This window comes from Gopherus evgoodei, chromosome 15 (genome assembly GCF_007399415.2).
Source record: "Gopherus evgoodei ecotype Sinaloan lineage chromosome 15, rGopEvg1_v1.p, whole genome shotgun sequence".
NCBI lineage: Eukaryota > Metazoa > Chordata > Testudines > Testudinidae > Gopherus > Gopherus evgoodei.
The window spans coordinates 14,574,710-14,711,893 of NC_044336.1; the positions used below are offsets into that span (position 1 = coordinate 14,574,710).

General features: G+C 45.6%; 2 protein-coding genes across 5 annotated transcripts; both read right to left on the reverse strand.

Annotated features, from left to right (window-relative positions):
- Positions 1-23,687: 23,687 nt before the first annotated feature.
- Positions 23,688-78,706, reverse strand: LLGL2 (LLGL scribble cell polarity complex component 2). Of its 2 annotated transcripts, none has more exons than XM_030534622.1 (26): positions 78,594-78,706; positions 64,330-64,435; positions 55,079-55,176; positions 53,607-53,688; positions 52,212-52,327; positions 51,327-51,485; positions 49,675-49,837; positions 49,346-49,478; positions 48,284-48,338; positions 47,872-48,026; positions 41,434-41,651; positions 40,670-40,737; positions 39,453-39,606; positions 39,214-39,318; positions 37,699-37,991; positions 37,276-37,429; positions 33,006-33,156; positions 32,394-32,510; positions 30,598-30,764; positions 29,454-29,718; positions 28,573-28,726; positions 27,641-27,681; positions 27,127-27,174; positions 26,331-26,373; positions 25,574-25,635; positions 23,688-24,402 (listed from the first exon to the last, which is right to left on the reverse strand). In XM_030534622.1, exons 2-26 carry the CDS (start codon positions 64,402-64,404, stop codon positions 24,398-24,400), a joined length of 3,081 nt encoding a protein of 1,026 aa, XP_030390482.1. In that variant the 5' UTR covers positions 64,405-64,435; positions 78,594-78,706; the 3' UTR covers positions 23,688-24,397. The 2 variants fall into 2 exon arrangements, with proteins under 2 accessions (XP_030390482.1, XP_030390481.1); XM_030534621.1 differs by having other exon boundaries at positions 23,688-24,405.
- Positions 78,707-82,014: 3,308 nt separating this feature from the next.
- Positions 82,015-101,757, reverse strand: TSEN54 (tRNA splicing endonuclease subunit 54). Of its 3 annotated transcripts, XR_003996650.1 has the most exons (12): positions 101,685-101,757; positions 96,903-97,067; positions 96,132-96,195; positions 95,899-95,982; positions 94,088-94,186; positions 92,971-93,023; positions 91,630-91,728; positions 89,425-90,074; positions 88,772-88,832; positions 87,537-87,653; positions 82,972-83,729; positions 82,015-82,829 (listed from the first exon to the last, which is right to left on the reverse strand). XR_003996650.1 is itself a non-coding variant. In XM_030534680.1 (11 exons), exons 1-11 carry the CDS (start codon positions 101,747-101,749, stop codon positions 83,579-83,581), a joined length of 1,608 nt encoding a protein of 535 aa, XP_030390540.1. In that variant the 5' UTR covers positions 101,750-101,757; the 3' UTR covers positions 82,015-83,578. The 3 variants fall into 3 exon arrangements, 2 of the variants coding, with proteins under 2 accessions (XP_030390540.1, XP_030390541.1); XM_030534680.1 differs by having other exon boundaries at positions 82,015-83,729; XM_030534681.1 differs by lacking the exon at positions 94,088-94,186 and having other exon boundaries at positions 82,015-83,729.
- Positions 101,758-137,184: the final 35,427 nt, after the last annotated feature.

Here is a 137,184-nt window from a genome sequence, read left to right on the forward strand (position 1 = left end):
GGGGTGAAAACAATGGTCACCTGGTTTTACTAATGCAATATCCCAGTGGTTCTCAAACTTTTGTATTTGTGACTCCTTTCACACACCAAGCCTCTGAGTGTGACCGCCTTTATAAATTAAAAACACATTTTTTATATTTAAACCTATTATAAATGCTGGAGATGAACAGGGGTTTTGGGGTGGGAGCTGACAGCTCATGACCTGCCATGTAATAACCTTGCAACTCCCTGAGGAGTCATACCATAGCCACGTCTCAGGGGTGTGGATTTTTCAACTGGAGTATTGTGTCCAGTTCTGGGCACCACATTTCAAGAAAGATGTGGAGAAATTGGAGAGGGTCCAGAGAAGAGCAACAAGAATGATTAAATGTCTTGAGAACATGACCTATGAAGGAAGGCTGAAGGAATTGGGTTTGTTTAGTTTGGAAAAGAGAAGACTGAGAGGGGACATGATAGCAGTTTTCAGGTATCTAAAAGGGTGTCATCAGGAGGAGGGAGAAAACTTGTTCACCTTAGCCTCCAATGATAGAACAAGAAACAATGGGCTTAAACTGCAGCAAGGGAGATTTAGACTGGACATTAGGAAAAAGTTCCTAACTGTCAGGGTAGTTAAACACTGGAATAGATTGCCTAGGGAAGTTGTGGAATCTCCATCTCTGGAGATATTTAAGAGTAGGTTAGATAAATGTCTATTAGGGATGGTCTAGACAGTATTTAGTCCTGCCATGAGGGCAGGGGACTGGACTCGATGACCTCTCGAGGTCCCTTCCAGTCCTAGAGTCTATGAGTCTATGAGAAGTAGCTATGTCAACCTAACCCCCAGTGCAGACAATGCTAGGTCAACAGAAGAGAGTTTATGACAGTACTACTGTCTAGTAGGAGCCTATCTGTTAGAATCGTCCAGTCCCTTGTGTCTTCGTTTTGCAATGCTCAATAACACCTTAGTGCTTATTGCAACCCAAGTGGCAAGTTCCTCTCCATTTACAGGGCACATGCCAGGTGGGTTGATTGAACTATTCATGTTCTGGACCATGAAGTCTCCTAGCTGCACACACCTGGCTAATTCCTACTCAGAGCTCAGTAAAGCTACAGACTGAAAAGCCCCTTTGGATTATCTAGTCCACCTGCTGGCCTGTGAAGGACTGGCGCTGTTGTACATTTATTAATACAGTAGAACCTGAGTTACGAACTGACCAGTCAACCTCATTGGAGCCAGAAGTACATAGTCAGGCAGCAGCAGAGACCAAACAAAAACAAGGCAAATACGGTAGAGTCTTGTGTTCAGTGTAAGCTACTAAAAAAAATAAAGGGAAAGCAGTATTTTTCTTTTTCATAGTAAAGTTTTAAAGCTGTATTAAGTCAATGTTCAGTTGTAAGCCTTAACATTTTGCTCAGAGTTACGAACATTTCAGAGTTACGAACAACCTCCATTCCTGAGGTGCTCATAACTCTGAGGTTCTACTGTACCTTGTGCAGTCTTGTTTCAAAGAGCTCACCGCGATGACCGTTCCTGACAGAATAGTGAAGGAAACAATATCATCACCCGTCTGCCATGTAGTGGTAGATTTCTGGGGGTTGCAGGTCAGATTCCTGTTGGAGGATAACTCAGTGATGTGGAGTCTGGGTATATTTCAGTGCAACTTGTTTTATTTACACTGTACTTACCAGCCCTTGAACAGAGGCGATCACAAATGGCACTGTCTGAAATCTCAGCCTGGGCACCAGTGCCCAGAAAGGAACTTCACCCCCCAAATACATTCTAGTTAAAGAGATGAAGGCAGAGAGCGAACTCTTCTGCTGCCTGCAATAACTCCCCACCCACCACAGAAATTGCATGGCAGAACTACTACAGCGTTTGTACAGCCACCCTGCACAGCTCCCAAGTGAGGAAAATAACTCGCCAATCCATGTGCAACAGTGCCACCTACTGGCTCCTACTACCACCATGTCCCTTACCGTGGGAAAAGATCCTCCCTCCTTTTCTCCTCGTGGAGGGAGGCAGCCTGCAGGGGCTGCCCAGCCTTTCAAGCCAGCGCAGTGGGTGTGGGCAGGAAGAGGGCCAAGTGCTGCAGGGAGCCAAGAAGAGCTCATCTGCTGGCGTTTCCCTCCTTCAGTGCCTCTACCTCTTGTGTGGCCAGACGCAGCTAGGCCAAGGGGAAGATGGGCAGTGGGGCTGCGTTGTGGGAGGACAGCACCCCCCGCCCCCCATGCCAGGAGCCTGGTGCTGATTGCAGGCAGCAGCAGTGGGAGGCATAAGAAACAGGTGGACAGGTATGGAATACCAAGCCAGCCGGGGAAAATTCTTCCTAACCAGTATTGTTTGTCTGAGCGTAGCCCCTGGGCTCTTCAGTGCCAGGTGGTATCCAAACACAGAGCAACAGGACGCATGCGCCCTGCCCTGGAGAGCTGACACTCTGAGTATAGGAGACGACACGTGGGTACGGCTTGTCCCACCAAGGAGCTGGTCCAGTCAAAGGTCTGACCTCATCCACCTCTCTCCAATGGATGGGTACAGCCCACCCAGGGAGCAGGAGGAAGCCTGGTCTGCCTCGCCCAGACAGACACAGGACGTTGGTGTCAGGATATTTTTTCCTTTTGGGGTGGGTTTATATAGGAGGGGGATCGGTTACACAGGGAACGGGGAGGGGAGGTGTGGAGTGAAGCTGAGGTGAAGCGACTGTGGGAAATGGAGGGGAAGAGTTGGAGCAAACAGCCCCTCAGCACAGGTCCCAGAACATCCTGCAGGTCTGGCTGGTACCTCCCAGGTCTGGCGTTGGCAGCTCCTGGCCTACCAGCTGGAAGCAGTGGCTGGCTCATCTCTATAGTTTTCCCCCCAGGCCACCTGGTGAGGGAAGGGAAGGGAAGGGAAGGTGCCAGCGGAGTCCTCATACTCCCAGGGTGGGGGACGTCTCCCCTGCACAGTTCTGGCTCCAGAGGGATGCTGGGGGTAAGGGGCTCTGCTGAAACATACCAGTCACTTGTACTGACTGACACAGTCACTCCGCATGTCATTTTGGAGGATGGGGGAGACACAAAGCAGCTTCCACCGAACCACAGAACCCGTGGCGCTGACAGTTAACATGCCGGATGCATTGAGCTGGCAAGCTCTGAAGAGGAGCTCTGACAGTCTGCTTCTCCTGTGCCCCTGCCGCACCACCAGGACCTGACTCTTCACTGGAGAGGAGACCAAGCTTACTACCTTCTGGGAGCAGAGATGCATGCAGGAAAACAATGGCCCAGCTGCCATGTAAGCAAGGTGAGTCCTATCCAGTGACAGGTAGATACCAAGTCATAATAGAATGCTTCAATTTTTGAAAGGTGAGAGGGTTTAAAAAAAAAAAAAACAACCTTAAAATTCAGTCCCTGGCACAGGCTAGAACCAGCCTAGTGTATTTGGTAATACTGAAGCGTTACACAATGAGATTCTGGGGGTTAAGAGAGGATTGTGCAGCAAAAAATTTTTTTTTAAGTCTACATGATATGTTTGGGGCCCATGTCTGTGGCAATAACCACGCCTAGAGAACAGACGAGAAGGCTAGAGAATATGCTATTGGCCACTGCAATATTTCCCACCAAAGATGCTCTCTGCCTTAGTATCATTAATCTCCTGAGAGTTGATCAGTGCATGATTAGAACCTCCCCCCACTCCAGACCCTATCGATAAGAGATCCCTGCTTAGTGGAAGGAGATAGTTTCACTCTCCAAGCTTCATCTGCCTTTTAATCATAAAAGCACTTCATATGTACCTCATGAGGATGCTATGAACTCCTAAGAGTCTAGCCACTAAAACGCTTATTTTCCTCAGGATATAGCACAAGTCTGAATTTATTGGCAGTTTAATTTTGTCCAGGGAGGAAGCAGAGGTTCACCTTCCATTTTATAGAAAGAGTCTTTCCCACACTGTAACACAGGAAGAAAAGCATTAGTAAGAGATGCACGCATAGATGAGAATGCAGGTTTTACACCAGATAGGGTAGATGTAGTATGGAACTGGCTATTCTCTGGCTTTCCATTACCTGGTTCTCTGCTTCTGAATGCACTGAGGAAATCAGGAGTCATGGATTGCAGGATTTACTGGTCTGGTATTCAGAAACACTGCCCTGCCCAGGTGCTAACAGAACTTGATTGGAAGGGAGGAATTGATTTAAGCCAGCACTGCAGTGCTAGAAAACATACCTCAGAGCACCCAAGTTTATTTTGCCTGTCTCAGCAATGGAGAAGCTGAAGTTATAACTAGGTCATTTCCTTGCATAGAGAATGGACAAGAAGAACTAGGATCACAGTTTGCTTTGGAACCTTTCAGCTGCTCTCATGTACTATGGGCACATCAGAGTATCTGCCCAGCCCTCATCAGGAGGTGGAATGGGAAGGTATGAACAGGACAGCAGACTAATTAAGGGCAGACATATCAGAACTCCCAGAAACCCGAGCCAAATACCTACTGCCCAGTTTTTCTGTCTCTTTACAGAGGAACTCACTCCTTTTCATATTTGGCATTAATATGTACCAAACTAAGGGCTTGTCATGTGGGGACACTCTGGAAAGTTTAAATGAATTAACTACAGGGGTTAAGTTAATGCACCTAAATCCCTGTGTGGACACTGTCACTTAGAATGAGAATGGCTTTAGTTCATTGTAGCTAATGTGGAGGCTCAACGTTTAGTTAATTCATTTTCATCTGAGTGCCCCTGTGTGAACAGGCCCCAAGGCAAGTTTTTACACTACATAAGTCTAGGAGTGCTCGCTGAACCTAAAGCCAAAGAATTTTCCAGTCCACTGCTGTCCTCTGTCTCCTGAAGGCCCCCTCAGCACCAAGCTATGGAGAAGTCACTGGAGGAGAGCAAGCTGAGATTAAAAGCTTTATAGCATTCAGGGGGATGAGCAAACCCAACTCATTTGCTACAATATTTCCGTGAAGAGATTAATCCCTGCAAGACTGGAGTAAGGAAAGGAAGGAGTTCTATTCTCCCCCCTTCTCAACACCTCCTGCCAGACTTAAGCACCAGCTAGAATGCTGCAGCCAGCACCTGCCCTCCCAAGGGCCATGTCTTCTCAGATCTCTTACTTGACATAGAAAAAGCTGATTAGTAATTAGGCAGCTGCACCATCTCCCCAACCCCAGGCTCTAGCTCCTAAGAGTCACATTAAAGATTAGATTAGACAGAAGTGATATTTCCGGATGAGCATTCAGATGTTCTGCACACAGGACAGATTCCTAAACCTAGCACCCTTGAGATGTTTGGACTTTGCTGGTTCCCCTGTTTCTGCTCTAAGGACTGTTTTCTTAGATTGGAAGTTCCTCAGGGCAAAATCTGTCTTTCCCCATGTTTGTACAGCACCTAGCACAACAGGTGCTCTAATCCTAGTCAGGAAACCTTGGAATAGCCCTGTTATGCCCAAAGCACCACTTTCCCAGTACATCTAAGTCAGATATTTGGGGCTAAATTACTGTTTGTTTTTGTTTGTTGGGGGGGCAAGGGGAGAAGGGGAAATAGACACACCACTATCACAAAAGATTCTGGCACATCAGAACTCCAATGTCTGTTAGAACACATTTATACACACACAGAGCAAAGGTTTCAGAAGGGTAGCTGTGTTAGTCTGTATCAGTAACAACAACGAGGAGTCCTTGTGGCACCTTAGAGACTAACAAATTTATTTGGGCATAAGCTTTCCTGGGCTAGAACCCACTTCATCAGATGAATGAAGTGAAAAATACAGGAGCAGGTATAAATACGCAGGGATGCTTTACAATACAAAGGATGGAGGTTGCTTTACCAAGTGTGAGGTCAGTCTACAGAGATAAATCAATTAACAGCAGGATACCAAGGGAGGAAAAATAACTTTTGAAGTGCTAAGAGAGTGGCCCATTAAAGATGGTTGACAAGAAAATGTGAGTAGAGCGATTCCACACCCCTCTTGGAAAGGAGGAATCTTTGAGGAGCAGCTAGTTTAGTTCTAGATTCCTTGGTTTTGCTTCTGCAGCCCAGTTCTTCCCCACATCACCCCTACAGATTAATTTAATGGTGGAGAGGAGGAAGATAAAACTTCTGACCACTTATACCAGCCCATAAACACCAGACCATGTCATAAACCACTTATGGCTTCTGGTGAATTTATAATCAAAATCAGAGGAAAAACTGAAAACAGCAGGAGACTGACATTTAACACACACACACACACACACACTTCCCTTTAAACCCAGAGAGCTCTACTCATACACTCCTGAGCCTTAAAAGGCTCAACTTGTGAACTGAGAGTTTATAACTACACTGCTTCAGTTAATCAAGGGTGGATGATAGTCACATAGTTTCATTAACACAACAATCTTTTCTTAAAGGGATAGCTCAGCATTCTAAGATCCTCTTTTAAAGAAGAGATGTAAACCATCTGGGGGTACAGGCCCCTCCCCAATCACCATAGTATCTGAAGAGGGTGCTGATTTTCTGAGTAGAAAGAACCCAGACACCAAGGGCTTGTGACGCCCTGTGGATTAAAACACCAAGTTTTCTCCTCCCAACCATCAGTGTGGGCTGTAGCCCACTACACTCTGGACACATCACTGAACCAACACCCAATATGACACAGCATCAGCTGGTGCTTGAGAGAGACCCAGGGATGGAATAATGAGGAACTGATGCAGCTCAGGCCTGGGGTGCACATCCAGAGTTGGGAGGGGTCAGTAACAGAGTAGAAGAGCCAGAGCAGGACCAAGGTACATGAGCAGAGTGGTCTGATTATCGCAGGGGTGGGACAAGTCAGGACTGAAGTGCATTGGCAGACTAGCGTAGGGATCCTGCACTGGAGTGGGGAGAGGGTGCAGGTCAGCACAGGAGTAAACTCCATAGGGAGAGATGTAGGGGGGCCTAGGAGTGAGATAATAGGGGGCGAGGCTGGTCAGGAGTGAGGTGGGTTGGCAGAGCCATGTAGGAGAGGTGTTCACTGACTGCCTATTTTTCAAGTAATGAGCTCCAGCCAGGGAGGTTTGCAGGAGACCTGGCAGATTTAGTTCTAACAGCATTGACAAAATTAACCATCTGAGTGGTCCTTGGCAGTTCAGGATAATGGCACTGTAATGGTACAGGCATTTGGAGCTCACCTGCCAGGTGCAGGCTGCAGAGTGCCAGCAGTGTCTGTCTACCTCCATGGCTCAGTATAAACTTCCCTCTTACCAAGAAGGTGGGACATGGAAGGTGAGATGTATTAGAACAGAAACACCTGTATTCATATTAGACACAAGGCTAATAGCATATGGACATTCCTCCTTTATAGTCCTTTTCTCCCACTGACTTGCTGTGTGTCCTTAGTGCAGGTCCATTAATTTCTCTGTGCTGCAGCTACCCAACCTGTAACAAGGAAAGAATAATTCTGTCATACCTCTGTACGGTCTATAAGGTTTATCAAACAAAAGCGATTGGTCTTTGCATGCAAGAAGCAGAGATGTTAGTAGCTAGGAAAGATGTATATTAACTGTGTGGTTTCAGAGTAGCAGCCGTGTTAGTCTGTATCCGCAAAAAGAACAGGAGTACTTGTGGCACCTTAGAGACTAACAAATTTATTTCAGCATGAGCTTTCGTGGGCTACAGCTCACTTCTTCGGAGGCATAGAATGGAACACACAGACAGGAGATATGTATACATACAGAGAACATGAAAAGGTGGAAGTATGCATACCAACTGGAAGAATCCAATCAATTGAGATGAGCTAACTGTGTGGTGTGTCACATGAATTGGAATTGTGGTATCACCCTGTACCTCAAACCCCTGTGTCTGTGCCTAGCCAGTGCAGACAAAGAGCTGTTACATGCCTAATAAAGTAACCTGGTGACCAGCTGGAATCAAATTGAGTTTTTTTGGATCCCAGAGAACTGGATGAGGTGTTCTGAATAAGCCGAGTGGAAAGGTCTCAGAGAGAATCCCAAGAAAAGTGCTTGGGGATCCTTGGGTGAAAAACACCATCAAAGGACAAATAATGTTATAGAATGGCTTGTGAGATGGCAAAAGCTTCCTACCAATAACCATCACCCTGGTATCGTAACGTTGGCCTAACTTGTTAGCCATTCTGATACTTCTCATTACCCAGGGCTTAATCCTGCTCTCATTAAAGCCAATGGGAACCCCCACCTGGCTTCACCAGGTCCCGGCTCAGGCCCTGTGGGAGATGACATGCTCTACAAGGCTGAATTTAGGAGTGTGACCCAGTCACACAGCAGTTTTCTAGCCCCAACGGATAGAAGCCAGTTATTCTGAAAACCAGACCAATTAGTCTGTGACGTAAAGCCAGCTCCAACAGGGCTAGTCTAGCCCAGCAGCAGGTGATGGATCCATGTGGACTTTGCAACCAGGCAGATGTCAAGAAAACAATTTTCTGGATTAACTGTAATAAAGGGAAAATGGCAAGTGCCAGACTCCCATAAATCCCATTCTTCTCACACACGCCAAACAGGCCTCGGGCTTATGGCTAAGATGGATACAAGCATCTTCCTGTTGCTCCTAATACCATGCTGTTCTGTCTCTAATAGAATTATTAGAGTAAAACTCAGCACAGCTGCATTCCCTGACTCAACTGCTGAATGGCTGAAGGAAGCTTAAGAAAGAAAGAAAAGTGTCGCGAAATAAAATTTTCCAAGAGACTAAGGACTTTGGCTGCCCAACTTGAGACATGTTGAAGGGATCCACCGAGCATCTGCTCTCTGAATCTCAGCTCCTTAAACAGGGTACCTCAAGTTGGGTACCGAAAAATCTTTATTCATTCTTGGAAAACCTTGTTCATAATTCTTCAGTTGAGGGCCAAGAGTTTTCCACTGGCCTCTACTACAATACACAAACAGTCCTTTGCTACTTCCTCTCCTCCACAATCCCACAGTGCAGCAGGATTTATGAGGGGTATGACACATCCTTAAAGAATGTCTAGCAACTTGGAATTTTATCCAGAAGTTAGCAACCGTTGCTAATAGCAGATCAGTTCTTGCCGGGGAGATGTGCTACCGTCAAACGGCCACCAGTATTTTAGGTATTACACCAGTTAGATCTGCTTAGAGTGTGATTAGATGACATGGTGTTAGACTCCAGCAGCTGTCCAGAGTTGAGCACTGACACAGCTAGCACTGGACCAGTGGTAACCATGGCAATCCATTTATGAAGAATTTCCCTAGTACAACGGAGTGTCCGAATACTTGGAAAGCATTCGAATTTTGGAGAGCGAGCACACTGCAAATAAAGATCCAGCTTGTGATTGGAAAGATTAGTATCTGAAGAAACCTATGACTCTGGGAAAGTGTCTGGATTTAAAATGAATTACGCAAATCTGAAATGCTTGCTATAAATTTGCCAGACTCTGGGAAGTCATATCTCCAGAAAACATTGGGGTAAAAATGGGCAATAAATTCTATAAGATACCTAGAAAGAAGAGCTGGGCACAGAACAGAGAGAAATTTTCGCAGATCTGAAGGCCCAGCTCAGAAGCAGGCTAGCGCCACACCAGAGCAGACAGACAAGCTAACATCAAGAGCCAGATGGAGGAACTTTGCATCAGAGGCAAGCTGAACTGGACAGACATGCAGAAGGGGCAGTCTCGTCTTGCATTCATGAGCTGCCTTCAGATACCCATATCAAGAGCTGTATCTAGCTTTTTTATAAGCAGCTCGCCCACCCAGAAGTATACTTTTTTTCACTAGTTGTTTCCCCAGAGAAACAATTCTAGCCTCGTTTACTTTGTATAGGAGCAGGTGGGAGAGGCTTCCCCTCTACGGAAAGCAACCAATAGGAAGATGTTGCAGCTGCCTGGGACAAAATGCCATTTATAGCAGAAGTTAGCACTTCACTCCTCCTCCTGCCTCCTCACCGGCTGCTGCTTTTCCTCCATTTCTCCCATATGATGGAAAATGTAAGCCCTCGGAGAGTCTTATTACTGCCTCCCCCCACAGAGAAGAGAACCAGGCAGCTTCTTCCAGGAAGTCCCTCCTCTGTAGAGTGCAGATTGGCCCTGCTTGCAAGACCCTCACCCTGTCCTGTTTTACATAGGAGCCTCCTCTCCATTTTACCTTAGCCATCACCCTATTACTAGCTTTGAAGACAGAGACAAAACATGATCTCAAGTCATTTGTTTGTGCCTGAGAGGGACCATGATGGAGCTCTGGAGGTTAATCTGCCACGTTGTAGGCATCCTCCCCAATTCTGTAACGGAAAGAAAAGAGTATCAATGCAAGCGGGTCGTACCTGGAAGGGAGAACACAGGGTCCACCACGCTCAATCTTCTACTCTTCCCATCACCACAGTATCAGAGCACCTGCAAGTGGTGGTCGTAGCTGTGGCAGATACGGCAATATCCTGGGCAAGCCTTAGTTAAGTTAAACCTGATTGAATTACGTGTGATATCTTTGGGGTCCCTTGTATTGAAAATGCAAATATTTGTGTACTATGGTGGGACTGTATGGAGCTTGTTGAGGGGAAAGGAAGATTAATGTGATCTCTGGGAAATAACGTGAACTTCAAAAGACTATGTTGACCAATACAAGCAGACACGATTGATCTTCTGGGACAGTGTGTTAAGTGGAATTCCTGGGAAGCCCTGGAGAAGAGGGGATAGCAACCGCCCACCTACTAAATCAACCTTTATATCTTTGTCCTGAGCGGGGGGACCTTTTGTCTGCTGATCATCTGTTACATGAGGATAGTTCAGAGACCCAACCTGGCTTCTCCAGGGGCCAACAAAGAGAGGATTTTTGAATAGAAGTTTAAACTGATTCGCGGCCTTCATTCTGATCCAGGAAATGGACAAAACCTTCTGTCCAGGGATGGGAGGAAAGAGCCTTAGGGAAGAGTTGGAAGGACGGAAACAGATCAAAACCCATGTGGACTTGAGGTTGCTGGGGGGTGGGAGTGATCTCTGGTAAGCTTATTAGCATGAACATTGTTTTTTGCATTTTTAATGTTCTCTGTAATGCTTTTATCTTAAGAATAAAACAGGCTTGCTTAAAGAGAGCTGTGTGTGGTAACTTATAACTGGGAAATCACACTGATATTAGTCTCTGAAGAAAGCAAACAGGCCTGCTTAGGCAGCCTGTCTTTTGCTGGGAATAACACAGCAAAGGTAGCGTACTGTTCGGCCTGGATATATTCCTTTCTGATTGGAGTGAGATGCGAGTCTCCACCCAAGAGAGGCGAAGGCTGGGAAGCCAAAAGCATAGAGTGGCTGCCCTTGCTAGACTTGAGAGGGGAAATATACGTGTGGTTGCTCTGAACTGTGAAAGTGGCTACAGAGTAGGACTGGCCATTCTCTAAGGAGCTGGGGCCCTTCTATTACCAGGTTGCCTGCCCTTTTCTCTTTCTCTGAACGCACTGAGGATCTCAGAAGCCAAATGGTCTTTAGGACTTCCTGATGATGTTTCCAGAAGCCCTGCCCAGCCCACAGAACCTAATACAGGAGAAGATGCTACTCAGGATTTAGTCAGCATTGATCAGACACATTTCTTAAAAACTCCTTAATTCAGAAATATCTGGATTCCTAAGTCACACCCGCCTCTCCACTAGAAGGGAAAGTTTCTCCTGCACAGATAAGCACCCGGATAATGTTGGGACATGAAGGAGAGAGAAGGCCTGGCAGTCTATTCCCCATTTCCTTCTCACTTTCTCTCCTATCTCTGCACCTGTGGAATACTCAGTCTGGAAGCAGGTGTAAGGAGGAGGTTGTGCTCAGATGCAGAGCCTCATGGAAAGGCTCAGAAAAGAAGAGTTAGAATGTGGCCGTCTCCAGAAATCCCTACCTATTCCCATGTGTGAGGCAGCTCAATCCCAGCCATCAAGAAATAATCCCATGTTAGGGCACACTCATAGGGACATTCTCCCTGGGCAAGAGATTCAGCATGGATGGGGAGCAGGCGATCGATTACTAGAGCCCCAAGTGACTGTGTTGGGACCAGGATGGCAAGAAGCACTAGAACAGCAGATAGGAACCTCCACCGCTGATGTGCATACAGTTCCTCAAAGGTACTCAGACACTTTAGACATTGGCATTCGTTCTTTAATGCAGTTCCCATGTGTTCTAGGCATTGGAGCTGACTGTCCTAACAAGCAAAGAGAGCCTGAAATCCCATCGCCATCAGCCCCTGCTGGCTTGGCACCTTACCCCCAGCCCAGGATAGAGATATGGCAATGGTCAACTCCAGGTCGACATTCTGCATACCAGTCACTAAGCTCTGCATTTCTTGTCCAGCTGAGCCCTCATATACCTCTACAGCACTGGTGAAGACACCACTGGATCAGGAGGTCCTTGGCTGTGGTCTGGAGAATTGTGCTCAGGCTGTTCACCCAGACACCAGTCGCATTGCAGTGGCTGGCCTGAGGGGAGAACAAGCAGGCAAAAGCACTTCCCACATTAGAAGCAGGAGTCAGTCTCAGAGATGGTCTGTGGGTGACAGGGCGCATGACATGGCCACCTGCATAAGTCAGGCGCTGGGTTTGAACCCAGCACCTCCAGCATTAGAGATGATACCTCTGCTAGGTGAGCTGAAGTAATGATTGTGTAGCATACTCTGGCTCCACAGCCCACCAGGGTTCTCAACTGGCATCTCACCTAAGGAGCCGTGAGCACGGGCGTGTACCTAACACAAGTCATGAACTCCCCTGACAACTATGCTTTCTGCAGTGAGCTGGAGACCCTGGCACACGTCTGCGTAGGATGCGTCAGACTGCAGCCCCTCATCCAACTCCTCCAGAAACTCATACTCAGTAAGAGATTCTGGCTGCACTTCTCCCTGCACCTCCTCATTGATGCACACCCCATCCGTGGCCCCACAAAGTTGCAAGACTTCCTTGTCAGCCTCCTTCTGGTGCTGGCCAGGATGGCCATCCATCACTCCAGGAGGAGGAAGCTCTGCAACTGTGGGGCCTATTTCCAATCCCTTGCTCCGAGCAGAGTTCCTCTAGGTGGTGTCCACTGACTCCTTGGACACGTTTGAGGAGCACTGGGCTCAGTGTCCCCTTCTGGTTCCCTGATTGCTATCCTTTGACCTTCACTCCAGCCCGTTTATTGTGGCTTGGGGGTCACTGGGAGGGCTGCCCAGAGGGGTGGGGCAAGTGGCGCAATTTGCCCCAGGCCCCGCAGGGCCCCCCAAGAGAATATAGTATTCTATAGTATTGAAACTTTTTTTTTTTTGGAAGGAGCCCCCAAAATTGCTTTGGCCCAGGCCCCCTGAATCCTCTGGGTGGCCCTGATCACTGGCCCCCTCTGCCTCAGTTGAGGGGGCCTTTAGTTTTGGACAGGCTTAGGCCCACCATCTCCCTGCAACCACAAAAGGTAGAGTGACAAGTAGTGAACATAGACCAGGGTTGGCCAACCTGTGGCTCCAGAGCTGCATGCAGCTCTTCAGAGGTTAATATGTGGCTCCTTGCAGAGGCGCTGACTCTGGAGCTGGAGCTACAGATACTAACTTTCCAATGTGAGGGGAGGTGCTCACTGCTCAACCCCTGGCTCTGCCCCCACTCCACCCCTTCCTCTTCCCCTGCCATGCCCTCGCTCCTCCCCCACAGAGCACCTTGCACATGCAAAACAGCTGATTGCAGGAGGCACTGACAGCAGGGGGGACTGCCAGCGGGTGGGAGGCACTGGGAGCTGATGGGGGGCTGCTGACTCATTACTGTGGCTCTTTGGTGATGTACATTGGTAAATTCTGGCTTCTTCTCAGGCTCAGGTTGGCCACCCCTGACATAGACTTATCTAACCGCCAGAGGGGGCTGCAGCACTTGCTTAACTCTCCTGGTTCCTACAGACACAGGCTGTGCTGTGCAGCAGAGGAAGACTCAGGACAAACCGAGCACTCTAGTGGGACTTGGAGCAGTGGTTCTCAACCGATTGCCCAATTAGCACACAGCTGTGACTCATGTGACATCCTCAGGGCCATACAGGTAGTATATGTATTGTGTGGATGCGGCCTACACAACACACGGAGTTCCATATGGTAAATAGATTGAGAACCATTGACTCGGAGGTGCACCAAACATTTGATCAGAGCCATATAAGATTTTGTTTACAATCCAGGGGTGCATGAAAATAGGGGAGCAAAGCCTCTCTTCCCTCGCTCTTAGAGGCCCTTTAGTCATTACCGTTGGAACTTCACTCTAATTTAAGAGACTACAAGGGCTGTATTCTCCACCCTTTCCAAGTTTTCTTTATTAATTCACTTTAAGACTCAGATAAATGCAGACACAATCTTTAAAAAGGAAGAGGAAGGGCTGTTCAGATGCTCTGCAGGCAAAGCAGTTTAATTGCTGGTGATTCATCATCTCACACTGATTATTGTCGGCATTTCACTCTATTGAGTAGTCTAGTTCATGTCCCCCTTCTGAGTAGTATAAACACAAAGTTGGATTCCAAAATAATACTCCCATAAGTGTAATGCAATGGTCCCCAAACTTTTCAGTTGCCCACCCTTACCCCTTCCACACCCCTCTCTGGAGCCAGGTTCTGGAGCTGGGCTGCACCTCCCAAGGTGGGGGATGCAGATGGCGTAAGAGAGCCAAGGCTGGGTCCCAGCTGGATGCAGGTCTGGGGCCAGCTGTGGAGCTGCAAGACTGGGGCCAGGTGCAGAGGTGAGGCTGGAGGTGGGGCCAGAGCAGAGCTGGGAGCAAAGTGGCGCTGAGTGGCACTGTCGCCCCAGTCCTCCAAACGTTCCTCCACACCGCTTGGAGGTGGGGTGCACCCCACAGGTTGGGGACCTGTGGTGTAACGTGTAGCAATACATCATCTTCATAAGCAGGAAGAGGTGTTTTTCCTCCTTTGGAGGAAGCCTTGTAGCAGAGCTTTTTACAGCACTAGACCAAGACTATTTCTATGCTTTCACCTCTCTATTACTATGTCAATACAGCTAATACAGACAAGATGGATGAGGTAATATTTATTGGACCAACTTCGTTTGGTGAGGGAGACAAGCTTTTGTGCTTACCCAACACACTTCTTCAGGCCCAGGAGAGGAAACTACTGTGTCACAGGTTGTTTAGCATAAGTAGTTAACACATCTTTCAAGGGACCATTCGAGGTGAAATGGCTCATTAACACCGCTCCAGTCGGGATGGGGGCGGAATGTTAGTGGGTTACAGATTGTTGTAATATGTCATAAATCCAGTGTTTCTATTCAATCCACGATTTTTAGTGTTTAGCAAATTTATGAATTTACGCACCCAGGCTCGTCTTTTGAAGATATTGTGCAGATTTCCCTTGAGAATGAGGACTAAAAGGTCAGATATAGGGTGATCGTTTTGTGAAAAGTGCGATAGCGTGTTTTTGTGTTTTATTGTTCTTTTGCAACAATGGCAACATCACCACAATTGCCAAGTCACCACCAACAATCATAGGAAAAAAGAATCATTTGACTTGACACCGGACAGCAGATGAAACAACCTTTTGATCGGTATGTTGATTGCTTCAGGAAAAAAATTGACTGTGAAATCCATGAACAGCACATCCACCACCACTGACAGGTCAGGTATACAGTCCCTGAAATTCAACTGCTGGTTTGATTGCTATTTGGTAATCCAAGTAGGCACCATCATAGTTCTCAACCATGACAACTACATTAATGAGGCCAACCCAGGGCTGCCTGAGAAGAGGAAGGGGAAGTGGGGCAATTTGCCCCAGGCCCCCATGAGAGTTTTTTGGGGCTCCTGGAGCAGGATCCTTCACTCACTCCGGGGGCACCAGAAAATGCTCACGGGGCCTGGGCTCCCGGATCTTCTTCCGCTCTGGGTCTTCGGTGGCGGGGGGTCCTTCCGCCCCAGGGTGGAAGGACCTCCCACCACCGAATTACTGCTGAAGCGGGGGGGCCCCGGGACAACCAACGATTCTCTGACACCACCTATTACAAAGAACTCAAAGGAGACCCCACACCACAGTTTACCTAGGAATAGGATATCATCGTATCTTCCCCAAACAACTCCAAGGGAAACTCTACAACCTCATCCTCCATGAATGCACATCCCAGGGATTTACTACAAGGTACACAAACAAGGGAACCCAGGCAGACCCCTCAGATCTGGCCACAGCTCTCTTACTGAAGGAATATTAGGACTCAGAAACCATCCGCAAACCACTCACTTCACAAAGGACCAGCATCCTCCAGGACACAAGCGACTTCCTCCAGAAACTCTGCAACACTAACAACCTCCCGTCAGAACACCATCCTTGCCACCATGGATGTCAATTCCCTACACACCAACACCCCGCACAATGATGGCATAGAGTTAGGCAAGAGACTCCTCTGTCTATGGCAGTGGCTCTCAACCCTTCCAGACTACTGTGCCCCTTTCTGGAGTCTGATTTGTCTTGCGTACGCCAAGTTTCACCTCAATTAAATACTACTTGCTTACAAAATCAGACATAAAAACACAAAAGTGACAGTACACTATTACTGACAAATGCCTTATTTTCTCATTTTTGCCATATAATTGTAAAAAATAAATTGGAATATAAATCTTATATTTCAGTGTATATATATAGAGTAGTATAAACAAGTCACTGTCTGTATGAAATGTTAGTTTGTACTGACTTCACTAGTGCTTTTTATGTACCTGTTGTAAATCTAGGCCAATATCTAGACCTCGGCATACCCTAGGGGTACGAGAACCACTAGTGAATGGAATAGTAGGAGCCCTGGGGAGTCTGCAACTGGGAAATTTTGTTGCAGGTGATTCTTGTAAAAGTACAGACCAAAATTCCGCACCATTCCACTATGAGAAGGGAAAAATCCTAATGTAAACAGCCTGTAGCAGCCTGAATTGAATCTGGCTCTGTCCAGTACTGGATTTGTGAAGAGGGGAAGTCAGTCTCAGAGTCATGCTGTGCACTGGAAATCCCCCTATAGACGTAATGCAACATAAACCTATGGATGATGCAACCACCTGTACAGGGCTTCACCAGTCAACCGTCAGTCACCAATAGTTTATTTAAAGAGCAATCCACAAAAACTTCATTTTCTTCAAACTTTATTGAAGGAGTTTAATCTTGTGCTATACAGGGCCCTCAAGGTCTGCTGCCTTCCACCCCATAGATGAATTCTTCTCTTACCTGGTATGATGCATTAGCAAGATGCCATAGTCTGGATGGGGTTATCTACGACTGAACAAAGAATCTTTGCTGGCTGGTAGCTGCCCACTTCTCTGCCTCTGAAATTACCAAAGATCTCACGAGCCATAGTATTGAGAAAGTGTTGATCTCATTTCCAGAAGCTCTGCGCTGCACCAGTGCTGACAGAAGCTGAGACTTGGCAGAGAGAGGATATTAAGGGACTGAACAATCGCTGAATACCAGAGAGGCTCCCATCAGAGCACTGTAGTCTAGAGGCATGAGGATATGCCAAGTCTCATTAACTGGGCAGACGCTCAACTTTGACCCCACTTTATGGAGGTCTCAGCCCATGCATGTTTTATGTTCCTCTGTTGATGTTTGGCCTGCACAAGGCCATTTAATTTGAGACTGTCACTTGAGTTGCTTTTTAGACAAGGCCATTTATCGGCATTGTCTCCATGGTGATGGCATTGGTTGAGCCAAAGCAGTTAACAGGATGCACTACATGAAGATTGCCGTCTTCCTCTCATGCACATATGAGAATACGGCCGGCTAACAACAAACCCATAGTTGCCCATCTATGAAGATCTCCAAATTCCCTCTCTCCACCCTGAGACGTAGTCGTAAGTCCAGGAACCCCATGTCCTTTGGCCAAAGCTTTCAAAACCTCAGGACTGTCACCAAAAAAGACAAGTGAGAGAGGCACAGAGAAAACAGTGGGGTCAAGATCTGATTGCATATCCTACAGACTGACCACCTGGCTTCACCCTGCCTCATAAGATATGGATCACAGTGAACAGTATCAGAACCTTACGCAGGCAGTGCAATTACACACTACACAAATGAAAACTGAAGGGAAGCCCAATATTTGAATGTGGAGAAGACACTCAAACCATGGAACACTAGTGAAACGCTGTCCTCTAATACCCTTCAGCAGAAGGGCATCCCTGATTCATTCTGTGTCACCAAAAGCCAAGTGGATGACAAACTTGGACATCGACCTTTAATGTGTTTTATTTTTAAGTTGCCATATGAAAGCAGCAGCCTATGCACAAACACCACCCACAGCTATTAGCTATGCAAACACCAGTGGTGCATAATGTGTCACAAGCTATTGATATTACCCACAAGCTGTGGGTGGGAGCGGGAAGAGACCATGAGGAGACCTGTACATTCATTCACGATTTCTTTACACACAGTAGAAGGAATGGAGGCATTTGGTGTGGCTGCCCTTTCTGAAAGCAGGGTGCAGCTATGGAACGTAGCCCGTAGAAGGCTGGCAGACTGCAATCATACTCACAGGCTCCTACAGCGGATCTGTCAGCAGCAGAGCCTCCTGGGTATGAGCACTATACCAAGGGATGTATGTGAGCATATGCAACTGTAAGCTGCTCAGAGCAGAGACCTTGCCTTATATGCACAGTCCCTAGTACAATGAGGGTCTTGTGACAGATCATTCTCCATTAGGGTGGTTACACAGCACGAAAAGTACAAACTCTGGACATTTGTGCTGCAGAATAGCACTATAGGAGCCCGATATGGAAATTCTGCATATCAAAGGAAAGAAAACAGATGCCTTACCTAGGAGAGAGTCCAGAACCAATGCTTGTAGAATAGCCAGTGGGTAACTCCACTGTATCAATGTCAGGGGAGCACTGTGACACAGAGGCCCCTTGGTGCTAACTGGCAAAAGGGGCACTGTTCTTTCCAAGCAACTCCCACCTCAGACCTGACAAACTTACCACACCTAACACACTGCTTTCATGATGTTTATCCATAAGGGTAACCTGTAAGGTCCCTGCTGAAAGCTTGGAACTTATCAATACTCAATCATTGCAAGATGGGTGTACGGGTATTACCTAAGGAATAAGTTAATATTGAAAATTCTGCCTTTATGGTCTTGAAGTGAAAGTGAGTCACCAGAGAATGATGTGTCTGGGTGATTTTCCATTCAAGTGGGAGGGAATTGTCACCCCTCCCTGGCTAGCAATTATGTAACATATTGCTCCACTTTGCACCACTCCAGAAAAGTCAATAGAAAACCATCAAACACAAACTACAAACATCAAAACCACTTGGAAGTGAAAAAGAAAGACAGACAGTGAAGGGAGTGCCTGTCTGTGAATAAAGACAAAAGACTGATTTAGCATAACACAGGGTGGAGAAAGACACACTGCATCCATTTACTGAAGAGGGACTTTGATGAACAGGGGTGCTTCATGAAAGACCAGCAAGCACTGCAAAAGACTGAACTCTGTGGGATGAGAAAGAATATACTTTATTAGCTAGGAAATGTAACATCAATAAGCATAGGCCTGCCTTTGTGTTTTATAATTGGTTTGTGTGTAATCATTTGTTTCCATCACTTGTTTCTTTTTGAATCTCTACTCGTTCTAAAATAATTTTGTTGTTTTACTATAATTGAATTCGCGTGCTGTGAGAGATACAGGAGTAGTGGACTAAGATAAAACTGGGACACACAGATCCTCTGAGAACAAGAGCTGGAATTTCTGAGGCTATCCAGTGATCAGGGGATGGACACGTGGAAGGGACTTGTGGTCGGGATCCATCTCTTTGCAAACTTCAGGGCAAAGCAGGGCTTGTGTAGCCCAGAGAAGAGTGGGTGGCTGACTGGCTGGTGGTGTTAGGGAGGTAACACAGCTGGCACAGATTTCCTCATGTTGGAGTCAGGTCGCAACTAAGAGCATGTCTACACTAGCACTTATGTCAGCAAAACTTTTGTTGTTTAGGTGTGAAAAAAACACACACCACAAATTTTGCCAGCATAGGCGCTCATATGCACAGTGCTAGGTTGGCGGCAGACACTCTCCTGTGGACATAAACCAGCTCAACGAGCGGTGGTAGCTACGTCAACAGGAGAGCACTCGCCCATCGGCATGACAGCGATGTGAATGCTGTTACAGCAGCACTGCTGTAAGCTTGTAAGTATAGACATTGCCAAAGTGACTCAGTTCTGAGTGCCCTGGAGAAGAAGCAACAACCCCTCATTTCTGATCGTGGCCTCTGGCCTGCTGGGTGATGACGTAGCGCGCCATGAACGTGTGCACCGAAGACCATGTTACGTCCCTGCAAATATCCGGAATATTGGGCCATGGGCCAGGAAGGCCACTGAGGACACTTGAGTTGACTTTCACAATAGGCAATGGTTGGACTGAACAGACCCAGATGCAGGAGGTAATCTGGTTGAAGATCCTTTGAGAGGACACTGGAAGACCTTTCATCCTATCTGCTGTCATGATGAAGAGTTAGGTTGACCTGCGAAAGGGTGTGGTACGTTCCAGATAGAATGCCAAAGTGTGCCTAACATCCAGGGCATGCAGCTGCCTCTCCTCAGCACTCGAGTGCTGTTTGGGACAGAATACTGGAAGAAAAATGTCCTGATTGATGTGGAAAGAGGAGACTACCTTCAGCAGGAAGGTTGGATGAGGTCACAGATGTACCTTTGTCCTTGCAGAACACTGTATATGACAGCTCTGATATCAGGGCTTTCAGCTTTGACACTTGCGTCACTGATGCAATTGCTGCAAGGAAAGTGACTTTCCACAACAAGTAGGAAAGGGGACAAGAGCCCATAGGCTCAACGGGGGGACCTGTGAGTCTGGCGAGGACCAGACTGAGGTCCCATTGTGGGCCCGGGTTCCAACCCATGGGAAGAGCCTCTCAAGGCCCTTCAGGAACCTGACAGACATCTCGAGCAAGACCACTGATTTTTCCTGGACATGTGAGTGAAAGGCCAAGATGGCCACTAGAAGAACCTTGATGGAAGACAGGGCTAGGTCCTGGTTCTTCAGGTGGAGCATAGTCTAGATGGACTGCAGGGACGAATGCACCATGGAGATGCTACGCTCTGATGCTCAATGGGAGAACCTTGCCTGTTTTGCCAGATACGTTGCTCTAGAGGAATGTTTTCTACTCTCCAGGTGGACCTGCTGTACCTCAGTAGAGCAGGTCCGTTCCTCCGAGTTCAGCCATGTAGCGTCCAAGCCGTGAGATGGAGGGAGGCGAGGTTTGTGCACGAGACTGCCGTGACTCTACAACAGGAGGTAGGAGCGACTGGGTAGCAAACAAAGGGCAGTTACTGCCAGGTCCATCGATGTGCTGAACTAATGTTGGCATGGCCACACTGGGGCGATCAAAAGACAGAGCACGAGTCGTCATGACCTTTGACAGGACCCTGCTGATCAGTGGAATCAGCAGGAATGTGTACATCAGATCCCCCGACCACGACAGGAGAAAGACCTCAGAGGGGACGGTCTTGCTGAGACCCTGCAGAGAGCAGAACTGATGACACTTCCTGTTCCATCTGGTGGCGAACAAATGGACTCAGGGAGCTCCCCACCTTTGGAAGAGCATCTGGACCATCCCCAGATGGAGCAACCACTCATGGTGAGAGGAAAAAAGGACCTGCAGAGGTGATCCGCCAGTTTATTCCTCATGCCGGAGAGGTGGGCAGCCTCCAGATGGATCGAATGATGGATGCAGAAGTCCCACAGATGGAGCTCTTCTTGACAGAGAGCTAACAAGCATGCTCTCCCTTGCCTGTTGATGTAGAACATCAAGGCCATGTTGTTCATCAGCACCCGCACCACTCTGCCAGTCAGATGTGGCAGGAAGACTAATCAGACTGCGTTGAGCTCCTTGACATTTATGTGCAACCCCAGCTCTTCTGGGGACCACGTCCCTTGGATCTGCATCTTGCTGAGGTTGGAGGCCTCCATAGATTGACCTGACAGAGGGGATCCTACTGTCTGTACCTGCAAGACCTGTCTTGTACTGTGTTCCTGTCATCCAAATAAATCTTGTTTTACTGGCTGGCTGAGAGTCATGGTGAATCACAGGAAGCTGGGGGTGCAGGGCCTTGTCTCCCCCAACTCTCTGACAGACCCCCTTTGGGCTTTGGGATCAGAAAGTAACAGGAGTAAAACCTCTAGCCCCTGTGGAGTAGAGGGACTTCCTCCACAGCTCCCGCCTGCAGAAGGCCCGGCACCTGCTGCCGAAACAGACTCTTGTGAGAGGGTTCCCTGAAGAGGGATGGGGAGAGACGAAGCAGAAAAACTGGAGGATATATAATCCTAAGCCACAGTACTGAGGATCCATCAGTCTGCAGTTAGAGGTCCAGGCAGGGAGGAAAGAGAACAAGCATTCCAACTAGCTAACACACTAAAGGAACTATGGGATGACACCTGGGAGGAATTTGGCTCAGTAACTTTTTCTGAAGATTCTTGTTGTGTTACACAATGGCTTAATAAATTAATCCTCAAATAAAGTTAAAAAAAATGTTATTTTAAATTCAGTGCAAGTGATAGGCTTTGATGCAGTATTACTTGGGCATAAAAAGCTTGTGATGACATGCATATTAAAAGGACTTTTCGTTCACAGCTTGCTGAAGGTCCCGCGGCTAAATGTAACAAACCAAACGTTTGGTGTGTTCTTTATGAATTCCTCTGAGTTTTTCATCTGAAATTGGCCTAACAGAGCCATAATTCCAGCTGAACCACATAGAGGAATTGGCTTTGTTAGCTGGATGTAGAAAGCACAAGCCCTTCAAAAATATCCCAGGATGTGTGTTGTTTGTTGAGATAAAAGCAATAAACCTATTTGAATTCCTTAATTAAAAAAAAACCTTAGTAATTATTTACAGGAGAAAAGTTCACAATGAACAGTTCTGGACAGGGAGGTTTGCCAAAGCAAAGGACGTTCCAGCACCGTCACTGTTGGTAAGAAGGAACTGAGGGTGGGAGGAGCCAGCAGTGCCCCTTGCACTGTGCATATATGCGCCACTCCAGAAGGCGCCAGAGCTGGTCCTTTACCGATACCACTGAGAAAAAAAAACTTCTGGTACCAGTGCATGTGGCAGGCACACAAACCTAATGTGAATGGACATGAGCAAGCACTTGAAAAAGCTGAGTTACTGCTTCAAACACAGGTGCTATGCAGCCCCCAGTACCAGGAAGTCTAAACAAGTCCAACTTCTCCTTCATAAGTCTTTTGAGTAGATTTGGAACAGTGGATCAACACATTCACCTCTTCCTTACCAACATTCATCCTCCAACAGAAGTGGAGTGGGGAAGAGATTAACGGCCTAGTAATGAAAACAAGAGATCAATTTTAGCTTGATAACACATGATTTGGGATGGAGAGAGAGGGAAAGATTTCTTACAGAAGTGTTTCTCCGAATCAAAGCTTCTCCACAAGGCTCACAGCTGGTTGGATGTACTGTACAGCCTCCCCTTCTCCTCCCCGCCCCCTCATGCCCAAGCTAGCTTTCAGTACCAGCACTGGATAATCCCCAGGATTTTTTAATTATGCTATGAATTACTATGTGATAGAGTTAGAAGTGCTTCTAGATCAGATTTCTAGGGGTGGATTCATAAGCCCCTCCAATCTGTGGGTGAAGGAGGCAAGCGTGAAGGTGAAGGCTAACAGCTCCTCCCTCTAATCAGTGCATGTGTCTGATTAGAATTGGTTCATCAGCAACACTGGCCTTTCATGTGAGTTTCTGAGCAGATGCTGGTGAGAGTCTCAACCCCTGAAGCTGCTCTGCTTCTACCATGCAAAGGAGCAAGTCCCTGCGTTTGTCAAAGTAGCAGATACTGGAGCAGACAAAGGTAATTGAGCGTTTTCATTTATTTCAAAAAAAGAGCAACGTAGTGTTGAGAGACAAATCAAGTTCGATTAAATTTCCTCCAATCTGAACAGCTACAAAAATAGATTCTACCCAAATTTGTAAAACCAGTTAACAGTACCGTCAAACAAAACCTAACCGGAATGCCTCATTCAAATACCAATTACAGCAGCCACAGGGGTCTAAAATGACAGATATATTATTTCATTTGTTTTTTTTAAAAAAGTACATTATTAAAATACGTTTCCATTAAAATAAAACACCCATACAATTTAAACAAATTGTACAAAAAATAATCTTATACCACTCAGAGGTAACAGTGTGTTTATTAAAACTCTGCACCCAGGGCAGTAACATTTATAATTTAAAACCCAACCAGTAGAAAAAGAGAGAATTGTGCAAACATTAAAAATAGTTACAAAGACGTACACAGAGGCTTGTGGTGCATCAGAGCAGGCAGTCTGCTTCTGGCCTCCGTGCAAGGCAGACTCCAGGAGGAGGTGGTGGTTTCTGGTGAGGCACGAAGGGGAGAGGCAGAGAAGAGGCAGGCAGACACATGAGTGAGTCGCAGCTTTGTCTCCTGCTGTGCAGGGAGAAGTAGAGGCCTCCTCTCCATGGGACGGATTTCCCAGTCAGTAGTGTTATGGCACTCAATCCAATGCCAGGAAGTCACAGCGGCTTTGCTGAGGTCTGATCATTCCGCTTAGGGAAAGAATATGTGGCACCATATTAGGATCAGTCTGGACAGATAACTCCCCCTCACCAATTCAGGAACATATTGGGTAGAAGGTCTGTAGAGCTCATGCCAGTCTGATCTTTAATCTGGGGTTCACATCAATGCTCACAAGATCAACTCACATCCTTATGCAAATCCCAACAGGCCTTATGCCCTGGCTGCCAGACACTCCCTTAGAGAAGACAGGCAGCCTGCACATCCCCGTCAGATAAGTTGGTTTATCCCTCTGGCTAGACAAACATACCCTGTAAGGGGTTTTTCCCCCCATGGCTGTGCTGAATGCAGCACAAGCAGCGATGCTGCAGCGTAGGCTTGCCATAGCTTAGCCTGCTCATGGTTTCTTGCAAAGAGATGGAGAGGGTAGTGACATGCAAAGGAGTTCTGCGTGCCCCAACGCTCCCAGCTAGAGAGCCCCTCTCTACCAGCAGGTCTCCCAAAAAGAGCCCACAGCAAATTTCAACAGCTTAAAATGCAAGACAGGGTTTTAGGAGGAACTTGTATCACTCCATCCAGGACTGGGTAGCACTTGTTTGTTCAGCTGGCACCCAGGCTGCTCAAACACTGACAGACGTATCAGGCAGCCACTAGGCTCCCATCCAGTCAGATGAGGTGATCTGTAGAGCAGTGAGACTCAACTTTTCCAGATTACTGTACTCCTTTCAGGAGTCTGATATGTCACGTGTACCCTAAGTTTCACCTCACTTTATTTGCTTACAAAATCAGACAAATATACAAGAAAGTGTCAGCACAATGCTATTGAAAAATGGTTGACTTTCTCCTTGCTACCATATAATTATAAAATAAATCAATTGGAATATAAATCTTGGACTTACATTTCAGTGTCTAGTATACAGAGCAGTATAAACAAGTCAATGTCTGTCTGATGTTTTAGTTTGTACTGACTTTGCTAGTGCTTTTTATATATCTGTTATAAAGTAGGCCAATATCTAGAGGAGTTGATGTACCCCCTGGAAGATCTCTGCATACCCCCCGGGTACACGTTCCCCTGGTTGAGAACCGCCGCTGTAGAGTGCCATGTAAATGTAAAGCACTAGATTGTTAGGATTGCCGACCCTTCGCTTCTTGCCTCATGTTGCTGCACCAGAGCCTGGAAATACCCTTGGCTTCACTTACCTCCTCCATTACTTAGTCCATGTCCTACGTGAATTCTTCTTGAATTTCTCTCTCCATAGCTCCTGCAATGACAAGGGAGCAAAGTCCATCAGTGCAATGCAATCACTATCTGGACAGATACATGCAGGTGTGTCAGGCAGTCACTCATCCTCTCCGCAGATCCTTGGAAACCCTGGGTTTCCTACCCCACCAAGCACTAAAAGTATCTTGCACCAATTGTAATGCCAGTCATTCATCTACACTTCTGTAGCCCGTCACCTGAACAGCTCAAAGTGTTCTGCGGACAGGAGTTAAAGCCCAGCACCCATGAGGTAACTTATTGCCTATGTGTAGAGATAGGGAATTGGAGCAGAGAGATACATGTCCAAGTTACAGTTAGTGCAGAGCCAGGATTAGATCCCTAGAGTTCCTGTCCCAAGTCCCATCTTCAGTCACCTAAGCCCATGTGGCCTGCCCATAGAGTAATGTGGGTTGATTTGAACCTGTATGCGAGTACTCAGAGTCCTGCTCCTTTGGGATATGGAAATGTGATCGCTTCTGTTACTCCAAGAGAAAGAGACAAAGGATTATTCATAAAAACTCAAGGGAGTTTTTCTTGCATAGAACAAGTTTCAGTCTGGACCAGTTTGCAACACACATACGAGCAGTTGCTAGTGCTTCACTGCAACAATATCTGCCATTTTGCTGGATATTCTCCCTATTTTCCCACCTTTACCAGCTCACCAGGGAGAAAGGAAGGTTGGTCACAGGTACTCACCTTCTCTCCCCCTCCAGGGTACTTTGGATCTCCTTCAGAACTTCTGGAAAGCAAACAGTTAAGAGCAGTGAGAAGTGGGAGCAGATGTGCAAGATTCTCTGCTTGAATCAGTAAACATTTACAGTGAGGTTGTTTTAAGAGCTTCATTGCACATGCTACTTCCATTGCATCTCATTTCAGAATGGCCTTTAAAACCTGTCTTCCTGCCTCCTCCATGACTGTCAGGCCTTTAAATATCACTGCCTTTTCTGTAGCACCAGCCTCTGACATAACTAAAAAACTCTGAATAAGGGGCTGGTACACAGAAGTGTATCTCCAGAAGAAATGCTGCCAGCACCAGATGCTAGCAGTCCAAGAAGATAGCCAGTTGCAACTGGCCCTTCATTCTTGGGTACTGCTGGAAAGTGAAGTTCCTTGTGTATATTAGGGTTAGACAACAATGGAAGCAGGTAGGCAGCTATATGGAGCTTTATCATCTCTTTTCCTTAGGACACTCCCACCCTCACCAATCCATGAAATAAAGCTGATATGGATCTCTGGAGGAGGGACTATCTTTCTGTTGTGCTTGTCCAGCACCTAGTCCAATGGGGTCTCAGTCCATTACTGAGGCTCCTAGGGGCTCAGTAATGCAAATAAATCATTTTATTCTGGCATTATGTACTTTCTGGAGCTGCAACAGTCTGTTGTAACCAGGAGGATGAACAGTCCATGCCTCCACTACAGAAGGCTACACGTCACCCCCACCAACCAGCGCAGCTGCCCCTCCAGCAGCTCCAATTTTGTCTCACTCACTCACTTTCATCATTGAGTAAGGCATGTTCCATCAACCTCCCAGACTTCCTCTCTGAAAGGCAGAAAACAGGTTGATGTCCAACAACTTTTCATGGGGAATAAAGGCAATATGTACATAGAACACTACAGTGATAGGCACTATGGGAAACACCACAAATACAAAAAACGAGGTGGATACTTATTAAGCCTAGTTTGGCTTGTTCTAGAGACAGCATCACAGCAACATGCTCGTTAATAGTCAAAGATTCCACACTCACACCCACAATCCCTTCTTCATAGCACAACTGGGCTTCCCTTTCTAAAAACAATCCAAGATCAGCCTGCTGTAGAACCTGACACATCCAGGTCACCTGAAGGTTCTGAGATGACTACTCACGAAGAGAGAACAATCTCCCTCTTCCCAACACTACAGCTCCTCACCTCTTTTCTTTGAAGAAAATATGACCACCAATCGCAAAGACTTAAAAAACGTTTATACATGTCACTAAGTTAAATAAATACATTTGTTGCCTGCTTACCATCACGTTCTCCGGGGTCACCAGAACTCCTGCCTGATTCCCTGGGGAAGAAGGTTCAAAAAGGTATCAGAGGCAAATAGATTCTTGTACATAATACCTGGCAGATCAGACAAGGAAAAATTCCTCTGGGTCAGTAAGAGCACGCATGCTAATGCAGAGAGGTGTCCCGAGCAAGCAGCTGAGAGAAGCATTAGGATGGTGGGTGACAGGGAAGGTCCCCATTGGCTAGAACGCCTCAGTTTTTCTTAAACACCCCTCCTAAGGGACTTGCATCAAAACACATCACCTCTAGGGAAGATCTGCTTCCACAAGGAAGAACATCAGGATTCAAACTACAAAGCAACAGTTGGGTTTGCTACATAATAGACTGCAAACAAGTAATATGACAAAGTGCAAATGAGTGGAGAGGTGGAAGTTGCATGCAATGCCCTCAAAAGATGTCACTCATAGAAAGTTGGTAGTGGGAAATGTAAGACAGCTGGTAGGGAACGGACCAGGGAGAAAGTTCCATTGCCTTATGGTAGAGCCCTGCAGCGGGACTGGAATCCTTCAAGTCCCGCAGCACCCGCTGCCATAATAGAGGAGTAGGATTGAAGAATAGCCCTGCGCAGGGCTCTACCTCATGGCAATCAGTTTGGAGTGCTGTCAACAGTCTTCAAAGGAAGCCCTGTCCAGTCCTTTTTGGAAAGAAAGGGTTCTCTGGCTTCACAAGATAATGTATCACAGTGAGCTTGGAGGAGGAGGAGGAGGAGGAGGAGGAGGAGGAGGGGAGACGACCAGACCATTTAGAACTCACATAGTATGGTCCTGTCTGGATCAAGTCAGGGAGACTAGATTTAGAAGTAGACCATTCTTCAAACACAAGCCATAATGGAAACGCTAATGAGAGAGAGGCACGGTGCTCCTACAGAGATCTTTTTAGCTAGTCCTACCTGGATTTCCTTGTAGCCTTCTCCATGCCAGATTTGTTGTGCAAGTAGTTGTTGCCTGTAATTTCTGGTGTATCCACAACACACCGGGGCTCAACTAACCATTTGGTAGACAGGGAGAACCTCTCAAACTCTGATGGTGAAATCAGATAAAAACCTAGAGGGGAAATGTAAAGAGTATTTGCTTCATGAGAGAACGCATGTTCAGGAGCCAAAATCCAGAATCACAGCCTAAAAGGAAATGAGATCTAATTGTACTCTACTCTCCACAGAAAGGGCATCTTGTTTAGATTTCCTCCAAACTAATGCACTGGGGCTTTGGAGAAGCATATTGCACCTGCCTCATTAAGGGGTCAAACCAGCAATTGACCAACTGATGATTGCTTTGTGCTCTTTTTAAAGCTGTGTGCCATGTGTCCAAGACCTGCAGTTTGAGAGTTCTTTCAGCTACAACCCCAGGACAAGAGCCTAAGCAGCACCCATTCTTTCCACAGTTGCACTATGGGTTTGTTCCCTCCGTTTTGGAGATATGAAAGAGGAAAGTGAGTGGCCTGGGAGGAGCTCTTCCACAGATGCCAGTTTGAAATAACAGTGTTGTGGAGCAGTGACTCAGGAAGAGCTATCCAGCAGCCCAGGAAGATGCCAAAATACAGAAGTCTTATTTTGAGGTCCGTCAAGAAATATGGAACACAACGGACACCACCCTCTACTGTGAGGTGAGTTAGCACCTGATGTGTGTTGGATCTGAATGGCTACAAAGAGGATTCAACGTGCTCATTATGGAAGCAAAACCAATGCTAAGTTTAAAGAACAGTGAAACAAAGTTTCCAAAGACATGGCAGAGGCGAGTGATCTAGGGGAGCTTACGCTGTTTGTGCCATTACCTTGGCCATATTTGGTGAAGACACAGGAAGCAATGCCGCTCACGTCTTCCTTACGGATACAGGGGTAGCGGATCTGCAGCTTGAGGAAGGGCAGAGAGATAATCTGAATGTCTCCCAGGTTAGTGAGGATGGCCAGGTTATTTTCACTATAATCTTCAGTCTTGCAGCTGCTGAAGTTAGCGACTGTCACCTTTCGTACCCTACAGCCTTCCAAAGCTGTCAGCTTGAGCTTCAGTTTGGAGCTAACCTTGGGTAGCGTGAATACCTGCCAGGAGGAAAAAAGCCACATAATACACCTCCATGCTGTACACTGCCCACAACCCCAGCTCAGGAATGGTGCTTCTCCCTCCTGCTTAACAAAGCCTTGATTCATAGGGAACCTTTGCCCAACAGCATGCACAGAAATGAAGGTCTGAATCTTCCTTCCTGCTTAAAATGAGGCCTGGATATCATGGGATACTGAACAGGCATAAGTGTAGCCTGCCATGGTCTCAACTTCAGGGCCTGTTCCTGGTCTCACTCAAGTCAATGGGAACTTTGCCACTGACTTCACTGGGAGAAAATGTAAGGCTTCAAGTCGTAATGAGGGTCTGCAATTTATCTCCCATCCTCTCAGACCCCTTCCCCTCCAGCCATAAAGTATATCCACAGGGAAAAACTGTGATTAACCCAACAGCCCACTCTACCACATTAAAATGTCAAGGAGATCCTCTGAAATTATTCCTAGAGACTCTTTCCTTAAAACTAGCCAATTACTGGTTATGGAACTATTTTGCAAAAACAGTGAGAACAATTTTTGAACACTTGCCAATTCTCAATGTCCTTTTTAAAAAGAGTCATGTCCCCGAAACGCTAATCTGCAGAATCCAAATCTTCTCCCAATGGCCAATTACTGCAGCTGAGTTTTAAATAAATCTACAAACATTCGTATATTCTCCATCTGCATTATGCTAAACTCCCACTTCCACTTGTCCATTTCATGCACTAGTTCTTCCCCGACACCAAGTCTAATGTTCTGTGGGCCAGGCAGCCTAATCCTACACTGCAGTTCCTAGGAGCTACTGTAATCCATCCCTAGGAGTACAGGTTAATATCTTTAAAAAGGGAATTTATATCAGATGAGATGCATGTGGACTGTATTTACCTTAAACTGCTCTTCAGACACCACAAGAAGTTGATGGCTGCCTTGCATATCAGGACTTTTAGAAAGATCATGTGCTACTTCTAGCGGCTCTGGGAGGGGAGTGCCATGTCCATCCAAGACAAGTATTCCCACAACAGGAGCCCTGTGCATCAGCTGAATTTCCTTGGCTAGACAGACAAGATGTGGAGAAGGGTGGGAAAAAAAAAACACAGGTATGATACCAGTCAAGAGGATGTGACAAGCATACAATGTTAGAACTCACACATCCTCTTGAAATGAGACAATGGTGCATTTCTACACCTAGAGTCCTCCATCTAGCAAACTTTTTTTTTTTTTTTTTTTTTAAATATAAAAGGAGAGACCTATGTGGCTCTCTGTGTTTGCTTCCTTTGCTTATGCACCAGCACCTGTATCTGTAGAAAATGTTAGTTAACTGCTTGCCCTAAAGTCATGATTCTAGAAATGACATTTTACCAAGAGTAGTTTCTAAAGCATTTTCATCAGCCATGTTAAAGTCATCCTAGGCTAGAATATGCATCTAATAATTCAACTCCTTTCATGCTGTTAGGTCAAACAGCTTTACAACTCAGTTTAACTAGAATGGGCATTTAAACTGAATTCAAACATTGTTTTCAAATTCCAACTGACAAGGGTTTAAGAAATACATAAATGGATTAGGCTGTTATTGTAGGCTTCCCCAAAGCATCCATCAACATGTCATCTGAGACTACTACTGATACGAACCGTCCAAGCAAGTGTCGTTGCAAAAACTGGTATTTGAAGCTGGAATAATTAAATGATGCTGGTCACCTAATATACTTTTGCTCTGAACTAACACCTCCTGGATTAGCGCCACAGGCAAAAGCACACAATGGTGACACAGTCATTTTCAAAACAGTCACATTTAGCGTACGGAGTTCCAAAGAGTCACCTTTTAGTGATAATTTTAGGCAAGGTCCATGGACTCCACTGGCCCATAAATTAGAGTCTTTGTCTCCTAACTAAGTGCACAAGGTCAAATGAGTTTTAAATGAGCAAGACAGCAGAGTCCCACTTTTACCATGTTTGAGAGAACTGGTTCATTTAAACCTATACACATGTACTATTAAGGGTGGAGCGAAGGGACATAATGGGCCTCCCATCAGAATGATAAAATAGAAAGTGGAGGATGGGGCGGGGGGGAGAAAATGTCTTGTTGGCAGAGTTCAATGGCTGAGTATAGGGGTAGTGCCTTCATCAGCAGCCTAATGGGAATTAAAACTAAAGAGGTTCGGGGGATAGTAGAACCAATTTACAGTAGACCCTCAGTTATGAGCACCAGAGTTATGAACTGATCAGTCAACCACACACCACATTTGGAATCAGCAGTACACAATCCGGCCAAAGAAGAGACCAAAATGTAAAAAAAGCACAAAGTACAGTACTGTGTTAAATGTAAATAAAGGAAAAGCAGCATTTGTCTTCTGCATTGTAAAGTTTCAAAGTTGTATTAAGCCAATGTTCAGTTGCAAACTATTGAATGAACCACCATAATGTTTTGGTCAGCGTTACGAACAACCTCCATTCCCGACGCATTCGTAATTCTAAGGTTCTACTGTATAAGCAAAAGCTGAACTCCAAGCTCCTATTGCTCTAAACATCATCTGATCTCTCTTCTCCCGGCCAATCATAATGTTTCCAAGTCATCTTGCTCTCCATTTATAACTAACAGCTTTGCACCTTTCTAGCAGTACTTAGCAGCCCCTCTGATCCCATTAGGACCATTTCTCACATTCCCAGTACTGAGTGATACTCACCCTGCTCTGCCCTGACAGGCTCATCCATCCTTCTCTCCGCTGGCGGAACACGCAAACAGAATGCATAGACTGTGCCTCCATTGGTGCCTGCCCACAAGGAGGGGCAGTGGCGAGAACCTGGAGCAGGGACAAAGCCCATAAGCAAGATGTCTCTCCAGGAACTTTTAAACAAGATGGAGTGGTTCTACTGTCTGTATGCAAATGTGTATGCTTACACTAACCCAAGCACATACATGATTAGAGGGAAATTCAGATGTACTATCAGTTTGGTATCTGATGCATCCCCAGCAGGATTAAGGGGAACCACATCCTCTTCTTGTCAGGGGATTGACTTTTGGCAGTCAGAGGTGAAGAGACTATGAATGGCATTTAAGACCAAAGAAGCTTCATCCTATTTGAAAACCACATACTTCAAATTCTCCCCAAAGGTGAACTCCTTTAGTCATGGGTCAATCAGCAGCTGGTAGTGATCATACAGAACAGCTCTGCTCTCACTCATTTACTTGGGCTTTAGACTGAATACTTTCAGTGCTCCAGGGAGTCCAAGGAAGGCGCTGGGCTTTCTATTCACTTAGTGCCGAGTGTGGCTGGGGGAGAGCTCATTCTACTCACTGTCTCTCAGAAAGGTGTCTGCGAAGTACAAGGTGCGCACAAAGCCAGTGAAGGAATCTTCTGCGGACCGCGCTTCGATCTTCCTCTGGATTGGAGCCAGTTCCATCTCCTGTAATGCATCTTGGTCAAACTTGGAATTCGCCTCTTGCACCTTCACATGAAGAACAGAGGGGAAGAGAGGCAAGTTTTCTTAAACATAACATTTCTCTTTCCCTCTCCTCAACAATCTCTTCTAGCCTTGGAGAGGCAGCAAGTAGGGATTAACAGATGCTGCTAAATTAAGGTTACTTCCTTGTAACCCAGGTTCTTCAAAGGGGACTCTGCCTATTCACACTAGCAGGATGTTCCAGCCCAGGCCTGTGCATCCCATAAGAATGCATGTGCAGAGGCTATTCAGTTTACCTGAATAGGAACAGGGCTATTCAGTTTGTCTGAATCCTACAGAAAGATGAGAATTTGATTTTCATTTCCTTAACTTCCTCCTGCATATTGCAAGAAAACTGTATTTCTCCAACACTGGCCACTTTTGCAGCTTTTGCTAGTGCGATAGGCTGAACTGAGGGAGTACTGGACTCAAAGACATCTTCCATTTTTGCTTGTGGTGTTGTAGCCGTATTGGTCCCAGGATATGAAAGAAACAAGCTGGGGGAGGTAATATCTCATTAGATCAACTTCCATTGGTGACGTTTTTTTATTGGGCCAACCTCTGTTGAGAAAAGACAGCTATACAGCCCCTGAAATCCAACCACCAAATAGTGACCAAGCCAGCAGACAAAGGGGGTGGCATCATAGTTCTCAACTATGACAACTACATAAACAAGGCCAACTGACAACCCTGACACCACTTCCCATAAAGAACTCAAGGACAATCCCATATCACAATTCACATAGGAATTTAAGGATTTCATCAAATCCTTCCGCAGACAACTCCAAGAGAAACTATCATCTCATCCTCCATGAACACACACCAGGAATCTTCTACATGCCTCCCAAGAAACACAAACAAGGGAACCCAGGCAGACCCAACCTATCTGGCCATAGTGCTCTTACTCAGGAAATATCAGGACTCTTAGAAACCATCCTCAAACCACTCACCACACAAAGGGCCAGCTTCCTCCAGGACATAATCCACTTCCTCCACAAACACCATAAAACCAACAAACTCTCTCAGATCACCATATTGGCCAATGGATCTCACTTCCCTATACATCAACAACCCTCATGATGACGGCATCACTGTCTGCCTCAAATATCTACAAGAAAATGGACAACACTCAGATATCCACCCCAAACACATTGCCAAATTCATCCATTTCATCCTCACCCATAACAACTTTATATTCAACAACAATTTGTCCAAACCATGGAAACAGCCATGGGTACTAAGATGTTTCCCCAATATGCCAACCTATTCATAGGCCATTTTGAGGAAGAATTTCTGGACTATGCGCCACAAAACCAATGACATTCCTGAGATACATCAATTACATTTTCATCTGCTGGACAGATGACCTAAACTCCCTGATTTCCACCACAACTTGAACTACCACCACCCACCCACCCTACAATGAGCCTGCACCAGCATCAACTTCCTGAACACCACAATCAGCTTCAACAACAGAACCCTCTCAAAGATCCAGCAGCCAATCCAGATATGCCAAGAAATAAGTTATCTACAGCAGCCACTCAGATACCACAGAATATGCTCTGAGGAGAAAATCCAGGATACACATGTTAATACACTTAAAATCATCTTCACCAAAAACTTCTCCACCAGAGAAGTAGACCGCACCATGGAACAGGGTACCCTAATTCCCTGAGAGCACCTGCTCCAATTCACAAAACACACAGAAAAAACCAAACAAAAAGCCGCTGACCGCACCTCCCTAGTTATCACATACCACCCCAGACTGGAACCCATATGGGGTATCAAATAATTGCAACTCATACTTGATGGGGACCACATCCTTAAAAATCTTTCCCAAATCGCCTTTTCTGGCCTTCAGACAACTCATCAGAAGCAAGCTCCCCACAGACCAGGATACACCAACTCAAACCAGTACCAGACACTGCCCTAAGAGTTGCAAAACCTGCAGTCTTATCTTCACTGCTATAATGATCAATACCGCACAACACAAGATCCACGGCGCCTACACATGCCTATTACATGTGGTGCACCTTATCTGGTGAATCAAATGCCCCAACAACTATGTGAAACAAGATAAGCACTATGCTCTCGAATGAAGTCAGAGAAAAAAGACAAAAGACAACAATCAACATATCACCTGGGGGGAACGCTCTGTATCTGACTTCTCAGTCCAATTTGTCAAAGGAAACCTGCACAACACCTTAAAAGACAAGCCTGGGAGTTTAAATTCATCTCTGCTGGACACCAAAAATCATGGACTCAGTAGCGACACTGGCTTTCTATCTCATTACAACAATCTGTAACCCACTAACTCTCCTTTGTCCTAGGACTGCAGAAGTATTAATTGTACACTTCATTTTGAATGGTTTCTTGCAACGTTAACTCCTTATGCTTAACAATCTGTTCCATCCTGTGTTAGCTGTGACACTGATGATCTTTCCCAGACCCAAAGAACTCCTCTGTGGAACTTGAAAGCTTGTCCCTCTCACCAACAGAAACTGGTCCAATAAAAGGTTATTACGTCAGTTACCTTGTTTCTCAAAGACATCAAGTAGTTACCTTTATAGAGAGTCTTCCTCTCTAGAGGGGAATTTAACTTTGGGTATAAAACCTCTCTCAATCTCCCCTGGAACCTCTTTATAGTGTAGGGGAGGAGAAAGGCAGTGGCAAGTAAGTGAAGGAAAATACCCAACTTTGGTCCTTGATGAATTTCTGCATTTTTATTTCACCCCACAGGTTCAACTCCGGATAGCAGGTTTTGCCAGAGAAAGATCTGTATTGTTACAGATTACTTTCTGATGAGTATTTTGAAATAAATGAGCAAGAATAACCGAAACTGGTATGATTATATTGTGTTATTTTGACAAATAAAATATGCAGAATTTGAAAATATTGTATGCAGAATTTTTAATTTTTTGGCACAGAATACCCCTAAGAGTAAATAGTTACCAGTGTTAGGAGTGACAAGATGAGGCCTGGTACACTACAGAGAGTTAGCTTACATTGACCTAACTATGTGAGGGTTTACACTAAAATTTCGCTTCTGCTGATGTAACTGCCCTGCTATGCCAACTTATCTTCACCTTCATGAGAGGTAGAGAGTCAATGCCGATGTAGTTAGGGTGACTAAGTATCAGTATAGACATTGCATTGATTACATAGACTTACCAGCTTTCAACAGCTATCCCACAATGCCCTGCACTGACAGTACAATTGATACAAGCCCTCCTGGTGAGGATGCACACTGCCAACACAAGGAGCAAAGTGTAGAATGCACAGTTACTGTGGCGGCTATATGCTGACCTAAGTTAAGTCAACTTAATTCTGTAGGCATGCCCTGAATGCAGGCCATTATGCAATTGGTACAGTAAGGCCAAGTCTACACTACAAAATTAAATTGACCTAAGTTACGTTGATGTACAGCCACCGCAGTAATTGAATTGGTTTTACACATCCACACTATGCTCCTTCTGATCGTAGTGCATGTCCTCACCAGGAGCGAGTGCACCAATTTAACTGCCAACGTGGGACATTGTGAGATGGTATCTGAAAGGCAGCAACAGTCCATGTAAGCAACGCAGTGTCTACACTGACACTGTTGAACGAACTACATTGACTTAAGCACTACGTTTCTCACTGAGGTGGAGTTAAGTTGGTATAGTTGGGGAGTTACATTGGTGGGAGATACATTTTGGTGTAGTCGCTTACAGCGTTATGTCAGAATAAGCAGTCTTACATTGACATAACTCTGTAGTATAGACCAGGTCTAGGACTGAAGATTAAGAACATCCGCATTATCCTGTTCCACCCACTGTGTGGTCCAAGCAGGACTTACAGGGCTCAAGCTTAGGGCTTGTCTACACAGGGAAGTTAGTGTGCTTTAAATTCACACTCTAGCTTACTGCAAACTGACTCCCCACAAGTGCACACACTTACTGTGCACGAAGGGTGCCCTGAGGCAGTTTAGCTTAATACGACTCCAAAGTATATTAAGTGAACACACACAAAGGCACTTCAATGTGCAGCAAAAGTGTCTACAGTTAGTGCAGAATAGCTAGAGTCCACCAGCTACTGTGAGCTTATCCACCACATAGACAAGCCCTTCGAGACAGACTGACTCACCTCCCCAGTGATCCCACCACCAGCTCGCCGCTTCCTGCTAGACACCCTGCTTCTCCGGATCCGCCTGAACGACTGCCGGAGGGATTTCTTCAAGGACTTCACCCGAGACAAAGGGCCTTCCAAGGCCAGTTGGTCACTGGGATGCAACGTACATCTAAGAAAAAAAAAGTTGGCAGGTGCACTCAGTTGCTTTTCTGAACAGCTGGCAGTCACTATGGGAGCAACTGGTAGCTAGGCACGTGAACTCTTACTAACAAGCACAGGAGAGACACTCACCACAGCAGGAGAACACTTTTTGCTATACCCATTGCTCTCCATAAACCAAGAAATACCAACTCTTACTAGGTCTACCTGGAAGTGCTAGCCAGCCAGCTCCCATACCTAGGGAAGTACCCATATCATGCCGGAAAGGAAGAGACTTACTTGACAAAGACCAGTCGTTTCTGCTGGTGATCAAAGAGCCCAAAGCCATGGCTGGTACCAAAGGCCACGAGCTTCCATTCAGAGTGAAGAGCCAGCGATGTGACCACAGCAGGTGGTTGACATTGAACCAGGACAAATGGTTGGAAGCCAGGTTCAAATCGGACAGGCTCATCTCGGGCCTTTAGCCTCTCGTGACCTTTCCACTTATAGCCTTCTTGGTCCTGTAGTAAGTCTGCTTCAGCATGGTCCACAACATGCTCCGACTCTTCATCATTCAGTTCCATCACCAGTATCTAAGGAAACAGGAATAAGCTCAGAGGCCTTGTGCAATCCTCAGAGCTTTCAGACGCCACCTGATCTCTCTATGGCTTCAGCATGCGTACTTGTTTCCAGCATGACCACATGCCTCCCCATCTGACTCCTATGACAAATGAATACCCACTGGACAAAGTTTCCGTGAGAACTTTTGCCTCCCATTTTTTAATTTCTTCATTTGATTAATTATGTTGGCAGCATGAAGTTCTAGCTACCAAATTTGGTCAGACCATCCTAACTCATTCTGTGCTCCCTAAAGAGAGAGGGCTTGGGGGACAAAGCAAAGCACAGACGCTCATGGTCAGTTTACATGAGAGGAGACATGTTTTGTCTTCACGGAAGGAGGATTGTAGCACTGGCTGACAGACAGACACATTGGGGTCTTCTATCAAAGCAATAACGTAGGCTCTTGCAAGGAACAGAAACAAGGGAGACAGCAGAGGTAGTTTCACCTTTTTTGGCTGAAGTACATACGAATCATGCGTGTCAGTCACAGAAAAGGGTTATAGCAACAAGCTCTGAGAACAGGGAGGGCAAAGAACCGTCTGCTCCCTGCTGCAGTTGCACTAGATATCACCAGTTGCCTCCCCAGAGGCTCCTTGTGGCATGTGCTTAGATAGCAATCAGCAGCAAAGCAATACCTCCTCCTGTCAGCAGGATTGCGAACTGATCCAGCCACTCTAAGGTGCCACAAGTACTCCTGTTCTTTTTGCAGAAACAGACTAACACGGCTGCTGCTCTGAAGCCACTTTAAATTGTCTCCAAGCTTCTCCATTATATGAATGTTGCAAGGTGGTGCCACTTACTGATTAGGCACCAGCAACACCAGCATCCAATGGGCTAGCTAGCAGGCAGCATGTCTGCACAAAATGCAAATAGCGGAGGTGTACAGACAACAGGCAGAGAAAAATCAGGGGAAAAGTTTTAAAAAGCTGAAGCATAAAAACCCAGGCAGCTAGCAACTACCTCAGGGCTGACTGGCCAAATCAGACAGAAGGGGGAGAACACAGTATAGACTAGGAGCTGATAGGTAGGGGGACCCTTCCACAGAATGGCTCTGTTTCCAGAGTGAAGAAAACTCACCCACAGAAGGGAATCAATTTGTACTCCATTTCTAGTTTGTGTTGTACTTCCTATGCTAATCAAGAAGCACTCTTAAAAGCAGACTACCAAAAAAAATCAGTTTTACGGTTTCAGTACCTGCCCTGCTGTACCAGCTACGGTCAGGTAGCCGCTGTATTTACACAGGTAAATCTTCTGGATCCCGAGCCTGGGGTCATCACTGTAAGGGTCAAAGGAACCAACCTGGTGGATGGAATGTAAAGAGGTCACATCAACACAAGCTGGCCTTAGCACTGCAGCTGCAAAGTGGACAGGCAACAACAGTAGGAACCAAACTCTCCAACTTCAAGAGTTTACTTGAGTGATTGCCATCTCACCTTACGCAGTGGAGGCCATTCGTCCTCACCCAGCGGGTTCATGTTGTCATTGGGATCTGCGTCTGTGAGGAAGACCCTAACAGTGCTCAGCTTATAAAGAAGGCGCAAGCAAACACCTGAAGCATCCCAAAACCGCACAGTGCCATCTTCGTGCCTGATGGAGAAGAGTCAGAAACATGCACACAGTCACTAGTAGCAGTCACAGCATGGGGAGAGAGCGAGAGGGAAAGAGGCAGAAAGAAAAAGCAGAATCCCCCATTCTAAGAGACCAGCTATTTTAAGGACAGAACAGAAGGCACAACCTGAGACATACATGCTAAGTGTGAAAGTAATCCTTTTATACATCCCTGAATCCTAGGGAGAATTTTAGTTTGCACTCCTACTGGGTTTTATGAAGCTGATGTTGTATAATAGAGAATTTAAGAACACTGATAGAGCCAGACACAGGAAAGGAATAGTACCTTCAATTCACCTTCACCCCACTACTTCTAGCCCACAGCAACTACAACATTCTGAGCCATGGATGACTGCTCTGCTGATGCAACTTTGATCTCTCCTGCTGCACCCCTGCACCTCTAGGAAGAACTAGTTCCGTCAAGAATCCTGGCACTGAAAATCCTATAAAACTGCCTGGCAGGGATGTCTGAAAAGTGCTATGAAATTCCAGATGAAAAGCAGTAGAGGGGCAGACTTCTTGTACAACATGGACAGGGACATTTTCATTCTAGCACCTAGTGTAACACCAGAAACTGAAATGTCTAGACTTTACAGGTCTGATTGTGCTCATTTGCATCAATTAGGTAAAACTGCTGTAACTCCAGTGGAGTTATTCTTGATTTATACTGGTGAGGGTGAGAGACAGCCCTGCAGATATATTGTTCCCTCTGAACTAGCATCACTTGTCTTGACTGTTAGTCTAAAATTCAACAACGGAATTAGTCAATCTTGGGAAGGGTCAATAGATTTTTCAGGATGATCAAAGACAGGATGATTTCCTGTCACACAAGTTATGGCTTAACTGCTCTGACATCATGTTATAGGTCACTAGCTTTAAATGTCAGCAGTCCAGCTTCAAGAAGTGATGACCTTCTCTCTGCAGAAAAGAACTCAGGAGTCAAGTCTATTCATGTGACACCCTTATGACAGGAACACACACAGTTCAAGAATGTGTAAATACTGGGCAGGAATCCTTGATTTTTATCAGTTAAAGCACCTACCCTGTAAGAAGCAGGTCCCTCTGGGGAGGATCTGGAGCCAGGTTAGTGCCACCATCGATCGGCCATGGCTAAAAAGAAAACACTCTTGAAGACCACACCATGACTTTCTGTGAAATGAGAGTGCAACAGAGCATGCCACAGAGGGGGAGGAGAACAGGAAAGCATGAGCTACAAAGAAAGTGCATCTCTGTGTGTACTCTGTTAGAATTAAGATTAGATGTACTCATTCTGATCTCATCAGCTGTACTTTCTTGGTCAGGAGTTGTTATATTCAAGTTTCCTCTTTAAGAAGCTGCTGTGGCTGAGAGCTCCTGGTTTAGAAGCAGCTTTGTTTGCTAGCACTGACTGCTGGAAACAATCTGAGCTGGAGCTCACGTTTACTAAGAACTGATGAAAGCCAGAGAACTAAGTACACCTCTACCCTGATATAACGCTGTCCTTGGGAGCCAAGAAATATTACTACATTTGCTTTGATCCACTGGAGTGTGCAGCCCCCCATCCCCCCGGAGAGCTGCTTTACTGCATTATATCCGAATTCATGTTATATCGGGTCATGTTATATTGGGGTAGAGGTGTATTCTGAATTCCAAATAGTTGTCTTCACTAAGTCAGTGGTGTTTTGGGAGCAGGACTTCTCAGTACTAGCACGAACTACAACAGCACGCCACTCGGCACTCTGCAGCCAGCCGGGCAGAAAAGATACCTACTGAGTATGTTATAATGTTATGTGCATGTCAATGGGTGAATGCTTACAACTGCCGTACCATATCTGAGTAATGAGAGTTCTGCTTGCTCCCAGCGCTGATCACCCTCTCCCACAGTTTCAGTGGGATATTGGAGACGTGGTGTGAACAAGTGATGGCTGAGCAGTGGAGAGATGCCAGGTACGGAGGATGGACTGCTGGCCAGCCTGCACTCTTCAGGTCTATTACCACCAGCTCTTCTTCGGCTAGCACCACCATAGCAGAGGGGTCATCAAACTCTGTGCAAAGAAAATTCATTGAAACTATTCAGCTGGCTTATTCATTAGCTTTTGATAGTGCACCTAGTGTTTTAATCACAAAATTGGCTACATATGCTCTAAAAGTAGAAATAAGCTTTCTATAGAATAGGCATGAAAATATATTCCCATGAAGCTTGCCCCACAAACATGACTGTGATCAGCAATAAATACATACTCAACTCTTTTTGGGCTAACCTGCATATTTAGCCAGAAACTTGAAACAACAGCTCTCAACAAGTTTGACAAAACCTTAGCAGCATTAATAGAAAGTCCTGCAGCGGGTTGGCCACAGCAGGAGTCAGATTTGGTCAACAAGGCCATTTGGGTACGTCTGGACTGCAGTAAAAAACCTGTCTGCTGACTCAGGCCCATGGGGCTCCGGCTGCAGGGCTAAAATTTCAGTGTAGACATTAGGGCCTTGGCTCTGAGACTCTCCCACCTTGCAGGGTCTCAGACTCTATGCTCCATCCCCAGCCTGCACGTTTACACTGCTACCTTTAGCCCCACAGCCTGCGAGCCCAAGTCAACTGACCCAGGCTCTGAGGCTCAGTGGCGTGGATTTTTTATTGCAGTGTAGATTTAGCCAAAGAGGCCTTTGACCTACAGTTAGCTAATAATGCCTGGGATGGATAGGTATGTATTCACCCCGGCAAGGACTGTTTCAGTGCTATGTTAATACCTCAGTCCCTCAAGGCTAAGCTGCTTAAAAGCAGTAATGCAGCAGATTCTGGGAAATGCTCTGCTACTTGTAATTGACAAATGTTTACATCTCAGCTCTCAGACATCTGAAGCTTTCCTGCCTCTGGTGTGCTGTGCCATCTGCATTGCTTGAAAAGAGCATTTCTATACTTGTAACAGCACTACAATTATCAATTACATACAAAAAGCCATTCATGCAACCACAGAGCGGAGACTTACAGCATTCTGTATTACTGTATATGACATTAACACTCAGAGGGCTTGTCTACATCAGAAAGTTGCAGCGCTGGTGAGGGAGTTACAGCGCTGCAACTTTGAAGGTGTACACATCTGCAGGGCATCACCAGCGCTGCAACTCCCTGTTTGCAGCGCTGGCCGTACTCCCGTTTTGTCTCGGGTGTAGAGGATCCAGCGCTGGTGATCCAGCGCTGGAAATCCAATGTAAACACTTACCAGCGCTTTTCTTGACCTCCGTGGAAGGAGGAAGCCTCTGGTAATCAAGCTGGTCTCCTTCCCCAGCTTGCTCTCGCGTTCCCGGAACCCCGAGCAAGCAGGTCTCCTTCCCTGCGGTTTGCAGGGGGGTTCGGGAACGCGAGAGCAAACCGGGAAAGGAGACCAGCTTCGCCGCGGTTTGCTCTCCCGTTCCCCGAGCAAGCAGGTCTCCTTCCCTGCGGTTTGCAGGGGGGTTCGGGAACGCGAGAGCAAACCGGGAAAGGAGACCAGCTTCGCCACGGTTTGCTCTCCCGTTCCCCGAGCAAGCAGGTCTCCTTCCCTGTGGTTTGCAGGGTGGCTCCGGGAACGCGAGAGCAAACCGCGGCGAAGCGGGTCTCCTTTCCCGGTTTGCTCTCTAGTTCCCGGAGCCCCTAGCAAGCAGGTCTCCTTCCCTGCGGTTTGCTGGGTGGCTCCGGGAACGCGAGAGCAAACCGCGGCGAAGCGGGTCTCCTTTCCCGGTTTGCTCTCTCGTTCCCGGAACCCCGAGCAAGCAGGTCTCCTTCCCTGCGGTTTGCAGGGGGTTCGGGAACGCGAGAGCAAACCGCGGCGAAGCTGGTCTCCTTTCCGGTTTGCTCTCTAGTTCCCCGAACCAGCTGGTCTCCTTCCCTGCGTTTTGCAGAGGGGTTCGGGGAACGCGAGAGCAAACCGCGGCGAAGCTGGTCTCCTTTCCCGGTTTGCTCTCCCGTTCCCCGAACCCCCCCTTGAAGCCGCCCAACAGCGCTGCAGTGTGGCCACATCTAACACCACTTGCAGCGCTGGTTGCTGTAAGTGTGGCCACTCTGCAGCGCTGGCCCTATACAGCTGTACTAATACAGCTGTAACTACCAGCGCTGCAAAATTTTAGATGTAGACATGGCCAGAGGAACAACTAGAATTTTGCTAAGGAGGGGCTCAGATTACTAGGTGCCCCAAATGTGAGTAGCAATGCGATCCTGCACACCAGGACCACAACACCACTTACTCAACTTTGGCCTGGACAGCCCTTCATCAGCACAGGGGGCTGGCTGGTTGCACAGGATCACAATGCCACTTGGGTAAGTAGGGCCCAGACAGCACTCTGTCACATGGTCATTGGCCCTCTGGGCTCCTCTCCCTTCACTGCACCCTTATATTCATGCTTTTACATATATGTTACAAGGTGGCCATGTTACAACCGATGAGAAACCAAAGTTGGGCTCTACCCATAATCTAAATTTATTAATGCAGGTTTTTCAGCTCTTTAAAATGCATCATATAAAAACCTACATAAGTACACTTCATTTCAGTGTGAAATCTAATGAAGTGAACACAGCTGCATTCACATCAACGCATGATAACCATGCCCACTTATCATACCCTACACAGCTCTCCTTGGCCATATCTCTGCTCGCAACTCTATTTGGGTTAGTTTTCCACCCTTAAATTCACCTGCTGCTTACTAGACTGACCACCTCAAGTATAAGACTCAAAATCTACTAAACAAACCCTACAAGACACTCAGTATATTAATATTTGCTTCAAGTGAATTATTTCTCTACCTCACATTGGGCTGGGAGTCAGGTAATCTGGGTTGTACTTCTGGCTCTGGCCTGCTGAACAACCTTAGCCTAGTCACTTCTGTGACTCAGTTTCTCCATATATAAAGCAGGGGGAGGGGCAGGAGAAATACGATATAGCTAAGAGAGCGAAGCGTTTTGTTATTTTGCTCCTCAGTCTGCTGTCCTTCACTGTGCTTAATTCAGATAAACTCTGCAGGGCAGCGACCCAGTCTCTTGTACATCCACAGAGCACCATGCACCTACAAGCACCATATAAATATAGTGAGCACTGCACCTTGGTACAGCATTAACAGTATGGGCAGGACACTGTACATGCACAGTCTAACAGTACAGGCAACAGAGTGTTACACATGCGTCTCCCATACATCCACCCACCAACAGCTGAAAACAAATAGGAACAGCCAATCTGCATGTCTGTTTTTTAAAAGTATTCTCAGTCTGAAGATTGGGGGGTGGGAGGGGGAAGGGAAGAGCTGCCTTCTAGAATCACGCTGCTATACACAAGCTTTACACTCATTAATTTAACTACCCCCCTCTACTTCCACCATGAAGAACACCCTAAGGCGTGTGTGAGGTGACCTGGGCAGATCCACTAGTATTAGGCACTCAGTCACAAGGAAGCTTGCTGACCACAGACTTGACATTTAATTTTAAATAACTTCCTGGTCTGAAGTGCTGCAGCTACAGCTTCCTCTAACAGCTCCTGGCTGCACACATTAGAAACATATGTAAACTGGCTGGCTCAATTCTTGGGCAGTACAAGCTTGGTAGCTTGTAGTCATTTCAGGCTAAAGGCTTTTAATTCACATCCAGGAATTGTGTTTAGAAGTGTCAAGTGTGACAGTAAAACTCTGGTTATTCCAACTTTAAATATATTCTCTTGTCAGCATCTCAGAGCAGACACCTGCAAGGTTAAAAAAAAAAATAGGCTCATATCTTTCTATATGATGTATAAAGGAGGACTGAAAGGTTGTCTTTTAAAATAAGAAATTCAGGTCTTGTCTATCCTGGAAGACACTGTAGCCTTATCTACAACAGGCAGTATAGTGTCAACAAGGTTATAATGACAAACATCTTTCTTGCTTTCATCATACATCATAAAGACACAATTAAAGTCCATCTTAAATAATCCTTTAAAGCCATTCGTAGGAAAACATGGAAACAGCTACAGTGTTCAAGTTTCCAGACTAGGGCCATGTCTACATCTAAAATTTTGCAGCGCTGGTTGTTACAGCTGTATTAGTACAGCTGTATAGGGCCAGCGCTGCAGAGTGGCCACACTTACAGCAACCAGCGCTGCAAGTGGTGTTAGATGTGGCCACACTGCAGCGCTGTTGGGCGGCTTCAAGGGGGGTTCCCGGACGAGAGAGCAAACCGGGAAAGGAAACCAGCTTCCCCGCGGTTTGCTCTCTCGGTCCCGGAGCCAGCCAGCAAACTGCAGGGAAGGAGACCTGCTTGCTCGGGGTTCCGGGACCGAGAGAGCAAACTGGGAACGCCGCGGTTTGCTCTCTCGGTCCCGGAGCCTGCCAGCAAACCGCAGGGAAGGAGACCTGCTTGCTCGGGGTTCCGGGACCGAGAGAGCAAACCGGGAACGCCGCGGTTTGCTCTCTCGGTCCCGGAGCCAGCCAGCAAACCGCAGGGAAGGAGACCTGCTTGCTCGGGGTTCCGGGACCGAGAGAGCAAACCGGGAACGCCGCGGTTTGCTCTCTCGGTCCCGGAGCCAGCCAGCAAACCGCAGGGAAGGAGACCTGCTTGCTCGGGGTTCCGGGACCGAGAGAGCAAACCGGGAAAGGAGACCAGCTTCGCCGCGGTTTGCTCTCTCGGTCCCGGAGCCAGCCAGCAAACCGCAGGGAAGGAGACCTGCTTGCTCGGGGTTCCGGGACCGAGAGAGCAAACCGGGAACGCCGCGGTTTGCTCTCTCAGTCCCGGAACCCCGAGCAAGCAGGTCTCCTTCCCTGCGGTTTGCTGGCTGGCTCCGGGACCGAGAGAGCAAACCGCGGCGTTCCCGGTTTGCTCTCTCGGTCCCGGAACCCCGAGCAAGCAGGTCTCCTTCCCTGCGGTTTGCTGGCTGGCTCCGGGACCGAGAGAGCAAACCGCGGCGAAGCTGGTCTCCTTTCCCGGTTTGCTCTCTCGGTCCCGGAACCCCGAGCAAGCAGGTCTCCTTCCCTGCGGTTTGCTGGCTGGCTCCGGGACCGAGAGAGCAAACCGGGAAAGGAAACCAGCTTGATTACCAGAGGCTTCCTCCTTCCACGGAGGTCAAGAAAAGCGCTGGTAACTGTCTACATTGGATTACCAGCGCTGGATCACCAGCGCTGGATCCTCTACACCCGAGACAAAACGGGAGTACGGCCAGCGCTGCAAACAGGGAGTTGCAGCGCTGGTGGTGCCCTGCAGATGTGTACACCTTCAAAGTTGCAGCGCTGTAACTCCCTCACCAGCGCTGCAACTTTCTGATGTAGACAAGCCCTAGATGTCTGCTTCTCCAAGACATCCATCTATTAAAAACGGAAGTCTTCTCTGTATTACAGACCACCATGAACTGAAAAACCTAGCAAAGCTAAGTAGCACATGACAGGGGAGAGTTGCTCACAAAACCTCTCGAGGAACTTAGAGTTTTGCAATTCACTCAGCTGTCCTTTTTTACTGTATATTTCTGTAACTTAAAATAACTAAGTTGACATCTGTTCTGAAGGTGAGATCAGTGGCATTAGTGAAATGGGCAGGAGAAGAAGAAAGGTTTTGGGGAAAGTCAGGTTGGGGTGGGATCACTGACACATTCAGATTTGATGAATAAAGAGAGGAAGTGATTCCAGGTACTGCAAACTTCGGCAGCAAAGGCTCCACTTGCTAGCAGGAACAGGAGAAGCTATGGGATATGCTGACTGGGAGATGGTGGAACAAATACGACTGAGTCATTTCTAAGCTGTACAAAAAATGTAAACATTTGTGTTGGCCAGCAGAGAATTAATAAAATGCTTTGTTTACTGACCCTTAGTTGTAATCTTACCCTTTGTTCATATCCTACATGGAGCCTCACGTCATAAACCCAGACAGTAATTAAGAAAGCCGCTCACTCCCAGTCTGAGATTTAAAAAAACCAATTACAGTTCCCTTTGATGAGCTGTCTCTTAATTACAATATTCAGAACTGGATCTCGTCTCTTAATCATGCCCCAAGTCCAACCTTGCTCTGTTTCCATGAGCTGATAAGAGCATGAACAACAATATAACAAGTGATTTTAGTGGGTGCTTATGAAGTTTGTACCTGATTCATCACTGCTGTCAGTATTTCACACTTCACTTATGAATGGCATCTTTAGACATTTACAATGATACAAAACAACTCTCACAAGCAAAACAGTGCTTTGCATCTAAGCTGCTACTTGTTATACCCAGAATCTCCACCCACAGAGCAACTCCAAGATTGCCCCTTACTCTCCAGAAGAGAAGGGGCACCTTCTCAACACATACCTGCAGCAGGATCTGCATTGCAGATGACAAAGAAGTCTATCACCCGAGATGTAAAGTCAAAGGCAATCTGCTGGCTGCCATAGACGACAGAGATACTGTGCCGGTCACCATAGCTAGCCCGGGGCATCCCTCCTTGGAATATAATGTAAGGTGGCCTTAAAAACAAAGACACATGTTTGTGCTTTCTTTAGAGTCCATCTATTTCACTGGAAACTTATTAACTGAGAAAGTCTAAGGCCCCAAAGTTTGACAAAGGCTCCCTACAGTGTTACTCAAAAGGGGTTACATATGTGAGACAAGTGTAGTCAGCAATGGATTACAAGAAAGCTTGTGCTCCCCCCACACAACCCTATTATTATAAGCATCTCTTGTGAACAGTAGGTGGGAAGGAGATGAATAACCAAGAACCTACCCATTCTTCGTCGTCTGCCAATAAATCTTGGAAATGGCCTTGCAAGGGAAAGGACCTAGGATGACAGATTTGCAAGGTTACCACAACTGTAAGATGCATCTTACATTAGGTGGAGTTAATATTTCTCGCAAGGGGAAGCAGAGTGGAAATTGAAGGCCCTTTTAAATTATTCTACTTTATACTGACAAAAGTGCCAAATACACGGTATGGCCACATGAGCTGGAAAGTCTGTGGGGCAGTGGCACCACACTGTGCTGAACTCAGAGAAGCACTGCTTTCTCTAGGAGATGCCATTTCTAGTAGTAGTATTCAGTGTGAAGAAGGTTAAGGCCAAAGGGTAGCGGACTTGTATCACTGACAGAAGTGTCATGCGGTGTACCTGGCTGGCAAGAGCTAGGAGCACTGCACTACAAGCCAGCTGTACCCCAGAAGTATCTCAATTTCCAGTACTCCCTTCTGGTTAATGCAGGGCTGATAGTACGCTCTAAAGGCCAGGTCAGGCCAATATGGAGGCCTCCATATGGCAAAAGGAAGAAGTCAGCCTCTTTTGGGGAGTTTCAGTCAACAAGAGGCATCACTTCCTCTTTAGCACTCAAGCAACAGACAGGAAAAGAAATCCACTTAGCTCATATAGAGGAGTCACTTGGCTCATGCTAAAGAAGAGCTGGACACCTGACTCAGAACAAGGAATAAAACTGAATCCCTAGGCTCCTTTCCTGATGTGAGCTATGCTTCTGTACCCAGATATCTTTTTTTTTTTTTTCCTTTTTTTTTAAACCTCCAGCTCATCTATGCTCAGCACAGACATCAAGTTAGGCATCCTTGCTTCAGCAGAGTTCAAAGCCAAAGCAAACTGGATTTAAGAGACCCCTTTGAGTTAAGATGTTTAAGGCCCATTGGGGCAACAGCTCTGCATTGCGCTGCCATGACTACACACCAGGGGAGAGCTTGATTCTGAGATCCCACAGGGGCTTGAAGTGAGTTTGAATTTAAGAACAGTTCAACAAAAACAGTTTAAGCCTCAGAAACAAACTGCTTCTGTGCTATCATACATATACTGACCATAAGGCACTTTGCTTTCCAGGGGCTCAAGCTGCCTGTTATCGTTGGATACTGGCCACTGGGCATAACTTCCATCATAATGGCAGCTAATGATTTGATGGCCATCCTTCTGCCAAAAGAGGTTCTCCAGTTGCTAGGGAGGAAGAAAGACAGAATGACTGATATCCGGAGAATCATTAACCCTTCCAGAACCAGAACATACATTCATAGGAGGGAAATAATTAAAGTTGGCTCTCCCTGCGCCTCCTGGGTCTATATTTCTTCAGAGAACCCCGGAGAGAGGGGGGCTCAACTTCCCCATGCCCAATGATTCCAGCCATCATTAATACCTGACTGCCCAGGAAGTGGTGCGACACTCTTTTGTTATGCAGGTCCCAGAGGACAATGAGGCCCCTGCTGTATCCAATCAGAATGTGGCCAGGATTCCTGGGATGCTCCCGTAAGGCTTCCACCAATTCAAACGACCGCCTGTTACGATAGTCTTCTGGCACCCTGGGCAAAATGCGGAAAAAAATTAATTCACGTGCACCTGATTAAGTGACAACCACATTGATAGTGTAAGTATGGGAAAGAAACATGTTGGGAATGACAGGGAAGGTGAAACTCTTAGAAAGGTGAGAACAAGAAAGGTCTCTTTTCAAAACACAGCCAACATCCTTACGATTTGCAGGGCATTAAGCAAGGAAGCTACTGTGGAGTCTCTAAATGAGAGGACCTCCTTGTCCAGTCCCACCATCAGAAGGGGAAATCAGATGCCTATGATGAAATCTACAGCAGGAAGCCCACAAAGTGAGGTGTAGAAAGGATGTGAGCTACCTCCCTCTCCAGTCCCACTGAAAGGGGCATGGAAGGAGTGGAGAGGAGAGCCACAGGCAATAGGATGAAGCTGACACGAGCCTGTAGCCAACTGTTTGTGCTTACAGCCAGCACTGTAAGCAACACATTCCAAAAATTTGTTTTTTGGTGAGACTCCCACCTCAAAAAAGGTTACAGGTACATAAGGAATCAGGGCAAAATTTTCAAAAGCATCCAAAGTGCCACAGGAACCGTGGGCACTTTTGAAAATGTTACTCTGAGTTTCTGTAGACATGGGCAAAGTTGCTACCTCTTTCCTATCGCCCATACAAAAAATTAAATGCCTTGTTAAGCCTTCAAATGAATTTAATGTTTGTTTGCAAGACCAGGATACATAATCATGAGTAAGGCTACAGTTACGTCACTGAAGTTGCAGAAGTCACAGAATCCATGTCTTCCAGAGACTTCCATGACATTGGAGCACTGCAGCGGCAGCTGGGGGACCCTGGAGCTCCCCAGCCCCACAGGGCAGTGGAGGATCCTCCCTCCCAGCTCTCAGCCCCTGCCAAAGGCAGGGGATGCCCCATGCCCAGCTCCAAACCCCTCAACAGGAGTGGAAGCCACAGCCCCCAGCCACTGGATGCAGCGGGACAGGGTACTGGACCCTCCTGCCTCCCCATTTTGTCATGGATGTTTTTAGTAAAAGTCATGGACCGGTCATGGGCAATAAACAAAAATTCACAGAAGTCATTCACAGAAGCAATGACCTGTCCATGACTTCTGTGAATTTTTGTTTATTGCCCATGACTGGTCCATGATTTTTACTAAAAAATATCCATGACAAAATCGTAGCCTTAATCATGAGACAGGCACAGCATTTGCAGACCTACTAAATGCTTCCCCTACATAGTTCTGCAATGTTCTACAGCACCTCTGCTATGAATGTCTTGGATTATTCCTGACCAGAAAATACCATCTGTATAATGCAGACAAAATAAGGCTCAGAGTAAGGATGTCTCTCTCCAACACCATCCAACATGTGCAGTCTGTAACAGTTAATATAAGCCAGGCTCCAGTGTACAAGCTGGCATAAAAAATGGTTAAGTGCAACACACTCAACCTTCCCCTTCTGACTGTCATGCTTATACATAATAAATCCCATTGGTCAATATGCCCATTTGCTCACCGCTGCAGCACTGCCTCAGAGGTGATGGTCCTATCCTCTAACAGTCTGAAGGATGGGAGCTCTACCACAAAGACATTGCCACTCTCAGTGCCAAGGTACAGAACTTCCCGTGATGAATGTGGAAGGACAACAGTTATCTGGGTGGCACTTGGAGGAGATCTGTGGATGCAAAAAGAAACCAGTTAACTGCCTATGAAAGATCAGTTCTAGAGAGAGGCAGCTATGGTATCATTTAAATGGCTGCATTGAGCCTCAAATGAAAGCTGACCCCCTGCTTTACCCATAAGCAATCTGTAAAAGATTCAGTAGGCATTTAGCTGGACAAATGGAGCTCTGAGCCAGGATCCTGGTTTTTTTGGAAGCAGAACACCAGCTTTAAAATAAACCTAAAAATAATCCAGAAATGCATTGAGAGAGAGCTGTGTGTGTTATAGATAAGTTTCCCCCCAATAGTGACTAACTACCCGAAGAAGCAGAAAGAAATAAGTTGTCCGAAAAAATTAAACTAGAAATACTGGGATATTTTAAACTGTGGTTTAAATGATTTAGTTAAATCCATGGACACACTTATTGATGTAAGACTAGTTACAGTGGTAAGCTCAACAGATACGTCAGGTTTAAATTGATTTGAGAGTACACACAGAGTTGCACAGATTTAACTAAATGTATTTTAAAAGTAGATCTTTAAATTGGTACACCTTTGTGTTCAGATGAGGCTTCATTCAAATCCTGTTGGCATGAATGGAAACACCCCTATTGACTTCAGTAGAAAGTGGATTGGGCCCTAAGTCAGGGCACTATGTACTAAGCCATGTCAGAGTGCATTTTATAAGATCCTGTGTGGGCAGCACAGGGAGAAGAGAGAGCAATATTAGGGCACATTACCCAGGAGGCCCTCGTAGTGTGAAGCGTTGCTCCTCCTGCAGCTCAGATGCCCCACTACGCTGCTTCAGGCTCCAGAGATGCAAGCTGTTATCATCCAGCAGTGTTACCAGCTGGCACTAAAATCAAGAGACATGATCATAAAGAAAGCAACCTATTTAAAAGCAGTACACTAAGTCAAGCAATAAACCACTGCTGTTCAGCGATTATCTCAGTTAACGCCAGATTCAGGACCTAGTCACTCAGAGTGGCAGGCTTATACAGTTGTATTCAGCAGAATTCTGCTGACTCAGGCAGTAAAGGATTTAGGGACTACACGGATGGCCTGCAGGCTTAAAAGCATTTATTGCCTGCCTCTGTATCCTATATACCAGCAGGAAGGGAGGAGGGCTTGATCCTTGAAGGATGCAATATTAGCTGCACTTTCATCAGTTGGGAAGTCCCACACTCTGCTACCTATTTCAGAGAGCTATGTTGTAGCTAGCACACAGTATTTACATCCTTCATGGTTTGCTAAAGTGGGCACACACCCCTCCACACCCCAGCTTTGGGAGTTGCTGGTGTATTCCACTTCATCACTCATCTTACATTCTCTGCGTCCAACTTCCTTCTCAAAGGTGGTGCCACAGACTCCTTTTATGAGCCCAACCCTGCCAGTTGTACATTCAAGTGAAGCATTTTGCCTGCTGAAGCCACACCTAGTACAACCATGTAATACTCCCCATGGGAGTTTCAGTTTATACCATTAAGTTTTGAGTGGTTTACTATCTAGAGAATTCACACCCTCATAATACAACACTGCTCTCCCCAAACGGGTGAATCAGACAGTAAAGAGGCTGGTCTGCTAGTTAGTCAGGTTGAGGGGTGGGTGGGAGAGGAGGAGGGCAATTAGAAAGCCAACAGGTATCTAGGGAATTTAATTGTCCCATTTTTAGGTGAAGCCACACTACGCAAGAGCAAAGGAAGGAAGCTTAGAAGTGGTTAGGTTAGCCAAAGAATGATGAAACCTGCTGAACAGCAGCTGCTGTTTCATCTGGCGAGCACTGCACAGCACAGAGGAAAATGGGTATGATCCCACTACAGGAATGCAGGTTGCAATACAAAAGGAAGCCCTTGCAGACAGCCTCTTGTAACAGCAACTATCCTAATCCTGTTGCCACTATCACCAGGTGCTTTCTGAGCTCAATTAAAAAGGTGCTGCTCTCTCTATTTTTGTGACTAATATCTTCACGACAATGGGTGCTATTTACAGCACAATGAACAACATGGGGAGGCCTGTCACAGACCCAGCATTTCTAGAACACAGACATTACACAGCCCAAAAGGATTCTAGACCTCAGGGCCTGGAGGTGAGTGTACACACACACACACACACACACACACACAAATTTCACTCACTTGGCCGGGAATAAAGTGTATCTGCATGACGGTATTGTTCTCTTCATGTAAACCCATAAACTCCACCCCAGGAGCTCCATATCTGAAATGTTTGTTGAGGATCAACAGTATTAAAGATCACCTACAGCTACAATCACTTGAGGAGTAGTTGCTAGCAAATGAGATGAGATGAGACTTAGTTAGAAACCAAATGGAGTCAGTGGTTATAGATTCCTTTGAATCCAGACATGCCTAGTTTGGGTTTAGTGTGCACACAACAATGGAAAGCATGTACAGAAGTTTTTTCTTGGTAGTTTGGGGGAGATGCAGAAAAGGTGGCTGGACCCTGCTTTCTCCAAAGGTTGTTAGTGGTTTCCCCACACACTTCAATCCCTGCTTAATCAATCTGTAACCAGGAGACAGATGGCTAACGCCTTCCTGCAGAGCTCAGTCTCTCTGAACACAAACAGTGCTGAAAATGATTAAGCAAGCCCAGACAGCTCTAACTTTTCCTTTCTGGGTTGGAGTGACATGCCTCTTTCATACCAAACTGAGATGGCCTTGTGTCATGGGAACCACCTCTCAATGCCTTTGTGTACACACAATATACTCTATCCTGGGACTGGACAAACAGCTGCCTTCAAATGTTTTACTTCTGGTCCACTATTGGGAGACTTTAGGGTCCTGGATGAAGACTAATCCAGGAAGCATAATGTCTTCATGGCTTAAACTTCAACCTTTGAGATGGTATTGAATAAAAAATAATCTCCCTCCCCCACTTTATAGTATTAAGATAGCCTTGGCGTTTAAAATAAGGGACAATTAGCTTTTAAGGCCAGAAAGCATCATTATGCTCATCTATTCTGATCCTCCACATATGATCTTACTTGGTAAAAGGAATTTGTTGTACACGGTGTTATTGTAGCCATGTTGGTCCCAGGATATCAGAGAGGCAAGGTGGGCGAGGTAACATCTTTTATTGGGCCAATTTCTGTTGGTGAGAGAGACAAATTTTGAAATTACACCAAGCTTGTCTTCAGCTCTAACCTGAAGACAAGCTCTGTATAAGCTCAAAAGCTTGTCTCTCTTGCCAATAGAAGTTGGTCCAATAAAATATATTACCTCACCCATCTTGTCTCTCTAAAAGGAATCGGATCACTTCACCCCCTTTTACTGCTTCCATGTAATACACACAAATGTTAAATGCCTTATATGAACACAACTACGTATAAAACTAGATAAAGGAAGACAAGATTCATTAGGCATGTTCCATGTACTTTGCTTATTTTCGAAGATATATTTTCCACTACAGACTAGAAATAAGGTGCAAAATTAAGCAAGAGTAATTAACCATCTCTCTAAAAGTAGTGCAGGAGCTCAAACAGAAGGTTCCTGGGTGAAGTTCTTTCCGCTGTTTGTCGGATAAAGCTCCAGACAATCTAAGAATCCAACCTGACACTGCCAGTTGTGAATCACACATGTAAAAAGGATACAGTTTGATGGCTCCCGATCTGGTCCCGATAGCCATAAGACGGAGAAAGGGGCTATATCCCAATGCACTGGGCTGGTGGGGAAATCCATGTTCTACAGTCTGGAGAAAACAAAACACACCTCAAGGACACGTAGTTTCATGGGCAGAAGCCAGAAATTAAATATGGTTTAGTTATTTCAAACATAGCATGTTCAAGGATAACGTTTTAAGTCAAAAGATGCTCCAACAGAAGAAGTTTGGTTGTCTCAGTTCAACTCTGTCAATTACCCTCAAATCTACTTACCAAGATCTGCTTGTTATTCAGTACAGATGCATAAACACTGAAATACTGCAACTTTCACTACCATAGAAATAAATGGCAAAGGAATATTCCACAACAAGGAACCAGTTGGACTCCTGATGTTTTGTAAGAGTTATAATCTTAGAAATTCACCTGAGCACAACCTACAAGACTCACTACAATGCACCCAGACAATCCTCTTATCAACTCCACTTTATGCAAGTCTACTTCGTTAAATCATGATTCAAGCTCTGGACATCTTCAGAGTTCATTCCTGACACTGACTGATAATTACTGCTTGAGTTTTAGTCGAGTTAGACTTCCAATAAGTCAGCCTGTATAACATCCTCTTATGCATGGGTGCCAGATTTGTATAATTTTTGGTGGTGCCCAGAACGGGTCTAAGCAAAGCTGTCCCGTCCCTCGGAAAGACTGGGGTAACTGACCGGGACCCTGCGCTTCAGGGGGACCTGGGGTCCAGGGCGGCCTGGGGGATAGTGGACGGCCTGGTGCTAGCAGCAATGAACAACCCAGCCTGGCCAGCTCCTGGTGTCATTCAGGGGCAGAAACCAGAACGAGGCAGGGCGGGGGACTGGGGGAAGAGTTGGAACGGGGGAGGGGAGAGGACTCAGCAGGACCGGGAAGAGGCAGGGCAGAGCAGGGCCAGGAAGAGGCGGGGCAGGGGCAGAGCAGGGCCAGGTCACTTGCTGCTGCCAGCGCAGGCCCCTGCTATCCCCCTAGGCTGCCCTGGACCCCACATCCCCCTGAAGTGCGGGGCCCCTTAAAGTGTGGGGCCCAGGGTAGTTGCCCTGGTCCATCCTATGGACAGGATGCCTCTGAAAATATAAGCCCAAACATTGTTGGAGCCAGACCCACATTTCTGAATATTGGTGGAGAATGGGCACCACAGGCTCATATATCTCACCACCTATGCTCTTATGTATAGCTTGTATATCTATTCCTGCTAGCAGCCTTATGCAAGTGCCCAGAATGGACTCAACGTACCAGCCAAGAAGGCAACATCCCACAGGGAAGCTGGGAAAACTGGTGAATCTGGTATCCAATTCCCAAACATAGCAGGGGACACTGGGTTTTATTCATAGTATCTAGAGGCCTATCAAGCCATATCAAACTAGCTCAGAGAGGCTCTATTATTGATTATAGAGAGATGTTCATGACTCTAGCAGATAAGAGCACAAAAAGCAGCTTGCTTGGTTTTAGTGACTGCTATATAATACATACTTAGACCAAAACACAATTCGGAGTGGACATGTACTACCTACCTAGGTACGCAAGAAGTTTACTGGATACAAACACCTATGTAAAGTGTTTAAGAGTAAACAGTGTCTTAAGAGTGCAGTCAACAACTACGGCACTACTGCGATTTGGAAACAGCTCAGATTTTAGTCTATAGAAGTGCCAGTGTACAGTGGGCCCAAACCCTGGATATCTGAATATTATGTGGTCTTAAGATAGTAACTACAATTTGATCTGAAGAGAGTTGTAGGTTGTGTGCTTCCAGAGGGGAAGTCATTTCTAAACAGATCACAGGACAAGTCAGAAAACAAATGGAGTGCCCCTTTACTTAGTTCCACATTTAGAAATTGTGCCAGCATAGCTATGTCAGTTAGGAATGTGGGGTGGGGGGAAATCCCACACCTAACAGATATAGCGGCGCTGGTAAAAGATCTAGTGAACATGCAATCATACAGGCAAAAAGGTCCTTTCTGAGGTCAGGGAACTGGCATAAACCATACTAGCAAGAATGCTTTTGCTGGTATAAGCTGCATTTCCTTTAGCATTCTTGCTGGTATAGTATACATACACACAAACCTTTTCTAGTAGATGGGGCCTTAGTGTTAGAAGCACCATCTCAAACTGAAGAGCTCTCTCATTCTCTCATTTGTTTATTCTTTGTACTTTGTGTACAGCCAGTTTCCTCTGTTTGTGAGGTGATCAAGGGTTCAAAAGAGGTACAATGAGCCATAGGGAAGGGGGAAACATTTCAAGTGTTTTTCTTCTTTTTTAAACCTACTGAAGATTAGGTAGCAAATGGCCTGGAATCCAAACATCTCCTTCGAAGAGGAATGTGGGCAACAGCACAAGGAGCAAGTCTGGCAGCAAAGGCCTTAGCGGTGCCTGATACAGGACTAGCTTCATAGAGTAACCATGGGAAATAAATCTGGAATAAAGGACCACTGATGAGTCCTTGCAACACTTTCTACCAACCCTCAATTACCTAAGTTGGTTAATCCAATACCAGTAAGAAAGGAAGGAAGCATTGCTCCATCCTAAAGTGCATTGATTCTGTATATAAAGTACTGTACAGTACAATTAGCTATACAGGTGCTCAGTATTATCTGAGGACAAATACTCCTTTCAGCTTAAGATAGTCTGAATCCTTATCACTTGAAATGTGGCATCTTGGGGCTGTGATATTTCCTAAGTTTTCATTTAAATCTATGCCTTGAAACAATATACAATACTCTCCCATTTCCCCCAATTACTAAGGCCTTGTCTACATGAACACGTGGTGATCAATACATTGGCAGCCAATTTAGCAGGTCTAGAGAAGACCTGCTAAATCCACTGCAGATCGCTCTCGTTGACTCTTGTACTCCACCTGAACGAGAAGCTCAAGGGGAGTTGATGGAAGAGCGTCTCCTGTCCACATTGCATAGTGTGGACCCCGCGGTAAGTAGATCTAAGTATGTCAACTTCAGCTATGTTATTTATATAGCTGAAGTTGCGTAACTTAGATCAATCTCCCCCCATAGTGTAGACAAGGCTTCAGTTTACTGATTCTATTCAGTAATAGGACTTGTGAGTTTTATTTTTAAGTAAAGTTTGCTCACATGTGATTCAAGAGAGACAGTAATTCCATTTAATACCACCTACGGTCAAGGTGTCTTCAGTGGAAACCTTGAGTGCAGTAACATTCAACTACAACTCTAAGCTAATCACGTTCATGCTACAACTGCTATAAGTCCCATCTGAACCCACATTTATAGAGGTAGAAGGCAAGCTGATTCATCTCAGTGGTATTCTACCATATTAAAAACAGCACTAGGTACCACAAATGCATTATCCCTGGATTCCTGTAACTTTAAGTATAATCTGGCACCAGGCACAGAAATTATTCCAACTGTTGGTAAAACTGATATCTACATCTTGTCTAGAATGACAGGTTATCACATGGGTTCATTTCAACCTTGCGATAAAAGTTAAAAGATACAGCTATGCCGTTCTGGATTCCATGACCTTTACAATCAGTTCAGCTCCTTTCCATCTGTGCTACAACACACGTAATTTTTGTGTTGTAAAAGAGGTTGTAAAGAAGACCATTTAGATGCTGTTTATCTAAACAGCAATGACAAGCTTTGTGGTCTTTGTTCCCAAATTTTCCTGATCCAAAAAATAAAACTATGAGGATTCTACCAGCACATTCTTCCTATTCGGTTTCTAAATATGGTCCACTTAATAGAGCTCAAGGCCCACGGCAAAGAAATGGATGGAAGACAGACACTTGCTTGCCACTGATCATAAAAAGTGGAAATGCAGGTCATGTGTCTTCCCCTCCCCCAGCTGCAGATACAAAAATCCTAATGCATGTCAAGGATTCGGGAATATCCTGCCCACAAGTGCATAACTGTTAGCTGCAGTTTAATGGGTTTATTTTTACAGCACTGCAGGTGTGCCTGTTGCTTTACAAACACAAGATAAGGCATCTGCAATTTAAATGCAAGAATGTACAGATAAAAGAGGGGAAAATGAATAAAATGAATATGCATCATTAATGACTGGTGTGGGGTGTGCATTTCCAGGTTTGTTTGTTATTTCTAGTGTAGGCAAGAGGGCAGGAAGTACATTGTGGCAGGTTTGTTGCTGTGTTCAGGTTTGGCACTGGGGTGTGACTTTGCATACAGATTTCTCTCCATTGATTAAACAAGATCTCTCTGAGGATTTCTCTCTCCTTGCAAATAGTACAGTGAAGTCAGAACTAAGGCAGCAGCTGTTTGGCTGTCCCTGTTTTCCCTCATTCATATCTGGCTGATGAAAGCAGCAGCCTGTACTTTAACCTGTTCAGCAGGTGAACCTCTAGTGGGGGAAGGGAGGATGAGAGTACAATAGAGCCTTTTACTGGTGCATATAAAGTACTGGTGTGACTTTTTTGTTCCTTGTAGGTGAGCTAGGAAGTTTCATTTTCATTTTCCTAAAACTGCAAAAACTAGTTTCAAGTTCAGCGCAGAAGGAAGCCTGGTGTCAGCAGCATTCGTGAACAGAGGTGTTTCGCATTAGCTATATTTGCTGCAAGAAAGAAATGGGCAAACAGCTGATTCAATCCAAACTGAAGCTGAATGCATTGGGTCCATAGCTGTTCCTCCTCCTTTCCCTCCCCTGCACTCCAATTCAGACATTTTATGACAATGCAAAATAAAGGAACTGCATCTTTGTTAAATACTCCCTTTGAAGACAACAATGAGGCCGGTGGATGTTAAATCTGCTTGACATAGTTCCTTATTCAGCAAGTTAAAAATCAACCATCCATCACACCACTTAGCAAGAGGGTTGAAGAGAAGGAAAAATGCAGTGCACATCGCTGCCATAAATTAAATAGAATGCTTCCAATGTGGTAAGAAGAGGTGGGTGAGGTACTCTCTTTTCTACTATAACCCAGCTTGCAACTCAGCAGCAGGACAGGCTGGTTCACCTATGTGTTACCTATCATCTAATCAGACAGTGCCAGTCTGAACATGTTGTTTTGCAAGATTTGGACTGAGCCAAATTTATCAGATATTATGCTAAAAGCAGGATGAACTTTTTTTTAAAAAGCAGATTGTCAAGTACACAAATCTTTCACTCTGTGCTACCTATTGAGCTAAAAACAGATTCTTGCAACAGGTATATACAAGTACAGGTAGTTCTTGGTCATACAGAGAGAGGTATGCAAAGCCAAGTCATCCACACAGAATGTAAGGCGGCAATTATTTAAAGAGCACATGTTGTTACAAGAGTTTAATAGAAGCGAGGCTGGAAAACTAGCCTGGCTGCATGGGTCAGTCCTTCAAAATTATCTGAGTTGTTCAATTTTTGACAACAGGTAAACTCTGGAGCGCAGACAGAAGAGGTGAGAGAACCAAGCTGGGAGACATAAGCCTTTAAAATGCTTAAAATCCCAACTGAACAATTACATCAAGTTAAGCAGTAGGCATGTCCTTAAAGTAGCCCAATTCATTGCTGGCATAAGCAGATGCAACTCCACTGATTTCAATGGCATTACCCCTCATAGCCAATTCATTACTTGAGTATGTAGGTATAGTGATTTACTGCTAATTACCAACATCAGAACTACTGAATTTTACATCCAATACTGAACAAAGAGCAAGAAGAAGCCAGGTCCATGTGTGATGCAGTTAGATACAGGTCTAAAATGAGAAAAATCCCTCAATAGGGAGATATAGCTAAACTGGGATGGAGAAGGAGACAAAGCTAATGTTTTTTTAAAAAATTCTCCCCATAGCTGTAATCATTCATATTGACCAGTGTACAGAGCCACAGTCCAATAATCCTGCCAAATAAAATAGCGCTCTCTCGGAGCTGTCTAGCTGGGAGGATTCAAAGGACGACTGGCTACACGAGACAAATTTTAAGGGAAGAGAAAGCATCCCAGAATATATAGCGCTATTTTAATTGGAAGACTACAATGCTGTAGGTGTGGAGATCCCCTAAGCACTGGAGAGGGAGAATCATTTGAGGAAATGTGAAGATAGTACTTTCTGGGACCACGTCTATTTGCCTGGTTTCTGCATCAGAGGATACTGGGACAGCTCAACAATTAAATGCTGTACAAGGAAACATCCCAGAAATTTGTTCTCTCCCATCCAAAATTTAGGCTTTCCAGTTGATATACTAATGTCAGCAAAATAGGAACAGACAGTGCCCCAGGATATATGGGCATTATAGTTTTGTCACCAAGATTCTATCTACTGCCCATTCAATTTTTTCTCTTACACTGATCAGTCAAGTATCAGAGGGGTAGCCGTGTTAGTCTGGATCTGTAAAAGCAGCAAAGAATCCTGTGGCACCTTACAGACTAACAGACGTTTTGGAGCTTGAGCTTTCGTGGGTGAATACCCATTTCGTCGGATGCATGTAGTGACTACGTGCATCCGACAAAGTGGGTATTCACCCACGAAAGCTCATGCTCCAAAACATCTGTTAGTCTGTAAGGTGCCGCAGGATTCTTTGCTGCTTTTACTCATCAGTCAGTAGTTACACTACGCAGCTTTTGATGTACTGCACATATATCCCCGCATGGAGAGAAGTTAGACAAACTGAGGACTAATTTGTGCCCATACTGATAGAATGACAAGCTCTGTAACAGGGAAGGAGGAGGATACATCTCAGGCCCAAGAGAAGAAGTTGTTCACTTTATTCACTGGAGTGCTCCTGTTTATTTTTGTAGTACAAATCTGTTAGAACAGCCAGGTCTACAGAGCAGCTGGGGAGGGTGCTTTCCAGCACTGATAAGCAGATATGCACTAGCTCTGCTCAAGTTAGTGCACTAAGGTCAGCAACGTGGCTGCAGCAGCATGGGTTAGCCAAGAAAGTACATCCTCAGGGGGTTGGATTGTACTCAGGCAGCTAGCCCCTGCCACTAAAGTGATACTAGTATTTTTAGCATGTTAGCTGAGGCAGAGCTAGTGCATGTCTGTCTGCTGGCACCGGGAAGCACCCTCCCAGCTGCTGTGTAGACATAGTCTTACTTGTAGTTAATGCATCAGCATATCCCACTAATATAAGTAGCACTATGAACTTAGATGTACAAAATGGATTCGTGTTTAACCTTTATACAAGAATGGGCAATAAGAGAACTATGGTGGGAATAGCTTGTGTCTTGTAACCAGATTTTACGTCTCACACTATTAGCTCTCACAAGCAACATGTGTAGTACTAAACAAATATGATTAGCAGACATAAGAGATACAACCTGACTGCACTGATGGGATACTATAGACTCCCAACTGAAATTAGATAAAGAATCTAAGCTGTTACTAGTCCCTTCCCAGACCAGTTCTTATCCAGCATTATATCTGAGGACTTTTGAAGAATAAATTAATGAAAGTGCTAAAGAACAGGAATTTAAGTGATCATGAAGCTCCATCTTCATGTTGCACGTTTAACAAGGACCATTCCCTAGCAACAGAAAACATTAACTTCTTGGCTCCTCAAAGCCATAACCTTTGACATGCCAGAACCTAAGTCTGACTTTTAGGACCTGCCAGTCTTATGGCAGTCTCCATTATATCTAAAGTTTGCTTCTCTGAAACCCTTTCTATTATCGCTCTACAGGCAATAACGGAAGACGACATGATTTAGAGCCATATCTTTGCTGGAAAAGAGTGTAAAAAAATAACAAAGGATTCCTTGCTAGAAAAGCAAACTATAAATTCTCCTAGCAATAAGTGTTTCCAATCAATCCCTTGCTAACAAAGAAGAGTGTATAAGGGGTCATTTTTGCTTAAATACTGTGACTAATTACAAAGAATAAATTACTAAAAAGTAGTGTCTTAGACAGAAAGTCACCATCTTGTAAATATCGCATTTTCCTTTGTGGGACTGAATCAAATACCACCACTAAAGTCAGAAAGCATCACATAAAGCAGAAAAAGATTATATAGCAGTGAAGGTATGCTAGGCACTTTACAATCAGGCAAAAAGACAAATGTTCCCTAAGGCCGTCACTATACTCTAAACTCCAGAGCGCTGCCACAGCAGTGCTCCCGCAGCAGCACTTTGAAGCGCGAGTGTGGTTGCGGTGCCAGCGTTGGGAGAGAGCTCTCCCAGCGCTGCAGGTACTCCACCTCCCCGTGGGGATTAGCTTACGGCACTGGGGCACTGTTTACACTGGCGCTTTACAGCACTGTAACTTGCTGCGCTCGGGGGGTGTTTTTTCAAACCCCCGAGTGAGAAAGTTGCAGTGCTGTAGAGTGCCAGTATAGCCATAGCCTAACTAAACAGAACTCTCCAAGGGCTGGGTGGATACCAGTGCTCAGACACAGCTGTTCCCTGTTTGCAGAGAATGGAACCTCCACAAAAACCTGGATGTATGGATTCAGAACTGGCAGGACAACAGCACAATCACATTTGCCACAAGAGCTGCCTTTGTAACCTCCTCCATTTGAATCCCATATAGTCACTTTTGCATTAACCAACTGAATTATGGCCTGAGAACAGGACTCCTAAAATCTAGTCGTGGCTCTGACAAAAACCCTCAGTGGCTTCAGCCAAGTCACAGCTTCTGTCTCAGTCTTTTCCAGGCCACGCCATTGGTACAACAGGAATAATACATCTCTACCTCGAAATAACGCTGTCCTTGGCAGCCAAAAAATCTTACTGCATTATAGGTGAAACCATGTTATATTGAATTTGCTTTGATCCACCGGAGAGCACAGCCCTGCTCCCCGGAGCACTGCTTTACCGCGTTATATCCAAATTCGTGTTATATTGGGTGGTGTTATATCGAGGTAGTGGTGTATTTACTTCTTCCATAGAGGTGTTTGAGAACATGTGTAGCACTTTAAAGACACAAAATACTGTGAAAGTCCTATGTGTTAGTCACAGCAGAACTATAGTCCCATTGAAATAATCTCCTCACTCCCTCAAAGAGAAAATGTTAGTAATCTGTTTTCTCATGAACCACAGACCTAAAACCAAGAATGTGGTATCCTAAAGCCCAGGAATGGCCTGTGAGTTTAAGACATGCACACATACAAACATGTTTGTATCAGAGGGACGGCAAAAAAACTCCAGCTTTGATTTACCAAATACAAGGGCAATCTACCTCTGTTGTAGCTAGCTTTTCCATACATACCTGAATGAACCTTCCCTCCTCTCTCTTCAGTGACTATGGACAGATTTGCTCTTTCCTGCTTGTTTCTCGTAAAGCTCATTTGAAGAGCCCACCATACCTTGTTAAACTGGAAAAGGTCACGCCTGAGCCTCTCTCTTACAGGATCATGTCCGTGTCTCAAAAACCTTCTCATTTTCCTTCTTTAACCACCTGGCACCAGAAACCTAGTAAAAAAGCAAATCCATGTTTAAACGAGCGGGATTTTAGAGTGTAAAAAATTAATCTGAATTGGGTACTTTATTTTGTTTCAGCAAGTAACACGGCATTCATCAGGCCAGAACGAGACAGCACAGCTATACGCGGGGGGCGTGGGGGGGAGGGGGGGTGTTTAACAGGGACGAAAACAACACCACTGCAGCACATTATCCCACATAGTAGGATGTAGTTTGCATAATCCTTTTTTCATGCTGCTCAATTCTAGAATCCCCGCGGCTTTTAAAAACAAACAATGCAGTTTACACTTTGCCACTTATTTTTTTAAATCTCTTCACCTGACCTTGTCCAAGAAAGATGACAAGTGACAGAACGCAAAAGGACACTACAGTAGTCAGATAAATGTTTAAAGAAACCAGTTCAAAAAGCCACCTAACTTCCAGAGTTGGTGGCAGCATAGACTAGTATCAGTTTTTACCCCAGATAATCCTATGGCTACTGCGCTGAGGAGGGGAAAGTAAACATTTTAGGCTGGCATTATGGGTATAGCATAAGGAGCTGGTGTTGCCTGCAATGTAGTTAGGTTCATTATTAACCTGTTTTTGTAAAACATCAAGCTTAATCCTCTACTAAGGGGGAAGGGGGAAGAGAACAGTGCACCTGTCCCTCAGTGTAGTGCTACAAGAGAGTATAGTTTTCTGTACCTTGTAATTCTACCATTTCACAAAAACTTGATGATCCACTCAGAGCACCTAATGCAGAAATAAAAAGCCCTGCCCTAGCATACCAGCAATAACACTTGGGACAGCAGGATATGGATTCTAGGATTCAGCCAGTGCTGCAAAAGTAGCACCGTATGTGTCTCTCCAGGGCAGAAAGGAGTATGGCGAATGGGTAGAACTTGAAGATTCAGACCTAGGGCGTGGACTTTTCCCAAGGAAGGCGTGTGTACATATGTGGAACAAGGTGGGAATTTATAGAGCGATAGTTTCCAGAAAGTTTAAAATGAATGTCAGAACTTGCCAGGAAGAAGAGTTATTTTTTACATCTGTGCCCCAGATTACATGGGGTCTGGGACATTTGACTCAAATCACTGGCCTGGACGAGTAATTGAAAGTACTGTCCACCCACAATGAGCTCTGAGAAGGAGCAGAAAGCCTTCGCAGCCTCTTGGTGCTTCTATTACCCCACGTCCATACAAACAAGTGGGAATCCATCTCTGCATTCTTGTCAATAATGAGGTCATCAACCAAAGGCCATAAATCAGCCAGTCATTCCTGCAGGGTTTTTATTATACCTCCCAGCAAGGCCAGCAGAAATGAAAATTTAAACAGCAAACTGAAAATACAAAACTGACAAAATCAGCAAGTTCTGGTGAGTGAACAGCTCTGTCTTTTCTTCATGTCAGATATTAAGGTGTAATCCCAATGTACAGACCTGGGTTTGCACCTACACTTGGCACTAGACGGTAGGATACTTCAGTGTTACTAGCATGTAGAAGGTTGGTTTGGGTGGAGCACCATTTGGATTGGTTAAGGAAGGAGGGAGCAAAGGGATGGATCAGGCAGATATATCAGTAAGATTCTGACAGGAGCTTAGAGCAGGCTGAGATAGTCCATGAATAACTCAGAGCATCATTACTATTACAGCAATATCTGGTCTGATTTTCAGAGATGCCAAGGACCTGCACCTCTTTTCTACTGACTTCAGTGGAGTTATGGGTGCTCAGCACTTCTGAAAGTCAGGGTTATAGCAGTTAGCCCCAGAACAATCCCAGAGCTCAGCCTGCAACATCTCTATAATCAAGCACACAATACATTTTCAGGTGCACAAACAAAAAGAAAGGAACCCACCATGATCTCCTTGCTCCCCCAGTACCTAGAGATATCAGCAGGTACCACCTAATCATCAGCTTTCCTTTAATGGTCCCTTACAATATGAGCTAACTACTTATGCAAAACAATCTGTTCCACCTTGCATTTTGCTACGACACTGGGAGCACCTTTCCCAGACCTGAAGAGGAGCTCTGTGGCTCGAAAGCTCGTCTGTCACCCCAACAGGAAGTTGATCCAATAAAATATTTCCTCACACATCTCGTCTCTCTAACAACCTGTGACCAACACAGCTACAACTACAAAGCATACAGCTTTTCAATTGTCATTGCTGCATGCTTTCTTCCCTATCCATTCCTCACTAGCAGAGAAGGGAGAGTAAACCTGAGCTGCTTGGTATATTTGCATGCCATCAGAGCACTAGCAGGTGTGAAGAAATGGTGCCTAGCTGTCTGATACAGAAACCTTGATGGCAGGGAATATCAAAATAAAAGGGGAGAGGAGCATAGCCAAAAAACAGGAACTCGTTTAAAAAACAAGGTCTCTGCAAGGTGATCTGAAAACCCCCAGATAAATCTAAGATTAGAGCCCATGTAACAAATCCTTTCACCAGGTTTGCATGATACAATTCTCAGAGAAGAGTCCAACATCTCAATACATGGCTCTCTCTATGGATCAGCGCCTTGCATGGTGTCAAGTATCAGAGGGGTAGCCGTGTTAGTCTGGATCTGTAAAAGCAGCAGAGTGTCCTGTGGCACCTTATAGACCAAAACGTTTTGGAGCATGAGCTTTCGTGGGTGAATACCCACTTCGTCAGATGCATCTGACGAAGTGGGTATTCACCCACGAAAGCTCATGCTCCAAAACATCTGTTAAGTCTATAAGGTGCCACAGGACTCTTTGCTGTTTTTATGGATCAGCGTTCACCTTGCACTCCCTTTCAGTACCCAAGACAGAGAAGCTAATTATCCAAACATCGGACCAAACTGGGTGATGAATCCTGGTGCCTCTAAGGCACATTGCGCATATACTAAGAAGTGAGAAGCTGCTGTAGAAGTGACAACCTGTTGTGCTATGCAAGGAAAGAGTATCACACCCATATGCAGTAACTTTGGCCTTAGCCAGACAGGGAAAGTAAAAATGGGGAAAGGGCGTGTCTCTGGCAATCAATATCCTGGGCCAGTGAAACAAGGAAAACCCACACAGAAACTTCAAGTAACTAGTTCAAAGTAACTGGTTTTACAAGTATGGGGAAAGGAGACTTCCATGTGCCAACAAGGCAGCACAGACAAATACTCACAGTAAACAAAGGCAAGAAGGGAAAGGAAAGGGGGGGCTCTTTTGAAAGGACAGATAAATACAGCTGCCCAGGTCCTGTAACAAAATTTAGGAATGATTAATCGCAACACATGCTGCTTATACATGCTTATGCCAAGAGAGGTAGCATTCACAATCCAGCCCACACTGACCTGTTAAACCGACTAAGGAACTTAATAATAGTTGGCATCAAGGAATCTAATAGCAACTGGCACCAAGGTACATCACTTTGCAAAGTGATGCACGCTGCAGTCAAAGGAGATTTGCCAAAAAGAATGACAATTCCACATAATCTGCATCATCTTTTCTCCCAGGTGCACAATTCCTTTTTGCCAGCCCAATTTCTCTCGCAAATGCCCTTCTCTGATGTCTTACATAAAACTGCAGCCAAATGTGCTCAGCAATTACAGAACATGGACACGAATACCCTTCACTGCAGACAGCATGTGGTAGTAGCTGTGGCCACTAGTAGCCAGAGTGGAGCCTCTGAAGCCATGTCTGCTTTGTGTGGAGTTGATGCTGTTCTATTTTGCAGGGCATTAAAGCCTACAAGAAAATGCAAGATCAGCCTCTTACCAGAAGCTATGTGCTCACTAGCAGCACTGCATCTTCTCTGGGTAAAGTCTGCCTCTCAGCTGAAGAGAATCTGAGGTCAGTCCATCTGCAGGCAATAATACCCCAGATTCCAATCCATCCTGACTGTGAACAAGTTGAAACATAACATGTGACAGACAAACCACCTTGCAGCCAGGCTCATAATGGGCTACTTAAAGCTAGCTCCTTTAGCGTCCCTGGCTCTATGCTCAGACAAATATTATGAGATGCCCTCCTCCGCTGAGTTCAATTAGACTCAGCCACAAGGCTATTACTCTTCATTGTTCACACAGTATGGCAGGGAGAGTCCGAGCTGTGAGAGGATCCGGTTTCCACTCAATACAGACACTCAAACAGCTATTAGCATCAAACAGACTTTTAGATGCCAAAAATTCACAGTAGGCACATATGCCACATGGTTCAAAACAGGCTGATACTTAAGTGAAGAAGCCAGAATGCTCATATGCAATTTACATGCGTGTTTACTCAGGGTATGTCTACATCTACAATTTTGCAGCGCTGGTTGTTACAGTTGTATTAGTACAGCTGTATAGGGCCAGCGCTGCAGAGTGGCCACACTTACAGCAACCAGCGCTGCAAGTGGTGTTAGATGTGGCCACACTGCAGCGCTGTTGGGCGGCTTCAAGGGGGGTTCGGGGAACACGAGAGCAAACCGCGGGGAAGCAGGTCTCCTTCCACGGGTTGCTCCAGTGTTCCCCAAACCACCCTGCAAGCAGATCTCCTTCCCCGCGGTTTGCTCTCGCGTTCCCCGAACCCCCCTGCAAGCAGGTCTCCTTCCCCGCGGTTTGCTCTCACGTTCCCCGAACCCCCTCCCCGCAAGCAGGTCTCCTTCCCCGCGGTTTGCTATCGCGTTCCCCGAACCCCCCTGCAAACCGCAGGGAAGGAGACCTGCTTGCACGGGGGTTCGGGGAACGCGAGAGCACACCGCGGGGAAGGAGACCTGCTTGCGGGGAGGGGGTTCGGGGAACGCGAGAGCAAACCGCGGGGAAGGAGACCTGCTTGCACGGGGGTTCAGGGAACGCGAGAGCAAACCGCGGGGAAGGAGACCTGCTTCCCCGCGGTTTGCTCTTGCGTTCCCCAACCCCCCCTGCAAACCGCGGGGAAGGAGACCCACTTGGGGGGGGATTCGGAGAACACCAGAGCAAACCGCGGGGAAGGAGACCTGCTTGATTACCAGAGAGGTATCCTCAGGTATGCTGGGATACCTGCTTATTCCACGGAGGTCAAGAAAAGCGCTGGTAAGTGTCTACACTTGATTACCAGCACTGGATCACCAGCGCTGGATCCTCTACACCCGAGACAAAACGGGAGTACGGCCAGTGCTGCAAACAGGGAGTTGCAGCGCTGGTGGTGCCCTGCAGGTGTGTACACCTCCTAAGTTGCAGCGCTGTAACCCCCTCACCAGCGCTGCAACTTTGTGATGTAGACAAGCCCTCAGAGCACACAGGATGGGGTGTAGAACAGGGGAGAGAGTACACTTCCCAAACAGCCTTTGTTCAGGTTAAGTCACCCTTCCAACTTCTCCCCTTGTCAACAATTCAAAGGTTGGCAAATAACACGCTCCAGGCCAGGGCATACCAAGACCATTTAGAGATTTAAAGGCTTCAGGTCTCCTGCTTGTTGTTCTTTCCCCTCTCCCCCTTCCTCCCCCTTCCCTAAAGGGATCCTCCCATGTGAGATTTCTATCTATGCATCTAACAGTAAGGCATTGTCCCTGTTAAAAAAAGATAAGCAGCAGCAAGCCTTCTCCCCAGCCAAGCTTTGTTTACACCACAAGGATTTAAAAGTTTATTAGAGAATGTTTAAATAAAAATGATACAAAGAGTTCAAAGCGTCAGTTGTTGGTCATTGGGGGCAACATACAGAGTATAGGGGGACGCTGGTATGTGGGAATTGGTTAGCACGTAACATATACAGTCTGCAAGGTCCCCCAATGCGGGATGTATGGTGGGTGGGGTCAAGAAGCAGTAAGGAAGCAGTGAGGGTACATCTCTTATCACAACAACTGCCAACAAGGTCTCATCTATAGAGACATTCTCTACACCACCAGAAGTTTCCCAGTGCTCCTAGGACCAATACAGCTCTGCAGTGGTAGCAATAGTGGGAATGCTACAGTAGACTCTCTCTCAGCAAGGCTAGAGGACAACAGCCAGTCTACACTAGCAGTTCTGCCATTGTTCACAATTGTGGTAGAAGTGCTGGGATGTTTAGGAAGAAAGGCTAACGCAAACATGCCCCATCGATGCGACTGCATGAACAGGAACAACAGTCTAAGAGTTCGGGTAGATATGCCTGAGACCAGGTTTTCATGATCACCACTGTAATAAAGGTGCTGATTTCTTCTAGAAGTTCCAGCATCTAATGACAGTTCTATGCATCTCAAAATTCCAGAGATTCAGATGGTGTATGTGGCCCCCTTTAAAAAAAAAAAAAGTTGAAATCTGGTTGAATGACTTCTGAGATAGACTCTAGGGGTAGTTTATTGGGAGGGAAATTCAAAGAGAAGATAGACCATTGTAAGTAATATTCTCCTAGAGTGGGAGCATGCCCAGAAGAAAAGAGAACCAGACTGCAAATTAGGAGGTGTAAATTCTATTCCCAATTCTGCCATTGACTTGATATGACCTTGGGCAAGTCACTTCACCTTTCTATCTGTCAGTTTCTCTACAATGCTTACCCACTTAATTCACATGCTGTTGTGAGCACCCATTCTGTCTTTACAGAGCTTTGGACTACTGACATATGAACGCCAGGTCAGCACAGCAAATGCCGTAGAGAGCTACTCCTTATCTCTAAAATAATCTCTTAACATTAGAGGGCAAGAGAGCTGCACTCAGCTACCCATGTTTAAGGTTACTGTGTTTACGGGAGATCAAGTCTCCAGGCATAGATAATAAAATATGCTAGAGGGTGGTCAAGTGTGAAATGGTTACTGAACTTAAGCACACCATTTCCCACTTTTTAGCATGAAAAAGGATACAATATAATTTGATATACAAACCCTTGCTGTATTTCTTAAAGCTCCAATTGTTCCATCCACTGGCAACTGCTACCATCTAAACTTCAGGGCGGATTGATTTTAAATCAAAACAATTTAAAATAACCGATTTTTAATACTGAACTCAATCAGTAAGCAGGAACCTTGATTTAAATCATTGACTTTTTAACTGTGTTTTTCTTTTGTACTTCGTGTCCTAAAGAATAGCTTTCATCACTTAATGAGACTAAACCATTAAAACATGATGGAATTGCAACTAAATTAGCCTTTACCTTAAACATGGGGCTTTATTTTGCAAACCAGGACAGATCTATTGTATGTTATATCATTTATTTAAGCAACCATATAGCTTAATTTAGATTTATTCAGATTCTTAATTTTTACATCTTATTATGCTTAGAAAATGGTGAATAATGCATTATTTCACCTGCACTTTGGGTCAAGCTCTATTTGGATGAGAATTCAAATCCAATTAAAATGCCAGAAGAAACCCACAGGCATTTCAAAGTTGGTTAATTAAGTAAATAAATCTACTTTAATGTGCCTGAATACATAAAAGAGTTTAGCAAAACATGTTTTGCATTTAAAACTGATTTATTAAACAACGGAAGCCAGTACTTGTAGTTAGTGAATGAACTGATGGTGATGCGAAGAAACAATGTCCTTCAAGATTTTAGAACTAGTAGATCATAGATTAGAATAAATTTAGGCCTTATCATACATTGTCATAGTTTCAAATAGATTTCTTTTTTAAAATAAACCTATTTAATTTACATAAAAAATCCAATTTAAATAAAAACTTTTAAAAAACCATTTGTTTTTATCCTCTCTATGCTACAATTTATCCAAGTTGATACAGCAACAACTGGTTGCCAGTGAGCTACTGTCCACTCTTCTGCAGTATTACAAAGCAGCAAAGAGGTCTGAATAAAGGAACAGTTGCAGAATGTAAAGAGCTTGGAGATCTCAGAGATGCACTCTAGCCTACAAGTCTTTGACACAAGGCAGGGATTTCCAGACCACCTTCCAGAAACAAGATATTTAATCCAGTAATGGTCAGTGATGTCTACACTACCCTCCTGGATTGACAGGTAGCGATTGATCCAGCAAGAGGTCGATCTTATCGGTCTTCGACCCCCAACCGCTCTCTTTTCGACTCCTGTACTCCACCACCGTGAGAGGCAACAGGTGGAGTTGATAGGGGAGCAGCAGCAGACAACTCACCACAGTGAAGACACTGTGGGAGTAGGACTAAGTACGTCGACTTCAGCTACATTATTCACTTAGCTGAAGTTGCATAACTTAGATCGATTCCCACCCATCCCAGTGTAGACCAGGCCTATGTCAAAGGAGAGATATTTTAGGATGAATATCAGGAAAACTTACTGAAGTGAAATCTATTAGATGCAAGAAAACTCAAGTGATGGAGACCCATTACTTGTCAGTTTTTTAAAAACTGGACCACACACTAAGAAGTGTCTTGTAAAGAACAATCTGCATAGCAAAGAGAAGGACTGAAGGATTCGACAGGTTCTCCCATCCAAGTCTACCTTTAACTTCTATGATTCTGCAGAAGTTAAACAGTCAAAAGTATAACCTAACAGTTATTAAACGCAACAGCAGGCAGTGCTCTATCCTCTACCCTCTCACCACGCACACATACACATCAGCGGTTTTGAAGCTTCCAAGATGGGTTCCTCAGGCAATCTGAAAGGTAAGGAAAAATGTTCAAGTCAATCATTGCAAGTTCATACATACCACAGCACAGTGCTAAAACCTACTAAAACTGCAAATCCTTCTGAGTCCAGAAATACTGTCCAAACCTACTTGTATTAAGCTTCCTTTGTATACTCTATGTCCCGGTAATACTGGAATACATGAGGTTTCAACATGCTGTAGCACAGAAAAGCCTTTCTTTTGAAAGTATGTTATGAAGAGAAATTGACTGGATGTGATGCAGAGCTCTTGGTACACTCTCCAATAAATGGATGACTCAAGGAAAGGAGGAAGGTACGGTATCTTGATTGCAATAACGTTTTTAGGCCAAGAAATAGTGGGGGTCTATGAGGAAGGACATCAAAAAGGCCCCTTATACCACAGCAGCACCAAAAGGAAAGATGTAGAAGGAAATTCTAACTACTTGCTGATGACTTAAATTCTCTCTCTATATACACACACACACCCCCCTACCGTGCAACCCATACAGAGTATCAAACGTTATATCCCATACTCAATGGGGACAAAACCCTGAAAGAAATCTTTCCTGATCCCACTCATCTGGCCTTCAAAGACCACCCAAATCTCTATAAGCTCACCATCAGAAGCAAGCTCCCCACAGACTAAGACACATGAACTAAAGCAAACACCAGACTCTGCCAGAACAGATGCAAAACCTCTAGACATATCTCCAGTGCTACGATGGTCAACACCCCCCCATCACATTTTTCATGATCCATAGGTCCTACACATGGCAATCACACACATGTGGCACCTCATCCAATTCACTAAATGCCCCAACAACATGGATGAAACCAAAACCATCATGCTCTCAAATGAACTCTCACAGAAAAACGATTAAGACAAAAAACACCAAATCACTTTTTCACAATCCACTCTATATCTGACCTCACAGTCCTCATCCTCAAAGAAAACCCACACAACACTTTCAAAAGATGAACCCAGGAGCTTACATTTGTAATTTTGGCTAGATACAAGGGCTTGGCTACACCGGAGAGTTGCAGCGCTGGTGATGGGGTTACAGCGCTGCAACTCACTCTGTGTCCACACCTTATAAAGCACAGCCAGTGCTGCAAACTCCCTGGCTGCAGCACTGGCTGTACACCCTGGTCTGTTTTGGGGTCTGTAGCGCTTCCAGCGCCTGGTGATGCAGCCCTGCTCATCAAGTGTGGCCACCAAAAGCGCTGTTATTGGCCTCCGGGTATTAGGAGGTATCCCAGAATTCCTGTCCACAACAAACCAGAGAATGGCTGAACCTCGATCTCCCCGTAGCTACTTAGCTAAAAACAAAACAGCTGCTCTTTGCTCCAGCGACGCGAGCGGAGGCAGGGGAATTGCTTTGGAATGTCACAGCTGTCTTGCTTGAGGAGAGAGGGGAGGAGGTAGTCCGTGTTGAGCAGCTGCTTATGTGGTCTAAAGGCTATTTAGGAGTGATTAATTTGCATTTAGTGAATACGAGACAGGTGGGGGAAAAGGTCAAAACTTTAAATGATTGAAGGTGGCACTGTGTATCTTCCAGTCCTTAGAAATTGCAAGGCAGGGAGCTGAGAACAGTTGTCAGCTCCAAAACCATTCTCTCTGTCTCCCCCACGTCCCGTCACAATCTCCCCACCTCCCTCTTTTGAAAAGCACGTCTGCAGCCACTTGAACGCTGGGATAGCTGCCCACAATGCATCACTCACAACAGCGCTGCAAATGCGTGCAAATGTGGCCACACGCAGCGCTGGTACGAAACAGCAGACCAGACACTGGATTTACGGTTATTACAAAAATCTGTAACCCATTTTAGTGGGCCCTTCCACTCTTTTCTCTTCCCGATTTTCCCCTTATGTCTGGAAAGATTGTTAAACAAGCCATTTTCACTTGAATGGTCCTCTCGGATCCGAATAAGAGCTCTGTAAGCTAGAAGCTTCTCTTCACCAAGAGAAGTTGGTCACAATAAAAGTACTGCCTCACCCATCTTGTCCTCTCTAATCTTACTTGGACCAACACAGCTATAACATTGCATACAAATGGCTGAAGGAATCTTGTAAATATTCTGAAGATCAAGTACATAGTACTATCTATGTATGCCTAGAAAGCCTATCACCTAATATCCTGGGCAATCTGCACAGATTGAGAAAAAAAAATCACTGTACACATGGACCATCTTTGCTCTTTCTTTGGCAAGATTGTGTTCTAGGAATCATGCCCTGTAAGATGTAGTAAAGTGGGAGACATCACCTGTAGTCTTTTGTAGGGAGAGGGAAAAGCTGATCTACAAAGAGGTCAGCCTTACATTGGAAAGTAAAAGGTGAGATGTTGCATATCCTGATTTCCAGAAGCAAAAGTTCAACAGCCCAGAGCATTTCACCAAACACCCTGCCTCTGTCACTCAGGCTTCATCTTGGGCTCTGTCAGTCACATGCATTCCTATTGGCTGATGCGTTCTCAGTTGGCTACACAGAGGGTAAGGTTGTCAGCGGCTGGGTCACAATTCAAGGTTTCAGTTATTGGTATTTCACTCATTCTCCCCTTGCCACATATCCTATCCTTCATATGAGCATAAAGCTTTGTGTACCTGTTATCTACTTCAGAAATCTAATCTGAGAAATTACTTGAAGGCTTTACTCTAGTAACACTAATATATATATGCGTCAGAGAATCTCTAACTGCTTCTACAAACATTATGGCCATGTCTACACTCTGATGTACCGCCATATATCCATGGCACTGTAGTTAGGCAGCTGTAACCTCATAATATAGATGCAGCATTACCGAAACAGAAGGGACCTTTTCACATCCTTGTAGGAAAGTAGCAAGGTTGATGGGAGCTTCTTCCACTTACCTAGCCGTGGATATGTCTACACTGCCCATATACAGTGCGGCCAACGACAGCGCTGGACGGGGCAGAGTAGTCCTGCTTTATTGCTGCGGGGAGAGCTCTCTCGTGGATAAAAATAACCACCCCCGATGGAGCGGTGGTAGTTTATCACGGGAGTGTGGTTCCGGCAATAAAGCACTGTATATATTGGTGCTTTTCAGCACTAAACTTTTGTCGCTCAGGAGTATGTGTTTTTACATCCCTGAATAACTAACTCACATTTAGCGCTAAAGTGGCAGTGCTGTGTCTACACAAGGGGCTAGGTCAGCCACAGCTATGGCGCTCAAGTGTGGATTTTTCACACCACTGAGCACTGTATCAGTGTCGACAACCTAAGTTTTAATACAGGACCAGGCCTAAGCCACATCAAACAGAAGTGAAGTATTATTAACCCAATTACAGATGGGAAACTGGGAAGCAGAGTGGTTACAGGACCTTGTTCAATCTCACACAGGAAGTCAGCGGCACAGTATGAAACTGCACTCAGGAATATAGATTCCCATTGTGCTACCTAATGGTTGTTGCAGGACACCTGCCCTATACCATGTGAAGTGCATTCCAAAAGCTGTCACAAATCTTACTGCAAGTTTGGGGGAAAAAATTAATTGAACGCACTCCATACTTTAGTCATTAAAGCAGGGATTAACACACAAATACATTAACTGAGCATGCCAAAGGATAAAGAACAGGTAGTTACTTACCATTTCTAGGTAATCTAAGTTCAGAGCCTAGGTACACAGGTTGAAGCCTACAAAGCCAAATTACTAGCAGCCAGGACACTTCAGAATGTCAGAGGCAAGTAGTTTGTTCAATTTAATGTATTACATTATTACCTGTGCCTAAGGACACAATATTATATGCTCCCTTATCTCCTGCCAGGTAGCCCCGGAAGGAAAAACTAAGGTGGGCGGAGACTGTACCTCGACCTACTCCCACATACAAAACCAATATTTATATTTATGCCTCAGGGAAATGTAAACCCTGAATTACTCTATCAATCAACAATTAAATAGGGAAGCTACAGCAAAGCGTGAGGTTTCTCATGGTGCAAGGGAGAAAACTCCACTGGGCGAGGAAGCTTGCAGTCATTGCTTACATGCTACTGAAGAACAAATGCAGTAAATTAAGCCTGTTGGGAGCAAAAACAAAGCTTGGAATCTTAACAGAAGTTGGAGGAAGCTAATGTACAATACTCTGAAATGAATCCAGCTTCAAGCATTATAGAAAGGGAGCTTCAGACATAGGTTGGATATGGCAACCACCTACAGTAGCAATTCTGAGAGCATTTCTACCATGAAGCAAGCCACATGGCCAGAAGTTCCCAGTGCTTTCAAACTATGCAAGAAACACAGGCTGTGGCAAGGCAGGGCCAGCCAGAAGACTCTGTCCTTCAGGACTCCACCTCCAAGAGCACCAGGCTGCAGGAAGAAGCTAGCAACCTAGGGTATGCCTACACTGCAATCAGAAACTCACAACTAGCCTATGCCAGCTGACTTAGGTTAAGGGGCTGTTAATTGCAGTGTAGCCATTTGGGCTGGAGCTGGCGCCCAGGCTCTGCACTCTGTGTGGTGGGAGAGTCACAGACGACCTGGGCCAGCCATGGATGTCTAATTGCAGTGTAGACATACCCTACAGCAGACAAGCTCCTCACTCCAGCATGGGAGTGACACAGGAGAAGCAAGATGGGAAGGACGCAGGGATGTAATGTGATAGACACCCTCTTGTCTTTGGGAAAGGGATACCAAAAATAATTATTTGCCTACTTCATTAACACATTGCTAGCTGGACTATGACACCATTGGCTGGAATATATGCCCGCCAAAAGGCCACTGATGGCTAAGATAGATGGCAGAATGTACTCAGACATCAAAGTATTCAGGTTTTCACTCAAACAAATCTGTTTGTGGATTGAAGTTCTCCCCTGATCTGGCAGCTATGCCTTCCCTCAGACATGATACACTTATAATTTATTTTAGTCTTGACAATAAATGAGCCTATTTGATTTGGGTCTTGCCTGCCTTTGAAGCCATTTCGTTCCCTAATACCATTCTCTGTGACTGAGCCTGGCTGTATGAACCCAGATGTGCACTATGGGGGAGGGGAGAGCAGAGGTAGGGTCTTCTATGGGGTAAAGTCCCAGGACTCTGGAATCTGCTTCTGTTGTTGGTTGGTCAGAGGACACATTCGTTCACCTCTATGGCATGCTACAAGACCTTTTGTTGTGCAGATGATGCAAGTGAGCCCAGCCCTTTTTGCGAGCGTCGGTTATTGTGGCAATTCGTTTCTGTCAAGTATTCCGAAGTAGTGAAAACGGGTAGAGAGAGAAGTGCCAGGCGCACAGATTTATAAATCAAACACATCCACGCAGTTTAGATCGAGAACCAATTGCAGTCCCCCCTCCAGAGCGGATTTCCGCCCCAAAGCACCAGCCAGCGCCTACCTGCTGGGGCAACTTCCCATCACCTCTCCCCCGGCCTCCCTAAGAGGAGCGGCAGGCCCAGGGGAGAGCTCCCCAGCCCCCCTGCAGGGGATCCGGGGTTTCTCCCCACAGTCACGCGAGGCTCAGCGCGCCCCTGGCTGACCCCAGGGGCGGCCTCAAGCCCGCCCCCGGCCCGGGGTCCCACTCCGCGGGACCAGCCCCATTCGCCACGGCGGAGCCCGGAGCCCTTGGCTCATAGGCCCAGGGCGGGACCGCGGGCAGGTGAGGGCCCCGCAGGACCGTGGCGGCCCGGCACCGTGACCCCCACCCCGACCAGGGGGGTGTCGGTCCTTTGTGCCCCTCCCCCCCGGCTCGGCCCCCCATTCACCTGAGGGGCGCTGGCTGGACCGGCCGGGCCCGGAAGAGGCCGCGGGCTGTAGTGTCCCCTGCAACCGGCTCGTGGGCCACGGGCTCCTCCGCTGGCGCCGCCGCCGCCTCTCCTTCCCGGATACCTCCCGGAGGGGGCGGGGCTCACCGGATATGCAAATAAGTGGGCGTGGCCACGCCGCTCCTTGAGCCCCGTCCATCCCATGTGCTTATGAATAATTCACACGGCCACCTCCCTCTCCGAGCCAATCAGGAGGCAGCTCATGCATACGGCCTCAGGGCAGCCGCCCTGTTCAAATGGAGTTGCCTGTTTATACATCGATGAATATTAACAAGCTAATTGATACTGATACTCGGTGAATGCTAATAAGCTCATGAATACTAATGAGACGTGGCCCCGCCCACACCGCTGCACTTTGGCTTACCTGCCGGCCGCAGCACGCCGCCAGCCTCGCCCCGTTTCCATCCGCGCTCACGGAAGCAATAGCCACTAGGCTGCACTGCACCCCGTCCAGCATGAGCACGGACAGGGAAAAGCCCAGCACCCAGGGCCGGACCCTGGTCCCTGAGCTCTAGGGTGACCACATAGCTAGTGTGAAAAATCAGGACGGGGGGGGGGGTAATAGGCACCTATATAAGGCAGAACCCCAAATATCAGGACTGTCCCTATAAAACTGGGACATCTTTCACCCTAACGGGCCCCCTCCAGTCTCACACCAGTATAACTGCCCTAGTGTAACTCCTAATTCGCACGGGTTTGAGATCAGAGCCAGGCCCTAAAGCACAGGGGTTAGGTGGCACAGGACAACTCAGCCCTAACTGCATGGTGCTACACACATCTGCTATGGTAGGGAAAGGTGCCAGGCAGAGTGTGGTCAACTTGGCATCTAGGTAGTCTCCAAAAAGGAGGTAAAGGTAATTTCCGGTAATACACCAGCCCCTTCGCTCCCACCAGCCTTACTACTTTCCCAGGCACATCTTTCTATGTTAAAAAGAAAATCTTTTACCCTCATCTTACCTGCACTAACCACAAGGGAAATTAACTGATTATGAGAAGGGGATGTATGCAAAAGGGGCTATCACATGCAGCCAGCAAACTGCAACTTACCTTTGTAACAGTGATCTCGGTGTTACTTTTGGATGGAGCACATCAGACAAAAGGGATTTTTAACAATGTTCCTTCCCATCCACGGGGACAGTCAATTTATGGGGCACACGGCTGAACATCCCCACTGCACAATAAGGCACATGTTTAGGCTGACCAGATAGCAAGTGTGAAAAATCTGGACAGAGGGTGGGGGGTAATAGGTGCCTATGTGAGAAAAAGACCCAAAATTGGGGCTATCCCTATAAAATTGGGATATCTGATCACCCTACATGTGTTCAAATCTATCCCTGCATAAAAGATTCTTGCATTGTTCATAGGTGGACAAAGCTGATTGGCTGATGATTAAGTAATGATTTATAATTATCCCTGTGATGAGTCAGAGACTTGGAGGTAGCTAGGCCACAGAGGAGACCTGAAGGAGGCAAAAGAAATAAAGGGATTCAGAAATTTAGTTTCCACAGAATGGTGGAGCTGAATGCAGGGCCGATGCTTCCATTTAGGTGGCCTAGGCAATCGCCTAGGGTGCCAGGATATTGGTGAGCGACATTTTGCCGGAGGGGCGGCAGGCGGCTCCGGTGGAGCTGCCGCAGTCGTGCCTGCGGACGGTCAGCTGCTCCCGCAGCTCCGGTGGACCTCCCGCAGACACCACTGCAGCAGCTCCACCGGAGCCACGGACCAACGGACCCTTCGCAGGCACGACTGCGGCAGCTCCACCGGAGCCACCGGACCAGGGCGCAGGGCGGCATAATTGCTGTGCGCCTAGGGCGCTAAAACCCCTAGCGCCGGTCCTGGCTGAATGCACCATTCCTCTATAGGATTCCGTCCTTTTCCTCTTGTTTTTTGACAGACAGCTCCAGTAGTATGAGGACTTATGTGTTCGCACGAAGAGTGAAACTAGACACAGGAAATGACCCTGCCTATCATTCACTTTTTTGTTGTTTTTGTAAACCTTTAGAGAAAGTTGAACACACTCTAGTCAGCACCCTTGGAAAGGTCACATGGGTAGAAGCACCAGGATTGCTAGAAACATCAAGGTATGTGGCTTCATCACAATTTTGCTGAAGAGAACCCATGTCCTAATGTGAGGGGACATTAACTGGTCCAAAATACATGTTATCATGCCACAATGCTGCAAAATGGCAGTCCAGTTTTTTAGGTTGCAATGGTATGATGCTGCAACAGGCATTGACCCTATGGGACAAATTCCACAAAGTGGCCACTTTTCATCTGTATTTCAAAAGAGATTATAATTAATATGCCCCTTTCTAGCCCCCTTCTGCCAGCTTGCTGCAAAGTCAGATTGTTCAGTCGACGGGCAGGAGGAGAGTCTGGATATCCATCTGCTTTGTGCTCCAATTCTCACACAGGCATCCAAAGCAGATGAGCAATACAGCTAGTTTCTCAATCCTTCCCAAAGTGGTTATTAGATTGTAATTGTTTTGTGCTGAGTCAGAGAGTCTTGTCTACCCCAGCAAAACTCATCCCATAGCTCTTGTGGAGTCCATCAAATTTTGCCTTGGAAAGCAAAAGTAAGAAAGTGCACCTTTGAAGTCAACGGGAGTTGGATCTGCTTAACTCCAGGGCTAAACTTGGAGCTCTTCTTTGCTCTGTCTGAGAACAGGCAGATCACAGGAGCTCTCCCCACACTGCCTGAAACATGCAAGTATGCTGAATGAGCAGAATGGAGCCACTGACCTTGTCCAGCCCTTCACATCCCCCAACAGAGTGACCAGATGTCCCGATTTTATAGGTACAGTCCCAATTTTTTGATCTTTTTGTTATATAGGCTCCTATTACCCCCCATCCCCTGTCCCGATTTTTCACACTTGCTGTCTGGTCACCCTATCCCCAAAGCAGACAGAGGCACCCTTATTTCCTTCTAGTGGCTAGGAAGGTGCATGGGGGGTACAGGAGAGAAAGAGGGTAAATATTAGGTCAGAACCCCAGCTGGAGCAAATCAGCATCTTCTCTACTGAAGTCAGTGCAGCTATGTCCACTTACACCAGCTGATGATTTGGGCCAACTTGTTAACTAATCACAGGGATACACAAAGCAATCAGGGCAAGAGCCTCTGCCATTGCACTGTGGCACATTTGGCACTACACAAAGAAGACATGCCATGCTTACAGCAGCACAGCATTAGGATTCCATGCTCCAAGGACCGTGCATGGACTCACAGGGACTCTGGCTCTGTATGATTGCATTCAGTGGCAGCACAGTTCCACAGGCTGCCCTCTCACAAGACAAGGCACTACAGATCCATTTTCTTAGAAACACTAATAAATAAATACCCACACTCAGGGGCTTGCATTGTTGGAAAATGCTTTTTTATTGCTTTAGCCTTCATCCCCCAAAAAACTCCCACCAAACATTCTGTATCAAATAAAATGCATCTAAAACATTTGCTGTAACACTCCTTAAGAAAGCTGCACCCTGAGCACAATAGTGTTAGAAGGTCCCTTTTAGCCACAGACCAAGACTTTCTGGCATAGTCACATTGGCATTTTTGCATAGAAGTTAAAGAAAGTTTGGTATCAGGAGATTCAGGGGGAGGGTTCCCATGCTGACGACAGTTGGAAGGCAATTGGGTGATACTGTCAATGGTATAGGACAGTGATCCTCAGCCTGGAGCACTAGACCCACAAAACTATCAGGCTCAGCTTATGGGGAAGTTGCAGGTTTAATCAGAGCTTCTCTCACTTGCAAGAGAGAGTGAGAAACATGTACCTGCATCCAGGAGAAAGGGCATCAAATGGAAACAAGGGGTCACACTATTGTAATGGTGAGATGTCTTGACGCTGTGTGCTATAGTTTTAATAGGAGATGCCGCTGTGTTGCAATGATACATCTCAACACAAACACCATAATACGACGTTAGCATGTTCCTCTGCAGTGACTTCGTGGCTCTCTGTGACTCCACTGGCTTACAAAGTGAGCATTCGCCTAAGACTACGATCTCCTGCTGGCATACAAATACCAAGGCAAAGCCAGCATCATCATTTCTGTAGCAGAGTTCTGTTGCCTTGCCTTTGCTTCTATCACACCCAGGGCCGGCGCTTCCATTTAGGCGACCTAGGCGGTAGCCTAGGGCACCAGGATTTGGAAGGGCGGCAGACTGCTCTGGTCGACCTCCCACAGGCGTGCCTGCGGAGGGTCCGCTGGTTCCGTGGCTCCGGGCAGGTCCCGCAGCTCCAGGCAGGTCCACCGGAGCCGCAGGACCAGCGGACCGTCCACAGGAACGCCTGCAGGAGGTCCACCAGAGCCACGGAACCGGTGAGTCGGCCCTGCGCCTAGGGTGCCAAAACACCCTGGCGCCGATCCTGATCACACCAATACTCTGCTAAAGATTTTAGTAGATGGGTGCTGGTGCAGTAGAGTAACAGAGGCTTGCTATACCATTGACTGACCTGATTAGCTTATGAGTCTGATTGAGCTACAGCAGTAGTTCTTAAACCATTCATATGTTGTATTCAGACTGGCCAAGCCCAGTGGTTGTCAGAATACCATGTGTGGATCTCCAGTGAAGTTTGTTCTACAGGCCCACAAGGACTGAGAAAATGTCATAGGTAAGTGGTCCATAGGACGATAAGAGCTGGAGAACCAGGGGCTTAAAGAACAAAGCAGCACTCCAGTGAGGAGGTGCCCAGCTAAAGCATAGAACATCATACTTGTTTGTTTGAAGTGTATCTTGCTTTTACGAATGAGCTAGTTCCTAGCTGGCTGAGGCCTGTAGCAGTGGATAAGATGGTTATCCCTCCTGCACGCAGACTGGTTATCAGAGATTCTAATTGATATAATAGTCCATGAATCAGGAAATTAAGTCTTGAGTAAAGTCCCTCACCCTTTGCCCAAAGCCATTTCTTCAAGGGATGGTAACTTCAGTGATAAACATCAACAGGCAGCTTGAACTCCTTGAAAGAGTAAAAAGCAATGTCTCCATTGTCCACCAGTGCAAAGACCACTGGGACATCCTCACTCTGATAGGTAAGCTGCTTCACTGCCCGCAGGGATGGGATCTGCTCGTCAAACCTGCAAAAGGAAGAAAGCTAGTCTCTCTCAAATCGTAGGAATATTTACAATGCCAGCCACCTTGGTGAGCGTTGCCTATCAGAGACACCCACAGAGCAGCAGAAAAAACACTCCAAGGCTCGGAAAAGGGCTTCCCTCATATTTAATATGAGCATAAGAACAGCCATACTGGGTCAGATAAATGGTTCATCTAGCCCAGAATGCTGTTTTCAAACAGTGGCAGTGCCAGATGCTTCAACGGGACGTGAACAGAACAGGGCAATTATCAAGTGATCCACCCCTTGTTGTCGTTCCAGCTACTGATAGTCAGAAATTTAGTGAAACATAACGTGGGGTTACATCCATGACCATCTTGGCTAACAGCCATTAATGGACCTATCCTCCATGAATTTATTTAATTCCTTTTTGAACCCAGTTATCCTTTGGCCATCCCTTGGCACCGAGTTCCACAGGTTGACTGTGCGTTACCTGAAGAAGTACTTATATTGTTTTAAAACTGCTGCCTATTAATTTCATTGCATGACCCTAGTTCTTGTTACGTGAAGGGAAATAACACTTCCGTATTCACTTTCTCCATACCATTCATGATTTTATAGACCTCCATCATATCCCCCCTCCCCCTCTCCCTTAGTTGTCTCTTTCTAACCTGGACAGTCCCAGATTTTCTGCTCTCTCCTCAGATAGAAGTTGTTCCATACGCCTAATCATTTTTGTTACCCTTCTCTGTACTTTTTCCCCCTTCTAATATATCTTTTGGAGATGGAATGACTAGAAACTGCATGCAGTATTCAAGATGTGGGCATCCAATGGATTTATATTGTGGCATTATGATATTTTCTGTCTATTATCTATCCCTTTCCTAATGGTTTTAACATTCTGTTACCTTTTTTGACCTGCTGCTGCACACTGAGCAGATGTTTTCAGAAAACAATTCATGATGACTCTACGATCTTTTTCTTAGCAGCAACAAACTATTCTAGACTCCACCACTTTGTATGTATAGTTGGGATTATGTTTGGCAATGTGGAATACTCTGCGTTTATCAATATTGAATTATCTGCCATTTTGTTGCCAGGTAACCTTTACAACCTTGATAAGGTATCATCTGCAAACCTTGCCACCTCAGTTTACCTCTTTTTCCAGATCATTTATGACTGTGTTGAATAGCGCCTTGGGGACCCTGCTATTTACCTCTCTCCACTGTGAAAAACTGATAATTTAGTCCTACTAGGGCTGTCAATTAATCCACATTAACTCAAAAAATTAATCATGATTATTCGGAGTTTTAATTGCACTGTTAAACAACAGAATTCCAATTGAATTAAATATTTTTGATGTTTTTCTACTTTTCATATATATTGTATTGTGTTGTAATTTAAATCAAACTGTATATTTTTTATTACAAATATTTGCACTGTAAAAATGATAAACAAAAGAAATAGTATTTTCAATTCACCTCATACAGGTACTAGTGCATCTCTTGTCGTGTGAAAAAGTGCAATTACAAAGTATACTTTTTTTGTACGTAAACCTGCCACTCAAAAACAAAAACAATATAAAAACTTCAGAGCCTACAAGTCCACTCAGTCCTACTTCTTGTTCAGTCAGTCACTAAGATGAACAAGTTTATTTACATTTGCAGGAGATAATGTTGCCCTCTTCTTATTTACAATGTCACCAGAAAGTGAGAACAGGCATTTGCATGGCACTTTTGCAGCCAGCATTGTAAGGTATTTACATGGCAGATATACTAAACATTCGTATGTCCCTTCATGCTTTGGCCACCATTCCAGAGGACATGCTTCCCTCCTGATGACGTTCATTAAAAAATAGTGTATTAATTAAATTTGTGATTGAACTCCTTGAGGAGAACCGTATGTCTCCTGCTCTGTGTTTTACCCACATTCTGACATATATTTCATGTTATAGCAGTTTCGGATGATGACTCAGCACGTTGTTCATTTTAAGAACACTTTCACTGTAATTTTCACAAAACGCAAAGAAGGTACCAATGTGAGATTTCTAAAGCTAGCTATAGCACTTGACCCAAGGTTTAAGAATCTGAAGTGCCTCCCAAAATCTGAAAGGGACAAGGTGTGGTGCATGCTTTCAGAAGTCTTAAGAGAGCAACACTCCAATGCAGAAACTACAGAACCCGAACCACCAAAAAAGAAAATCAACCTTGTGCTGGTGGCATCTGACTCAGATAATGAAAATGAACATGTGTCGGTTCACACTGCTTTGGATTCTTATCAAGTAGAACCCGTCATCAGCATGGACACATATCCCCTGGAATGGTGGTTGAAGCATGAAGGGACATATGAATCTTCACTGCATCTGGCACACAAATATTTTGCGATTCCGGCTACAACAGTGCCATGAGAACACCTGTTCTCATTGTCAGGTGACCTGTAAACAAGAACCAGGCAGTATTATCTCCTGCAAATGTAAACAAACTTGTTTATCTGAGCGATTGGCTTAACAAGAAGTAGGACTGAGTGGACTTGCAGGCTCTAAAAGTTTACATTGTTTTATTTTTGAATGCAGTGGTTTGTTTGTTTGTTTTTTAAACATAATTCTACATTTGTAAGTTCAACTTTCATGATAAAGAGATTGTACTTGTATTAGGTGAATTGAAAAATACTATTTCTGTTGTTTTTTTACAGTGCAAATACTTGTAACCAAAAATAAATATAAAATGAGCACTGTACACTGTGTTCTGTGGTGCAATTGAAATCAGTATATTTGAAAATGTAGAAAACATCCAAAAATATTTAAATAAAATGGTATGTGATTAATCACACAATTAATTTTTTTAATCGCTTGACAGCCCTAATTCCTACCCTTTGATTCCTCTCTTTTAACACTTGCTGATGCATGACAGGACCTTCCCTCCTGTCCTAGAACTGCCTACTTTGCTTAAGAGCCTTTGGTGAGGGATCTTGTCAAAGGCTTTCGGAAAGCCAAGTACATTATACCCACTGGATCATCCTTGCCCACATTTGTTGACCCCTTCAAAGAATACAACACAGGGGAGACATGATTTCTCTTTACAAAAGCCATGTTAACTCTTCTCCAACATGTCGAGTTCATCTCTGTGTCTAATAATTCTGTTCTTTTTTACAGTTTCAACCAATCTGCATGGTACTGATCCTGCGATAAGTTTTAGGCAGGTGCAGCCCTATACCCATATGGAGCCCTTGGAGATTTGCACAGGCTGAGAGATCTGCTGCACAGGGCTCACTACAGGACCAGAGCTAAAGGGTTAATACTCTGGTCCTTCTGTCTAGCTGTTACTTGCTTTGGGAGGGCAGTTACCAACAGCCTCTGTGAACCAGGACATGGTACCTCAGTTAAATAGTATATAGTTATTTCTTGTTTCTACTTAAATAGTGAGCTCTTTGGGGCACAGACTGTCTCTTTGTTCTATGTTTGTAAAGTGTCTGGCACGATGAGGTCTTGGGCCATGTCCGGGACTCTTAAGTGCTGTCGTAATAAAAATACTAAATAATAATACCAGCACCATTTAGCTGCAATATGATGACAAACCAAAGTCGGGTCCGGGTCTGAAGCTGGAGTGGAGGGTGACCAGGCAACAGATTCCAACAAGGCGGGGGAGAAAATAGTGGGAAAACCTTGGCAGGGCCATTTTAAATGATGACTGCCTGATAATCCAGCAAATACACAAGATCCTGCAGTCAGTAACTTTGCACGAGGGTTTAACTTTCCATAGCAGCAATACAGGGCACTTCAAATAATTGCACACAGAAGCACTCATTAATAACAGCCAGGGTACATGGCCAGTACCTCCGCACACACATCCTGGCATAAGGCTTTCCAGGGTTGTTCTTCTTGAAGTTGGCCACTGCATCTGCTTGATACACACTGAAGTCTATCTTCATGCCCTCCATATCCTCCTGCAGCCTGTAGGATGAGATACACATGCATGCTTGGAATGACACATCACAGGACTCTTGACACCTCCAAGGCTGCAGATGCATCAGAGCAAGGAGCAAGACAAAGTGTTTAAGTTGGCCTACCTAAAACCCTAGGTCCTTTGCCTCCCAGGAACCATTTAGAATCTTCCTTCTTAGGCAAGACAGCCAGTCCAGGAATTATATTGGAAGGGTCTGATCCAAAATCCATTTAAGTTAATGTAGAGACTCCCACTGATGTCAGTGGGATTTGGATAAGGCCCTAAATGCTTCATCCTGAAAGATGATGAGCCCCCTTGGGATCAAGCTCCCACTACAGAGCAACTCCTTAACCAACTAGCATGGTTTTCATGTGAAGTGGAGAACCACACACAGCTTCCCGATGCAAGGCCTGTGCCCTAATGGGCCAGCTCCAGCACCCACACCTTGCATGCTACTCTCTCTCTGTGCCCCATGGTACAGGCACCACAAGCAGAGATGCACAGTCCAATAGATCCAAATACAAAGCAGGCTGCTTGGACACCCATCTGCATCATAGCACTAGTGCAAACTACTAGTGTGCAATGTTTGTGTACCACAGACCTGTGCAAAACCATCACACAACTCATCTCAGATAGGAGCAGGGCCAGAAGGTGGGGGATTAGATTTTAAAATCTCATTCAACTCCAGAACCTGCAGCTGGGATGGAAGAGCATCCCAGGGCCAATACACACATTGATGGAGCACTGGAAGCCTATGAAATGAGTAGGTCTCAATGCAGAGACGGAATGTAAGGGATGAAAGGTTCACTGCAGTATGATGGACTTTGCCCATGCAGTCTAATGAGAGCTTATACACCAGAGCTGTAATCAGCCTAGAGGATAACTGATTTGCTGCTGGACTCCACTGCAGCTCCTGCATGGTGACAGGGCATTGCATGTACATGTCAGCCCCTCAGCAAGGATGTACCCAACCCATGGGAGGAGCACTGGGAAGTACCATTTGCTCCCATGCGCCAGGTACATTAGGCATTTCTAAAGCCATTGTGGAGAACATATCGCATGAGGAAGGACAATGTTTTGTTGAGTTAGACCCATCTTCCCTAGAATCTACTGGCTCAATACTAACCGGGAGGCTCCATCCAGGATATGAGAAGGCTGCAGCACACTGATCTGCTGGAGGACAGCAGCTGGTGGAAGAAAGAACAGGAAAGGTTCAGACTCTTTAGTTCAGTCTGTGAGGTCTTCTCTACACTCACACACAGCCCAGGTTAGACTTGGATTTCTTCTGCACCTCCCTTCTGAGCCGCCCTCCTTCGACAAGACAGCCATATCACCCTCCCCTCCTCTTGCTACTTCAATGATTTTTACTTCCCCTGTCTCCTTTCCTTAACTTGCCTGGGCAAATACACAGTCTAAGTGCCAGCAGGGACTGCCCTGCTCCCCCCTAATTCCAGAAGAAAAACAGCCTAATGAGTCACAGAAGGAGAGATGGAAAGTGCCGTCTAGTCTCTCCCCTGGCCAGTGCAGGGCCATTCCATACTCTGCTCGTCCAGGTCGATGCCATGAGGCTTCCTCTGCTTCCCATAGGTAACTCTTCCCTCTTACATTTAGGATGTTTGTTCTGATATTCAGCCTACATTTCCCTTCCTTCTGTTCCCTCCAGTTGCTCCCAGGTGGTCCATGGTGAGCAATCCCTCCCCTAGCATACTCGCATGACACCCCCATGTGGGTCACCGATTGGCCAAGATGTGTTAAGTTCTTTTCTTCCAGGTCAGATACCTGCTGAGGCCACTTGATACGGCTTCACCAGTGGGGTGACAGGCTGGTCCCACAGGTGCGAAGGCCGCCTCCCTGCCCTCCGCTGGCTCCTCTGCTTCAGAAGCTCCTTGTATTCCTGCCAGTTGGAGCAGCGCCTCACCTCCCTGTCCGCATTGACACTGCTCTTGTATCTGCTCTCCCTCTCTCGCTGCTCCCGCTCCTTCCGTGACAACTTCTCACGCTTCTGGTTGACCAGCTTGCGCCAGCGGGTGGCATCAGCCTCCCGCCCAGCTACGTTCTCTGGGAGCAGTCTCTCGTCAGGCTGTGGCAGGAAGGTGTGTGGGCAATCAGAAGCCATGTTGGGGAAGGCGATTCTGGTGAAGTCCCAGCGGGGCAGGTGGGTGCCACTGCAGCTGTCCCCAGCAGCCTTCCCATAGTCTCCAGCCTGAGACTGTGGGCAACTGGGGAGCTTGCCGAGTTGTACTGCATCAGTGGGAACTTGGGCTGACTCCCCCTCTCCACTGGCAGGATCTGATTCTTTTGACTTCTCTGACAAACAGCTCCCCTCAGACGCTGGGTGACTGGGACCACCACAGCTGTCACTGGCCTTTTCTGGGGTCCCTTCACTTTCTGGAGGATTCCCAGATGCCTTCGCTTTCTTGCCTTGTAACCTTAAAACAGAAAAAGGGGCTAAATTTAGAATTTTGCTCCCTCAAAGTCCTTTCAGCAAATTTTGCCCCCCTTCATGGGTAACAAAAACAGTGTGGTTCCTGAGCATGAAAAGGGGAGAAGGCTAGGAGACTGGGAGCCCAGGAAGAGGCCTGCACATGCTGATTAACAAGCTCTTCCTTAGAACTAGGGTCTTTTTACTTGCGTGAAGTATTCTGCAGCATTTTGGTGATTCTCAGAGTGATGGATGGATAGATAGTGCTGGCTAAAGACAAAAAAGAAGCAGAAAATGCAATGCATGTGTCCCCATCAGCTCTGTAAACGCACCACAGTTCTGACCTAGGGCACCCCATGCTAGTCCCAGCTTGGTTCCTCCCCACACAGTTCTGCCCATGCCCTCCAACCTGTCCGGCAGCTCCCACCTCTGCTATTCCAGCCCTGAGCAAATGGACCAATGGAACGGAGTGGGTTTAAAACACATATAAAATTCTCCAGTTACTAGGCTGAAACTGTTGCACAAGATTTAATCCCAGGTCTCTAGACCTGAAAGGCTAGTTCGTAAGTCCACAGTTTTACCTCTAATGGCTTTCTGAAATTGCATCATAACCTCTACTGCACTGTGTTTGAACGATACTTCCGCACCAGGAGTGACCTGGACTGATTATTCTGCCCTTCCCTGTTTCTAAGTCTGTGGTGCCACCTACTGCTAATTGTGTTAATAAATAATAATGTATTATTATTTGCATTACGGTAGCAGCTCCAGACTGCCATCATGGACACCCTTGTTCTAGGTGCTGCACAAACACAGAACAAAACAACTGGTCCCTGCCCTAAAGAGCTTAACCATAGCAGAATTAACACTAGAAGGCGTCTGTCCTTCAGTGGCTGCTGATCAGGGCTTTTTCGGAGCTCCTTTAATGGTGCCTTATTTCTTTAGATGTGAAAAGGGAGAGAGGAGTTTCCTGCAATTTGCTTCTAATATAGAGACCTCTCTCTTTCCATTCAAGGATCTCACAAACCGACCACCATCAGCAGATAGGACTAACCCAACAATCTTCCCCCTAGCTCAGTTCAGCCCTTGTGAAGAGTGGATGTGATAAGGGGGATGCATTGCAAAGGGTCACTACGACCTCTGCAGTATTTGGGTGGAAGTGAAACAGCTGCTTTCAGGCAATTTAGCTGGGAGAAGAGGGATAGGAGATGTTGTAGTGACATAGGTTAAGTACGAGCTGGGGCTTGAAGACAACACTGGAGGAAAAGAGGGCATGGGGAGGGGAAGAAAAGCCATGAATGCATCCATTGTAAAAGATGTGTTGTGAATTGATCGGAATCTGATCACTTGAATGCTGTTTCCAATGACAGTCGGTCAGATTGCTAAACTCAGCACCAGCACCTTAGACCGCTTGCAGGGCCAACAGGATGAGGCTGGTGGAAGATCTGTTTGTTTCTTGCCCTAAGATGGAATGGGCAGCAAGCAACATTTTTAGCTGTGGCCCAGAACATGGGGAATGAGTTAGTCCATGAAGGGCTTGCCACAACGTGTCCGTTTTCCTTTACCAGGGGCTGGAGCTTCTCTTCCTTTTGTGATGGCGTTTTCCAGAGCTCTTGCAATAACTGTCCAGGTTCAGCTGCCTCTCGTATTGAGATGGGACAGCACTGTAATGAGGTAGAGAGACAAAGGGATTGAGGGAGAGAGACAGATTGGCAGTGTTAGAAAAACTCTTCCAATTAAAGCCTAGGAAAATGTAACAGCAAAAGCTTCTCACTGGGTATGGAAACTGCTGCAAGAACTAGGCCAGCAGAAAGAATCTTCCCCACCCCGGAGTCCAGTCCCTTCACTCACATCCACCCACTTCCCAGCTGAACAATAAGAAAAGTGTGTATTGTTTCTGGTGCATAACCCCTGAAGTGCCGGAATGCAAGGCACACTCAGAGGCTGCTCCACTTCATCTGAGCCAATGGGCTGGGGGGATGCATGTCTCAAGGCTCAAATGTGGGATGCTTACATGGAATTAGAGCATCCAAGAGGTAAAAGGGAAAAAACCCTATAGGGTCCTGAGGGCTGGAGAGCCTCAATTCAGCCAGTTGATTTCTCTCTATAAGGAGAAGTGGGGAGCCACCTGCAGGTCTCAGTGACTATTATTTATTATACATACAGCAGGAACAGTTAGGGGCACTAGTAGTTATGGATGAGGGCCCCACAGTGCTAGACACTGTACAAAGAGCAAACAAAAAGAGCCCCCAGAGAGCTTACAGTGTAAGTGCTGCAGATCATAGTAATGCTACCTCATAATAGACTTACTATTATTATTTGTATTACGGTAGTGCCTACAGGTCCCAAACAAGATCAGGGCCCTATCATGCCAGGTGATGTACAAAGACAAATTAAGAGAAAACCCCTGCTCCCAAGAGCTTTTAGTCTAACTAGACCAGACTAATGTAGAGAGGGACAGGAAGGTGAAGTGACTTGTCTAAGATCACAGCAGGCCAGTGGCAGAGCTGGGAATGGAATCCAGGTCTCCTGACTTCCTGTCCATTGGACCAAGCCAATGATAATACATTCCTTGGGGCTGAGGAGCTGTTGAATGTTTAAAGCCAAGGAACAGACAGTTTGAGGGGAGGAGGAAGAATGATCATGGCTTCCACCACACAGGTGAATTACTGGCTCAGCTCAGGCTTCATCTGCCAACTAAGAATCACATCTAGAGATTCCCAGACCCCTACAAAGATTTCTAAGCTTCATGGGCTGGAGCAGAGGATCTGAAGAAGCAAGCCCACTATAGCAGAGGGGAGCCTAGTAGAGAAGAGCACCTCCTCTTTGCCCTACATCTAGGGCATTCCAGCATGGCTTCTGAAAGACAGCAACGGGGAGGGGCGAGGAAAGGAAAAGTCAGATACCTGGGGCAGAATCTCAGCACAATGTAACCCAGTCTCTTCAAGTGGCTGAACACCTTAAAAGAGCAAAGAAAACCAAGAATGTTAAATGATCACCTTAAAAAAAATCTCTTTTTGTTTCATATGGCAAGCTGATTGAGATACTATCTGAATGGCTGATTCAGACCAAAGACAGCTAATCACACAGTGTGCCTACTCTCCAGCATTCTCCTCCACAAAATATACAAGAGAGATCATATGGGTAAAAATTCATTAGACGCCAAAGCACCACAACTCTGGTTGGGACTCTGCATGGCTTAAGCCAGCATAGCTGTGGGAGTGATCATTCACATGGAGAATCTGACTAGTATAAATGCCCAGCTTGCTACAGCACCCAAAAAGTGCCAAATGCCTCCTTGGCCTCCAGTGATACAGTGGTGGAATGTTCACTATCCATGAGACTGAAGGAAAGAGAAGGGACTTCGTATGGTTTGTACCTAGTGCAAACTTGAGTGATCAGGAGTATTGGGATCACAGAGATCCTATGTTTGCCTCCAGCATCCTGCATTTCAGAAATCTGAAGATCTCTGTGCTGCTGCCATAGCTAGTGTTTTCCCAGCAATGGACAAGAGCCAGCAGCAGAGGCAAAACAGGCATAATCCTTGCCAATTTCACTCTGCTATTCTTTCTGGGCATAGAGGAAACTGGGCTTCTGCGGAAGGACTCAATCTTTGCCTTTGCTGCTGCGGCAGAATAAGAGATTGCTTTCCCTTGCCCTGTTCTCTGCGCCCCTAGCAGATCACACCTCTTGGTTCCACAGCAGGAGCAGCACAGTGAACAAATGGCTATGATCAAGTTAATTTAGTTCTGATGCTGCTTCTGTGTATTCCACTAGGTAAAGCTCTGTGCAATCCTAGAATAGGAGAGATCCTAGGGGCAAGGAGAGAACCAGAACCAGAGGATAACAAAGGAGACAACTGCCTTAGCTGAAATAGGAAGACCAGTGGATGAAAGAGGTGTGAATAAATTCGACCCCCTCCCTAAATTGTAGACTCCCACCACCTTTTCAATGGGTGGGGGTTGCTACCTACCCCTTACCCACTGTAATAATCACCACTGGTGTCAAATCCTTTGTGCACACCTGATACTGCGGCAGGCTCACCGTCCCTTGGGACAGCAGGGTCTCATAGGCTTCTTGTATGGACAAAGGCAGGTCCCTGTAAAAGAGCTGAACAGAGCCCTAAAAAACAGAGCTTGGGTTTAGGAACCACAGGTTGCAGGAAACCAGTACTGCAGGATCCATGTCCATTCCTTTCTTGTGGTCCTCAATAGCTGGTCTCAGCATCCAGCTGCTTTCGACTCAAACTCCAGCTTGGTGCTTCAAGTATCAAATTATTTTCATGCAACTTCTTGCCTACAAATCTGTGATGCCGACTCATTCTCAAGTGCACAGTGGCACGCTCCCTCTATATTGGGTCTAATGAGGTGGAGTTAGCATTGGTCAGCACTGCAACAAAACTTACTAAGCTGGGCCTTCCCATGCAAGCACACACATAGATGTAACAACGAGGGTCCTTATGGCACCTTAGAGACTAAAACATTTATTTGAGCATAAGCTGTGTATTCATTGCTATGTAATCAAAAAATAACTAGCAATAACCTAGGCTAGCTCTTGAGATATGCTGAGCACCCACAATCCCCATGACCTCAGAGATGGCTATGGGCATTTAGATTCTCTCAGCCTTGGTCCTTCTAATGTTGGAGCCTGCTCATTAGCTAATTTAAGCTAAACCTCTCCCACCTTGATTTGTTTGCCCACAAAATACCAAGTTTACCAAGCACTAGAAAATATGCCTCCCCCATGAAATGGGGTAGATGCAATCTTGCAGGTCTTTTCTGTCTCTAAACCTACTTGATTCTGTGCCCAGCGGCCCAACTGCACAATTTCATTTTCAAATCAGGCCACTTATGATCTCTAGCCCTTGGCAAATCACAACTCCAAAGGAAAAAAGCCCTTGAAATCAGAGTTTGAGTGAGACCATCTGCTGTCCTGAATTCAACAGTTTATCAGAACAAAGCAAGCACATCTTTAGACTTGAATAGATGCCATTGAGAAATCCTATCAGCTCAAGACCAAGACATAAACCCCTCAAGATCAGAGAATGCCAACCCAGCCTTAACTGGGAGCATCAGGGCTGAGAATTCTCCAGGCAAAGAAAAAGAAACTGGTCTCTTTGCTCTCAGCCCTCTCTGACTTTCTGTTTGGCAATGTATGCCAGGCATTTAACCACAGAGCAAGTACAGCTCTGGAAACACATGTACATGCAACTCACACACCAAAACCTCAGCTGCGTCACCTAGAAGGGGCTGATTTGGTGCCTAATATCCCACATCATCTACAGAGTTAATAAAGGACACATTTTGTTCCAAAACCACATCAAGGATTATGCACCAGGTTAGAAATATATGATGTTGTGCCACAAATAAAGCACTGGGCAGTGCTGGCCCGTAAGAAAGACATGTCCTGTGCATTTCACACAGTTATTTATTTCCTTGTACTGCAGGTGGTAACCTTAATAATGAAAGACTTGTTGCACCAGAGCATGAAAGGGATGGCAGCTACTTTAGGGAATAGGCGCCCTGGCTCTTCTTTGAACCAGTGGCCTAGAGTTGAAAGGTTTTGTGTCTTATCCCCTACAGCCAGTCCCTCAGGAATTGGGCCTTTTGAAGACAATTGTTTATTCAGATTGTAGTAGAGACCAATATGTGACATGCGGTTTCAGACTGTGTCCTGAAGAGCATACACTAGTGAAGGATCTTGAATTACTGAGAAGGATGAAGGATCTGCTGCCAGTTCCCTAATGCTCTCTCTGCCTTCCCAGCTACTATTGCCCCTGCAATGGTGTTATTCAAAAAGAACCCACTGCCCTCAAGCCTGGGCATCCTACTCACGCATTCCAGTAGATAGAGGGCTTCCTCTGGCAGAAGACACTGTTTGCCATGCTCTGTGAACCCCATAGTGTGCCAGAACTTCCCCTGGGAACAAAAGGATAAACTGTGATGTGCTGGGGCCATCCACTGCCCAGAGTCAGGCTCTCTCCCACTAGGACACAAATTAAAGATCAGACAATCTGCATTTGCCAGCAGGAGGCAACAATGTCAAACTCATAGAGCATCATGCTTACCGCAGGGGATTTCAGCTCCACGATGCCCTCTAGTGGCTTCCATTCAGCTGTCACCAAACTTCCCCTGAGAAGTTAAAAAAACCAAACACACATATCAGTAGACATCAGCCCCCCTTCATTTTTCCCCCCTCAGTGTAATTATTTAACAAATCTTTCTCTCCATCAGCCTGTGAGAAGGCAGAAGGGTAGGAAGTTGCAAACTTCCAGAGGGAGTTCTTTGAGACTAAAAGTGCTCCTGCCAGAAACACTGCCCATCTGAGCCCACAGTATAATGTACAGTAACATTCTGCAGCTCCTGAAATCGCTCTACACTGTGGTACCTAACACATAGAGCAAAGCACATGCTCTTGTAGGGGGTGTTTTATAACTGCAGAGAGAGAGCAAAGAGCTACTTGGCAGGAGGAGTGTGGCTCTAAAAGGAAGTGCATTTTAGTGACTTGGAGACAGGAGTCTTGGGTTCTGTCATGGGCTTGCTGTGTGTGCAGAGATAAGTCATGTCACCTCTCTGCCTCAACTACCCCATCTGTAAAATGGAAAGATGTTGATAACTCAGAGGGATGCTATAAGGCTTTAATATATTCCTGCAAGAGCCTTGAATGAACAGTGCTATAGAAACCCACTGTACTATCAGCATAAATAGATCATTAGCATCCAGGGCATGACTTCTCCCTGACGAACTCTGTCACTCTGATCATCCTGAGAGTCAGCAAGAGCCCCAAGGGCAGTGCTGCCTCTGAGGAACAGGATCTCAGCCCAGATGAAGGAACTTACAGCCTTTCCACGCGCTCCTCTGCCAGGAGCTGCCAGTGCTCCTCCCGACACCGGTGCAGCCTCTCTGCCTGTTCTTCCGAGCTATCGGGGATGAAGTCCTTCTGTCCGTGTGAGTGCTGAGGAACCTTGCGGTCACGCGTCCGAGCTGCCCGCAGCTCAGCAGGGCTGGGGGAAATTAAATGTGAGGAGAATATTTGGGCTGCAGTTCCTTTCCAACAAAGCTCCTGCTGCTTGATGCTGCAGACCCAAAAGGGGGCAGGGGAATGCTGGGCACTGTCCACCTACATAAGAACATAAAAATGGCCGTACCGAGTCAGACCAAAGGTCCATCTAGCCTAGTATCTGTCTACCAACAGTGGCCAATGCCAGGTGCCCCAGAGGGAGTGAAGCTAACAGGCAATGATCAAGTGATCTCTCTCCTGCCACCCACCTCCATCCTCTGATGAACAGAGGCAAGGGACACCACTCTTTTACCCTTCCTGGCTAATAGCCATTTATGGACTTAGTCACCATGAATTTATCCAGTTCCCTTTAAACACTGTTATAGTTCCAGTCTTCACAACCTCCTCAGCAAGGAGTTCCACAAGTTGACTATGTGCTGTGTGAAGAACTTCCTTTTATTGTTTTAAACCTGCTACCTATTAATTTCATTTGGTGACCCCTAGTTCTTGTATTATGGGAATAAGTAAATAACTTTTCCTTATCCATTTTCTCCACATCACTCATGATTTTATATACCTCTATCATATCCCCCCTTAGTCCTCCTCTTTTCCAAGCTGAAGAAGCCTAGCCTCTTTAATATTTCCTCGTATGGGACCCTCTCCAAACCCTTAATCATTTTAGTTGCCCTTTTCTGAACCTTTTCTAGTGCTAGAATATCTTTTTTGAGGTGAGGAGACCACATCTGTACAAAGTATTCAAGATGTGGGCGTACCATGGATTTATATAAGGGCATATATATTCTCAGACTATTCTCTATCCCCTTTTTAATGATTCCTAACATCCTCTTGCTTTTTTGACCACCTCTGCACACTGCATGGATATCTTCAGAGAACTATCCACGATGACGCCAGATCTTTTTCCTGACTCATTGTAGCTAAATTAGCCCCCATCATTTGTATGTATAGTTGGGGTTATTTTTTCCAAAGTGCATGACTTTACATTTATCCACATTAATTTCATTTGCCATTTTGTTGCCCAATCACTTAGTTTTGTCAGATCTTTTTGAAATTCTTCACAATCTGCTTTGGTCTTACTATCTTGAATAGTTTAGTATCATTTGCAAACTTTGCCACCTCACTGTTTTATCCCTTTCTCCAGATCATTTATGAAGTTGAATAGGATTGGTCCTAGGACTGACCCTTAGGGAACACCACTAATTACGCCTCTCCATTCTGAGAATTTACATTAATTCCTACCCTTTGTTCCCTGTCTTTTAACTAGTTTTCAGTCCATGAAAGGATCTTCCCTTTTATCCCATGACAGCTTAATTTACATAAGAGCTTTTGGTGAGGGACCTTGTCAAAGGCTTTCTGGAAATCTAAGTACACTATGTCCACTGGATCCCCCTTGTCCACATGTTTGTTTGACCCCTTCAAAGAACTCTATAGATTAGTAAGACATGATTTCCCTTTACAGAAACAATGTTGACTATTGCTCAATAGTTTATGTTTTCTATGTGTCTGACAATTTTATTCTTAACTATTGTTTCGACTAATTTGCCCGTACTGACGTTAGACTTACCGGTCTGTATTGCCGGGATCACCTCTAGAGCCTTTTTTAAATATTGGCGTTACATTAACTTTCCTTCCAGTCACTGGGTACTGAGCCGATTTAAAGGACAGGTTACAAACCTTAGTTAATAGTTCTGCAACTTCACATTTGAGTTCTTTCAGAACTCTTGGGTGAATGCCATCTGGTCCCCGTGACTTGTTAATGTTGAGTTTATCAATTAATTCCAAAACTTCCTCTAGTGACACTTCAATCTGTGACAGTTCCTCAGATTTGTCACCTACAAAAGCCAGCTCAGGTTTGGGAATCTCCCTAACATCCTCAGCCGTGAAGACTGAAGCAAAGAATCTATTTAGTTTCTCCGCAATGACTTTATCATCTTTAAGCACTCCTTTTGTATTTCGATCGTCAAGGGGCCCCACTGGTTGTTTAGCAGGCTTCCTGCTTCTGATGTACTTAAAAACATTTTGTTATTACTTTGGAGTTTTTGGCTAGCCGTTCTTCAAACTCCTCTTTGGCTTCTCTTATTACACTCTTGCACTTAGCTGTCAGTGTTTGTTCTCCTTTCTATTTGCCTCACTAGGATTGACTTCCACTTTTTAAAGGAAGTCTTTTATCTTTCACTGCTTCTTTACTTGATTGTTAAGCCACGTGGCGTCTTTTTAGTTCTTTTACTGTGTTTCTTAATTTGGGTAATACATTGAAGTTGGGCCTCTATTATGGTGTCTTTAAAAAGGGCCCATGCAACTTGCAGGGATTTCACTTTAGTCACTGTACCTTTTAAACTTTTGTTTAACTAACCCCCTCATTTGTGTATAGTTTCCCCCTTTTGAAATTAAATGCCACAGTGTTGGGCTGTGTGAGGTGTTTCTTCCCCCCACAGGTAGTTGAATGCTATTGTATTATGGTCACTATTTCCAACGGTCCTGCTATAGTTACCTCTTGGACCAGCTTCTGCGCTCCACTCAGGATTAAATCTAGAGTTACCTCTCCCCTTCTGGGTTCCCGTACCAGCTGCTCCATGAAGCAGTCCATTTAAAGTATCGAGAAATTTTATCTCTGCATTCGTCCTGAAGTAAAATGTTCCCAGTTAATATGGGGATAATTGAAATCCCCCACTATTATTGGGTTCTTAATTTTGATAGCCTCTCTAATTTCCTTAGCATTTCATCATCACTATACTGTCCTGGTCAGGTGGTCAATAATAGATCCCTAATGTTATATTTTTATTAGAGCATGAAATTTCTATCCATAGCAATTCTATGGAACATGTGGATTCGCTTAAGATTTTTACTTCATTTGAATCTACATTTTCTTTCACATATATGCCACTCCTCCCCTGCACGACCTGTTCTGTCCTTTTGATATATTTGTACCCTGGAATGATTGGTCCCATTGATTGCTCTCAGTCCACCAGGTTTCTGTGATGTCTATTATATCAATATCCTCCTTTATCACAAGGCACTCTAGTTCACCCATCTTATTATTTAGACTTCTAGCATTTGTGTACAAGCACTTTAAAAAAACTTGTCCCTGTTTATTTGTCTGCCCTTTTCTGATGTGCCAGATTCTTTTTTATGTGACTATTTATCATCTGATCCGACTCTTACATTATCCTTTCTGTCCTCTGTTCCTGACTATAACCTGGAGATTCCCTATCAAAAGACTCTCTCCTAAGAGAAGTCTGTGTCCAATCCACATGATCCTCTGCAGCAGTCGGCTTTCCCCCATCTCCTAGTTTAAAAACTGCTCTACAACCTTTTTAATGTTTAGTGCCAGCAGTCTGTTTCCACTTTGGTTTAGGTGGAGCCCATCTCTCCTGTATAGGCTCCCCCCATCCCAAAAGTTTCCCCAGTTCCTCATGAATGTAACCCCCTCCTCTCTACACCACCATCTCAGCCACGCATTGAGACTCTAAGCTCTGCCTGCCTACCTGGCCCTGCGTGTGGAACTGGGAGCATTTCTGAGAATGCCACCATAGAGGTCCTGGATTTCAGTCTCTTCCCTAGCAGCCTAAATTTGGCTTCCACGACATCTCTCCTACCCTTCCCTATGTCATTGGTACCTACATGTACCACGACCACCGGCTCCTCTCCAGCACTACACATAAGTCGGTCTAGATGCCTTGAGAGATCCGCAACCTTCGCACCAGGCAGGTAAGTCACCATACGGTTCTCCCGGTCATCACAAATCCAGCTATCTATGTTTCTAATGATTGAATCTCCCATTACTAACACCTGCCTTTTCCTAGCACTGGAGTTCCCTCCCCCGGAGAGGTAACCTCAGTGTGAGAGGCAACCCAGCACCATCTGGAAGGAGGCTCCCAACTTAGGGAAGGTTTCCCTCTGCTCCCATTGACTGCTCTGCTTCCCTGGGCCTTTCTTCCTCCTCAACAGCACCTCTCTCTGGCTGGCTCAGGGGGCTGATAACAAGCTTGCCTCCTCGTCCAAGCAGCAGGAACCAGACACTCTTTGTGAAGGGCTTTTGTGCACTAAGGGGGTGCTGCAGCTGAGTGCCCAGCACGCAGGTGTCTGTGTCACCACATTCACACCTGGCACCCGGCCCTTGGCTGGCCCTGGGAGCCTGGAGGCCAAGACCCTGAGCTTAGCCTATAGCCACACAGATGGGGCTCCGCAGGTCGGGGCTGAAGCACGCTGGCAGGGGGAGCTGCCCACGCCGGGCACCTGCTCTGGGGCTGCGGTCTGCAGGGCTGCCCAGGTCCCTGCGCCAGGCCCACTGCCAGGGGGCAAGAGATTTCAGCCAAGATCCAGACACAACAGCATGTCACGAGGCAGGAGACTCCCTGCTGGCAGCGCCACCCCAAGGAGTCTCTGGGGGACCCCCACAAGGGCCCCACAATGCGGGGGCGAAGCGGCGCCGGCCCTTTATCAGTCCCCTCCTGCACACACGTGCTGGGGGTGGGCGACACTGGCCCTTTAACCCCCCGCAGTGCCGGGACGTTCGCAGCAGGGGCGGGGGCTGAGGTGCTGCCCCTTTAAGGGCCCCTAGAGCCCGACTGCCCAGCGCAGGCCGCCCCCCAGCTGCCTGTACCTGAAGAGGCGGCGGCCCGCGCGGGGCTCCAGCTCAGGCTCCATCCGGCCACTCCGCCCGGCCATGCTGTGTCTTCCCCTGCCTGCCGGCAGAGCTCCGCGGGGTCCTAGTGCGGCACGGGTACCGGGCGAGGAGGCGATTCCTCTGGGTCCTAGCGCGGCCCGAGTGGCTGAGCTCTCCCAAGAGCTAGGCCAGGCCGGCCTTGGTGGGCGCGGTGGCCAGGCTGCCGGCCGTAGAGCGCCCCTGAGTGGGGCAAGCCAGCTCACTGTGCTCCCTGCGAGAGCCACCACAGCCTAACACCATCCTCCAGGGAGCCAAGACAATCAGCTGCAGATGAGGACCCCCTCCCCATTCCCACTGAGCCCACATCCCAGGGAGCACTGGGGGTGGAGGGTTAGAGGCGAGCATGCCAGTATCTTTGTCCCCCCCCCGAGGCACACTCTCACATGTGGGCTTATACCCGTCTATGCATATTCATGCACAGCACACAGAGTCCTGCACAAAGGTATCTCAGGCTCCAAGTCTGTCATGCACACTCACATAAGATGATTTGCACAACTACATTTTGCATGCATGCTCACAGATGGATATATTCATCCCTTCACACTCCTGAAAAATGACATGACTCATTACATGTTCACCACTAGAAGGATCTGTGAGGTCAGACTCATTGTAGTGAGACCCCACAGGCCCCCTCCTGAAAATACATGACCATTGATATCCCCACTGTATAGAGCGGGGAGCAGCTAAAGATCCGGGGGTTGATATGTCATGGCCTCATGTTTGTTGCAGTCACTGATGCCCCTGCAGAGTGAGTGCAAAATACTACCACACCAGCACTGTCCCCTCACATCAGTGGTCATGTTTTATGCCCAGGTCACTCAGGAATAAACAACTCCACAACATGCAAGGTAATGGAGCATCAGGTCCTAAGTGAGCAAAGCTTGTAAAATTAACACCCCTCTTGCAGCAAAATCAGGACAAAGCCCATATAAAAGGACTCGATCACACTCCCATTAAAGACAATTAACTTTAATAGAAGCAGGATCAGACTCAGCATTTTCCCAGTGACATGATTGTGGTCCATGGTGAATTTATTTCCTCGTAATCAAAGCAGTCTTGACAGAATTAGGTGCTCTGGACAGATTGGAAATGTGAAAAGTCAACATCTGTATGGTGCTTCACCAGCTCTTGACAAGCTATTTTTTTTTCAAGAATTGTTAACAATCCTTGAGGAGAGAGTGATAATTTGAAAGTAATTTCTTAACCCCTCTCATCAACTGGCAGTAATTTAGCAATACCACAAACAGACCGTATATTCCTGCTACTTAATGAAAAATTATACAAAGTGGTCAAAGTAAACTGACCCTGCAGCCAAATTTGGGGGAGGAAGGGATATCAAAGGTCTTGTTTCCTACAGATTTAGTTAACACTATTAATACCAGTTTTGTAGTTTGCTGAGCCCTTTTCTGTTATCAAACATTTCAAGCCCATTAAGTGGACTGAAGTGATATAGCCCACCTGAATCTAGGATTTCATCAAATCTCAATCTAAGCAGTTTCAATCTAGTGAGTTTGGATGGGAGGACCTCCAAGGAAAACCCAGGTACTACAAGAAAGGATTTTAGTCATTCAGTAGGTGGCACTGTTTCTTCTAAGTCAGCACTATACCAAGGCTTCATTGGTGCAGTTATGATGGATGCACTGATGCAAATGAGACATAAAACTGAAGTCCTCATTGCTCTTAGGGCTTGTCTTCACTGCTGAAAAGCAGTGGTTTTTATCTTAGGTTAACTAACTAATGCTATCCTGAGGTAAAACACAGTGAAGACAAGGTCCTTTAGTTTTGCTGTGAAGTAAATTCACTAAGGTCAGCAGACACGTGTGGGTATACAGGGCTGAGCTTGTCAAGTTTACCTCATAGTAAAACTAAGTGCCTTGTCTTCACTGTGTGTTTACCTCAGGATGGCTCATGTGAGTTAATTACCCTGATTAAAAATAAATAAATAATCCACACAGCTTTTAACAAGGAAGATAAACCCACAGCCATTGAAATTCCAGTTCCCATGGCACTTTTCTCCAATAGCAGGATGTTAGCCTTGCTGCCCTGGCAAAATTCCATTGTGAGTTTTTACGTGTAAAAATCCCCCTTGCAGTTTCAATCAGAGACATTACTGTTCACTTCCAGGCCTTAAACTGTTGTTTTGTGGTGCTTTTTGAAGTTATCCTTAAGTTATATACTCTGTATAAGTTATAGGCAGGAAGGTCAGTGATTTTGGCCATTATTGTTATTTATAAGGTATTACTAGGTGGCAGTTCAGGGAGGGCCTGAGGACTCCTCATTGAAAGAAGGAGGGTGTCGGGGTTGTGTGGGATACCTGAGGGGGATGGGACAGTTTAGTGAATGCACTTGGGGATCCTCAGTGCGAGAGGACAAATGTAGAACATCCAACCCAGGTATCTGCCAGATGTGCCTACAGAGGCAGGCATCACTGATGATTACTAATCATTTCCCCATGATCTTTCATCAGAAAGTTCAGCCTGGTCTACCTCCTAGCATTTCAAGCTGGAAGAGCTGATCAGTGGGGTCATTGATGGATTTGGCAGACACTAGAGGGTCAGAAAAGAGGAGAGATTTACCCCCTCCCCCCAAAAAAATATTTCCTTACTTTTGTAGAAATTTTGTTTTGCAGGAACTTTTCTGACCACCTCTAGAACCTACTGATATTAATGTAACACCAGGATGCCATTAAGTGATGCATTAGATCTATTGGTTGTCACCTCATCTTGTTTAAATCACTTTTCTTTAACAAATAAAATACAATTTAAAAAGCTTTGAACTGCTGCAGGAAAGACTTTGATCCAGCACTGGATCAGGCACCCACCCTGATTTTAAGGCCTAGAAATGTAAGAACAAATCTCAGTTTATATTTTAGTTAAAAAAGTAAGTTTCTAATGTTCAAGAATGTACTTACTGTGTCTTTAGGGGAGACCAGCATATCCTCTTTTCAAGCACGGGCCCTTTATGGCCATTTTAGGACAAGCATGGCCCAGTTCTGCTTCAATTCAAAACAAAGAAATTCTGGGAGATGGAGGAAACCTGGGAATTGTAGGTTTTTGCAAGGCATGCTGGGAAAGGAGTGCCAGGTTATGTAACCTAAGCACTCCCTCCCTGAGAAAAGAGATAGCCCTGCTGTGGGGCTTTCTGTTGAGGGGGAAGCTATGGAAAATGCTGTAACAGCATCTGTGGGATATTGCTTTAGACCAGAGGTGGGCAAACTTTTTGGCCCAAGGGCCACATCTGGGAATAGAAATTGTATGGTGGGCCATGAATGCTCACAAAATTGGGACTGGGGTGTGGGAGGGGGTGAAGACTCTGGTTGGGGTGTGGCTCCAGGGTGGGGACAGAAATGAGGAGTTCAGGGCACGGGACGGGGCTCCAGGCTGGGGCAGGGGAGTGGGGCGTGAGGGCTCCGGCTGTGAGTTTGGGCTCTGGGGTGGGGCTGGGGATGAGACGTTTGGGGTATAGGAGGGTATTCCAGGCTGGGACCAAGGGGTTTGGAGGGCGGGAGGGAGATCAGGGTTGGGATGTGGGAAGGAGTACAGGCTCCAGCTGGAGGTGCAGGCTTTGGGGTGGGGCTGCAGATGAGCGGTTTGGGGTACAAGAAGGTGTTCCGGGCTGTGATTGAGTGGTTTGGACGATGAGATTAGGGTTGGGATGCGGGGAGAGGCTCAGTGGTACATGTCCCTTCTCCAGCTACTCCCCAGAGGGCACAGCCAGGGGACTCTGCACGCTGCTCCATCTTCAGGCACTGCCCCTGCAGCTCCCATTGGCTGCGGTTCCCGGCCAATGGGAGCAGCGGGTGCAGCACTTGGGGTAGGGGCACCGTGCAGAGTGGAGCTCCCCACACCTACACATAGGAGCTGAAGTGGGGCCATGCTACTGCTTTTGGCTCCCGACCCTACTCCCTGGCTGGAGTGGGGCTAGTGCCAGACCACACTCCCCAGTGGGAGCTCAAGGACCAGATTAAAATGGCTGGCAGGCCTGATATGGCCCGTGGGCCATAGTTTGCTCATTTCTGCTTTAGACGCAGATCCTAGGAGCGAGCGGCAGAGACCTAGATGAGGAGTCAAAAGCTTCTGGAGGGCTGAGGTAAAATAGCCTGCTCAAGGGAATGGCCTAGACAGAGAGAAGCAATGTAGGCCGTGGTCTGTCCTGGGAGCTAGTATAGCAGCGAGTCTTGGGTGGAGGAGGAACAGCCCCCTTCATAGGTCAGGGCCATGGTTACCCAACTTCTGAAAAAAAGATCCCCCTCCCCTCAGGAAAACAAACCCAACTGTGCCCCTTCTGGATGTGAAGGGCATACCCACTGTCCTGTAGACATTTTCTGAGTTCTTTTCTTTCTCCCCCAAGGCCAAGTTAGGGTTTTTTTGCGGGGAGGTGTGCCCGTGCTTTGGGTAACATAGGAAAGAAAAGCTAATCCCATTCTTACATGTTCTGGTGGAGTTAATAATGTTGACAATTAAGGGATCATAAGTGGCACCTGAGTTACCACCCACTGACTGGATTAGGGCAGTTTACACCTCAGAGCTATAGTTACCGATGGGGTCAGATACTGCTGCATTGGTTATCTTCAGATCATATTGTGAAGGATTTCTTCACAACCATAACAGCTAGGGATTAGCTCTCTCTCTCTCTGAAGTTGAAGCTGTGACTAGAGATCCACCGAGAAGTCTGTCTGTTCTTTTTCCTCCTTCCTTTGCCTGTCCAGTGTGTGTGTGGGGAAACTTCACAATCCAGTAAGCAATGAGATAGGATCCCAGGACAGGGGCCTATACTGGAGGGAGGATACAGGCCCTCCTACAATGCCCCCTAGTGAGATGTGATTATGACCCCTGAACCTATCACCAAAGTGCAAAAGAACAAGGAACTGCTTCTCCTGGACTAGGGTAAAAGCTAATTGGTAGAGCCTTGTGTCAACAGCAGCAAAGGCTGTGAGCTGGAAAGAGCCAAGGAAGCATTTCATTCTTCTGCTTGGGACTTTTTTTTACTCTGTAAAGGGGGACTCTGATTTGTCTGGAGGGGCAAAGAAGTAAAATCACCAGCAAGCCTAAATATCAGGGGAAATTGAGTCACACCTGACCTGACTTCGGACTAGGTAAGCCATGATTTACACTCATCCTTCTTCCTTGACGTGCTAAACCTTGAGGTGATAAAACCAGTGAAAATAGAATGCTAGGGTCGGAAACATAATTCTTTTGTAAAGGCCAAAGCTTATTAATGGCCCCTACCTTATAGTGAAAAGAGAACTGTATTTTCCTTATGTTTTGGGAGGACCCCACAGATCCTTTCACAGCTGTAAAGGGCATTGCTGCCGATGGCACAGAGACCACTGCAGAATCCCTCCCATGCAGCTGCCTGCTGAAGAGTCACTATAACCACAAGCTCAGTGTGGTTTCCCGTGGTTTAATAGGCATGTGACTGAAAACAAGGGACTCCTGTATTCTAGTCTCAGCTCTGGTAAATTGACTCCCTCTGTGGCTCTAGGCAAGTTACTTCACCTTCCTGCTTTAGTTTTCCTGTCTCTCTAAAATCCTGCCTCACAGGGAGTTCATAGGGAGCAATTAGTTAATGTCTGGAAAGTGATATGCATATGCAGATTCACTAGAATCACACACAGTCCTCTAGTGCAGTGGTTCTCAACCAGGGTCCAGGGCCCCCTAGTGGGGCCACAAGCAGGTTTCAGCAAGCCTGCCCAGAGGATTCAGGGGGCCTGGGGCAAAGAGGAGGAGCTGCAGCGCTTGTACTCACCCAACGGCAGTCTGGGTCTTCGGTGGCATTTCGGCAGCGGGGGACCCTTCCGTCGCTCCACATCTTCGGTAGCACTGAAGTGCCCTCTGCCGCTGAAATGCCGCCAAAGACCCGGACCGCCACCAGGCCAGGGTTCGCGGGGCCTGGGGCAAATTGCCCCACTTCCCCCCCACACTGCAGGCAGCCCGGGGTTTCAGGGCGTCCATCAAGCATGGCTGGTGTTAGAGTTGCTAGGGTCCAAGGCAGAAAGCTGAAGCCCTGCCACACAGGACTGCAGCCTTGAGCTCCAGCACCCGGGGCTGAAGCCGAAGCCTGAGCAACTTAGCTTCATGGGTGCCCCTTGTGGTTTGGGGGCCTGGGCAGTTGTCCTGCTTCCTACCCCTTAACACTGACCCTGGCTTTTATATGGAGGAAAAAAAGGTTGTTGTGACACAGGTGTGCCGTGGAGTTTTTATAGGCTGTTTGGAGGGGTGGAGGGGGCTCAGAAAGAAAAAGGTTGAGAATCCCTGCTCTAGTGGCTGGGAGCACAGAGACTTTTAAATTATTTTATTTGGGCAATTTTGTCTCTTGCAAAAATCTTCTAAATGTGTGCAGTTGTGCGCAGACTTCAGCACAACCAGCTGGGGCATGGAACCTCAAGCTCTATCCTTCCACAGACTCCAAGTCAGTTAAGTTTGAGATGCTGACTGGCATCTAGGTACAGGGTGAGTTTTATCTACAACATAGGTTTTCAGCCAGCTCTGCTTATCTAGAGCCTAAGTTTTCAATTAGTCCTGGACAGGTATTTGAAATCCTTCTCTGAAATTTGCCAATTACTCGCTGGAGACAGCTATGGAAAGCTGGGGACTAGCCACTAGAGCCCGAACCTAGCAAAGTGCTATGCAAAATGTCCCCAGAGAGCAGAACCCAGATTACTCTTGACTCTTTCTCACTCCATGATTGGTGCATATTGATTTGCTCAAAGCTTGCATAGGAAAATTCCATTTTTCTCCCAAAATACGACAGAGTTCAAATCTCTCGCTTTTCTGAATTCATGTCTTCCTGTTTCATACAGTGCTGATAAAGAAACAGATTAAAGTACTACTGTTTTGGCTCCAGTTGCCTTTAGTAGAGAAACTCCAGTACGCTATTCTGAGTGAAGGGCTTCGAGTTTTTAATCTTGATTTGAAATTTCATACCTTGTGTGCACATTAAAAGGTTTCCCCCAAGGCTACCTGTCTACAGCAGTGATTATCTCCCCACGCTGTATCTGATAAGCTGGAGAAGCTAGACCCAGTACCTTTCACTAATGAATCCTATGTGAAAGTGCTCTCCAACAAGGCATGTTATCTGTTTGATGGTTAGAGAATTGAAGCTGAGGGTTGGGACTTCATTGATTTGCTGTGGACTCTAGATAAGTTTATTTGTTGAGAGAGAATGTGATATAAATGGATAAGGCAGTGGACTGGGACTCAGAGAACAAAGTTCTGTTCTTCATTGTCACTAACTTGGGCAAATCACCTAACTGCTGTATCCAACTGAGTGGGTATTCACCCACGAAAGCTCATGCTCCAATACGTCTGTTAGTCTATAAGGTGCCACAGGACTCTTTGCTGCTAACTGCTGTATGCATCCCAGTCTCTAAAAACAAAATAGGACTAACAGTACTCACAGAGCTGTAAGGCTGAATTCAATAATGTCTGCAAACTGTTTGAGATCTTTGATGGTGTGACCCTGGTCCTAGAGGGGCCAGCTATGGTCCCTCAGTTAGGGTGAACTGCAAAGAATGGGGTAGACAATCCCCATAAATCTGGTGGATATTCCAAAACTTAGATTTACCAAGCCAGCACAAAACAGCTTCTTTATTACTTCACTGGTTACTCAAGTCCAAACAACACAGTTCCCTTAAAGTGATCCAGCCTCAGGCCTCCATCCAGGTACCCACGTCAAATATGATGAAAATTTCTGTAAACCTTATTTCATCATATAAAAGAAAAGGTTCTACCAATCCCAAAGGATCGGACACGTTACCTCCCAGGTTATTGAATACTCCAGATCTTACTCAAATATATGCTACAGCCAATTATTATTAACTAAACTAAGCATTATTAAAAAACAAAAAAGAGAGAATATGATTAAAAGATCAAGATACATACAGACAGGTATTCAGTTCATTTAGATCCAGATTCATAGCAGAGAGAGTGAGCTTTGTAGTTGCAAAGAGTTCTTTTAGAAATAGTTCATAGGTTATAGTCCAACATCCAAATATCATATTCAAGGCGTACCGGCATAACTGGGACCTCAGTCTTGTGACTCAAACTTCCCCTGAGCAGATCTGAGATGATAGAATTAGGGCCCAAGGTTCTTCTATACTGTTTCATGTCTTTTGACAAGTTAGAGTTCGAAAGATAATTAGCATGACTTTGAAGGAGATCCATCTCCAGTACTTAGCTATAGAATTAACAAAGGGCAATTTGCTTGTTCCTTCATCATTCACAGATTATTTGCTATATATTTCAAAGAGAGATTAATACAGAAATATCCCGTGTTTATAATTCATTTAAATGCTAGAATGTTCTTTTGACCTCTGAATTATCAGAATACAGCATAGACAGGGACTGTTGATTACATTGTGCACCTCACTCATACATATGTAAATACACAAAAACACAAACATTATCTCCCCGCATGTCTTTTGAGGGTTATTTATTTTGCAGGATGTTTAACCCTTTCTAGCCGTGTGTCACAAATGGTAAAAGTGCTAGTGTTCTGTGCGTGAATTAACAATCCCCTGAGACTGTTTAACTCATCTATGGTGAGCTTGGCTAAATTTCAAAGTGGGTCTTTGAGCTGGTTAGTTGGACCACTAACGAACTGTGCTTATCTGGGCTCTTATGTTATTGTTTTATTAAACTGCTGCAGAAATTGCTTAGAATAACGTAGACCCTGCAACGGTCAAACAAACCAATCCAGTTAATACATAGGAAATGTCTAGAGAGAGACTATGGTGCCTATGGTGACCAGAGGAGGCAGCCTCCAGTTCAACACCAAATACACAGATTCACTCTGTTTACATGGTTCAAAAAGGATTTTCCCACCTGCAAAAAGGAAAGGGAACAATATGTGCAGACAGATGGTGGTGGGGAGAGGTGCTGAGTACAAGGCAGAGGCTACAGGAAGTTCTAACGTAGGAAGACAAGGGTGGGGGTGAAAATCAGGTTGGAAGTGGCCCAGTGATTATACTTTGGGCTACTTACAATTGGATGCTATTGGCCCATTGTCAGCTAGACAAATTGTCTGCGTGCAGTTGCAGCGCTGGTGAGGGAGTTACAGCGCTGCAACTTAGGAGGTGTTCACATCTGCAGGGCATCACCAGCGCTGCAACTCCCTGTTTGCAGCGCTGGCCGTACACCCGTTGAAACTCGGGTGTAGAGGATCCAGCGCTGGTCATCAGGTGTAAACACTCACCAGCGTTTTTCTTGACCTCCGTGGAATAAACAGGTATCCCAGCAAACCAGAGGAAGCCTCTCTGGTAATCAAGCAGGTCTCCTTCCCCGCGGTTTGCAGGAGGGTTCGGGGAACGCGAGAGCAAACCGCGGGGAAGCAGGTCTCCTTCCCCGCGGTTTGTTCTCGCGTTCCCCGAACCCCCGTGCAAGCTGGTCTCCTTCCCAGCGGTTTGCTCCGGTGTTTTTTGAACCCCCGTGCAAGCAGATCTCCTTCCCCGCGGTGTGCTGTCGCGTTCCCCGAACCCCCCTGCAAACCGCGGGGAAGGAGATCTGCTTGCACGGGGGTTCAAAAAACACCGGAGCAAACCGCTGGAAAGGAGACCTGCTTGCACGGGGTTCGGGGAACGCGAGAACAAACCGCAGGGAAGGAGACCTGCTTCCCCGCAGTTTGCTCTCGCGTTCCCCTAACCCCCCTTGAAGCCGCCCAACAGCGCTGCAGTGTGGCCACATCTAACACCACTTGCAGCGCTGGTTGCTGTAAGTGTGGCCACTCTGCAGCGCTGGCCCTATACAGCTGTACTAATACAGCTGTAACAACCAGCGCTGCAAAATTGTAGATGTAGACATACCGTAAGGGAGCATCTGTTCCTTTCCCCCTACCCCAGGGAGTAAGGCTATGAAGTCTCATCCTATAACTGCCAATTCTTTAGTATTCTCATTGCCTTCTTCTATCACTGTTATCAGACATTAGATTAGAGCAATCTCTCCCTCATGCCAAACTATTTTATTGTCCCGCTATTGGAGGAAAAATCTTATTTGACATGTATCTGTTGTCCCTTTTCTACCCTCCCTCTCTTCTAAGGTCAGACTTTGGCTTGTACAAAGTTTGTGGCTGCGTAGGACCCTGTGTTTGTGTGGAGGGAATGCTATCTCAGCATTCCATTCATGTACTCCCTCAGTAAAGGCCACTGCTTCGTGCCTCCATTGCCTCCCACACTTTAAAAGCTTAGTGTGGGAGCCTAGTGCTGGTTCAGCTGCTGAAATGCTCCCTGCTGATGGAAAACTCCCAACACCACTACCAAAACAGGCACCCTGACTCCCTCTCTGGAATGACACATGGAGTAAATGACACACATCACCGATCCTTTCACCTGCCAAACCCCCTTCTCCCCAGATGTGCTCCAAGTTGGATATCTGCCTGAGTTCCCACATTCTTCCATCATCCCACAAAACATAGGGGTGACATCTACTTTCTCCTGGAGGCCTTCTTTCTGCTCCCTGACCACCGCTTGGGTCAACAGCCTTTCCTTCTGACTTCCTATGGCCTTTGCAAAGGACCAACCTTGCCCTTCTCAAGGCAACCTTCCCTCCTATGAGAGTATGCAGAAGTGACACTTCCTGTGTCCTAAATTGCACATGAAAATGTTCTAGTTTCATTCAAGGTCACTTCATGATTCAGAAGTGTTAACTTTTGTATATTGCAAATTTCTTGAAGACCAGATCTGTGTATCTCAAAAGCTTGTTTCTTTCACCCACAGAAGTTTGTCCAATGAAAGATATTGCCTCATCCACTTTGTCTTTCTAATATTCTCTTTAAAAACATGGGCATAGGGGAGGAAACACATTTTTATATGATCACAGTACAAATGGATTTAGAATCCAAAAGCAGATTTAGAGCAGTAGCACCTTTTACACACAAAGTACGATTTTTAAGTGGCAAACCATTCAGCCAGAAATCACTGTCAACTTTGTCTCTTGGAATTGTTTGCACAGCCTGTGGCTATGTCACTAGTGCAGTCATCTGCTTCCTGCTCCTTATCCAACCTTCACGCTGGAAGATGAAATAGTGTCCGCCACCTCCAGCATTCTGCTGAATTCCCGGCTACCTATTCACTAGGACAGTTTGCATAGTGCTGCATTAATTGTTTCCAGTTGCAGTAAACAAGCTTCTCTTTGGATTAGGAATTGCAAGAGTTACAATAAAGGTAACAGACACCTGCCTGTTCCTAAGTATCTATTGCTATATACCAACCCTAGCAGGAACTGTCACTTACAGCAGGCTTCACAGACTGAGGTTTCTGCAGCCTCCCTGGAATGGTAAAGTTGTGATTTCATTGTGAAAAATGTAGCCAGAAAGAGGATTTGTGTCTTGGGAAAGGGATTCTTCCTTTTTTGAGGGTACGTCTACACTACTCGCCGGATCAGCAGGCAGCGATTAATCCAGTGGGGGTCAATCTCTTGTGTCTAGACTAGACACAATAAACTGAGCACTCTCCAGTCAACTCCTGTACTCCACCATGGTGAGAGGTGCAGGTGGAGTTAACAGGGGAGTGGCAACAACGACTCACCACAGCGAAGACACCGCATGAGTAGGTCTAAGTACGTTGACTTCAGCTACGTTATTCACGTAGCTGAAGTGGTGTAACTTAAATCGATTCCCCCCACCACCGAATGTAGACCAGGCCTAAGTCAAAGAAGCACCCAGGTGTTCCTTAGCAGTATCTCATCCAAGTGGTGAGCTTAAGCTTACGCAATCTGATGAGATCAAAGCAGAATGAGGTAGAAGGGCTGCAGCACTGTGTACCAGATCATAAGCACTAAAAATGCTATCAGCTGCTTTTGGAACCAAACTCTTTTCACTTTAAACCTCCAGCGGGACCCAAGCCTGGATAGGTAGAGAATTCCTTAAAACTCTTTGTAACACAGTGTCACAGTATGAAAAAGGTTGAGAAGAAAAAGTGCTGGAGCAGGTTGCTCCACTGGACAGTTAGCACAGAGGTTCCAGTCCCAGGAACTGATCAGCACTATAGAGTTTCAATAAAGCACATATTAAATCGTTTAAAAGCTGGCTAACTGGTCAATCTCAAAGTAGTTGTCAATGGAGAATCCTCATAAATGAGGGTTCTGCAGGGATTGGAACTTGCCCTGACACAACTCAACATTTTAATCAATGATCTGGAAGTTAATATAAAATCACTGCTGATAACACTGGCAGATAACACTGATTGAAGGAGTGGTAAATTACTCCGTAGGACTGCCTGTTGTTATTTGGGTCATTTAGCCAGCTGGAGACCATTCAAACAAAATGTGTTTTAAAGTAGCTAAATGCAAAGTTATTCATGTAGGAACAAAGAATGCAGTCAATACCTACAAAATGGAGACTATATCCTGGAAAGACTCTGCAAATAATTTAGGGGTTGTAGTGAACAAGAACACTATATGAACTCGCAGTGTAATGCTGCAGCAAAAACAGCTAATGCAATTCTAGGGTTTATAAACAGGGGAGTAGTGAGGTAATTTTTTATTTCTGTATTGGTGGGACCGATACTAGAATGTTGCATCTAGTTCTGTTGTCCACATTTTAAAAGGATGTTGAAAAATTAGAGAGGGTACAGAAAAGAGCCACAAAAATAATTTGAGGGCTGGAGCAAATGCCTTAGAATGAGAGACTTAGAATGCAATCAGTTCAATTTGTCAAAAAGATTAGTGTATAAGTACTTTCCAGAGGAGACAACAGTAGGTTCTAAAGGGCTCTTTAATCTAGTGTAAAACGACATAATGAGAACCAGAGGCTGGAAGCTGAAACCAGACACATACAAGTTGGAAATAAAACACACATTTTTAATAGTGAGGGTGACTAACCACTGGAACAACCCATCCAGGGAAGTGGTGGATTCTCCATCACTTGTTGTGTTCAACTCAAGACTGGACGCCTTTCTGGAAAGTATGCTTTAGCCAAACTGAGGTTATAATTTAGTTGAATGGAAGGGTTCAATATAGGGGTAACTAGGTGACATTTAATGACCTCTGAAATAGAGGAGGTCCAACGAAATGATTGAGTGATCCCTTCAGGCCATAAACTCTTATCAATTAAAGAATCCATCATACCAGTGAGTTAGTGAACTACATGGTCCATTCTAGCTAGGGTGACTAAATGTCCTGATTTTATAGGGACCGTCCTGATATTTGGGGCTTTTTCTTATATAGGCTCCTACTACCTCCCACCCCCATCCCAATTTTTCACACTTGCAATCTGGTCACCCTAATTCTAGCAGTGATTTAGAAGCTCTTAGGCAACAGTGAGCATGCAGTGAGCAGAATCCACATTGTATGGAAGCAAGAAAATGACCCCTCAGGTTCTCAGTAATGGTTTAATATCGTGACCATTATCTTCTGAGTTAAAGGGAGCATTATGTCTGGGTTATTAATGCTCTACTAACCGAGCTGAAAGTCATGCTAGGCCAGATTCTGCCTTCAACTACACTCCTGCAATTCCACTGAAGCCAATGGAGCTGCACAGGTAGGTATAAACGAGGTCAGAATTTGGCCATAAACCCTCTGGCATTCATAACCAGCACACGTTATCCGAGCTCTTCTTAAAATACACTGCTACAGAATGAGGATGGCCTGATCATCTAAACTGACATAATCCTATTTAAATGACAGCTTGTCCTGCAGATGAAGAAACCTTTAATAAGTTAGCCTGGTGGAGGAAAAGGGGATTTAGCAGAGGCCCTGGGAGATCTGTGGTAATTAACCAGCTCTTGTATTCGTTTTTATGAAATTCAGATGAAAGGGATGTGGCTCAAGCAGACATCTTGGCACAGGCCCCAACAAGGCTTGGGGTCTCCTGGGTCGGGAAGAGGTGGAGAGTGGAAGGTTATTTCCTCCTATAACCAGACTTGCTCCTGATTTACTGTGGTGTCAGTGGGATGCCAGGGCTGAGCACTATGCCTGTGCATTTAGGTGACACAGAAACGAAACAAAGTCAGACAGCTGGAGCCAGGTTTTTAAGAGAGCTCACTTTTAGGTCCCTAAATGAAGTGCCAGATTTTCAAAAGTGCAATGAGAATAATGGGAGCTGCTGAGTACTCTTGACAGTCTGGTCACTTCATGTAGGTGCCTAAATGGGAGCTGAGTTCTCTTGAAAACCTGGTCAGTGTTATCTCTAGTCACTCCTATGGCCCTTATCACTGTAGTAGCTGCATCTTGTCTTCACTGCACAAAAGGTGGGTGTTTTACAGCATGATAACTAATGTGCTTTGCCATCCTGTTTTAAAATTCTAGTGGAGAAAAGGCACTTGTAGCTTTTACTGTGAGGTAGCTAGGTGAAGTCAGTCCTATGCCCCCCTGCCCGTGGTTGCCCTTGTGGAAAAACTAGAATGTTTCATCTCCATAAGGAATTTAGTGGGGTAGCATCTTGTGGTAAAAACATAGCTTCTTTCTGTGCCTCAGAGCCTGAGCCTAAGAGCCTCCTGGCACCTCTATGGAGTAGGAAAGCATGGGCTATATTGCTGAACCTGGATAAAGCCAAACTCCAGGACTTCATTCATGTTTTGGCTGTTGAGGGCTTATTAAAACTACTAATTTGTATGACATTCATGCCTAAATCAGCTATGGAACCAAAAAACACACAAGGGCTACCTCTCCACTGCCATGGGGAGTGGCTCACACCTGTGCAAAGTGGGGGTAAAGAGGTACCATATCAGAATGGGAGTGTTCCACTGGCCTCGCACAGGTATGAATAATAATACAAGGGGCAGGGCAGGATCAGGCCCCCTTTTGTTACTTGGGTCCCATAAGTGTTCCCTGTGTCATCCTAACAAAAAGTCCTCATATGTAAATGTATGTAGTGTACTGAGTCCCAGGGAGGTCAGGAAGGAGCTCAGGTCCCCATCCTAATGGGAGGCCAGTTTACAAGTAAGTGGGGCATTCTCCCTGCTGCCAGGGTGCATCCTCCATCCTCCCCAGCCTGCGCAGAAGAAACAAACTGCCTGTAATCCGTTCTGAAGAACTCCTCCATACATCTGAGCTATGGAATTGCTTCTGAATTCTGATCAAGCTTGCGAGGCAGAATCCTTGTTTAATTAAAATGGTGATGTGAAGGTAGACAAGTTTGAACAGTTTCCCATGGTAGAGGCTGCCTCCTGCTCCAGGGAGTGAATTGTCTTTTTCTTATTTGAAATCTGTCCCCTTTGTGGCAGGGATGAAATTGCTGTGGGTCCTTATCATTCTCCAGAAGAATGTGTCAGAGCCTCCTCCCTCCATGGGGAGGCCAAGGATCATGTTTGCTTTTCATCTGGAGCAAATTAGGAAGCAGCAATGACAACATTTGCCTGGGAGCTAGATGTGTGTGAATGAATGGGGCCTCTTAGCCAGAAGAGATGCTTTGTAAGTGTTCTCTTCAGGAAGATGGAGCAGGGATGCAAAACAAATACTTAGTGCTTATGAGAAAACTTTGTATGGCTTTAAATCTGGCATTTGTGGACTTCAGCCTCCTGCAAAGGACTGGCTCCTAGGTTCCCAAGATTGCGACCTTGAAAAGCCATGTGGCCTGACTCTCTGTGTTGCCGTGCATGCATCTATCATACAATCATCTACCTCGATGCAGAATGCGTATAAAACAATAGCATTCTGATGTGATAGCCTTTAAAGTCCACATTGCATGCTGCTTCCAGTGGTGTAAATGACCGCACAAGGTGAAGGACAACCAACTTACACCCTGTGCCTTTTTTATATGCCCAAAGATGTGTTGGGCACCTCAGAAGACTAATACAGAAAGCCTAATGCAGGGGGTGCCATCTACCTTGTGCAGTCACTTGCAAAAGTATAAACTGAGTGCAATGTGATTGCTGAATACTAGCACATTGGAAAAGTGGAGTGTTATACCCACTTGTGTAAATGAAAGCAAAAGGTGCAGCACAATGGAAAATGGGGCCCCTGGTGAACACAGTTCCTTGATAATCTATTGTGTGTTAGACTGATACTAAACTTGATCTTGGCTAACATTCCTCATACAAGGAATATATTTTGCCCCCTAATGGTATACTTAATTTCAGGGGCCTGTGGTGCCACACATGTGCAATAGGGGAAAGGCAGAAATCTTTGCCAGGGGGCATAGTATATCCATAAACTAATTTCATTGAGTCCATTCCTGTGGAGCTATGTTGATTTACACCAGCTGAGGTTCTTGTCCATTAGCTCTAATAAAAGTAAGTGGACCGTCACAGGCTGCTCAGGTAGACAGACTCTCTGACAAGACACACATCTTCTTGGGACTGTGCTGTGATCACCAACTCATTGCACATAGTTTCCTGAGTAGTCCTTAGGTGGTGTTGAGTTTTCCCACTACCAAATTGAATGGGATCACTTGAAGCAGATGGCTACTAAGCCTTTCAGCTGGCTAATTTACAAGTCCATGAGCTATCTGAAGGCTCTGACCCTGCCATCGTATCTGTGCAGGCAGCCCCTGTGCCTGAACATGGCCCTTGATCAGTAAATGGGCTTATGCGTGGGTGCGGGGAGCTACCCATTCATATGAATGCTGGCAGAGGGCCTAATTTTGTGGCTGCAGTCACTGATCAGTACAGGCTGTGGTGATAGATACCAATGTAAGAAGTTAGGTAGAAGATACTGGAGGGAGAGCAGAATTGGGCCTCCCCTTTGCTATATTACATAAGAGGTATTTCAATGGGAAGCAAATGCCTGAGAAGTTACTATCCCCTGGATGCACAGAGCAAAGGAGGCTCCTGTCATCATGACACTGATCATTCTTGAACCTACTTTCTTTTTCTCTCTTCAAGTTCTGACAGACTTCCCAGCTGCTGTCTGAGAAATCCCAGGCAGGTTTCATAATTGACCCAGTTTCCCTGGGGCTCTCGAGCAGCAAATCAGCTTTTGTCATCTTTGCTTCTCTGATGAAACTTCTTTCCCCTGAAGAATGAAAATTCATCTCCCCTCCTCTCCCTGATGATTCTTCCTAAACAGCAAACATTTTCAATCACCGGGAAGGCAACAGGTTGGGGGTGTCCATCGCTTCTCAGCTGGTAAGGTGAGTAATCTTATTCCATGCTACATGCTGTTCACACTGGGGCCTTGTTGAACTCTCTTTAATTTACTACCAACCATGCAAAGGTTATGCTTTGCTCACTGTGGCCCATATTTTAAATTTCACCAGTCCCTGAAGATCTGCATATAATTAATTTATCAGGCTTCCTCAGGCTTCTTTTTATTTTGTGTTTTGGGGCAGTAGGTAAGGGAATTCTGACTCTTTTTTTTTTTTTTTTCCATCCAGTTTTCTCTCCCAACTTATTCCAGGCAAAAATTCTCTTCACTTCAGCTTTCCATGCTTCATCTCCCACCCCATCCTTCTCTGCTGGACTTCTTGCATTCACTGTAGAAAAATGTGGGAGAGGACCTAGTAATTGGGGCAGGACACCTGGAAGTCAGGATTCCTGGGTTCTATATTTCCCAGCTGATGATGATGTCAAGCTCTAAATAATTTTTACCCAAGGCCACTGATGATGATGTGTGGCCTCGGGCAAATTATTTAGGGCTTGACTTTGGAAGCATGTGAAGCACCTCTAAAAAGTGGCTTAAACTAAACTGGAAAAAGGCACTCTTATTCCAGAATGAGTGTCCACACAGGAAGTTATTCTGGAATAGCTATTCTGGAAAAATTCTAGGTCTAGAAAAGCCCTTACCTGTTCATTTGGGTTTGGGGAGTTATAACTGAAAGTGTTCTCCTGCCTTTAGTGACACACACTTGATGTCTGTTTCAGGCACCTTGATCAGAAAGTTATAAATCTAGGCTTGTTCTAATTCTAATTTGTAGCAAATTAAATTTCTCCTAGCAAACTGCCTCACTCCATGTGCACTCAAGAGACCTGCAGCTTTCCTCCATCTGCCCACTCTCTTCTCAATAGCTAGAACCAAGTCATTCCGGAGTCCTTAGCTGGTTGCTGTATCCCTTGATCTGCCTGGGTAATCAGTTTTGTCCATTTAAAAAATCACCTCCTAGAAAGTGAACTCTTCTTGTGCCTCTTGGATTCCCTGCCACGGTAGCTGTCTCTCAACTAAAACTATGTGAGGGCCAAGACTGCCAGAGAGATGTGCCCCTCAAGGAAATCCTACTGAACTGTAGCAAAGAATAATAGTAATGTAGGGCTGAAATGGAACTCCAGAGGTCATCTAGTCCACCCTCCTGCATTGAGTCAGGACCAAGTATACCTTGTCCATTCCTGAGCCCCGAGCCCTTTAAAGTGCTGCCCAAGCTCTGCTGCCAGAGCCCTGGGGTTACCACACTATATGCGAACCCGTGTTGTATCAGGTCACGTTATATTGGGGTAGAGGTGTATTTAGAGAACCTCTTCTTATTGCCTTTCATGTCACTTGCTAGGTGTAACTCATTTTGTGCCTTTGCCTTTCTAATTTTGTCCCTACATGCTTGCATTATTCTTTTGTACTCCTCCTTAGCAATTTGTTTATGTTTCTACTTTTTGTAGGATTCCTTTTTCATTTTCAGGTCACTAAAGGTATGGAAAAAAGAAAAAATACCAAACAAATAGAAAAAGGGTCATATAGTGAAGCTGCCAAAGAAAAGAGATCTCAGTCAGTGTAAAAACTGGAGGGACTTTCCATTGCTGTCTATCCCAAGTAACGTATTTACACACATTATTCTAGAGAGAATAAAGAAAGTGGTAGACTCAAGATTATGACAAGAACAGGCAGGAGAGATCATGTATAGATCAAATAGTAACCCTACGTCGTTTCATAGAACTGTTGATCAAATGGCAGTCACTGCTTTATATGAATCGTATATGTTTCCAAAAAGCTTTGGCACAATGGATAGAACAGTTTTATTAAAGTTGCAATACCACTACAGAACCCTTCAGAAATTTGTGAACATCGTTCAGAGTTTCTATAAAAATGTCATGCCAAGTAATATGTAATAGTAGGCTACCAGTGGTTCTCAATCAGGGGTACGCCCGTACATCAATTCATTTAGATGTTTGCCTAATTTTACAACAGGTTACATAAAAAGCACTAGCAAATCAGTATAAACTAAAATTTAATTCAGACAATGACTTGTTTATACTGCTTTATATACTGAGACAAAAGCTTTGTCTACTCGGGAACATGAACTGTCCTTCAGAGGTGTGAAAAAACCACCACCCTGAATGACAAAAGTTTTGCCAATGAAAAATGCCCATAGGGTATGTCTCTTACATGGATATTGCCCTTAACCTAGCAACATGGCTGCTCATACCCAAGCAAGAATAACCTGTGCGCTGATCACCGTGACCGGAGTTAACTCTGCAGTGAAAACGTACCCTTAGTGGGACGGGACTCATTAGGTGTAACTCACACTTCCTCACAGTGGAACTCAAGGTTGATGAGCCTCCCATTTGTAATGTAACACCATGCCCCTGTGTGGGGTGAGGATGTAAACCCAAATCCTCTAGATCAGTGTTTTTCAAACTGGAGTCTGCGGACCCCTGGGAGTCTGCGACGATACTCCAGGGTGTCCGCAGGCCCCACTGATCAACTCCTCCCCCTCCCTCCCAGTGCCTCCTGCACGCCAGGAAACAGCTGTTCAGTGGCATGCAGGAGGTGCTGGGAGGGAGGGAGAGGAGTGAGGACAGGGCACGCTTGGGGAAGGGGGCAGAAAGAGGTGCAGAAGCAGGAGTGGAGCGGGGGCTGGAAAAGGTGGGACAGCGATGGGGCCTTGGGGGAAGGGGTGGAGTGGGGGCAGGACCTGGGGCTGAGCAGGGAGCTTGGGGGTCCATGAAAAAATTTAAATCAAAATGGGATCCTCGGGTTGCTAAAGTTTGAGAACTGCTGCTCTAGATCAAAAAGCAGGACCGTCAGCAGCCTGCACTAGGAGAATCAACTCTGATAACTCAGAGGGCTGTAGCAAACTCATCTGCCTCTGTATCCAGCTACTAGACAGGGTCAGAACCACCTTGGTGAAATGTCGGTTACATTGGGGCACAGGCCCGCGCTAACCCTGTGCACAGAAATGAACTTGACCTGCTAATGAAGATCGTTGAAACTATAGTAAACTGCTCAGACAACTCAGAAGCTAAATTCATCCAAAGATCTATTTGTGCTGAATGACTCACTTCTCTGTAATTGTTTTTTTACTTATTAGTAGATGCACACTATTCCCCTTTGCTTATTAGAAAGGAAGCATGAGAACAGTATGTCTCGTTGTGAAAAAAGCACAGGCCATTAATCAGTTTGAAAGCTCCACTTCAATGTTTTGTCTAAAAACATAGGCTGCTCCAAATATATCTCTCTCCCATCTGATTTCTGAGGCAGAGAGTGAGTGAGATATCGAGCAGTCTCCATGCCTAGCAGCTATAGAACAGGACTGAGCAAACCTTACCATGACAATAAGGTCTTGTTTTAATGGCTAAAATGTGGAACGCTTGGCTTTCAGGCAATGAGATGAGCAAGCAGCTTTGTGATTCATATTTGTGAGTCTTTCATTCTTTGTGATAGCTATTGTCTAATGCAGGGGTAGGCAACCTAATGGCACATGTGCCGAGGGCAGCACACAAGCTGATTTTCAGTGGCACTCACGCTGCCCAGGTCCTGGCCACCGGTCTGGAGGTTCTGCATTTTAATTTAATTTTAAATGAAGCTTCTTAAACATTTTAAAAACTTTATTTACTTTACGTACACCAATAGTTTAGTTATATATTATAGACTTGTAGAAAGAGACCTTCTAAAAACGTTAAAATGTATTACTGGCATGTGGAACCTTAGATCAGAGTGAATAAATGAAGACTCGGCACAGCACTTCTGAAAGGTTGCCGACCCCTGGTCTAGTGGTTAGAGCTGCGGAACCAGCCAGCAGGAGCTCTACGTTTAAACCCTAGCTCTGCTGAGGTACAGGGCTGACCTCAGTGAATTTACCTCCTGGTAAAACTAAAGGCCCTTGTCTTCACTGTGCTTTTACCTCAGAATAGCCCACACATATTAGTTAGCCGGAGGTAAAAACCTCCGCTTTTTATGCACTGCAGGCAAGCCCCCTCAGTCGCTTCCTTGCCTATATGAATAAACCTCCTCAACATATCCTTGAAGCCAGGCTTGTTCACTTCCTAGAACAGAGTTATAATTGCTGAACAGGAGGCAGGTTCCCCTGGGATCTCAAAGGAAGGGAGTGCTGAACCTAAGTACCATACAGCTCTATTTGTTAAACAAAGAAGAGATGAGCTGGCAGGAAAGTCTTTTATCCCGCCATTGTTATAGGGCTTCAGATCTCCTCAATCAGTTAGGGCTTCATAGGATGTCTGAATACATGACTCATTGAGACAGCTATCGGCTCATTAGTGAATGGGGCTCTTACTAAACTGGCAGCTTAATTTGCTCCTGAGGCAGGAGACACTACTGGTTTGAATTTGTTATAATTTGGTTTACAGTATTGATGTAATTGCACCAGGCTGGCCACCAAAAATTGATCTGCTGCTGCTTAATTTTCCTGGAGCAAATTATTTACTGATGTATCAGATTTGTAGACGTTAGTGGTGGAAAAGACACAGACTGGATGGCCTGGTACTATCTCCAGAAAGCCCCAGCTTGTTCCTTCCTGCACAATGTAACAATTATAGCACTCAAAAGTAGGGTAGGCACTCTCCAGAACAATAGATATTGGGGTGTCTACCCCCCAAAAGCTTACAATACAGTTTTTGAAAGGATACTGCAAAGGGAGGGGAAGAGATCGGAGGAGGATGGCATGTGTCACCTGTAGATTTCACGGCACTTTACAAAAGCGGGTGACCATCATCCCCACTTCCAGATGAGGAAACTGTGACAAAGAGCGGTCCAAGGTCCTATGAAACCCAGAGTTTTGGACTCCAGCTCTGGTGCTCTAGCCATACTTCCTCTCAGGAGAAAGCAGCATTGGGCTCAGTTCAAAAATCACTTCCCTACAGGCCTGCCTGGCTCATTAGCTGCAATATGGTTCAGCTCTCCTGCTTCTGTTGTGGCTATTGTCCACTATCAATCATAAATCTTGATCAATAAAGCCAGGTCTACGCTTAGGAATTAGATCGACCTAGCTATTTCACTCAGGGGTGTGAAAATTCACACCCCTGAGCACCATAGTTAAGCTGACCTACTCCTTGCTATAGATGTGGCTAGGTCGATGGAAGAATTCGGAGAGGTGGATTAACTACAGTGATGGAAAACCCACTTCCAGCATTCTAGGAAGCATTATGCTACAGAGGCACAGCTGCAGCACTCATAGCATAGACATGGCCCAAGGATCTGCAGAAAGGAGCCTTCTCCTGAGAAGTGTCTTCAGTCCTCTTAGTCTGGGTTCCACTGAGATTCTTCACATACCAGGGTAGCAGTCTTAACGGCAGGTGGTCTACACTTAAAAAGCTGTAGCGGCACAGCTACACCCCATAGTGCTTTAGTAAAGATGCTACTATGTTGAGGGGAGAGCTTCTTCCATCAGTGTAGTTAATTCACCTCCATGAGAGGCAGTAGCTATGTCAACAGGAGAAGCTCTCCTATTTACGTCATGCTGTCTACAGCAGAGATGAGGCTGATATAACTGCGCTGCTCAGGAGTGTGGATTTTTCACACCCATGGGCGATGGAGTCATACCGATGTAAATTTGTAGTCAAGACCTTGCCTAAGTGAAATATTCCCACTTGTCACCCCACTATATATCAACAAGCTAAATTAAAGGCACATTGAAAGCTGCAAATTAATTGAGCAAGGTGGCAGGCAATCTGTGAGAAATTAATATCCCTGAGGCTTGTCTGGTTTCACATTTCCTTACACTATCTAATTTCCCATGTAAATTAACTCAGCCTTTGAGCAGAAGATCTAGAAGCTATGTCCTGTTGGAGCTGCAGGGCTTACCTACATGGGGGAAATGACAGTATAACTTCCCTGTGTGGATGCTCTGTTTTGGATTAAAAGTGACGTTATTCCAGAATAATTACTCCCCCAATTAGAGTTTGCTAAACTGCTATAAACCAGATTATCTATGCCAGTCAGTATCACCACCTTGACATGCATCTGAGGAAGTGGGTATTCACCCACGAAAGCTCATGCTCCAAAACGTCTGTTAGTCTATAAGGTGCCACAGGATTCTTTGCTGCTTTTACAGATCCAGACTAACACGGCTACCCTCTGATACTTGACACCTAGACAAAGTATCAATACTTATTATGCCAAGTATGAGCTGCGTAGCTCAATTGTGATTGGCCAGATAAGCACATGGTATTTTGTTCCAGGATCAATAGAGCGCTCAGTCAATTGGGGTTGGAACTGTGTGAATCTAAAAATCATCTTCCACTAAGGGCTTGTCTAAAGACAAACTTGCACCATTTTAACTTAAATCTGTTTCTTTAAAATGCACAACTTTGTATGTAGACTCTCATATCTGCTTAACCCTAGCTTGGGCCCCTGCCTTGCTTAACTGTTATGAGCCAGGTTTAAACTGAAATGAGAGTTCACGTACAAAGCTGGACTGATATAATGAAAAGTGGTGTTTTAAACACCTTTCATTATGTCAGTGCAACTTTGGATGTTGACTAGGCATAATGCTCATGCATGCAACTTTGGTTACAGAAAGCCCATATCATTTTCAGCAGTAAAGCTAATTTATCCAATATTTGCAGAAAATACAGAGGCTTCTCCCTGCCCCCCATGCCCACCCCCAAAAGCTAGCAGCATTTATCCAGCTCAGAGTGTTACTGTACAATCTAACTTCACAGCAAACCAAGCCCAGTTTTACATTTTTAAAGCTGTCAAAAACAGGCAAACTCTGAAAACTTTGTAAATTATTTTAAATTACAAAATTTTTCAGTTTTGAAATAAAAAAAATAATAGAGTGGGTCAATATTTTAAATATTGCTGATACTTAAGTATTGCTTAATGTAGTATATAACACTCAAGATGCAGACAGGACCTGTCTCAGAGAGCTCACCCACAAGGATCCAATGTCTCGACTTATATTGTGTCCCTGGTATTTTGCAACAGGACTCCCTTAAATTGCCCACAGCAAACATCCTGCCTCTGAGTAGCAGCAGGGAACTAACAAAACATCAATAATAAATCAGTGGAGGGAGGGAAAGTTGTGCTGAAAAATATCACCCTTTGACCTCAAAATCCAGACTCTTGGCGAACACGGAGACGCTTTACAGTGCATACAACAGGGAACAAACTGCAACCAGTGCCTCAGGCTCAGAGTAAAAGAGTTGAGAAGGTCAACAGATTTAGCCCCTTTTTGGGTATGGTATTTGCCCCATGGTACGCGCCATGGTATATTGTGTTGGAACAGGATTAAGTACACCTGGCTTTGTACACCAGTGAAGCCTGACTATCCCTCTTGCACATGCTTGCTCCATTACTCCTCTCCTGCAAGACTTGTCGGGAGACCCTGCACTTCATTCAGCCCTACTGCTTGATTCTCTAGCTGATTCTGTCCTGAGGCGATAGCGTGACTGTAAATGCATCATACGATTTTCCTCTTCTAGAGTTTGATCCATATCCCATTAAAGTCAATGGGAGTGTTTATATTCAACTTTGAATCAGGTCCTTGCAGCAAGGAACTGGTCACAACAGTAATGCTGGACGGGAGCTCATGACCCATTCATCTGCATGTCTCATGTTTTATTTAATTACAGCATGGTGTAATAATAAATGCTTTTCACACAGTTCTGCCAATGCACTTCAGTCCTAACCTGCAACACCTCTCTCTTACTCTAGTCCGGGGCCACTGCAGAGCTACCACTTCAGCTGAACTCTGAGCATGTAGCATCCCTCACTATTCTAGTCCTGGCTCTGTCTTTAGTAAAAGACTGAATCTGTTAACTGCACTTGAATCATGTGTGACCTAAACCAGTCTTGGATAACAGAGGAAGCCAGCTGAACGGTTGAGAAATAAACACTTGCCATCAAGGCGGAGATCCTGCTACCAACTTGTTCACAAGAAAGCAGTGCAAGTTACCAATCAGCAAGTAAACTGGAGAAATCCTTAGGTTGGGGTTGAGTTCAGTCCTATAACCCCTTGGGGCTGAATCTAACCTTCCCAAAGGCATGCTCTTCCCTCTGGCTTTCAAGACGCTACTCTCCCTGTTCACAGGGAAAGGGGAGCTGAGCTGAAGTTAACCCTTTATTCACTGTGGACCAGGCTTTGCCCCTGCACTCTGTTATTACAGTGTCTGAAGGCAGCGTGCTGGGGAAGCATAGCCCACTGCATGTTATTTAACCTCTTCCCAGCTTCTGCTTTAATTTCAGGTATGGCAAAGTCTCTTGAATTGATTATCACCTTAGTTTTCTGTGCCTGCTTCTTCACTTTCAGGGAGACGTAATTATATGGGATTGTTCTTCTTAATGTGCATGAAAAGTAATTGCTTCATTCTTTCCACAATCTTTCAAATTCCATCCCAGACAAAGGGCTGAGTGCAGGATTGGCTCAGAGCAATTGCAAATGTTTTTGCCTAACAGTAAAGGAATTTAAATCAGAAACATGAAAACAGCGAATTCAGAAGGATTTAGTAAGAACATTTCATTACATAATAGAAAATGTTAGCATCTTTGATCTTCCCCTCTCTCCAGCTTTGAGTGCTGCCTTTCCACTTCAATGGTATTTTATTTTGTTAGATGACAGGATTCCTGCGTTCATTGTCTGGAACTTGTCCATCTGTTAGGGAGAAGCGATCTCTTTGAGCCTGACTTCAAAACGCAGCAGGACCTAGAGAGAGGCAATATGAGGGGAGCAGCCCAAGGCTTCAGAATGGACCCATGTGTCAGCATTTCATAAATGAGCTAGGCAAATGAATAAGGAGTATATTAGAGATGAGAGGACAAGGAGGAGGAGATAATGTGATCCAGGGTATGGGCACTGGCCTGAGAGTCAGAGATCTGGATCCTATTCACTGGCTTGGTCACTGACTTTCTGGATGACCTTAGTCAAGTCATTTGAGATCTCTGGCTGCATCTACACTGGCAAAAATGGACCCTGTAATAACCAGCGCTTGAAACTGATGTAGATGAGCCTTGGGCATCTTTACCATTCTGCCTGTACAGCAGTGGTGCACAAACTTTCCCTCTCACCCTCCCCACACCAGTAATGGAATGTATTCATGCCTCCCAGGCCAAGAGTGGGGGCCAGTGGCCAGGGCCAGAGAGGAGTTGGCAGCAGAGCAGGATGGAGTGGTCCTCCTTTCCTGTCCTGTCACCCCCCAGGAGATGGCCTGGGCCCTCTTATGCCCCCCCTCCCAGACATTCCTTTGTGCCCCACACTTTGGGGACCACTGCTGTACAGGGTGAGGGGATGCAGTGGTGCTAAGGCCTGTGCCTGGTCTGTAATCCTACTCTTACTCTTCCCACCTGAGGAACAGCACTAGTGGTGACTTATGGGTCATGTTTTTGCCAGTATAGACAAGGCCTCCATTTTCCTCTCTGTAGAATAGGAATGATGGTGCCTTACTCCCTGCATATAAAAAGTGGTAAATAAATGGAGGTGGGGGAAAATATTATTGTTAGTTGTGGGCCTGAGCCACCAAGTCCATACTTGGATCTGAACTTTCCTAGAGTTCAGGGTGTTGAGAGTGGGAGGGAGTTTTGACTTAACCCTTTATAGAGCTATGAGGCAGGCAACCACACCACTCAAAACCAGATCCTTCCTACTCTCTTTTGCCAGTGATGGATGATGAATCAGAGCTATGCATCCCTGTGGCCATCTCAAGGGATCTGTCCCATTTCAGTTTCCTGTCACTGGGTTGTGAAGTGGCTGGATAGATGGATCCCAAATGTGTATATTTTGTACATATAAAGATGCCCAAACAGAGAGCATCAGGCCTAGGATGAGGCAGATTTACCTAGGAACCTGCAGGTGTCCCTAGGGTATCTTAAGGTGATCTAGTAGCACAACCTTCCTGGTGCCCCAGGTGTCCTTAATCTGAAGAAATGAGTTCCTTGGGTGGTACCAAGTATTGTCTCAGCACCATGGCTAGAGCATCAAGGGGTTGGAGGAACCCACAAACAGTCTCACTGAGACAGATTCCAAAACCATTACTTGGATTGAAGAGGGTCAGAGAGAGCAAGAACACAGAGGGCTGTACTGATTAAAAGTAGCCACTCAAAGTAGCTGACAGCCAGGCAAATCACACTGCAATGGATTTTCTTCTTAATTACTTCTGGGTTTAATTAATTGAATAATTGTATTTTCAAAGTCTGCTTGAAATACTGAGCCAGCTGAGATATTTCCCCATCCCCCTAGGAAAAGGAAATTTGAACTAGTTTCTTGAGCTTGTGTCACAAAATAATTTCTCTTTTAAAATAAAGGTTGCTTCCTTTCACTTTCTCTACCCCAAGTACTGGAGTTGTCTGGCTCATTGAACCTCCAGTGTCCATCTCTGTCACTGGGACACAGCCCCAAAACAAAGTGTCCTTTAAAGGTGTTAATGATGCTCTCTTTGCTACCTAGTTCATCAAAGCAGCCTGTGCATTGCCATCTGGCACCTGGCAAAACATCACAGCTTACCTCTTCTGTCTGAATTTTATCTGCCGAGTCCTAACATCACTTCTGATCGTGGAAGCTCTTTTGAATTGAGGAGCTTGAGCTTTTTTGGTTTTGAATTAAAATTAGACATCTGTCCAGCAAGCTCACAATCATGATGATGGTCCTCCTGGGTCAGTAGAAACCAGGCTTGTCATCCTCCACAAAAAGGACAATCAGCTCTTTAATGGGAGATTTCAACGGGGGTGAACTCTACCTGGGGGTTCGAGGGAAAATGTCAGCTCAACGCTGAAAGAGAAGGAATACATTCATGCCACGTTGTTGGCACATATATACTGCATCTTATTGTGTGGTAGAAATGCATTCAAATCTCAGCAACTTGTCTCCTTTAAGCATCAGTTTTGGAGGGGGGTGAGAGAAAGAAAGAGTGTGTGCGTGTGACAGAGAACACAGACAGATACTACTTCATCTCAAATTCTGTGCATGTCCATGTCCATCCTGGAGAATCACAAATGAATAGCCTCAGATCTTCCAAACTGATCCCTAGGAATTTTAAGTAGCTCTCCACTGTTCTCAGCACTAGTGGTTTTGGCAGCAGTTTGCTCTTAGCAGTGCTACTTGTATCTTGTGAACAGTGACAGATTGAGACAGAGCTGTTCAGATCCAGGTTAGGTTTAGGTGAACTTGGCCATTTGTCTTTGGTGTTGAATCAGAAGTAGAGGTCATGTTCTGATTTGACTATGCCAAAATATCATGAAGCTGCTCTTGTGAGATTTCTGAACATAATTGTATGAATCTTCTGGTCTTTTCCTTCTGGTCCATTCTGGGCTTGGGGGAGTTACGTCTCCATGCACCCTCTTCTAATCTAGGAATCACTTTATTTTCCTGAGGGCTCACTACACAACAAGAAGGAGCAAACTGGCCCTCAGCATGAGAAGTCTCATCCACAAAGCGATCAGCAATCTAACACCTGCTCAGCTCATCCCGTGTTATCTATCCACAAAGCCTCCTCGTTCTGCACAGTTCACAAATCCTTGCATGAGGAGGTTAACTGAAACCAAAAATAAAATGGACATGGGGGTGGAAGAGGTGGAAGCAGGTGAGTTTCATCTGAACTGAGAACAGTGATGGTCTGATACTAAGAGACTTTGGCAGTTGCAAATTTTAATGTATTGCCAAACACACTGCAGGTTTTTCCCTACTTTTCTTCTTTAAATCAACCCTCACCCAATCCCAATGTGACAATAATAATAATAATACCTAGCTCTTATATTGTGCTTTTCATCAGTAGATCTCAAAGTGCTTTACAAAGGTGGTCGGTATCCTTTATCCTCATTTTACAGATGTGGGGGGGAAGGGCACAGAGAGGTGATGTGACTTGCCAAAGATTGCCCAGCAGGGCCATAACAGAGGTGAGAAATAGAACCCAGGTTTCCTGAGTTCCAGTCTAATGCATTAACCAATAGACCACAAATTAAGGAATGGATGTCAGGGAGTACATGGGTGATTTAAGTTATCAGTTACCATAATTAATAAAAAAAAAAAGTGGGTTATTTGAGTATGGGTCCCATTTACTGAACCCCCAAAGTTTGGATAACTGGTGGTGGTTTTAGTGCAGCTTTGGATGGTGCTATGTCTGAAAATACAGAGGTAGTTTAAGAGGTTAGGATGGTCTGTTGGTTAGCATCTGACTGAGAATCAGGCAATCTTGGTCCTGCTGCTGCCTTACTCTATGGCCTTGAGCAAGTCTCTTCACCATCTGAAGCCTCCATTTCCCTATCGATAAAATGGTGTTAATGTCATGACTACCCTTATACCAGGGGTTATGAGGATGGATCCATTGTTTGTAACATACTTTTGAGCTTATTGGGTGCAAAGTGCCATCAAAGTGCAAATGTGATTATCATGAAAAAATAAATGTAAGCCTCTAAAGGAAGGAAAAGATCCATGACATACAAGATCCTCCAATCAATAGCCATTCCCACCCATGCTCTCCAGCACCAGTTGAGGCCCAACTGATGTTATTTCTTCAAGTGTTCATCATTCAGACAAACGCACCTTTATACATAGCCATCAGTGCAAAAGCTCAGGAGCTGATGCTAGGTGGAAGAGACAAGAGAATTGAATTATAATTTCCCCATCACCCTTGCTACTAAAACCAAGCATGGGGTAATCAGAGCCACCTACAGAGTTGTCATTGCCAGCTGTGTTCTTGTTCCATTTGAAATGACCCAGGTGCAGGAAGAGAATTCTCCCAATTAGTCAAGTGGCACTGTTCCAGAGAGCTTTCTGCAAAAATCCTCCAGCTCGTTAGGGCGCTTGTTTGTACTTCACAAACCAAGAACATTTTAACTCCTTCCTGCTGGGTGATGCTCCTGTGGCTCACTGCATCCATGTATCTAACCTAGCAGGGATGTTTGAAATCCTTAGAAGGAAAGCACAAGAGAAGTTTGTGTTTGTATTATTATGGTGCTACCCCAGAAGTTAATAACCCCTGGCATGTGTTTCTTGCATCTTCAAACCAATGAGACTTGCTTTCTTGAAATAAGTTTATTAAGTTGAGTTCTGGGCTTTATGAGGCTTAACCATGCCTTTCATACTTTTGAGAATATGCCCTACCCTATTCTTAAAGGGATATCTCATACTAACTAAAATACAAACAGTAGAACATCCAACTTCACTACTCAATATATTGCATTACAATACAAAACCATTTTTAGCAATGTCCTTTGTTGCAGGGTCCTTACGCTTGCCCTGTTATAGCTTTTTATCAAGAATCAGAAGAAGGGAAGCAAGAAAAGGAGACAGAATGAGATCATTTTTACACACTAAAAAATTATCTCTGGAACTATCCTGTTATGACTGATGGGAGGATGGGCTACAGCAAGGTTTCTCCAGCTATCATCTGTGGGTCACTGGTGATCCATAGAATTAAACCTGATTAGGGACTAGGTAGGTTGGTGGGGAAGGCATACCTCCCTTTTGCGAAGGGGTCCATAGAATGAAAAAGCTTAAGAACCAAAGAACTAGTTGGCCTACTTGGTCTTCACCATCAGTGACATCCATGGTGAGGAATGTGGCAAGGAAGGATGGGCCAGTGATTGTGGTATTACCCTTGGATTTGGGAGACCTGGGTTGAATTCCATGCTCTGCCACAGACTGACCTTGGGCAAGTCACTTGGGGTGGAATTTTCTAGACATAAGGAAAAACTTCCCAAGCGTCAGGGTAGTTAAGCCCTAGAATTACCCAAGGAGGTTGTGGAATCTCCGCCATGAGCGTTTTTTTAAGAACAGGTTAGAGAATCACTGGTCAGGGATGGTCTAGATAATACTTAGTCCTGCCTTGGTGCAGGGAACTGGACTAGATGATCTACTGAGGTCCGTTCTAGTCCTACATTTCTGTGATATTGCAACCACCACACATGATAGCCACATGTAACTAATTGCAAGGCAAATGCCAAAAGGGTGCTGTTTGGGTGTGGCAATTTTCTGGATGTGACCTTAAAGATCCCAGAGTTCTTTCCGTAGGACTTGGGAGGGGTGGTGGGAGGCGGAGGAAGGAGAGGGAGTCAAAATCCCATTCCCTTATAGCTGTACAATGATTGGGCTGCCCAAGATGGCTGTATTTCAGTGATGAAGCTGTAGATGTATTGGTTAGTGCAGTGCTTTGAGTGAAAAATATTTTGTGAATGCCGCCTGTTGCTCATGGGGTAACCTTGTGAATTCCACATCTTGTCTTCATGAGTCTTTTGCCATAAGTCATTATTGTGGCAACAAGAGAGTTCCAGTCACACCTTTAAGCCCCATATTGAATACATACTCCAATCCTAGGAGGACAGTGTTTGTGCAATGTTATTCCAGTCTGCTTCACTCAGCATATGGATTCCAGTCTGGTTCATTCAGCAGATGGAATATAACATGGGATGCATACTCTAAAATTCAGGCAATTACACTGAATTGTCAGAATTTCAGTTCATTGTACTGATGACACTTCTTAAGAGAAAAGATTAGAAGTTCCCAAAAACAAGGCATGATCAGATCTGACACATGTCTTAGACATATTTCCAGGCACAGAAGTTTAGTTGCCAGCTAGCTGTGGCAACTCCAGAAGTCTGGTTGTATGTCATTAAAATTTACCCAACCTAACACTCAATTGAAATGATATTCTCTTCCTGATTGGCAGCATTGCCTAGTGAAAGTACGTCTGACATCCTTTTGCAAACTGACCCCAAATGTGTGCATATGAAAGGATTAAGCCTAATCAAATGATCCAATGCAGAGCAGACTAAAGAAATTGTAGTGTGTCTCCTTGGTCTAACCATCAACATTTGGGAATGAGCCTGGATGAACGCTGCTGGCTCCTAGTCATCAGTGATTTGACTTTATCTGTCAGCTGTTCTGGTGTATTGAACTCAGTTCTTCTTGTGACGTATTTTCCCCTTCTTGAGTCATATATTGCTGTTTCCTGGCTTCAGTTCCCTAATGCAGGTCTAGGAGTTGAGACATCTGGGGATTGTTCCTAGCACTCCCATAGCCTTTTGCTGGGACCTTCCTCTCTATAGTCTGCACTTTCTCAGAGGTAAATGATGATAATTATTTCCCTGCCTCCAGGATGTTATGAGGTTGAGTCTATAATATTTGTAAAGTACTTTGAGATCCTCAGATTGAGAGGAATCAGAGAAGCAGTGTATTAATATCCTCCCAAGTCAGTGCACTTAGCCAGGTAAGGCACCGGTTTTGGTGGGGAAAGATAGCGCTCCCAGATTAGATACCAAACTCCTCCTCTCTTGTGACCACAAAAGAAACTTCTGCTATGATTTAAATTCTTTTGCCCTGACTTTATACTCCAGTGCTATTCTATTGGACCTCAGTAAAGTTACTCTTGACTTGCACTGGTGTAATGAGAGCAAATCCTGGAATTTCAGTCATGGTCTAAGAACAGAGAAGGGTACAAGATTGCTTACACAGCAGGCCTATTTCCTTTGACGTTCGTCAAGGGGAAAGCCTAGCAGGGATCCACATTTCTCCCTTCTCAAAATTATCCAGCACTTACTTCTCTGATTGTCCTAATACATTAAACTCATGGACATGTGCACCTGACGTATGGAATCTAGTTCCAATTCCACCCCTTGTCAGCATAAATTAATGTACTTCAGATGGTGCTGCTGGCATTGGCTTAAGGAGGTGGCGATGCCGTGTGGGTGTGATGAATTGCTTTAGCACGTCATTTCAGTCTTGTTGATAGGTCTGTTTATTTTGCGTGTGTTTTGCCATTCATCAGGCGAGGTTCTTCATATAACAGTTAATTACTTTACTCAGGGAGACAGTTATGTGTGTCCCCAGTGTGCACACGCACACAGTGGGTGGTCTGAGATTTCAGCTTGAGGATGCTCATTAAGGCATTCTAATATACAATGCCTAATATCTCCCTGATGAAAATATAGGTACAGTATGCAGCTGTAATCGGTATTTGCAGGAGATGCTTATTATTATTCTTTGCTCTTCTCTCAGGCCTTTCTCAGAGCACAAGTGATAATTAACCCTCATAATATGTTGAGTTGAGAATTATTGTACAGACTGGGAAATTGAGGCACAGAGAAGAAAAGTGTCTTGCTTAAGCCACAGAATAAGTCAGTGGCAAAGCTAGGATGGAAGCTGGATCTCATGACTCCAACTCTAAGGTCAAACTCTACCTTCTTATTGCCCCATTGTCGTTTCTTGTGGTGGAGGATAGAGAAATGCAAGAGTTGATCCAGTGGTTTATAAACAGCTTGGAAAACACCTTGCTAACCCCATTTAAATTAGATACTTAGTCATTGCCTACTGCTCCCTACACCAGGGTTTTGTAGCTATATTCCACCTACCCTCCCTACAGGTGTCTGGTCTCCAGTCCCCACCCACTCATAGCAGCCTTGGGGCCTGCAGGCATTATGCATCAATAAATAATATAAATACTGCTTTAGGTCAGGCCAGGCCAGGACTTAGGGAGACTCTGTATAGTGACATTAGGCAGCAGTCTGGGAACTAGAGACCTGGAGAGAACAGGGTCTATCTCCATCCACCAGCCTCAAGGAAGAATCCAGTATGCTGAAGCATGAGAGAATCACCACTGCCCTGAAGCCAGGAGCTCCCATTTATTTATGGTGGGTGGATGCAGAGCTTCTGCACCTCCATAATATGGCTACACTCGCAGGTGACCTGGATGGCAGGCCATGGTAGATGTGCCCCCCGCACCATGGTGGTGTGGTAGTCCTGCTTCAGTTACCAGAGAGAGGAGCATGAAGAGAATAACAAATAAGAGAGGGTCTCTAGAGCTCATGGCTCTGCAAAGACAATCGTGAGGCTAGGCAACTGAGATGTCAACACTTGTCAAGGCTCCTGAGGGCTTTCCTCATCCTAGGGCCCTTGGTCTGACATGTGATATCCCAACAGATCCTCACACAGTCAGAACAAAGGCAAAGCCACTGAGCGTGTATCTCTCAAATGCAGCCAGCGTAGCCCCCCTCACACACTCCCAGGCACTGTAGCCCAATCACCTATTGAATGCAGCCCTGCTCTCTTCCCTTTTCTCAGAAAAACAAGAGTAATTAACTATGCTGTAATGACATCATGCATGCCAGGCTGGATTTGCACGGTAGAGCCTCCCAGATCACAGCGGAGACATCCTAATTATCCTGATTGGGACATTAAGATGCAGAGTTTACAGGGAGATGCCGGAATGTGCTTTTCCCCTGAATCTGAGAGCGTCAGGGGAAGTGGTGAAAACAGGGGGGTCTCATTAAAATCCCACCAGAAGGATATATAATTTATTTCACATGGAACAATTGGTGTTTCCAATGCTACAGAAGGACTGAATATTAATTCCAGTAAATGGAAGCCTTATTATTCAGCTGTTAGTGTTTATGTTCTTAAAAGCAGAACTTCAGGGGGTTATTGTGTCAATATTGGCTCAGAGCTGTAACTTGGCACAAAATGTCTCAGCCCAGGAGCAAATGTTTATGTTATTGGGTATTTTTTTTAATTGCATTTGTTGGAGAGAAAAAAAAAATCTGTTTGGAATAAAATGAGAGTAAAAAAGTCAGATAATCAGTTTTTAATTTCAAAGGTGACTTTTGCCCCTCTCTGGGATGTGGGCTTTGGGAGGAAGTTTAGTTATGGGGTGCAGACTCTGGGGATGGGGCATGGGAGCGGTGCTTACCTCAGGTGGCGCGGCTCCCAAAGTGACTGGTACACACACCCCTCCCGCAGCGGCTCCTAGGCAGGGTGGGGTGTGGTGTGGTGGTGTGGGGCAGGGGGTCTCTGCACTCAGCTGTCCACAGACGTTGCCGCCACAGCTTCCATTGGCCACAATTTGGAGCATGGTTTGTTTCATGGTAAATCCACTCCTAGCCTTTGCACACCCTCATTTATGTTCATGGCCTTGTCGATGCACATAGTCCAATTGGGGCAAGTTCTGCTCCCTGTTACTCTGATGGAAATCCACTGAATTCCTTAGAGTTACTTCAGATTTACACTGATATAACTTTGGGGTAGAACTTGGCTCGTGTATTAATCATGAGTGGGGAGCTGCAGGGGCCAGGCCCTTAACCTTAAGTAATAGTTGAATTATTCAGCTGCCAGGCCTGGGAGAGTGAATTTGATTGAGTCTGACCTCCCAGGAGAGGAAGAACTGAGGTTTCTTCTTACAAAGTCTCAGCCACAGTGAGTGGTGGCATAATTCCAACATTTGTCTGCAACGGGAACTAATAGTGTTTAGTCCTGATGTAAGGTACCAAGCTGACAACTCTGGAGATCTTTCTAATCTGTCTTGTCTTCCCAAATGGTCCCAATGTAATTTATAAACTTTTCTCCATAAACAAGGATTCCTTTCCCACTACTGATAGCCACTACCTCTAGGTGTAATGCTGCAGCTGTTTAACAGCAGCACAGCACAGCCCACTAGGGCAAGAATTAGGGATTCTGCTTTCATTTGTACTGAAGTAAATCAAGA

Bases quoted from the DNA above. Each gene is read 5' to 3' on its own strand.
- LLGL2 (XM_030534621.1), bottom strand. From the start codon at position 64,404: ATGAGAAGGTTTTTGAGACACGGACATGATCCTGTAAGAGAGAGGCTC. The intron at 27,682-28,572 runs GTAGGACTAGCT...CTTCTTCCCCAG, and splicing joins AAGGCTACAAGGAAATCCAG to GGAATCAGGCAGGAGTTCTG. The intron at 25,636-26,330 runs GTGAGTACCTGT...TTGTCATTGCAG, and splicing joins ACCCTGGAGGGGGAGAGAAG to GAGCTATGGAGAGAGAAATT.
- TSEN54 (XM_030534680.1), bottom strand. From the start codon at position 101,749: ATGGCCGGGCGGAGTGGCCGGATGGAGCCTGAGCTGGAGCCCCGCGCG. The intron at 96,196-96,902 runs GTAAGTTCCTTC...TTAACTTCTCAG, and splicing joins GAGGAGCGCGTGGAAAGGCT to GGGAAGTTTGGTGACAGCTG. The intron at 93,024-94,087 runs GTGTGCACAAAG...TGCTCTTTTAAG, and splicing joins TGAGCCTGCCGCAGTATCAG to GTGTTCAGCCACTTGAAGAG.